We start from the raw sequence: 132,152 nt of genomic DNA, 5'->3' as shown, positions 1-132,152 counted from the left end.
GAAGTCGGATGCCCAACTGACTGAGCCACCCAGGCGCCCCTCTATTTTATTTTTTTAAATATTTATTTATTCTGAGAGGTAGTGAGAGAGAGCAGGGAAGGGATAGAGAGAGACGGGGGGAGAGAGAGAATCCCAAGGAAGCTTCACAGCATCAGCCCCTGACGTGGGGCTCGGTCTCACAGACTGAGACCACGACTTGAGCCGAAACCAAGAGTTGGGCACTTAACCGATTGCACCACCACGTACCCCTCTGACATGTCGTTAAGTGACATTTATACTTCAGTGTTTATCTAGGAGAAATGAAGCATGCTAGACTAGAGATGTGAAAAGAATAATATTATTTAATATGTAATGGCTTTCAAAGAAAAGAAAGGACAAATGTTTATCAAACTTCTATAATGTGTCAAGCTTATATATATATATATATATATATATATATATATACAGCTTCATTTAATCCTCAAAATAATCCATTTTACAGTTGAGGAAACCAAAAAGCACTGAGATTACATCACTTGTCTGGCCTCGCCCATCTCTGGTTGGTGAGAAACTAGAATTTGAACTTGGTGTGTCCAACTCCACTTCTCAGGCTCTTCCCACCACACTTATGTTCTGTTGCTATTATTTTAATTATGTCATGTTAAACACCATGCAACTAGAAAATTTCTCACTAAAGCCTCTCAACTGCATAAAAGGTAAGCTTCTGGTTTAGCTTTACAGATGAGCCTCAGGGAAATATAGCCAAGGCTTCACGTATGAAGCAGGAGAGGTGGGATTTGAACAAACATGCCTTCAAGCTCGAATGTCAGAGTTTTCCACTCTGCCGAGGGCTCACAAGGTTTTCTCTACTCAGGAGCATTAAAAAAAAAACTTTTTTTTTTTTTTAATTTCCCTTTGGTTTCGATTTGCTTGGAAACTTTGTGGCATTAAATTATATTTATTGCACAATAATAATACTTTTTAAGGCAGAGACACACACGTGTGCATTAGAATGTGTGACCATCAGGCAGAAACACTTAAGTTTGGCTAAAGTGGTGTGAATGTGTTGAGCATAATTTCCATTTGGCTCTCTTAAAGTGATGGAAACAGTGTTCTGCAAGTTTATTATTAGCCATTTTATGGGCTCCCTCAGTGTCCAGGGATCTCAAGTAGGAGCTGCCATCTCATTCCATATCTGTTTCTGACTAAATCCTGAAAGATCCACAGGTCTTAGACCACTACAAATGAAATTGTGGTGCCTTCACTTAGAACACACACACTTGCTGGAGGAAATGAGAACCCTCACGTGGCGGGGCCTCTTGGTTTCGAGTGTGCCTTGCTTGCTGCTATGTCCCCAACATCTAGGATTGTGCTTACCACCCATTAGGCTTCAACAGATACTGGGAATTACATGCATCAATCGACAACTACATAAATACAGAGGAGGAAGATGACGTCCGGGATGGGAAGTGACACTACCAAGGTCACACAGTCAGGGGTAGGGGCAGCATCAGATTCCAGCTCTCTTCGCTGCTGGTTCGGTGCCGTTTGTACAGCACTTTCAAATGAGCTCTTTTGTAACGAAAGAGAGAACGATTTTTCGATCGAGCAGTTCTGGGGTTCTTTGTGAAGGTCAATGGGAGTGATGTAAGTCTGGCGATCCCTTTACAGTAATGAGAATTCCTGTGGCTCAGATCTGTTTACAGTCACATGGAACTACTTAGGGCCCACTAGATTACGTTACAGCACTTCATTTAAGGAAAGACTCAGTACAATCCTTTCTTCTTTAGAAGTTGACAAGGTCTAGCTGGGTCGCCTTCTACTCTTTTATTTACCAACACTCTTAACTGTCAACATTCACCCAGGACTTTTGACACTGCCTTCTATCTCTCTCCCCGCTCAAACTCCAGCCTTTATTTACTTTAAGTTATTTCAGTGTTCTCTGAAGTACCACCCTGCCTCACTCTTCCTTGATTCCATCATCTCTATGAAGATTTATCATAATTCCATCTAACCCACAGTCCTAGTATCATTCTGACGCCTGTAATGGCTTCATCTTTGAAAATGCCGGCATCCTACTGTCTGACCATGATTTCTTCACTCGCATGCTCTCAATATCCTCTTTCTTTGCTTTATTGAGACATCCAGCCCCTTGATTTCTTCATTTTGGTTGTCTCTTATTGCTGTTACCTTTGTTAACCACATTTCCTTTTCAGTCTGTACCAACTTTCTTCCCTTACTACATGGTGATGCTCAACCTATTGCACTTGTCTTTGGCCTTTATTAATCCATTGAAGACTTCTTATTGCTAAATTTGAGCGACACTTCTTGCCCTGATCTTTGTCCCGTAGAGGCATTTGACCTGACTGGCCATTCTTATGCTTTCAAACTCTCTGTTCCCTTAATTTTTGTGATGTAACATTTCCTGATCTTCTGCTTCTTTTTTGCTAGCTCCTCTCCCTTGCCCATGATACAAACATTGGTAATCCTCAGGAGTCTGTACTCTACTCTCTCTACTTCTCAGCCTATCTCTTCTTTCCTTACCCACTCTTAAGATTAAACCTACTATTTAAAACTAGAAGTCTCAAAAGAGTGGTCTGTTGAAGTTCCTTTACCAGAATCTTCTGGGTTCTTGTTTTAGAAGTATAAATAGCTATAAAAAAGTGATACTTTTCAAAAAATGCAGAACTTAATGGTGTTACTTTCAAGCTTAACAATCTTCAAGTACTTCTAAGAAATCTCAGGGTAGACTTTGATTTGCCCATGGTAATTTGAACTTGCTGTGTATAAAATCACACAAGTAATTCTTGCCCTGTCCCTGTCAAGGAAGCTCTTCTTATATTCCTTAGTTTCGCTAATAAGTCAACATTAACTGTCTTTCTGGTTTCTATATCTGGAAGTCATCTTTGTTTTTTATTGCATTAGTATTTTGACAGTGTGCATACTGCTAAGCAGGTTCATAATGGTTGCTTCATAGTTATTCCATGGTTATGTCATAATTACTGGATGACTGGTTGATTTCACTTGGCTCGGGCATGTTTGGTTTCTGAAACTTGGAACCTCGGCAAAAAGAAACTAGTATTTGAGGACAAAACTATATACAAGTTTATCAATTAACGACATGTAAACCCAAGTAAATATAATAGGGGATGATGCTTTGCAAATCTTAAATTCTTTTTAATTTTCTCTTTTAAAGTTATGTTTTCTTGGTCCTGCAACCTCAAGGCTGAGCCATGAGACTTATTGCCCGGGGAAGGAGATGGTGGGAAAATAAGTAATTGGTCACCTGTGGATCTCAAAGCAGTGAGGACAGCATGGCTCATGGTGCAGGTAACGTGAGAAGTCTGCCTCTCCAGCTGGAGCCAAGCAGTTGTGAGAGGGAGAGAACAAGAGGCTGGAGAGGCCGGCCTAGAGATGAGTGTCCTCAGTAGTCTTTCAGGCCACACTTCGGAATGGGGCCAGCATGGTAAGTGGGTTGAGGTCAGAGACAGATGTTTCTTTCCCTGCCATCTGTAACTCCGGGAGAGCAACTTCCAGACTTTCCCAGTATGGGGGAAGCCAAACCAGAACAAAAGTGGCTGTGGTGTGTGGTTGGGCAGAGGAAGGACAGTTATTTGGCTTCCTAGGTTTCTTTGGATGCTGTGGGCCACAGAAGATACCGAGAAGATCCCTTTGGCTCTGAGGAGGGATAGGAGGGTAGCTGGCAGGTTTGCTCCATCAAGGACAGTGTAACCCTAGATCTGAGTCAGGCACAGAAGCAAAGGCACTCAGGGGCAGATCTCTGGAGTCCAGTGTTGGGGAGGAGGGCCAAGGTGGGGGCCCAGGCCGTGGGGGGAACCACCAGGCCTCTGTAGGCCCATCAGCTGCATGGAGAGAAACAGACTCCGCATTCTTCAGCCAAGAGCATTAGCTACAGATCCCACAAGGTCGTGCCCAAGTAGATGAGACATATGCTGTAGAGACTGGAAGGACCAGAAGACAGTACAAGGACCTGTCTGAGGATCAAGGCCCCTCTCAACATTCTCATTCCTTCATGAAGCTAACCATTATCAAGGAGAAGAGCAGGAAAAAGGGAAAAAATGTGAGACACAGGGCACATAATCAAGATAGAGTACTTTAGAGGGGTCGAAGGATCCAACTAAATGTTGCCATTCACACCCAGCAGAGTGGAGACTTGTGAGGAAGATCAGATTGGAGAAGGAAAGAAAGAAAGAAAGAAGAAGGAAAGAAAGAAAGAAAGAAAGGAGGAGGGAGGGAGGGAAGGAAGGAGAGAGGGAAGAAAGGAATGGAGGAAGAAAGAAAAAAGGACAAAAAGAAAAAAGAAAGAAAGAAAACAGAATGTGGATATATTTTTCCCTTTCTGCCCGAGTGTAGTGTAAGCAAATTTTTGACCCAGCTTAAGAACAAATTTTTTTTTCTTCTCCAGACATGTTTTGCTAATCCTTCTTCTCTAGAGAAAGGGCCAGTGGGTAATTACAGATGACTTAACTCAGGAACTTAATCTTGTTTCTGGTCTGGCATCATCTCCTTCATTTTTTCCTCTTTACCGATCTGTGCTTTTCCCTGTCAGGGGGGTTTTGTGTGTGTTGTTGATGGGCTGCAAAGCATCTCTCTGCTGTGTTTACGTATTCAGTTTCCAGTCTCTGCAGCGCAAGGGTTTGTGTTTGTCAAATTAGAAGATGAAGAAAGTCATCACCACTGATGGGCTTTTTAAACCCTGAATGACTGACAAGAAGAGAATGAAAAAGTACCGTGTAAAATAAACTGTGTCATGAATGCATAATTTTGATCCAGTTCATTAAAAGCATGAAACTGTTGGACGTTAGATTTTGTGAAACATATATACAACGGTATTGCTGTTATGAAAGCGGGTTCCTCATTGTGGAATGCCCGACTAGCCTGCCTTTGAGCTGATGCAGGATGGTTTGCTATTTATAATGTTGAAGAAATTGGGAGAACAGTACTCAGCCCATCTTCCACCGTGAGCAGCCTGCAGCTTACATTAAGCTGATGGGAAATACCTGAATCGGAAGGCAGTGTGTGAAGTTCAATCGATGTGTTGCATTTACAACAACTAGGTAATTCACACTTTTAAGCGATACTTAACTCCTGAAAATGTGCCTTGAAAAGCCCAAAGAGGGGGGATCAACTTGCCTAATTAAAAATAAGCATAAGCAATTCGTGATAGGCACGTTGGTTACAGGAAGCATAAGAGGAGAGAAGTACCATGAAGTGGATACAATCTTGGTGAATGTAAACTAAGCCCACCTAAAGGCGATGGGACCGGTTTCCGGGGGCGATAGGGTGGTGATGCGGTAAATTTGAGGTTAACTTCCAGGACATGGGACACCTCAGCCACTTACTAGCTGGGTGACTTTGGGCAGTCCCTTAACTTTGTGCCTCAGTGTCGTCGTCCATCAAATGATGGTGGTGGTCGAACTGTTATGAAAATTAAATTGCTTATTGTAACACACTCCGAATAGTGTCTGTGGGTGGTACATGCTGGGTAGGTGTTTGCTGTTGTTGCTCAAGGGCTCCTGTGGACCCAAACCCACAACTGCTTTCCAAATTTGGCCGTTGGTCTTGTCATGAAGAGGAATGAAGAATCGTGAAGCACTTTTGCAGGTAGGAGCTCAGGAGTTCTATGGTCCTCCCCCTGATATCTTTCCGGCTGAAATGGCACATCCCTTGCAGTTCCAATTAGGTTGTGCCGACAGTAAGGCCTCCTGTATGGTGGCTTTTAGTTCCCCACCCCCCTTCTAACTGTCTTGTCTCTGGTAATCCTCATGGTACTAACACACATAAACTAGTCCTCTGCATTCTTGAGCTTACACCTTCTAGTCAAGGTACCTTGACAATGGCTTTGCTGACTATGCTTTCCATGCGTGTGCTTCTCTTCTGCCCTGAGGGTGCAATGTAGTCAAAGACTGCTGTGATCTGCATTTGGAGGTGGGCCAACTTTGGGTTAAACTCTCACCCAGGCATGTGGGAGACACATTGGCTAATTCATCACCCATTTCCAAGGCCCTGTTGCCAAGGCAGGTTTCAAGGGCATGTGACCTGTGCAGTAGGACAGTGTTCAGGCACTTGGAAAGGTCCCGTGGTTTGGGTTTAATGCTCCATCATTGCTACCTTGAAATTCTTAATTTTGTGTTTGGACTTTTGTTTTGAAAGCAACTTTGATTGGAAAATGGAACATGCACAGGAGCAGAGGAAGTATGCCTTGTGTCCCTTCTTCCATGCCACCTCATTTGTGCATAATGTTTATGCTGCCCATGAACGTGGAATTCAGGTGGACCCATGATGTGTGGGAGTTCAGTGGCTCAGAGCAAAAGTTAGTATAAGGTAGGTATGTTATGCCTATCACTGCATAAGTGACAGCCCTGAGAGGTCACAATGTCCATTTGAACCAGAACTTCCAACATGAAAAGAGACACAAATGACCAGGAAACACTATTGTATCTTTCTTCCTAGTGTCACTTCCCTGCATTATCCATCTGTTTATGCTGAAAATAATAACAAAGGAAAGAAAAAGATAAAACCACCCGTATTTCTTTGTTCCCCCATTTTTCTTTACTCTTTAGTGAACTAAAGGTAGAGTGTACTGGTAGAATGTGCATGTGTCAAGAAGTGAATTAAAAACAGTCAAGTTAGTTTTGTGCAGTATTTCTACTGTTCCGGTAGGAATGAAATACATATGTTAAATATATATGCATGTATGAGTTATGAAATACAAGTTGTATAATTTTAGTGATCCCACTTACCAGCAAAAGATTAGCAATAAAATTCACACTAAGACTTTAAAATTTTATTTATATTTTTACTTAAAACAACATTAAATAGTAAACAAAACATGCCATAATAACAGAGATTGCAGAAGAAAGGATATGTATATGCATTAATGTCTTTAATAACACTTTTTTCCCCTGGTTTGTGAACAATGGATCCTCTATTTTTATTATGCCCTGGGCCCCATAAATTAACTAGCCAACCATATCTCTCCTTAACTACTTTCACTATAGAAGTTGGCAAAGCTAACAGTTTGATTTCCCAGCTTCCTTTGCACCTAGCAGTGGCCATGTAACCAAATTCTGGCCAATGAAATATAGTGAAGTAATTGGGAAGCCTCAGGGAGAACTTAAATGCCTGATACAAGGAGCAGACTTCAATTGTACTGCCCTTTCCTTTTCTGCCCTCCTTGAACACTAGCACCATATTTGGAGCTGTGCAGCCATTTTGTGACCATTAGGCAATAAACATAAGAACAGAAAGCCAAAAGGCTACAAAAGTTGGAGTGAAAAGCTAAAAAAGAGTCTGTGTCCTTGAGGGCCATGTTGAGCTGCTCAGTCAATACCAGCAGCCATTGGTCTAGAATTTTTACATGAGAAAAATAACCCCCTACTGATTTTAACCACTGTGAACCTTTCCGTTGAGGTAGCCCGTTGATTACCAATTCATTACCAATGGACGTGTCGGCTAAACAGGTTCCCAGGGTTTTTCATCAAAAAAAAAGACAACTCCTGGGGTGCCTGGGTGGCCCAGTAGGTTAAGTGTCCAACTCTTGGTTTTGCCTCAGGTCATGATCTCATGGTCTGTGAGCTCGAGCCCTGCATCCGGCTCTGTGGTGTCAGAGCAGAGCCTGCTTGGGATTCTCTCTCTTCCTCCCTCTCTGACCTTCCCTCTCTCTCTCAAAATAAATAAACATTAAAAAAAAAAAAAAAGGCCAACTCCTCCTGCCTCCAGCTCTATCATTTCCATCATCAAGGCCCTAGACAAATCTTTTAGGCTAGTGAGGGAGGTGGGGAGGCAATTGTCATATCAACTTTCCGTTCTTCTCCCCCTCCGTCTCCGTCCACTCTCCTCCCCCTCCCTCTCCATTAGCTCCTGGGTTCCCAAACTCCTCTTAGCGGCCCCCAAGCAAAAGCTCTGTGACGATCAATCAGTGGAAGTAGGTACCCGGTAGAGGCAGCCTCAGACACACCCCAGAACATGTGCGGCTCAGCCCCAGCCCAGTCAGCTCACCAGGTAACTTTTACAATGGTGATGATTTCACAATTAAGGTAAAATAACAGTGACTGAAGCTAACCAAGCGAAAAGAGAATTGACAGAACACTCCATAAGTAACATCAGAAGAAAACTTAGTCACGGAGACGTTCAGTCAGGTTGCTTTCTTCTTTTATAACCGCCTCATCTTCGGTCAAGGCGGAAACCCAGTTTCTTTGCCAGTGAGCAGCCTCCACTGTCATCTCCTTGGAGACTGGCACTCATGTGATTTCAGCACACAGTGGAGGTTTAGTAATTAAGTACATAATTCCAGAAAAGCAAGGGCAAAGGAGGGGCTCGTTCCCTCATTAGGTGAGATGACACATGGCTGGCCCTTGGCCATCAGCCTGGCTGTAATTAGGACATGTTAACAGGGCTGCTGCTGTCCTACAGCCTGGGGTGTGCCTAAGTTTGGCATATCAGTTTAGAACTGAGTCTGTCTTCTATTTTAACAGAAGAAAGTTAGTTAAAACAACATTTCCCAGCAAGAATTAGATGTCTTATTATTTAGCAATTTTTTCCCAATGGTAATAGCTTAAATATTTACCAGGGACTTTTAGGGAGCTCCCGTCTTTTACTAGAAGACTTTATATTGAACCTATTCCGGGAACATGGGTCAGAGTCCTCACTCATCAGCGTATTGCAGGGTCAACCAAACTCCTGAGTTAGCCTGTTCTTTCCCCCTCCCTGCTTTCAGCACAGGGAAGACACAGAACTGTGCTGTGTTTGGCTCTCTTTAGACACCATCGTGAAGATTTTGATGGAGGAGTTTGAAGTCACAGACTGAAAAGATATCCTTACTGCCATGCACAGTTTTATAATAAAATAGCACAGAAACCACTCAAGAGTTGGAACAGATTGCAACCCTTTTATTTTCTTTTTTTTAATGTGTATTTATTTTTGAGACAGAGAGAGACAGAGCATGAAGGGGGGAAGGTCAGAGAGAGAGGGAGACACAGAATCCGAAGCAGGCTCCAGGCTCTGAGCTGTCAGCACAGAGCCCGATGTGGGGCTCGAACTCATGGACCATGAGATCATGACCTGAGCCAAAGTCGGACGCTTAACCGACTGAGCCACCCAGGCGCCCCAGATTGCAACCCTTTTAAAGCATGGATGCCATCCTCAGATGAGATGGAACAGTGACAGACCCCTCCCCCCTGCCAGGATCATGATATCAAACGAATGAAATTATGTTGTGTAAATGGTAAAGCCCTTCATAGATGCAAGATTATCTTGAGAAAACCAATACCTTCTCCCTTTGTATTGCCTACATTTATGTGAGGAATTTGGGGTCATGCTGGCTGTTACAGTTCAGCTGTTAGCTTAGATCTATTAGACGCCTAAAAGAAACACTCTTCCAGGTATAATAGGGTCACCGTAAAAGCTGAACTTCTGACATACAGGTGTGAATACTACTGTTACGAAACAGACGTACAAAGAAGAGGTCTGTTTCCACTTTGCAAAGACACTTCGGTGAGCACCTCTCCCTGCTTGGCTGACAGTAGTTCCTACTGCATTGAAATGAATGTCCTCCCCTTGTATACATGACCAAGGGTTAACCGCTGGCAAGATCTTACAGATTAAGCCACATGGAAACAGCACACAAGGCTCAGTGGGTTAGACATACTGCAGAGCATCTGGATAAGCCAGATAATTTGTGCAACATGTTCTTATCAGCAGCCTTCTCTGGCCCATCTGTGGCTTACTGGAAGCTGCTTTTCGTGGAGTCTGTTTTTTGATATTCCACTCGTTATTGGCAGAAAGCCAACAAATGTTTCAATTAAAGGGAAAGGTAAGGCAGTGATATCAAACAACCTATAATCAAAAACCAGTCAATGACACCCATCGGCTATCAAGTTTGTCTTAATCCTTAGAAAAGTTTAAGATCAAGACTCTGTACTGGAGCAAGGCCTGCCTTGGGGTCATCTTCCCAGTAGATCTAGGTCATTTGAAAAAAATTAGAGCCTTGAACTTTTATACTAGGGGAGAGTGTTTAAAAGTGTCCTAGGGCAAAACAATGTCTAATCACGGATCTTCCCAACACACACAGAAGTTTCCCCAAGTGGTCTACACCAGCCTGGACCAGTCCACACAGTTGTGTCTTGGTGAGGTCAAACATGGCTGAATAAAGAACAAGGAGAGGCAAAGGGCAGGTGTGAATCAAGGGTTCATTAATAAACGATTTTTATATTGGATGTCAGTAGAAGTTGTTCTGATACAGGTCTTATCCACTAGACTCCCATTAAACTCCCAGGAAAAGAATATGTGTAGGCCTAAAAGAGGAGAATAAGGCATTGAAAGCTAGCAGACAATAATTTACTCATGCTCTTGTTTCACAGATTTCCACTTTCTCTTCACCTGACAATCCAGAATATACTAACATTTGCTCACTATAGACCAATATATTTTATACCTTGACTCTAATACATCAACTCAAAGCAGGGGTCAAATAGAAGAATAAACTGATGGTAACACATGAGATTCTGCCATTCCAGTTTATTGAAAGGAGTAAATTTATAGCTTTATTTGCATACAGAAAAAAGTGCACAAGAAAATAACTATGTACAAAACAGTTGTGTGGCTGATCATCACTTTCAAAATTTTTCTACTTTCAAAAATTCAACTACCTAGAAATAATTGCCTCCAGTTTAGCACATTCAGGTATTTGGACACATAAAATACTATTTCAGGTCTGTGTTTATAACGACTGAGTAGGGAGCCAGATGGAAAATTATGCCATACATAATCAGCTATTACCATTAAAAATAAAACCACAGGACTTTAGCTTGGACTACTTGGGGCTGATCAATAAAGGTCCATGAGGCCACCATTTGTTTAGATCCTGAGCAGTCATCCTCCTCTTCTACTCAAAGGTAACATTGTATGGTTGATTAACGCCCACAAGAACCTGAGCATTAGGGGTCAAGAGACAACATTTAAAAAACCAACATGAACATAACAAAGTGAAACTCATTTTGGCAAGAACAAATCCTTCAGAACTTGGCTAACAATATGACTGGAAATGAACTGGGAGAGTTTCCAAGGTTATGAGGAGAAAAATACTGCAGACATTAGATTTTCAATGATAACACCAAATACTTGTTTTACAGCTTCTCTCCCCCTTCCCCACCATTTATCTTCCTACTAACTATGAGACTGTGGCTTCAAGAAAGTATTCCAGTTACTTGATAAAGGTCTAGCATGACCCCAAATAAGCACCTAACATGTTTGGCACAATCACATTGAACTTTGTGATGTGTTACTCTTCAGAATACAGTCCTTCATTGCTGAGTTGAGTTCAGTTTTTCTTCAACATTAACTGCTCTTCTGGAACTTCAGCTCAAGAGGATGGCCTCCTATTCCATAGAAAGGATAAAGGTTGTGTCCATTTTCAGTTCCAGTTACTGGGCTTAGCAATTACTGAGAAGGCAGAGACATTTCAGATCCATGAATCATTAGGTATTTTTACCCCATAAAACTCTGTTGCTTGTGAAAGGGAAGTAATGCCATATGAACCTAGGAGCAAAACTGACTGAAAAAAGAATCACAGGGAAGAGGAAAGGAGAGACAAATAATGCTTTTCCCTCATTTGCAGTATCTAGCAAGAGATTGGAAAACACGAGCAGTCTTACCCTTGAGAGAAAATAATCTTCAGAAAGAGAAACTATATTTTTAAAAAGGTTCTTAAATGTGTCAGATTCCCAAGTGTCTAGAAGTTGGACTTGCTTCAAATTTACTTTAAAAATTCTCTCTAAATGTTGATATGAAGCAAGACTTAAGAAGGTGCCTTGTTATGCTATAACCTTTAGGTTCTTTGCAGTAAAATAGAACCCCCAAACAACTTGGAACAGTAAGGATTTTAAAATGTATTCAAAACAGTGTCATTTGAGGAGCTGTGATGGCTGCATCTCCCAACCAGAGGGCCCATGGTAGAGTGTTCTAGAAAGTTCTAGAAACACACTAGGCAACTGTTCAAATAGGGAAACTACTTCATTTACATTAAGCTAGAGAATTTAAAGTCTTAATTTATTTAAAGCCATAGATTCAGTTTAGCTTTAATCTAAACAGAAAGTGAAAGACATTTTACAAGTGGAAGAGGCAACAAGAAATAAGGCAACAGCTAATATGTCAAAGCTGGAACAAGAACAGAGGTCAAGGCGTCTGGATATTAGCTTTGTCCTTGACTAAGGCCAACCTTTTTGTTCCTCTGGATAGTCAGCATATCAAGTTCCTAGAGAAGTGTAGAGAAGAAAAAACCTGTGGTTAATATCAATGTATTAAATATGAAGTCATCATTTAAAACATCAGTAATAGAAAAAAAATAAAAAAATAAAACATCAGTAATAGGATCTCCTAGGGCTGATGTGAGAGGCTTAAATAAGATAATAAGTGTGGAACCTGTAATAAAGTGATTAATGCAAGTGTTCACTAATATTAACTTTTTTCTCCCATAACTGCTCACCCACCCCAAAACCCAATCTGTAAGTTTAGCAAGTTGACCAAAATAATCCTTCTTTCATGACCTAAGGAAGAAAGGGCCTTCAGGGAGACCTCTAGTCAATTCAGTTTAGTGCAAACGATTCTCCTAGACTCCAGATACAGTTTATTCCTTTCTGTTTGTCCAGGTTTGCCTCCCATGGAGAGGAGGGTGAGAATGAGCTTCTGTTAAGACTTCTAGCCCTTCAGTATCTTGCACTGCTCTATTGGCATTAGAAATCACCAGGCTGCTTGTTAAAATGGACCTTTCCTTAGCACCAGACTCCTTGGGCTGCAGTGGGGCCCAAGAACTTGCCTTTTCAATAATCTCAGCCCGTTCTCTGAAGCAGATTTCATAGAAAAGCACTTTAAGAAACACTGTAATTATAGAAGGTGAGTGAGGGGCAACAATCCAAATTGCAAATAAAGCCAATCTTACTGTCTGTGTCAGATTTAAGATATTTATCTACTTAAAATAATTAAATTCTAGATGGGTCAAGACAGAATTGAGGAGTCCCACCTGGATGGGGCAAGACTAGAAAAAATGGGTTTGGGTTCCTTTCATTCTTTCTTTCTTTCTTTCTTTATTTTTATTTATCCCCTACCAGCTATGCCCTCCCTCCTCGAAAATGCAGACAAGCCTTCTTTCCTCCACTAACTTCGATCTTCTAAGATGAGACAAAGTTGCTTCCATTCCTTCTTGATAAAGAAAGGGTCATGCTGAGCCAGCAAGGCAGTTAAGGTAGTTAAACCTAATAACTTACCTACGATGACGTCCGCTAGTGAGAACAATCAACCAGCAGACTCATCTGCGCCCATGCTGCTTTTGAAGGAGATACAGGCAGCTGTCACCACCTTTGAACTTGATACCCTCAGACTATTTTGGACTAACTTTGAGACCTCTCGCAAAGTAATAAATTGATTTGGAAGGCAGAAAATGTGATCAGCATCTGTTTAGCTGACCTGTTCTGTAGCTTAAAAGGTCCTTCAGATTTCGAACTTTCTATAGGAAATAAAGTAATGCCTTTGCAATCACTTCAGTATGAAGGTTAAAAAAACCAAAACCAAACCAAACAAAAAACAACTAGAAAGGTATTAATGTGTTATATGCAGAATCCGAAGCAGGCTCTGGGCACAGAGCTGTCAGCACAGAGCCCGACACAGGGATCGAACTCATGGACTGTGAGATCATGACCTGAGCTGAAGTTGGACGCTCAACCGACTGAGTCACCCAGGCGCTCCCTTATTGTTTTTTAATGTGTGTAAGAATTCTTTTCTTAAGTGCCCAGCTTATTCATTATTGAATTAGTTAAGCACAGATTTACATGTCTATTCCTTCTAAGTTACAGAGATTTAAGCTGGTACCAATTCTAAAATTAAAATTTCACCCTCATCCCCTGTGCCATACTTTCTTACCAAACTTAAGCTTAATAAGATCTTCTACTTACAGAAGTTAGGCAAAAGGATTTCCAAAAGGATCCCTATATACATCAGGAGATGTGGGTTGAGAAGCCATCTATGAAGATAAAACCATTCAGTCAATAGGGTTTAATTACAGTTATGAAGGAAAAAAAAAAAAACCCTGCAATTAAAATTTCTCAAATTCCTTTAAAAATCACTTGGGTCCCAGAAAAATGAGATCTCATATTGGTCTACAATGATTTGTGTTTGCCTGATTGTAACTGGTGACGCATATTTATTATTTATACCGATGTTAAAGTTGAGATGAATTATGTCTGCCTCTCCCAAATGAAAGGTACTGTTGTTATGAGATAAAAATTGTGGGTGGGAAATCAGGAACTTAAATCTTTGAAAGATTTTTAAAGATAGTATTATTTTGCTCAATTTTCTCCCACAGTGCTTTTATGAGCCAGGCTAAGTGAGATACAAAAGACATTTTCTATATGATACTCATTTCTCAAGCTCAGGATAGTAGCCCCTGGAAACATAATCTCTCCCCAGTTTGAGTCGATGTTTTCACTGTGATGGTTCTCAATGGCAAAGCTTATTTAAATATCCTTTACCATCAAAGAGTTATCATTCAAACAAGGTTAATTCACAACACAGTAGCTCTAGGTGGCACGTACTTTGGAGCAACAGCTTCTAGTAGATACTTACAGAGGCTTGTGATGAACTGAAAGAATCTTTAGAGAAAGGGTTCTCAAATGCATTGTCAGCAGATTTGGTAACTGGCAGGGAACCCTGTCTGGGAACTGGCTTTGGTGGTTCTAGAAGGGAAAAAATGCCAAGTAGTCAGTAGAAAATCTCTCCCCAAATATAGGCAAAAGTCCCCCAGTCAGGCTTATCTCAGAAATTAAAGTTCCATACTTTTGAAATTTACATCATGACACAAAAATCACCACCAAATACTAGGACTCCCAGTGATTATTACAGGCAAATTCATCACAAGGGGAGGCTGTGCGTATTTACCTGAAGTGGAAGAGATTCAGAATTCCCTCACTTAAGGCCGTGTAGTATGGCTTAGGCTCTGTTTTACAGCCTTCCAGGTACCACAACCCACTGAATTTCAATAGTTCTTGGCAGCCCTTTTAGGGATTGTCACAAGAGGGCAGCATTGGGCCAGCCCTTAGAAAGAGCCAAGGTAAACAGTTCGTTCCATAAGTAACTAACTGGTCAAGTTGTCTCCATAACCACTGATTACCAAAGAAAGCGAGCCTAAGGCTCTTGGTGGGTGGAGGAAGTTTCTTCTAAGGGACTCTGCGGACCCATATGACAGTGGAAATACTTGTTGGTACAGTAGGCAGAGCAGTGGGTAGCTTACCATTGATCTTTTTCAACAGTTGATTAGCATCAAAGTCATCATGGTCTGCATTCTCCTGAGGAATGCCAACTTTGCTGTTGAAATAACTGGAGAAGGCACTTGAAGTCCCAGAGGAAGTCTGCTCTCCCTTCCTTGCAGGCACAGCAGGTGGCTGCCGAAGTTGAAAGTCCTTGAACATTTCTTTCACTTCTTTCACTTCTTTATCCCCAAGTGGGTCCAAGGCAGTGAAGGCATCACTGGAGATGTCCTTTGGAGGGCCAGTTCTGGGAGGTGGTTGAGGAGGAGTGACCAGGAGAGAGGAGAGCATAGGAGGGGGCTGGGAAGACATAGCAGAAGTTGGAAAAATGTTGCTCTGGAAAGGGTTCCCCAAAGAGCTTGTTGATGACCAAGTATTGGGTGCCACAGAGGCTGATGGGCCCCAAACAACAGGGCCTGGAGGGGAAGTTGAAGCTGCAAAGGATGACGGCTGATTCCAACTTGGAACACCTGGGCTTGTGGTAAAAACAACTGGCTGACTGAATCCTGAAGGCTGACCACTCATCATGGCTCCCGGGACCACTGACGCGGACTGATTGAAGACTAAAGATGTTGGGTTCCATGGTCCTGCCTGAGGGGGACTAACTGGTATACCACCTGAAGAAAGCAAGAGAAAGGACTTATTAGGACACAAGCTTGAAGACAATTCTTGAGTTTCAGAAAGCACAACTCTCTGGGGGGCATTTACAAGGCATCTACATGGTAAACACCTTCCTTAAGCCTTAAAGCTGACATGGAAATAAAGGCCCCAAGAGATTAGATTACTCTAAAGATTAAGTAGCTAATGCAAGATAGCTGGCATTCAAATGTTGGTTGCATTTTGAAGCCCTTTCTTTCTACCACAGCTTTTTAAACTTTTCTCATTATAAGAGGAATACAATCCATAAGGACCTAGTCATGAAAAAATGAGTGCTTATCATACTGATACATTTCAAACAGCTAGGACACAGCCTGTCAATAGCATGAATGTATTTGTTGAGTGAATACATTTATATAAACAAACCATGCTGATTATGAACTAGTTAATTAAGATAATCCATTGGGTACTCTGAGTCATTGACTTGATCTTTTCATTTGGCAGTTGGCTCACGTCTGGAGTCTTATGGAAACCAGCTATCATGCCTGTATATTAGGCCTCAACATGCTTGCATCCTGAAGAAACCATTTCAGTTTCCTTGCTTTTAAATGCTGCCAAGGTTGACACAGCCATATAAAAGGATGATAAAATCTGGCTGATGCCAAGATAGTTTAAGACTTTTATATATATAAATGTGGAGGAAAGGCTGGTTATCCTGGGAGAGCTGTTTCAAATAAAAGTGCTTCCTGCCATGTGTCACTCACTAAACCTTGCCAGAAGTCAGAACAGAATACTTCAAAGAATGAGGGAGGGAGAGAAGACAACATGAAGCGAAGCAAAACAAAACAAAACAAAAACAAACAAAATATCCCCCCCCCCAAGACAAAAAACTATACCTTCTGAGGTAACTAATTGCCTGTGTCCAGGCATCTAATCTTTGTGGGGGGGAATGACTCCTTCTCTAGTGTCTTTGCCATGCGGATTAAGAACTGGTGAAATTGTTAAAATACAGGTCTCTCCAATATCTTCTCCCTCTACTTGAGAAATAAACTGCCACCACAAACAAAAAATCTAAATTCAGCCTCATACCATTCTATGAATGATGCACTGCTCTCAAAATCTACTTGCTTTGAGCTTTGGAGTAGAGTGTTCTTGAGTTATGAAAGTTTTCTGACTAAACTAAGAAAGGGCCTCCAAACTCCTAACTTGGGTTAGGAATGTTTTTGTTTCCAGAGTGAGAAATATTTTAAAAATGATGTTCAGGGGCTGATGTAGCAAGCAAGATATTCTATCTTGAATTTTCTTAGTATTGGAGATTAACGTTATTTGACTCAACTGTATCATCATGAGTGCTAGTCATCTGGCCATGACGCTGTGTGATGTGCTCATGGACAGTGGTAAGTTTCAGAAAAGGCCATCTAGCTAAATTAACATGTTTATTTTTTGAGGTTAGGGAACTGGGTACAAGAATATTCATTATTAAAATTGGGAAGCTCACAGTCTGTAACAATATCCTGGTAACCCAGGAATACCAGCTCCAAATCCATCACCCAATTTTCCTGTTCTGCCTCCTTGGCATCGAGGGACAGGACTACTTTTTTTAGTGGAAATTAATTCAAATACTCATTTTGTGGCTACAGAAATCAGACTTCATGTACACTAAAGAACATATATATTTTTTTTCCACAACTAATCAAGGGAAAAGTCCTTTTGCATTCCATAATATGAGGTTCTAAAAGTGGGTTGGGTTTGAGTGAAGTTATGGCTAGCATTTTAAGGCAAATTTATTTAAATTTTATTAACCAAAGCCAGAGTCGCTCATTAATAATTTACGTCAACTGAATGTGCAAAGTGGGTAGAATTTTATCATCTTTCATGTCTGGATGACTTTTGCCTTTAGTAAAATGTATTGGCTTTAGTCATAGATGCTGTTAGTGGGAGTGGTGGTGGTTAAAGAGACAAATATTGTATTTGCCAGGAATTAAAGGCTTTCCCAGTATATGCAAATGTCAGCCTTCATTCCCATCTAGGAGATCCCATGCACTGTGTTTCCAAGACACTCAAGGCTCTGCTGGAGAAAGTAGAGGCAAGAGGTAAGGAAAAAGAGAGTGTGAGTATAAGAAGTTAATTTTATTACCTTCTGGTGCTAGATTAAAACACAGGGTAGCTAGCCAAATCTGAAGGCTCAGCTTTCTACATTACCCTCTCCCCACCCCCAGTTCTCCAGAAGAGACAGTCCCCCAGCTGGGTCTAGCGGAAGCCAGACCTACAACCTTCCATGGTTTGGCTGAGGATCCCTGCTAGTGGACAGGGGCTATACTGTAGAGCTCAGTTTGAGTCCCATGTCCAAACTTGGAAGAATCATCAGTATTCTGCAGTTGTATACCCCAAGGCCTCAACAGGGGCACCTAGCCAAAAAGCTTCACTTCGTCTGAATAAATTAACAGTTATAGGGTCCAGCTGTATTTTCGAGCTGACTTGTTAAATATTGGCTGTAAAAATTCTTCAGGGCACTGATATTAGACTGCAGAGCTCTGTGATGTGATCTAGTCGCAGGCAGTGCACGCAAGCTCTCAACGTTTCTACAAGGAAAAGCACCTTCCAGCTCCACTTGGGGGACAGGGAAAGGAGCGACGCAAAAAAGGGGAAGCCCCCAAGACACATGAAGTTTTTAGAGAGAGTCTTGATGGTGTAAATGCAATCAGAGACCTGAAATAAGTTGGTTTCTCACACTCACATTGATTTCAGCCACTCAGCAGTTGGGTAACACCCCACTCTTGTCACCATACTCCAGATATGATTAAACAGATTTAACATGACAAAATGGACATATTTTCCTTTGCAGGAAAGCAGCAGGAGAAACAAGCAAACAAACAAACAAATAAACAAAGGGTCCTGATAACTGACTCTGTAGGAGGCAGAGAAAACCAAGAGCCCTGGTCAAATATTACAAAATGGGGAAGAGAGTCCCTCTTCATCCATAGTTCTCCAAACCTCTCCCAAGACAGAGAGTCTGTTTGGAGCTTATGGAGGTGCCAAGAAGCAGAAAATCAAAGAGAATTCCCAGCAGGACAGCAAGGACTATTGTCAGGGTTTCTGAAGACTACCACGGAGGCAGAAAAGAACTGGAGGCTGTGGGCAAAGAACAGCAGTGCCAGTCCTCAGCCAAGTGGCCTTCCCCAGTGTCTTGCTTCAGAGTGGCTCAGTGGCTCACGTGAGCTGAAGACACATTTATGAATGAGCCCCAGCACATCCTGGGTATCTGATAACATCCCATCTCTTCCTTTATCTCTGTGTTCTCCTCAACTTCAGGTTTCTGGCACTTGTCTTCCAACTCTACTAAGACACTCAGTGGGCCAAAATATGGACAAGGAACAGCTAAGGCTGAAGTATTCAGAGACTGCTCAGAATATATGCCTGTCTCATACACACTGTATGTCCAGAACAGAGCTGGGCTGAGAACCTAAGACTTTCATTCTATGACTTACACTTGCATTGGACTTAACTTCTATCCCTCTCAGGGGAAGGATAGGATACGATATCCTATCCAAGAAGCGTATCAACTTAATAGGAGATAGGGCTTTGATCTAGTAAACTAATCACCAGTTTTGCCAATGCAGATCACAGATAAGACTCTCCCAACTCCACCCCGTTTCTCCAATGAAGCTGGTCTGAGCTCCAGAATCCCTTACAGTTGTCTTCTGTAATCCATTGCCACTTGGCTCAGGTAAGTGCGATATTGATCATGGATTTCTTCTCACATGTCAACTCCAGGAGCCAAACTTCAGTTACAAGTCAAGAGTACCAAATGAGGGCGGGGTGTACAGAAGTAAAAGTGGGAGAAAGTCTCCCCAGGATGCTCAGCTCTTATGTCCCTGGCACCTCAATGGATCTGAAGTACCTTCCTCCTTTGCCTTATAATCTTATGACTGAAAGCAACAGCAAATCTAACTCGATCTTTGGCACCTACCTAGACCTGCAAGGGGTCCCACTGGGGTAGAAGCATTTGTTTTGAAGAGATCCAGAGGGTTGGTCTGTAGGGTTGCAGACTGTCCTGTAGGTGATGTCTGGCCGGGAGGTTCGGAGACAGGAGGGGTAAAGATGTCTGATGCAAGCAAGTCTTTTGCTGGAGACTGATAGGGCGAGAAGGAGATACGAGAGTTACTCAGTAACAGTTGAAAGGCAGCTTTATTCCGTCTCTTATTCTGTTACCTCAAATTTGGGAACCACACAAAGAAAAGCTTTTCCTCTTACTGATAAACTACAAAAAGCCAACCCTTCCCCCCCTCCTCCTCCCCGCTCCCCCAGCCCCCAAAAAAAGACAGATCCCTGCAGCGGACAGAATATTGGGTCTTGGTAACTGATGTAAAGAGGACTGTCAAGGTGAAATCTATTTTACTCATTTACACATTCGTATCTGTCTGGTCTCCTTGTCAGCTAAAAGCTTAAAGCTGGGAAGGAAAGGACAACTATAAATAAATAAGTAACCACATTTTTTTGATTATTCTACTGGATTTAAATAAGTCTGCATAAAGATGATACTGCAGTCCAACTATGAGGCCAGCCTGCACATTCTAGTGAGATTTTTAAAAAGATCCTTACAGAAACCACATTTTAAATTGCTTTTGAATGAAGTGATCATAGTAAATATATAAATCTCTCTTAAAACAATGGATTATTCAGTCAGCATTGAATAGAGGAGGCAAACTCCAGAATTTTCCACCACCACCTTGGATATTAATGCAACATGAGGGGTGGGGGGGGGGTGTTAGTGTGGGTAAGGTACACAAGGAATCACAAGAACCCTTGCCCTCCCCTTCCAGAACGTGACGATCAAACTTACCAGAGGTACAGAAGCATAGCAGCATTAAAAATGGAAAAACTTGTGTTTAGTTAATAATAAGTGACAAGACATGCAAACAGCAAGCAGGGCGTGAAAACACTGGTGAGCTCAGAAAGGGTGGCGACTGGAGGAAGGTATTCCTGGAGAAAGATGTGCCTTATCCCACCGTCTATTTTACAGCCACACAGGAAACTACAATAGCAGCAGGAAAGAGAGATTGCATCACACCACCCTTTGGTACCGAACATGCATTCTGCCAATGGATATGTGGAGAAGACAATTCACCTTAGCAGTCCTTCTGCCTCGTCCTGGTTTGGTACTTTGTGGAGGTGGGATAATGGCTATGGAGTCATGTGGTGAGGACTGGACAGAGCTTTCCAAGTCCTGCTTTACGCCATTCGGTACGGACAGTCCTTTGGGAGGGCTTCCCACAAAAGGGTTCGGGGAGGATTTGACATGGAAGCCGTTCTGTTCTCTTTCAGATACCCCATTTTGAGTTCTCACTGCTGGCTGTGTTTGCGTACTTGAAAAGGGCCACGGGCCTGCCTGAGCTTCCTGTTTGCCAGTCCGGTTAGAGATTTGGTCAAACTGCTGACCAAAGTAATCAACATCCCCATTCAGGGGCCCGTTACTCAGTGGAGGAGACAAACTACTCAAATTCTCTTTCTTCTGATCTGAAGATTTGAGAGAATCGAACGAAGAGGGTGTCGATTGGTCTGGCTGTGCAAAAGGATCGTCACGGAAAGGATCAGGATTAGGGGTGGGAAAGAAGTTGAGATTGGCAGAAAAGGCATTTTCAGGCAAGAAAGCTGCCTGAGGCTTTGGTCGAGGAAGAGAGCAGGAGGTAATGCCATTTGTTAAGAATGGATTTTCTCTTAAAGAATTCTGATTGGTGTCGATTTCAGAGTTTAGATCCACTAACAGGATATCTTTGCTTTCCTATCACATTTGGGAAGAAAAAAAAAAAGAGAAAAGAAAGTGTTAGTCCATGTCGTGACTTCAAATGAGAAAGCTACCTAAGATGATCAGGACTATCAAAATTCCCATTAAAGTTTTGTCTTGACAGACAGATTGACCATTTTCTCCTCCCATCACCTCCCTGAGTGCATTCTTTACTAGTGGTGAAAAGGTCCTCCCTGGCCCTCCCTGCCCCTTGACTTTTTATTTAGGTCTCAATTTTGCTGGCCCTTCATTAAGTGAAATTATACTGTTGTTTGCTCTAGTCATGTGTCTCTTACCCTTACAGACTGGCTGAGTTCAAGATCAGCATTGTTCTAATTCCTGCCTTTGCAAGTCTTAAAGGGAACCGATTGCAAGTCACTCTAAGCAATTATCTGAGTACACTGAGCTTGAAAGTAAGACAAGACCTCTGACACCTAACTCTGCTTCCCCACCTGATGCACGGTCCCATCCCGTCCCATGTGTCTACCCTTAGAGTCAAGTAACAGTGTCTCTCTAAATGACCAAATTCATTGCCTAATATTTTATAGTTTCGGTTGTAATAAAATTTAAGGTCAAATATATTTCCCTATAATTGGTCTTTCCTCTAGGGGGCAAAAACAGATTTTCCCATCACATCACACGGTATGGCAGGTATGCCTCTTTAAATATGTAAGGATCCTTTTGAAGGTGCTAGTCAAGCTGGATCTCTCATTCTCATCATCCTAATCTCTGGACACATCCTTTTGTCTGTGTCCTTCTAGAAAGAAGAAAGTGTTACTCAACTACTGATATATAACAACATATCACATTAACCTCTTGCATTTGTGCATTTTTTTTTATAATACAGCCTAGAGTTGCCCAGGTTGTGACAGTAATCTCATCTATTTGGTGAATAAATTCAACTAATCTTTAATTTATGTACAATCTAATCTTTACTTCATGTATAGGATGGAGATTTGGGCTTAGAGTTAATTTGAAAAGCATACCAAATACCTAACTCTACAAATTATATTCCCTCTCTATCGTTTTTCTGGTATATTAGTTACTCGTGTTCCCAACTGTTAGATAAGATATGCTTTTTAACATAAAATCAGCGAGTTTGAAAAATCTGACATGTCTTTATTCAGGTCAGTGACATAACTAATTAAGGTTCACCCTGGGATAGGACTGTCAAACTGACACACCTTCTGCTGACCAACTTTGATCCATTAACTACTCATCTATGCTAGCTGCGGAAGAATATAAACAATAAACAATGCCTAGCTGAGATGGAAGTTAGAGGTCCAGCATCACCCTGATGCTGGATATTTTTGATCACTGGGACAAAAACAACTTAAAGGGAATATGAAATTCTCAAATTAGTAAATAAAAATAGGCCTCCCTGGCTTTAAAAGAACATATTTTTAGAAAGTCTAGGTCCTCAGTCAGACCTAATTGGTAATCTATTTTTTGGCTTCCTTTACTGTTAGGTATAAAAACACTATTTTTCAAAGCCAGTTTTTCTCCATAACCATAAGAATTTGTCAGAAGAAAGAGCTTGTAATTAAAAAAATTTTTTTAAATCAAAGAAATGGATTGGAAGATCTCTTAATGTAGGGATCTGTAACAATCAAGAGAGGACAAAACATATTGCAAAAGTTTGTGATTTCAATATTTATTCATTTATGATGAGCCACCTCTGGGTTAGAACAGTTGGGTGTTCACAGCTGGTAGGGTTCTCCTTTTCAAATACTTCTGAAGAAGTTCTTAGGACACCAAACAGGAGCCACAATGTTAGACTTCTGAATAGTCACCCTATAAGTAAAATGTATAAGGCTCTCCTCAGGTTGGGTTTGTTGTTAACCCAGGATTAAGAGTCTAGTTCATAGGCCACAGTGGAATGATGTAAGACTCCTCATCCACCTCCTAGGTCAGAACCTCATTAGTTCTTTGTTGCATTGTCAACATTGCAACCACTGGGTCATCATCTGAGCACCTGAGAAACGAGCACTGGTAACATGAACGTGAAATGCAATCAATCCCTGCTCTTATGGGGCTTCAGTAAAAGGAGAACGCAGGAAATCAAAAAGGTCTCTGTACAAAGGCAACGTCTTCTATACTGAGTTCCACAGCCTAGCTTTCTCCAAGTAGCTAATCTCTCCCAACCATTCCAGTCTGCCTAATCCTGGACTTCTCTGCCCAAAGCTTTCAGTGGCTTCTTTCTATCCCCTATGTTAAAATAACTTCATTAGCTAGCCTTTCAAAATGACCTACAATAGGACCCAGTTTACTTTTAGCTTAACTACTCTCTATTTTCCTACACACTTCAAAGACCCAATTCAAGTTCAGATTCTTTACAAAACCTTTTTTCATCGATCTATTTCATCATCACCTGTGCCCACCCATGGCATCTTATGTATGAAAGACACTGTGCTTTGTGCCCTGATTCCATCCCTGTACCAAACTTAACCTCCTTCGGGGTGGGTCCTACCTTATGCTCTTCTCATAATAACGGTTTTGAATGGTTATTTTTAAAGTTTGAGAGCATGTCATTTTGTTTTTTCTTCTTTTTCTTTTAAGTGACAGTATGGAAGAATATCGTTCAGTTAATTGCCAATAAAAATATGTTCTAAGGGATGCCACTTAGTTTGCAACATGAGTCTCACTTGCAATGCATAAAACTATCCTGTATAAAATGTTGGGGGTGGAGCAAATGGGTCAGGGAACCACTAATAAAGTCCAAGTAATTTAGATTTCTTCTCTTCATCTCTTCCAGAGAAACTGTTGTAAGATTATGAACATTTTTAAACATTCTGGTTTTATCAAATAGAGATAAATCTATTTTGTGACCTAGGAATATGGAGTCAATATGTAAGACCATGTTGGCAAAATCCAATCGGCACATAATTAGTTCTGTTAGCATTCTCTTTCTTAATCAGATATCATCTGCTTTCATGATATTTATCACTTTAATTTATTGTTAGTTTATCTAAATCTTCCATGTTATTTCTTTAAACCAAAAACTCTTTGAAGGCATTAAGTATAATATAAATAAAACTCAGGATTAATCATGTTGTTTTTCATTTCCTTTTTCAGAACTTTCTAGAAGTCTACTGAAGCAGATTAAATAGTCATTGCTTCCTTGCCTATCCCACTGGAATTCTACTTCATAGCCTGAGTGCTTAGATCTCTGTCAATGTACTTGTTTGAATGTCCGTTACACTTGGAAAGTAGATCATTCAGATATCAATTTACTTTGGGAAGGGGCTACAATAGAGGAGGGGGCGAAGTTGTGTAGGAATCAAAAGGACCTCAGAGCTATGATGGACATTTCAGGATCATCTAATCTTGTATTTCAAAAAGTTTGTGAAGAGTAAAGTCTCCACAGACAAGTGAATTAGAACTCACTGCTGAAAAGAACATTAAACAGGATTCTTCTCTATTGGAGGCTTTGTACGTCTTCATTAAAATGCTGGTTTGCACTGTGCATGTCACAGGGTTGGGGACAGAAGAGAGACCATGCAGCCCCGGCTGCTTTCATCTCAGTGGGCCTGGCCATTTTATGTGAAAGTTCGGGGCTGGCATTCCCGGAGATATTCTGGCAAGTGAGACTTACCCAGTCCTTGATCTGCTGCTGCTTTAATTCCTATGACCTTTTTGGTCATGTAGACTTGCTTGGTAATTCCCTGATGTAACAGACTCCTAGACAGACATTCTTCTCATTATTCTAGACCGATGTTCTTTTTGTCTGGTTACTGCCTCGTCATCTTTTACATTCAAGTCCAGAAACTCATTTACTCTGAGGCATTATATGAATCTCTAAACTAGATAAATACCCTCTGATTAACATCAACTAATAGGCTTTGTGATTAGTTTTAATGTTGGGCTTCCCACTTGACAGTAAACTCCATGATCTCATTGACATTGTACATCTCACTCATTTCTGTGCCCTGCAAATCTCAGGTACTCAAGAAACTGTCAAAACAAAATAATAGTTGTAAGAAGTGATCCAAAATTTCATGGGTAGTTTAACTTGAGGACTGTTTTGGAAGATGTGAGGTTGGTGTTTAGGCCTTGAATCTGGACCTCTTTCTTGGGCAAGTGAGTTTTTCCTGCATCACCCTTTCCTTATCTCTAAAGGAAAATAGTGCTCCATTCTCGTGTAGTTGTCACGGATAGGGCGATATTAAGAAGGCTTGATACACTATAGCGTCCTGCACAGAATGAACAACGTTTTTAAACAAAAACAGGCCTTGGTTAAACGTAACTGAACATCTTATTTGTTTTAAGACTTACTTCACACCAAGCTTATGCCACTAAATCACAATAGAAAGAATAGAAAAATATTGAAGAAGCCAAGTGGCTTTATAATTAATCATCTAGCAAATACTTCCTTCAGGTAGACTTTTGCCAAGAATTACTTTTCAGCTCTTCTTCTGATCCTAAATAATACCAGAAAGGATCGCATTGCCTATCTTATTGCTCAAATCTAATCTCCAAGCAAAATTAATATATCTGAGTTAGTGTTGATATGTTCCCATGGTAACTTAAGATGCAAATTGGTTCTAGGAGCCATTTATACATTATGCAGAAAAATCAGCAGTCATCTTCCAAGTTTCGAGATGCTCGAGATTTCTGGTTAATTGCCAATTTGAGTTACAGATGCCATTTCCATTACATTGCAAATTTAAAAACAGACACTTACTGTTGGACTATTTAGGTCAGGAGGTGTAGACATGTCCCCAAACAAATCCATCTGGTCAACACCCTTGAAAAAGTATTTGGATTAGATTCAGATGTGTCTACTAAAAAATAGTACTTTGTATATTGTTGTAATTGTTTCCTAAACTAAGACTTAGGAAAACCATTGTCACAATTTTATTTTTATTTAACTAATACAGATTTGATATTAGGCTATTTAGGTCTGGAAGTGTAGACATGTTCCCAAACAAATCCATCTGATCCACACTCTTAAAAAAGTCTTTGGATTAGATTCAAATGTGTCTACTAAAAAGATTACTTTGTATCTTGACATAAATGTTATACTAATGTTTAGGGAAATAGCTGTCATAATAGGACGTCCATACGTATTCAATGCAGATTTGGCATAAGCAACATCTATAGCAAGTAAACCTATGTTCAGGCAAATAAGAATCATAAAAAATAACATACATACCAATTTTAGTTTGTTAGCTTGGTCATCAAGGGTCAGGAGGGTCTCACTCCCGTTCTGAAAAGATGGCAAATGTTTAAGGGTGACTTTTCTTATAGAATTTAATTTCTTAGTGTATTGGTTTGCTAAGCAGTTATGATTTTGGCACTGGCCATTCAACTGTACATCTTCTATGGCTAGGGGAATCATGAACACATGGTCATAAGCTGGTGGGGGAGCATGCTTGGACAGGTAGCAAACAAGGACTTATACACATCACATGTGCAATTCATAAGACATAAAGACGCAGTTTTACCTCTACTGCCTTGTTGGCTTCTTCCATCTAGAAAGACACAAATTCAGTGATCTTAGTAATTACAGTTAAAGGAAGTTAAATTAGTATATATATATATATATCTATGGTTATACACACACACACACGTATGGGTTCACTGGCACAAGGCAAGAGAGAGTCTTGCATATTATTTCTGCCCTACATTTCCTGGCCTGCCCTTTTCATATCAATACTAGATTTGAATACAGTTTCTGAACTTAAATTTGGTCGACCTGTATAGTCCTTAGAACCAATGTGAAGCTTGTGGGGACAGATAACAAAAGTCAGGAACAGAAAATCAGGTATCTAACTATAACATCCATCAATTGCTGTATTGGAAAAATAGACAATACATTTCTATACTTTCTATACTTTGAAGAGCCACAAAGAAGTCAACTCTGCAGACATGCCATATATTTATTTACATAATGTTCAAACATGGTCCTGAATATAGTCTTAAGTGTAACAGAGCCAATAGTGGGTAATACTTGCCTTTTTCTTTTCTTCTTCCTTTTTCTTTACATTATAGATAACTTGAAAGAGGTCTTTAAGATCAACAACTAATGGCTCAGCCTAAAGCAGGAAAAAGCATCTTTATGAGTATTTTAATCTTGCTATTTTCTTCTCTTTGTCCCCATCAGTTCTGATTAGTACTGTTTCTTCCTTTCTCTTAAAGTTCCTTACTATCCTTCCCCGGTTTAGAGGGAATCACCACTACCTCAATCCCCACTGCCAGATACATACAGGCTGGCAGAGTTAATAAGTATTTAAACAAAACAAGAAGGATCATGATAGTTTCCCAACTGCTTCAGGATTTTTGGGAATCATTCACTATTGTTCTAAAATCAACATTCACCTTAGGAGAAAGTCCATTCTAACAATCTTTGTCCATACACAATATGGGTCTCAATGACATTTAAAAATGATTCCTGGGGCACCTGGGTGGCTCAGTCGGTTCAGCAACAGACTCTTGATTTCAGCTCAGGTCATGATCTCACAGTTTGTGGGTTTGAGCCCCACGTTGGGCTCTGCACTGGCAGCACGGAACCTGCTTGGGATTCTCTGTCTCTGTCTCTGTCTCTCTCTATCTCTGCCTCTCTCTGTCTCTCTCTCTCAGAATAAATAAATAAGCATGAAAAATGATTCCTAAGACCAATAAAGATAGTCATCTTCCGAGTCACTGTTTAGTCCTCCTACATCTAACTGTCTCTAGCAAGCTCTCTAGTTGAGTGACAGACACTCTGTGATGAACTGAGGACAAGTCTCCCTCCAGGTGTATCTCAAGGCTTGGAGCTTACCTGTTGTCCTGTTTTTATGGCAAAAAACTGATGCTGGCCTTCTCCTCCACACACATAACCAAATGCCCGGTTGTCTGTCACATCACGGGCAATGAAAGAAATTTTATTTACTGGGTGTTCATGCTCTATTACCTGAAAAATAAACATAAAAAATGTTTTATTGCTCAAACTAGAATCTATTTATATGGCAGCATGATGAAGCATCAGATATTTGGGCGTATATAAAAAAGCCAAAACACTTGAAGAAAGAAATTTTTGCCTCTGGTTGAAGGTTAGAGCTACATTTATTCTCGTTAGTAAGGGCTCCAAAAGGAACAAAGAGGAGAAAACAGAAGTGGGAAAAACACTTCCTAGAATATTGATACTTGATTGTCTCCATCCCAAAGATATGATGCCACATAGCAAGAAAGGATTGAGGACTGTATTAGGAGACCACGAATTTCTAAAGCAAAGATGGCACATTTCATTGCTAAACCATCTATGTGGGTCGACTTTCCCAACTCAAAGTCAAACTTAGGTGAACAGCATAACTAAGTTCGTTATGGGATCTTTCGACAATGGCTCTGAGTGGCCAGGAAATCATCTGAAGTATTGTTAGAACAATCATCCCCAGAACATTCTGCAAGTTGCCAAATGCTCGTATCAGGTTTTTCCCATGTCCACCTCACTATCCACGAGTTGCCTGGGGCAGGGGGTTATTGGTTTAGTGGTGCCTTCCCATCTATTCCCTCCATCCCCTTTGTCTTGATCCTTTCAAGCACACAGCAGGGCTCAACCCTTCAAGGATATCTGTAGGTGGTCATAACATACCTTAGTTTTTGTCTAGATGCCTAAGGCCACTGGAGAGTATACACTGGATATCTTAGAAGGTTTGGGGAGCAAGGGAATGCTTGAGGGAAACCTGCCACCATTCTCTGATGGGCTTGGGAAGATAACACTTGAGAGATGAGGGACAAGAGAAACAGCAGTGCATAAGGACGAGCAGGGTCAGTGAGCGGCTGCCAGGGTTCCAAGGCTTTGTATTTGACCAGTGGATTTTGCATGATAGATAACAGACATCTCTACGAAGGGATGGTTGATAATTGGAGGTCTCCCAATAGTACGTTAATACAACAGAGTACCTTGCTTTACAGAAACGCAAATGAGCTACAAATAACATTTTAAGTAAATACATCTCATGATGTTATGTTGAGCAGAGAAAAAAGTCCCAGAGAACCTGTAGTATGACAGTTTTTTGATACGGTGGCAGAAAAACAAACAAAATAAGTAATACCTTTCATATGCGGTCAAACAACAGCAACCACAAGTAAATGAACAAGTTTATACCTACAGGATGAGAGATTATAATTGCAGGTGAGGAAGAAGGGAAAAGAGAGAAGAAAGAAAAGGTAGATGTGTTACGGATAATATTCTAGCTTCGGGTTAGCCAGTAAGTTTGCAGGTAATCAATATATTAAAATGAGACCCAGGCATAGACCTATGACAGCTTCACAAACCAGGAAGTAGGGTTAATCTAGTTCTGTGTACTTGAGGTCTAAAAAATGCCGAAGTGATATTTATAGCATATCTGTGTTTATGCTATATCTGTGTTTATGGAGGCTCACATCCATTACAGAGAATAAATTTCAAAATAAAGTGTCTTGACTCCTCAGTTCCTACCCTATTTTCTGCCTGTTTTCTCTAGAAAAGTAACATGTATTATTATTTTCTTTCCCCCACAGAATTTTGAAAAGGGAAACAGAGAACTGAGAGTTAAGTCACATCGTTTGTGAGACTCAGGTGGTCAGAAAGGTGTCAGTGAAAGCAGATTCTTACCCCAGTTTTCTCATCAATTATTTTTATCCCAGAAAGGGAAATGTTGACCCAGATCCTTTGTTTGTGTTGTCCCTGAGACCGACCAGCTGCCGCCATTCCCTGATGAGAGTGGGAAAACAAGAAAAATCTAGTTAAAACTACCCTATGATGCTTTGGATACTAAATCATTTAAAAGATAGTTTTATTTTCAGCCTGGTTTGCCATCTATGAAAGGATCCGGCACCTTTCAGAATAGATGCAGAATGAAATAGAAGACACTGAGCCAGGACATCGTGAGTTAGCTGCGTGAACTTGGATAAGTCCTTCTGATTCTCTCGGCTTCAGAATAGTCATTGGTAAACACAAGACTGAATTAGACCTTCAAAGATGTTCCTTCTAGGTCTTGTCTTACTTAACAATTATTTATTAGGTTCACATAGTGACAGTACTAGAATTTAAAAATTAAAAAAACCAAAAGGCTAATACTGAAGAGCCATAGTTTCCAAATAGAGACCTGAATTTTATTTATTTTTGGAATATTTAAAAATTGTTTAAATCTTTATTTATTTTTGAGAGAGAGAGAGGCAGAGTGTGAGCAGGGGAGGGGCAGCGAGAGAGGGAGACACAGAATCTGAAGCAGGCTCCGGGCTCTGAGCTGTCAGCACAGAGCCCGATGTGGGGCTCAAACTCACAAACTGCGAGATTATGACCTGAGCCGAAGTCGGACACTTAAGTGACTGAGCCACCCAGGTGCCCCTAGAGACCTGAATTTTATCGGAATACTTCCAGGACCTAAAACTTGATTTGCCCAAAGGAAAAGGCATCTAGAGTCCCACAATACTTGATTAAGCCAAGTCTTTAGAACAGCAGACAAAATATGTGAACAAAGTCATGTTTCCTCATAAAATGAGGTACCACAGGATCAATTATGTGATTAGAAATGTTTTTCTTTCAAATAATTGAGATATAGGTAAACACCAAATTCTGATATAATTCCCTCTGTTGGATATTTGCGTAAGATGGAGACAAAGCATGCTTTCCCCTTTTACCTTTAGTTTCATCATAGAATCTTGGCTCATTTTATCCCCTCTTGCATCGGGCACATCATCAATGCCAATCAGCTTGGCCTTATATTTTACACCATCACCTTTGAATCTGGCCAAAAGATACTCATCTGTCTTTTCAGAGCCTGAGGAGGGGGGGAAAAAAGGATAAAATTTATCTAGGATAAAATTTATGAATGTCTTTAAATATCATCCCCACGGTATGACCAAGTATGTTCCAGAATTTCCAAATCTGAGTAGTATAAATACTGGTCATATTACAGTTGATCAACTATGCAATGTTCTATCTTTATTCTTACTTCCTTTGAGTAAAAGCATGTTCTGTGATACTGTATATGGTGTTGGGGTGGAGAAAAAATAAACTCTTAAAGGTACAAAATGGACTGAATTATGGGAAATTTATGGAAATATATGGGGTGGGATTTGGGGATATCCTTCATCATAATTAAAAAAAATATCTTTAAAAGGAAGTAAGGAGGATAATGCCTTTTTTTTAAATAAAGAAAAATAAGCCATTTCTCTATTTGTTAACATTTTGAACTGTCAATAAAGCAGAAGAAAATTGTGAGTAAATTCCTTTGAAAATTATTAAGATTATTATCTCATCTTTATAACTTCTTTTGCTTTTCTTGAAAAGACTGTTTAGTCTCATTCCCATAGCTAACGTATACTAGCAAAAGGCAAACAAACCAGGGCACATTCTCAAACTACGAATGATTAAGGATTCTGGCACTTTCTGGTGGTACTTCAGGTCAAGAGAACAGGGTCTAATAAAATAAAGATCTTGGTTTTTGAAAAACGGCTACTTCAGTAAAGCAAAGTGGTGAACAGGTTCCTGAAAGATAATCAAAGAATAATTGATAGTTGTGTTTATCAACCAAACAAGCTGCTATGAACGCTCCCCAGCAAGATCCAAGTTGGAGCAATCACCCCCTCCAGACACAGGTCTTATTCGAAGCGGAGCAAACTAATCTCTGCCAAAGTCCAACCTTCCTGCTGAGGAGAACCTGGCATGAGGCGGAGGTTGAAGTGAGGCAAGGGCCAGCTCTTGCCTCATTTACCCCGAGCCTCACATTTCTTCAGAGGTAGCCAACCCGCGCTCCCCTCAGCGGCCTCAAGAGGATTGCTCCATACCTTTCTTTTTTTCCTTCTTCGACGGTGCTTTTGGTGCAGCCTGTTGGTCAGGCTGACCATTAGTTGTGCTCGTTTCTACTTCGTTAGACATGGCAAGAAGGCAGACAGCCAACTCCAGCACCAGCAGAAGGCTAGTGACACCAGGCGATCCCCGCAGTCTCAAACGAACATAACCTGCTACAGATACCTGTAGGCAGAGTTTAGAGGCATAATGAGATCGTAAGACAGCAAATCCAGACTTTGTGCTAAAAGGCTTATAACCAGTGATTTAGGAGTGTATTTCTTCAGACTCATTTTGTTCTTTCTGAATAAACAAACAGACTGAATTCTGAAGAGGAGCGGGTAGGACTGTTTCCTTTGTAGTTTCCAAAATGGAAAGAGGGTGTTTACTAGATTTAAAAAAAAAAATTTTTTTTTAATGCTTTTATTTTTTTTTTTTTGAGACAGAGAGAGACAGAGCATGAGCAGGGGAGGGGCAGAGAGAGAGGGAGACACAGAATCTGAAGCAGGGTCCAGGCTCTGAACGGGCAGCACAGAGCCCGACGTGGGGCCCTAACTCATGGACCTCGAGATCATGACCTGAGCTGAAGTCAGACGCTTAACCGACTGAGCCACCCAGGCGCCCCCTAGATTTTTTTTTTTTAAGCAATCTAGTAACATTTAATGATTACCTACCTAAGTAGTTTGCATTGGAATTTTGGCATAAAAATCTAGTATTAAAGGTAGGGATCAAAATGTGTCACACATACAGAAATAGGGTTTCATAGCAAAACAGAAATATTTTGGCATTTGAAATTGGACAGTAATGAATCCTGGTTCTTCAAAAACCCATTTAGTTGCAAAGGCAGTGTCAGGAATAGCGTTATAAACTTTATCTTATTCCCATTGATAAATATAGATTTTTTACGTATTAGGATTCTGGAGATGGCTTCCAGGGCTATCTAGCCGCTATACTTTAAAAGACAAGCATTTTTGACATTAACACTTAAACGTATCAGGGGATCAATGAATTTACGGGATGTCTATTGTGCAATTCATTGAGCGTAAATACTTTTATGCTACTATTCAGCCTTATTATCCTCAAGGAAGTTGTGGTATGTGCTCTTATAAAACTTCTCTATGTATCATGGTAGGTAAAACAGAAAAACTCAGAGTCACTGTAAACACACAGAAGCGAACTAATGTTTCTAAAGGTTTTTTCACGTCCCAGGAGTCAAAGTTTCTACACAGCTTCTGAGAGAGCTAGAGAAAGTTTAACCTTCTACATGGACTGAAGACCAGAGGCACAGCCGAGCCATTCATAGCTTTGTAATCGTGTTAAGACCACCCATGGACTGTGATGCCTGGGTGGCTCAGCTGGTTGAGCATCCAACTTCGACTCAGGTCATGATCTCGGGATTTGTGAGTTTTAGCCCCAGAGCCTTCTTCAGATCCTCTGTCCCCCTCCCTCTCTGCCCCTTCCCTGCTAGTACGCTCTTTCTCAAAAACAAATAAAAGAAAAAAAAAAAAAAAAAAAAAAGACCATTCGCTGACTGGTACATTCCTCCCACCCCAAAAAAGCTTAATTCTATTGTTAAAGCATCCATTTATTTGAGCTTCTTAAATTCAAGGACCAAGTCCACCCAAAGAAATACATGCTACTTTATAGATAACTAAAGGATAAAATTTTTGAGGCTCCATCAGCCTAAATTGCACTTTGCTTACTTCATAAATGTCAACATGTTTTCCCCAAGGTCAGTTCTTCATCTCTCCCTCCATGAGTCTTTAAATGGTCTTTATAGTCTTAATAGTCTTTAAAAACATATATATACAGAAATCTATGTATGACTAATGTTACCTGAATAATTTAAACTGGAGATTTCATTGTTAATTTTGCTCAAAGGTACCTGACTGGTAAGCAGTCAGGGAGACAATCTCTTTACAGGTTAAAGTCTTACATAGCAGAGGACCCAAAGCCCTGTTTACTCAAGACTTAGTTGGGGGCCAGGTATTAGTAGGTTACTCAGAGTAACCCTATGAGTATTTTGCTAGGAAAAGCCAAGGCACGGGGTTTTTAAACTATACAGCTGCTGGGGTGCCTGGGTGGCTCAGTCGACTGGGCGTCTGACTTCGGCCTACGTCGTGATCCCGCTGGTCCCAAGTTCTAGCCCTACGTCGGGCTCTATGCTGACAGCTTGGAGCCTGGAGCCTGTTTCAGATTCTGGGTCTCCTTCTCTCTCTCTCTCTGCTCCTCCCCCACTCACACTCTGTCTCTCTCTGTCTCTCTCTCAAAAATAAATAAAAACATTAAAAAAAAAAAAACAACTATAGAGCTGCTAAGAGGTAGAACGTGGGTCTAACTCAGGATGTCTGGCCCCAAGTTCCTCTCATGTTACACTAATGGATCTCCTCTGAGAAGCCTCCTACTAGCTACTGAGATGAGCTGTTACATACATGTAGTGACCCCTAAAAAAGACATTTCCAAATTCTAACCCTCAAACCTTTGAGTTTGTCCTTATTTGGGGAAAAGGTATTTGCAGTTGTAAGTAAAGATCTTGAGTTGGGATCATCCTGGACTTAGGGAGGGCCCTAAACCCCATAACAGATGTCCTTATAAGAGAAAGGCAAAGGGATATTTGAAACAAAGAGACACACAAAAGAGAAGGTAATGTGAGTACAGAGGTAAAGAGTGGATTGACACATCTACAAAGCAGGAATGCCAAGGATTGCCAATGTCCACCAGAAGCCGGGAGAGAAACACGGAACGCATTCTCCCTCAGAGCTTCCGGAAGAAGCAAACCCTGCTGACATCTTGATTTGGGGCTTCTGGTCTCAGGACTGTAAGGAAATGGGTTTCTGTGGTTTGAAGCCACCTCATTTTTGGTGTTTTGTTATGGCAGCCCTAGGAAACGAATACACCTCTATTTTGTGTGCCTTGACTGGTTTCAGTGGTTCCCAAGATTTGTCTCCTGGTGACACGATAAATCTCCTAGGCATATACACACTCTTCCAATTCCAGGCAACTGATAGTTATTTCCTTAACTTCAGAGAATTTATTCCAATTCAAGAGGATATTTGCCCATATTTACATCAGGAGGTGAGACTACTCTCTGACCTAAGGAGATACAGGGACAGGCCCTTTCCTTTATAAGTTGCTCAGATCTTATCTTAGAAATAAGGACCCTGTAAGTCCTCCAGTCATCATCTCGTGATTCTTTCATGATTAAACATTTCAACTTAATAGTCTCCTACCCTCTTCTTTTTCTTCCCTTTCTCTCAAACGACTGTTCATCTCAACTCTACTCTCAGAAACTCAACTTCAGCTGCTGATGGGTCTCCTGACCAAATCCAATCACTTTGCTCTTCGGCCTTTGGGGGTATCTGATTGCATAAATCAGATACCTCTACCTTTTTCTGAGCCTTTTCTCTCCCTACTTTTCGCTCCCATGACAACCTTGGTGCTCCAGTCCATGGCTAGTGTTTGGCTAGTCCATGGCTCCAGTCCATGGCTAGCACCATGGGGTGCTCCACCCCATGGCTATTGGGGTGATCTGGATGTGTTTTTTTTTTTTTAAGTAATGAAGTTCTAAATTTTAGAATAACATTGGAAGCTTTCCTGCTTAGTCTTGGGGTTCCCCTTGCATTTAGCACAAAGACTTAGATGCTTTTGTTTTGTTTGTGAGACTCTTAAATATTTTGCCCCTTCTTATCTTCAATCTCCTTTGTTTTCATTTTTGTAGAGCAAGCCCATATGTCTCATTTCTTTTAGAGTATTATTTGCTTTTGGATCCCTTACCTTTTCAAATATGCCAAATGCCCCTCTCCCCCACATCCAGCCCATCCCAGTTACCTATTTGTCCCTGAAGACAGTAGGTAAGACCTCTTCCTGAAGCCTCCCCACTTTCCCTCCAGTTCAGCTTAAAATAATCTGGGTAAAAGAGTTCATTGGCCATCTTTGGAGCCCAATATTGTACTTTTCTGTAAGATATTATTTCTGATAATAAAATATTTAGGTTATTAAATTTGGCAAATTTTATTCTAAAGTGAGAATATTTAAATTTTTAATGTTTATTTATTTTGGAGAGAGAAAGAGAGAAGAGCTGGGAAGGGCAGAGAGAGGGAGACACAGCCTCTGAAACAAGCTCCAGGCTCTTAGCTGCCAGCACAGAGCCCGACGCGGGGCTTGAACTCACAAGCTGCGAGATCATGACCTGAGCCAAAGTCGGACGCCCAACCGACTGAGCCACCCAGGCGCCCCTAAGGTGAGAATATTTTAAAGGAATTTGAGAAGTGCGACAAAACACTTTGAGGGGCTTGGGAGAGGGAATGGTGGTGTGCAGTTTAGTCGCAAAGGTGATTGTGCCACAACCTCACAGCTCAAGAACGGGTCTCAAATCTAGTGTTGGCAGATGGGGCCAAAATGGAAGGGTTCTAAAAAATTTTTTTTAATATTTATTTAATTTTGAGAGAGAGGGAGAGACAAGAGGTGAGCAGGGGAGGGGCAGAGAGAGAGGGAGACACAGAATCTGAAGCAGGCTCCAGGCTTTGAGCTGTCTGCACAGAGCCTGATGATGGGCTCGAACCCACAAACCGAGATCACGTCCTGAGCCAAAGTCAGATGCTTAACCTACTGAGCCACCCGGATATCCCTGGAAGGGTTCTAACGTGAATGGTACTACCCTGGTTTTACAGCAAAAACTTCTCTTTTCAGACATTTAAGTACAACTTCTCACAGCATTGGAATTGTTTTAAAGGCAGTTGGTATCTTTTAATTATATCCTTCCACTGTTTAGGAATGAGCAAGGGGCAAGTTAGAAAAACATAATAGGGAGGAAAAAATTTTTTAGCATAAATTCCCTGAAGAAAAGGTATATAATGTTACAATAACAATGCAAACATAGGTCTGCATCGCAGGCCATGCCATTTAAAATGTATCCATGTTTGGGGGCACCTGGGTGGCTCAGTCGGTTAAGCATCTGACTTCCCCTCAGGTCATGATCTCGAGGTTTGTGGGTTTGAACCCCATGTGGGGCTCTGTGCTGACGGCTCCAGGAGCCTGGAGCCTGCTTCGGATTCTGTGTCTCCCTCCCTTCCTGCCCCTCCCCCATTCACACGCTGTCTCTCTCTTTCTCTCAAAAAGAAACATAAAAAAATTAAAATGTATCCATGTTTGGGTGCCTGGGTGGCTCCATAGGTTAAACATTGGACTCTTTATACCAGCTCAGGTCATGACTTCATGGTTTGTGAGATCGAGCCCGTGTCAGCACGGAGTCTTCTCAGGATTCTCTCTGTCCCTCTCTCTCTCTGCCTCTCCGCCACTCACGTGTGCTTATTCTCCCTCTTCCTCAAAATAAATAAATGGACTTAAAAAAATTAATAAAATGTGTCCATGTTCCCTGAAATGATCAGCGAGTAGACTCTGCTCCAAACTCCTTCATGAAGAAATGTGAGAGGTTTTTGAAAATATTTTCATAAAAGCATCCATCCAGTATCACATATACCAGAGTGATAAGCATTTACTTTTCTCCCAAGGTCTAAAGAGCAAACCCCCCCATTACAGGCTTTCTGAATGTCCAATCTACCATTCGACAAGCAGTAGATGGAAGAAGTCTTGCTTCTAGACTCAGGTCCCCCTGGAGAGAATAAGCAACTTAAACATTTTCAACTCGAATGCATAATAATCCTTCTAACGTTGTTACAGAATTGCCCATTGTTCTCATAAAACCTCCAGCAGGTTTTATAATGAATTGGTTTTGGAAAAGGATTGGAGCTAGAAAAGGGATCTGAGGGCCGAAAGGTGCCCTAGTATTTTCTTTGATTACTTTCCCAAGCTAGGGTATTGTTTAAAACAGAATTGTCTAGATTGCATTAATCTGTGTGTTCTGTTTTGAGCTCTAGCAAAGTAAAAGGTTTCCATAAAGGGGAACAAGCAGATACAGGACACCGAGAAAGCCCATAGTCTTCTGATTCATTGGGTTTAGTCCCAGAAAGTCTTCTGACCAAAAAGCACAAAACTAATCAGGAAACACACACAAGGGGTGTTATCATAAAGCAGGGATTAAAAATTAAAGCTCAAAAACATATATAAAAAGCCACATGAACAGCTCTCCATCTAAACCTAGCTGGTTCTCATTCTTAGGGAGGGGCTGCTCCCTTTATTAGGAGCTGGAGGAGAGGAATAAAGATACAGCTGGGAAGAGAGGAGGATCTAAAGCTATTATGTATTCTTCAGTCCTTGTTAAGGCCTAAAATACAACAGAAAGTCGTAAAAGAAACTTTGCTAGCTTCCATTTGAGCAAAGATACATAACTTGGATTCTGGACTCGACACAAACAAACCCCCCTGAGAGAATGCGAGAACTTCCCCTTTCCACGGCACAAGAATCACATGACTAGGAGAGATTTTTGGAGCTTGCAACATCTTTTTCAGTTTCTGAGAAGGCTCTGAGAAATGTATACCAGAAGACTGCCTGAGTCATCTTACGGCAAGTATATCCCTTGCACAAGAAAAAATCTGCTAGTTTGTTTAGCCTTTCAAGTGATTCATGCAAGACGGCAAGTATTTAGAACCCTGGGATGCCCGGTACAGGGATACATTTGTGTAGGGAGGAGTCTGGCTGGTGCCTCCTTATTCTTGTTTACCCTTTCCATCAGCAGGGTTGCATGGGTATCAGCAACGACACTACTTAATGATTCCAGGGTTCGCACAAATATCCTGACACAAGTGTGTCTCTCCCCGCCCCCCCCCCCCTCCTCCTCCCCTTCCCCCCCCCACCTCCTCCCCTTCCCCCCCCCCCCCGCCTCCTCCCCTTCCCCCCCCCCCGCCTCCTCCCCTTCCCCCCCCCCCCCCCCGCCTCCTCCCCTCCCCCCCCCCCCCCCCCACCGGGTGACCTTATCCTAATTATATAGGGCAGGGAGAAATTTGCTTGGGTCAGTCTCAAAACGCTAGTAAAAGGAGTAATTTAAGGACTTACTTCATGATGGCCCCATTCCACAAATGTTTGAGAATCTGTTTTTAGTGATAAGGAAGATGGGACAAACATTTAACCTACCAAGCACTTGAAACATTTAGCCTGACAGCTCTGTGAAATAAAATGTGTCTATTTTATGGGTAAGTTAATGGACTCATTAAAACAAAATCAATCCCTAATAAGTTCCTAGGCTCAAAATGAACCATGATCTATGTTCCCTTTTCTACTATAGATGCTGGTTGCTCTTATCTTTTTTTTTTTTTAAACAAGTCATACTGATTTTAATGTGTATTTCATAAGCTGCTTTTAAAGTCATAATCCCACTGACTTTCACATGCCAGTTAATTTTTCAGAAACAGTAACATAAAATAGACACAGGAAAGAGAGTTGAGAAGAGTCAAGAACAAAAAAACATAAACATCTTTGCTAGAGTGTCCAGGACTTTGTACTTGTCAGAAAATATGCTCCTGTGTCCTTTGGAACTTTATGCCTGTCTCAGCTGAGGTACTGAATCAGCACATGTGAAATATTAACCTCTAAGGCAGATCTCGGGGTCCACGAGGGCAGCAAGCTGCCTTCACCATTATTTTCAAAGTAGCCTTTTGAGAATAAGGTATGTTGCCAGAAACATACAGCAAAGTCAGGCTGTTTCTGATACTTGATGTAAAGCCTTTCTCCTTTAACTGCTTGGATTCCTATGCTTTCAGGAAGGCTTACACTGCTCTGCAAAGGCCCAGTATAATAGACGCTAAGGTTTTTGCAGCTTGTGTAATTGGGGAAATGAGAGTATGTTGATGCACAGTGAAAAGGAGTCCTTAGATTTTCTTGTAAGTGCTGACACTGCTGTAGAGGCCTCAGTAACCAAACACGAGGAAGTATACACGAGGTATGCATTTACCGGGACCATTTTTTCATTGCTTTTAACCGTTGGAAAGGACGCTGTAGGACTTAAGAATACTGAAACGAGAAGCTTTTCCCTCTCTTTGGAACCAAGTCAGGCCAAGAGTTCCCCATACAGTTAATTTTGGGCGGAGGTATGATGGCATAGCTGCTTTCAGCTTGGGGGTTTTATATACACTTTCACCATTTCTAGCTCTGTGGCTTGAGGCAACTTATCTAATAATACTCACTTAGGTATTATGGGAATATTGTTTGCAGAGTTGTTACAAGAAATCAGTAAGAACTTATGTAGAAACCTCAGTGCCTACCATATAGAAAGCACACTCAGCAAAGGGTAGCCATGCTTAAATCAAAGCTACATCTTACATACTATGTCCTGCAGAGTCTTCGGTTGTATCCAGCATTGCTTTTCCACAGCAAGTGTTTAAACAATTTTGGAACAACTAGGATCGACAAGTAAACAGCTAGCAAGGACACCCATAGAGGGATGCAGTACTTTCACTAGCAAGGCTTAGGTGAAAAGGTGAGAGAGTTTGTCAGTGGGAGGGCCACCCCCGTTCAACTCTGGCTTTTGAATCTACTCCATATCACCAGAGGGGCTGAGTCAAATCCAAGCCTACATCATTACCATTAGTAGTTTAGAAGGTCTACTTCACATCACCTGGGGAACGTTTACTGGGGGCCTCTTAAAAAGACGTCCATGCTGTTCCCGGATTGATTAAATCAAAATCTCTGGGGAAGGAGACACAGGCACCCATATATTTTAAAGGTTTCCAGATAATTCTAATGTACTGACAAGCTTGAGGTCCCATCATCTACTTCCATGATCCTATGTCTCCTTAAAGAAATACCAGGTGGTTAGATTTTCAGCTGGAAGAAACCTAGGGAATAATTTGGTCATACCCTTTCATTATTAAAAATTAGGGAACTGAGGTCAAGAAAGAATGTATAACTTGTCTATTGTTAAGCAGCTGGTTGGGGTAGAGCTGGTACCAGGAGAAATCTAGATCCTAATATGAGGCTCTACTGTCCTATTCCTAGAGATTATACGTGTCAGGTTTTTTTGTTTTTTGTTTTTTTTTAACTGTTTTTGAAGACTGTGCAAAGCCCATTACATACAGACTGAACCAAGAGTACCTTCCATTTAGATATATCAAGCAAAGAACAGGAAGATAGCTTAGCAGAATAGTTTGAACATAAGTTTTCACATACATTTTCTGAACCAAAACCAAAAAAGGATTCTATGGGATCTAACCATACATTATCACTGGATTCTTTTTTTTTTTTTTTTTTTAACCTAGGTAGCTGGAGTCCTAATTGGTCAAACTGGTTTATTAATGTTGATTTGGCTGCTTAGAAGAAAGTATTTGGCTAGGTTTGAGATGCAACTCACAGATCAAAGGATTCAGATTTATTTCAGTACATTGTCTACTATTCAGTGTGTGGCCTTTTCATGTTTTTCTTTTTTTTAAGCATGATAGGAAGTTTGACTTCTTAAGTTGGCAACTTTCAAGACTTTTGACTCATTATAACCTCTCCTAAGTTTTGTACCCACCACACCCTTTTTTGTTTTTAAAGTAAGTTTTTATTAAGAATATTTTCTACTAGAGCCTAAAAAATAGTCATTATAATAGTGTTTAGGAGAGTTTAAGCTTAAGACACAGCTTAATGCTATCCAGATGAGGGCCCATTCTCTAGACTGGGCAATGCAAACAGTTCACTAGGAATGTCTGAAATTGTTCACAGGATGAACTGAAGTATTAAGTTTATGCTCAACTTTACAATCATATTACTCAGTTATTTCAGCATAATGGCTATTCAGTTTGAATGCTTAACGAGTTAGAAAAAGAAGAAAATGTAAATTCATAATCAAGATACTCTTGCCTTTGGAAAAGCTGGTTATAAGTTAGTATGTTTGCATGAACAAAGACACGCACAGAGCACTGAGTCTAGAACTTCTCTTTACATTTGTTCAGACTCTAAGAAAGAATGTGGTGTTGAATACCCTTGCGGCCTTTTGACCATGTGGAATTCTTGTGCCCTTGGACAAATGAAGCTTGGAGATGGATTAATTGACATTAGAGTGCATACCCATCTCAACTTTAACATCCCAGCTGATCATTCCACACTAGTTCTTGAACATGACCTCCTCTAGCTTAGACCGAACAGAGAAGAGAAACGGGAATCCGATTTTATCCTTTAATTCACTTCTACAAAGGGACGAAGTGACATTGAAACTTTGGAGGTTTGAAGATCATATTTCTGTAATTAGTTTACATTGGTGGCATTGGATCATTTAGGGTATGTTCTGCCATGGTACCCCTGACACCAGTGACTATCTGGATGTGGCTCAACCAGCCATGGTACGTGTGTTCTGTATATCTCGGGTGAGCTGGGCAGTGCAATGTAGCAGATGCACCTTGACATGGAAAAGAGAATGGGGGGTTTCTAGTCTAGTGAACAGTGTACTTCAACCCAGATTTATCAGAGCTCTGCATATGGAGGTGACTAGGACCTGATCCCCCTTTTTGTTTTCTTATCTTCTATTGTTCCATTTGTATTTATACCTCAAGAGCCACGTGGGGAAGAGAGACTGGCAAGGTGATGACTGCATCCTTGAGTCAGTTTATAATACTAAGTACCGTCATGGACTGCCTTATTAGCTGCTGCTCCATTAGAAAGATAGCAAGTCACTATGGAATAAGCTATGAGTGATTCCCAATAATTCTGAGGAAAGGCTATTAGGAATTCATTGTTTTGGGAGAGAGAACAATATGGCTCTTTGTGGGGTGGGAGGGCCATACACCTGTGCTTTAGGCTTGAAGGTAACTGGCAATCTGGTGGGTAAATTTGTATGGCAAGCCAAGACATTTCTGGGAAATGGCCAACGGACTGAAGAAGTCAACACGGGGCGGATGTGTATGTGTGGGGAGGGTAGGGGGTAGGAATTAAGGGAAAATTCTTTATGGCCGAGGAGTGGGCATTCAGTAAGAAGTCTACACTAAAGACCTAGGCTGAAATGTACGGGTTCCCATCTAACCCAGTCAAGAAGATACTTTCGTACTTTGGGCAGCCTCACTGGTACAGTGGCTGGTGGGAATGCAGAAAGAGCTGTGTGGGACGTGATGGGATTCTCGTGAGCACTCCCCCCACCCACTCGTGCTGAGACACTACCGCAGGGCCAGCGATGGCAGCACCTGCTTCAGTCCCCAAGCGCTTGCCTTAGTGGAGAAAACCCAGCATATTTTAGTGGTGGCACAGGAGCCTGCACCAAGGCGCTGTCGTAAGGTAGGGGGCGCCATGCTGCAGTGACAGTGACAGTGACAGAAAGGGCCTTTGCACAGCTTGCCTTTTCTAGTTAAGAAGTGATGGTAACCAGAAAGTATGCCAAAAAAAAAAGCATGTGGAAGGAATAAGGTTTTTAAAAGCTGAAGTGTTGATAGATGACTGGAATGGGCGAATAGAGTAAGTCAGTTTTAAAATTTGAATTTAGGAGAATTCTACTGTGTACTATTAAATAGTAAAGTAGGATACAGTATTTCATTCTGTTTTCCTCTCATCCTAAATCCAAGGTAAGAGAGTGTTCTAAAGAATGAGCAATTTACGTGAACAATTTTAGGGTTTTCAATTAAAAAAAAAAATAGCACTCCTAACATGGAAGCCTCTAGAAAGTTTCTACTGCAGGGCCTTTGGGCTGGTGATTTGAGGAGAAGCATTATGGAACTGGTACAAAAGCACAGCAAACCTATGGATTTTACTTTGAATTTGGCATTTAAATGTATAACGGATATTATGCTTGACCCTTGCAGGAAAAGGTAGTCAAAAAGCTAATGAATCAGGGCGAGGGAAAAGGACTGTCATTGCACATTTGATTCCTAAGCCAATACACTGACACTATTCATACTTTTTCCAATAGTCTCTCCTCAGGTATATATACTCACCCAAACTGACCAGCAAATATTTCACTCTTTTCATGCCTATTCTTCCCAGGCTAGGGTAGCTCCCCAAACGAACTCCTCTTTCTAGCTCCACACTCGTTTTAAACTAAATCATATAAAAGAATCTTAGTTTGCGTCTTTGAACACACAATATCAAGTAGTGCTTTCTTGTTCCCATATGAAATAATCCTGAATTAAGTCAAAGTTGGTGTGCAATATATCTAGCATGTGGACTTTAGGACACAATAGTGTATTCATTTGGGCCCTTCCCCTATGATACTTGTACATATAAATCTTAATTGTGACACACAGTCCACTTTCTACTCCGGTCCATTGCAACAGTCATCTTGAAAGTCTACGTGGCTGTTAGAAGAGTTAAAGAAAGCATGTTATTTAGAGCCATCTGCATTTTCAACACAAGTACGGACGAAAAGCCACATACACTAGTAGAATTATTTTATGCTATACGACAGCAGAGCACTTTAAAAGCAAGCAGGTAATCTTAAACTTTTCCTCTTCCAAAAACCAGTGCAAGAAACATTGCCTGATATTTGGTTTCTTCTTTAATAGCCTGGCTGAATTATATTAAATCCCAATGTGGTTTTCCTTTCCAGGCAGAGGCCCACATTTATATAATCCTCAAAGCCATTGCTTGAGTGTTTCTGTACCTTTCTGCAACTCATGTTTCAGAGACAAGCTGTGTTTTGAAGAGTTTAAAAGAGAGAGACTCCAGCTGCCTTATAACATCAGCACAGAAGAGTAAAACGGCCGTGTGTGTAGGAATTGAATATGGACAGGCAGCACTTCTTTCTGTGTCTACACAGAGACCAAAACCATGCAAAAAGTCCTTCTAGTTATGTAGACACAACACGAGATCAGTTTAAGTTATCTTAACCTAACATGTTATCTCTGGGTTCTAGGTGGTCTTTTCAGTAGAATGTGTCCTTTGTTTTAGTGTCCAGTCTCCCCGTAGAGTTGGCATTAACCTTCCATGAGACACTTGCGAATGGCTCACATTTCCACATCTGATATGATCTCCTCCAGTTGGGCAAGATATCCACAGTCAACAGGGCAGCTGAGTTTCATTTCTAAGAATGATGGTGGCCCTGCTAACCCTCATGGTTAAGAATATATATTTTTATATTTTTAATTTTTTTTAATGTTTAGTTATTTTTTTTTTGAGAGAGAGAGAGAGGCAAAGCACAAGCTGGGGAGTAGCAGAGAGAGAGAGAGAGAGAGAGAGAGAGAGAGACAGGGAGACGCAGAATCTGAAGCAGGCTCCAGGCTCTGAGCTGTCAGCGCAGAGCCCGTTGTGGGGCTCGAACCCACAAACAGTGAGATCGTGACCTTGAGCGGAAGTTGGACACTTAACTGAGTTACCCAGGCGTCCCTAGAATGAATATATATATATATATATTCATATACATATATATACATATACATATATATATTCATATACATATATACATATACACATACATATATATACATATACGTATACATATATACATATATAATATATATGTATATATATTTTGAAACCACTTTTTTGTTTACTGTTATCCGTGTGCTTGATATATCAATTATCACTTTATGGATGGTTCTTCACAACTTAGCTGATTTCTCTTAGAAAAAAGACTTGGTTTGTTTTTAAATAGGAAGGAAGAAAGAATCGCTTAAAAAATAAAGAGATTTTCTATTTATTTGTCAAATTTCAGGTTTACATAGAACTAGCAACCTGATAACTAGCCCTCTCCCCTCCTGATACCATTGCTCTACACACCAAAGGTTACAAAGTTCCAGAAGGCTATCTAAAAAGCCAGGGGAACTCTCCTACTTTTTGGTTGCTGACCAAGTCAGATAGGTTAACAGATAAGAATTGCCTAGGTTATTTCAGGTTCTGGTGTACAGGGAGAAGGGTGAATCTACCAACTGTTTTTCTTGCTTCTTGAGGTGATATACGAGTACTACTCAAGTGCTGAAAATTTAGGAGGCAGGATCCAAAAAAAGGTTCTGAAATAGTTAGACTTCGAAACTGTGTGTTTATATACAAAAACTCTAAGAAGCTGCTGCAGAGTGAGTAAAGATAACAAAAATTCACAAGTGTCCTTGAGCCAAAGTTCACACTCTCCTTGCTCTCTCATCTTTCGGGAAATGATACTAGACCGAATAAGCATTCAGGAGGGCACGTGTTGGGATGACCACTGGGTGTTGTATGTAAGCGATGAATCATGGGGATCTACTCCCGAAGCCAAGAGCACACAGTATACACTGTATGTTAGCTACTTTCACAATAAATTATATTAAAAAAAAAAGAAAATGAAAAGAAATGAAAAACTTCAGTGAAAGAAGAAAAGTATGTGACAATAAATAAATGCATTTTAAAATTAAACTGAAGGATGGAAATATTCTAGGTAGCATATTAAGTCATGCTAAATGAAACAGATTTGGGATTTTAATTGCTGCACAACTGAAACAAATACATCAAACAATAAATGATTCTAATGTATTGAAGTATCTGTATGCGGTCCATTCACCGCACAGATCGATGAGCACAGAAGTTCCAATCGCAATAAAAAAACCCCTACCACTTAATATCAGATTCTTGCTTATAAAGTCTAAGCAGGTGAGGAAGGTTTTGTTTCATGAATTATATATATAAATCCAAGTAAATGTAACCATAATTACGCCTGTTGGAATCATGAGTCATCACCATTCACTGGTCCCCCTTCCATAAACACATCTAGACATCTACCTTAGGAATCATGAAATACAGTCAGCAAGCTTGGAAAAGTAATTCAAAGAATCTTGTATCTACTAGAGCCTTCAGGAAAAAGCCACTCCTACGGGATTCCAAACACTAAACATGGTTCCTAATCTAAAGAAGCTTTTAGAGTCAATTTCCATACCACCTTCGGTAAGTCATTTAATTGACCTCTACCAATAAGATTGAAATGGATGGTAGGGTTTCAGAGAACTAAGCATTCTTACGAAAGGAACATACAGCCTCCTGATCTTTCCTGATTAAAATAATCAAAGAACACAAGGAAAGAGCTTAAGTATCACCTTAATCTGTATAGATTTTAAAAAGTTTATTAGGATTTCAAAAGTGACTTCGAAGGTTTTCTAACATATTCTAGTGGGTTGTTTTCTTATATTATCTCTTCTGACATTAAAATCATTCCAGGGCTGGGAGAGAGGACAAAAAAATCAAATTTGTACCAGCTGCATAAAAGCAAGATACTTAAGAAAATTATCCTGGTTGTGTCATTAGACAACACTTTCAAAGGTTTAAGTCTTAAATATTTCATTTACTTTTTTTTTTTTCTCTTTTTAAGATAAGCTCCTGAGGTGGCATCAACCATGGACTTTGAGGAGCCTAGAAAAATGCTAGTTTTTCCCCAAGCACAATATAATTTTGTTTGTTTGTTTTACTTTTGATCTAGTTATTATTCTAGAAGACTGAAGAAATAATTGGTGCCTTAACTGTATATTTTTGTGAAGTAACAGTGAATGTAATATGCTGCTTCTTATAAACCTATACTGCTAGTCTGAGAAGCAACTCAGCTTGTACATTTTAAAAGGAAATAAATGAATTAACTAAACAAATCATCAATTCATATGGTTCCAAAGGAACTGTTACTTCCCTAAAAGGGCTTAACTTAAAACGATAAATTTATACACCTCCACCTTAACTTAAAATGATAAATTTATACATCTCTGGTTTTCTAGACTATAAAGTCTCACTTACTGGATCTATGTCTGTGCCCTTTAAAATCTGTTATTCAAAATCATCTCCAGCTGCAGACAGCTTTCATATGAATCTAATGCTGGGTAACTGTTTACTCATTTCATGTTAAATAAATACGACTTAAGTTAATAGTGAGATTACAATTGTCTAACAGTTGCGCTACGATTTTTTGAAGTATATTCTGTTTTCTATTTATCAGAGTTTTGGCTCGAAATTGTGTCACGTATTCTGCCTTTGCATTAGGTTATCACTTGTAAACCTGCCTAGCACTCAGGGACACACGTATCCTTTAATGGCAAGCCTTTGCTTTAAAACAAGAAGTTGGTAAAAAAAAAAACAAAAACAAAACAAAATCTGACTTACCACAGGAGCCTTTCCCAGAATAAGCGGATGGAATGAGAGTTCTTTCTTCTCCCGGGCCTCTTAAATGCACACCATCCCCATTGGGTTTTTGGAAGATGATAAAACATGATGGTGCCGTGTGGGTCTATAGTTTAGCGTAAGATGTACTAGTAGCAATTGGTGCTTATCACGTGCCACTTTGCTGAGCTTCCACTGAGACCTCCTGGCCCACTATGATACATTCATATTTTTGTTGAACTACAAAAAGGCTTCTGGTTAGCCTACACAGGAACGTCAGCATCAATGACTCACTATAAAGGAAGTGTTCCTGGTTCATAAAAAATGTACCATTTAAGCAACATGTTTCATAGCTTTTAGAGCAATCTTGTCTAGTCCCTGAACTAGTAATGACCTACTGGAAAATTCTGTGCTTGGAAGTGACTGATACTTGAATACTTACGGAAAACATGGGATAGATATAGGTGATTAGATAGGTGTTCCCTGTGTACCCTCTCTTTATTGTCCCTATTACGGTCATTAAATAAATGTAACTTGATCTGGTCCTTGAAGTTTAGACAGATGCACGGTGGAATCTGCTAATTTCTAGTCTTATAATGTAGGCATTTTTAGCATCACAGAATGTAATTAGATCATTCGTTTCCTTAGCTGAACTCTATAGCCCTATGCAAAGACAAGTCTTCTTTGAAAGCCACTATTAAGTTCCTAATCCAATCTTTATTAAAAAGACTCAATATTGTAGACAAGGAGGTTAAAACAAATCCTCAAAAAACTAATGATCAAGCCCTTCTATACCCCATAGGTGGCTTCTAGTGCGGCAAAAGCTGAAATTAGGAATGTTTATAGCTGTAATGTGTGTTTTTTTTAAAACTAGGATGTACTCCTTAACGAACTATAGAAGCACATAGATAATGAGTTTTGCCAAAGAATATAGTAAGAGAAACAACATTAAGGGATTAAGTTTTCTTAGTCCCACTAAAATAAGCAAAGTTCTACTCTTAGGGCTAATTATCAGAAGCGGATGTGATTAAAATTTCTTTCTGAGGCTTGATCTCTCCAGTGTCGAGATTTCCTACCCAAAGTTTCATTCTATGTTTGCACCTCCATTTAAGAAATGCCCTTAAAAGGATTAAAAAATTACCTTAAAAGGAATAAAAAAGCTTTCAAATACTGACAGCTTTAAAAATTTTAATTCTTCTTTTTTTTTTTTTTTTTCAAAGCATATGGGGTTTGGCGACTAATCTCTGCTCAAAACCACTGCAGTTTAGAGACTGAAAACAAAGTTTACCCCTGAATGAAGCTAATTAATGTAATAAATCTATGCCCCTACTATGTGCCAGGTACTCTTCTGCAGCTTGGGATGTCAGTGAGCAAAATAAGAATCTATTCCTTTATAGGGTTTACCTTCTAGCAGGGAAACACATAAATGGATTACAGTCTTTCAGAAGGTGATAAATGTCCCGGAAAAGAGAGAGCAGAGTGGATAGAAAGTGCAGGATCAGTGATGGCTTAAACAGGTTTCTTAGAGACACAGAAGGTATAATGCCATATTTTTAAGTTAAGTTTATTGGATGTTTATTATATGCCAGCTGTGATGCTAAGACTCTGTCGTTTAGTGCTATGGGGGAAGGATCATCATCCCTACTTGACAGAAGAGAAGGTGAAGTGCAAAAGTCAACAGGGCACCTGGGTACCTCAGGTCATGGTCTCACCGGTCCTGGAGTTGGAGCCCAGCATGGGGCTCTCTGCTGTCAGCATGCAGAGCCTGCTCTGGGTCCCTCCATCTGCCCCTCTCTGCCCTGTCCCCACTAGCACACTCTCTTTCTTTCTCTCTCAAAAATAAATAGACATTTAAAACAAAATCTTAAAAAAAGTCCATGAACCTACTAAAAACCACACAGGTCTAATACGTATGCTCTCAACTTCTTTTGTTTTAGAAGTATACAAGAAAAGGAATTAAGCTAGTTCTTCAGATTGGAGGAATGTGAACGATCCAGAAAACACTTTTCAGAGAAAAGAGAAATTGATAGCAGTCAGCAAAGGATATTTATGTCAGCTTCGTTAGAATACAAGACCCGTGCTGGGTGATAGGAGGAAAAAAGGTTAAAAGGTGGGTCAAACTGGATTAGAATGAATTTTCAGGAGTATATTTTGTCTAGACAGTACTGGAAAGACTTTGAGGTTTTGAGCAATGGTGTGGAGGTTGGGGAGGTGACGAGTCTGAATATGGAGCCATGGCTTCAAAGGGTCACACAGCTTTGTAGTATGATAGTTGCATGAACTTGCCATTTTGAGTGATTTAACGCTGCCATTTTTTTTTTTTTTTCATTTAAATACTTGCCTAATCTTTTGGAAACAAAGCCTTTTAATTGAAAGGTTAAGGTCTAACAATCTCAAATGTCAGATCCAAGGTTATCCCATCTTGCCAAGCTATCATGCACAGTGACCCTCAAACTTCATATGAACCAAGTGTCCCAAAGGTGGCTTTAAAAAAAGAATCAAAGGCCATTTTGTCTTATAACCTTCATTCTAAGATCCATTTTATCCTAAAAATAGAATTCCCATAATGCCAGTTTGCTAAAAGCTTATGTAAGTGAATTGGTACTTTGAAATGTGAGCACCTAAAGGAACATCCTTTAGAAAAGGCAGCTACTGACTAACAGTCACATCATTATAGCTCCTCATATGAAGCAGAATATACAGCACTTTCCCATTTTATATATGCGTTCCACATAACTTGAGAAGACTAGAAAGGTCAATACTAAGGAAATGCTGGTGAAGAAGGGGCAAGTAGAATGAGAGACAGATTGCTTCTTATGCATTTAGAATAGTGATATCAGGGTGACAGTGCCTTACTGCATTTTTAAAATTAAATTCCTTAGAGATGAGCTAATTTGTCAGACAGCAATATTTATAATGTAGATAAATCTATAGTCTACCTTGGGCTAGAGACAGAATCGTAAGCGCTTGCTAGAAGTCATGTGAAATTAAACTCAAAAGCTAAGAGAAACTACAAAGTGAACATGCGCACATCTGAAACATAGAATCCTGCCTGCCATTATTGACTTAGACGTCATTCATTGATACTTGGTTATATAGTTATCGAGAAACACTCCTGATGTATTAAAAAATGAACAGTAAGGTTTGAATCAAATAGTCACTAGGGCTTAAAAAAATTCTTTTATGATGGGATTTTTAAAACTTGATCAGTATATGGTCTATTGTTGGTTTTTTGACTGGTTTTCCTTGGATCCAGTGGGGTCTGTGCAACAGTAATTAATTGGCAACCCAATTTAAGCAGTTTAAAGAGCCTAATGGATATCACATCTTTACCTACATTACAGCAGCATATGCCAACTAAAAAACCAGGCTTCTTTTGATTTTGGCAGAAATTGTGTAAGTCAAAGGGATAACGTTAATTATCCAGCGTTGAGCCAAAGGTTTCATCTATTTCCTCAAGTTTTATTAGTTTTTTTTAGGAAACAGTTTCCTAGCCACTTTAAAAAGAAGAAACAGAAGGAGAATAAGAAGTCATCCTTGGGAGGAGTTATCAGGTTGAAAACTATTCACCACTACGATAATTATTGGCCAGGTGATAATACCTATCGAGTAAGATCCATGTATGAGCCATGATGAATACTCCATTGGTAGAAGTTAACCCAAGGACTTGAAAAGACCATACCATCTGGAGAATTTCAGTAACAGCTTGTCTGCCTTTCTCAGGCCCTGAGCAGATATAAACTAGGGGAACACATGGATGTTGCTCATTATAAATAACCTTAAAGTTAAAAAAAAAAAAAAAAAGACTCAGAACTGTTTTACGTATACCAGTAGATGGTAAGGCGAGCTGAAATTTCTCATTTTGCTCACTCTATAATAATTTACAATCAATAATGCAAGTGAGAGTAACTTGCCATTCATTCACTTGGCCATCTGGTTATTGGTTAGTGAACACCTACTGGGTGCCAAGCGCTGTGCTGTGCTATACAGACTCTGATGAAACAGACGTGGTCTCTGTTCTCAAGGGCCTTACGATACAGAGAACAAGCAAGTGTTAGTAAACAACTGGTGCCAAGTTTTTTATTTTTGATTTTATTTGTTTTATTTATTTGTTTATTTATTTATTTATTTTTGTTCTTCGATTTTTTCTTTAAATTCTAGTTATTGAACATATAGCGTAATATTGGTTTCCGGAGTAGAATTCAGTGATCCATCATTTACATATAACACCGAGTGCTCAATAGGACAAGTGCCCTCCTTAATATCCATCACCCATTTAGGTCACCCTCATCCCCACTTCTGCCCATCAATCCTCAGTTTGCTCTCTAGCTCGTGGTAAGTTTTTTAGAGGAAATGCTTCTGATGAAGGTAGAAAGTCTCATTGCCATTAATAGTGTTTTGTAAGAGCAAAATTAATACTACTTCAAGGAATCCCACATAAACTGCTTTCTTCATATCAACCGTGGAAAGATGCAAATTTCATCTTAAGGGCTTAATTATCATCTTCGACACACGGTTTTCAAATTATGACATTTACTTAAACCACTAATTAGATAGAGGATATTTACATTCAATGTTTGAGAGTCTCCTATAACCATATTACAATCTGGAAGAGCATCTGTGTGACAGAAACAGTGGGAGGAAAGAATCTTGTGATACACTAGGTTATTAAAGAATGTCAGGGGGCACCTGGGTGGCTCAGTCTGTTAAGTATTTGACTCTTGATTTCAGCTTAGGTCATGATCTCATGGTTCATGGGTTCAAGCCCTGAGTCATGGGTTGACAGTGCAGATTCTGCTTGGGGTTCTCTCTCCTTCTCTCTCTGCCCCTCCCCCACTCGTGCATGCAGCCTCTCTCTCTCTCAATAAATAAGTAAACTTAAAAAAAAGAATGTCAGCGATGTTTCCTAAAAAGTTATCCAAATTTCTGAATCAACATTATTTTCATAAACACCAGAAAGAAACGCTATGCTCACTTGGCATTCAGCTTTGTCATTCAGAAAAGCAGGCGATTCAGAGATGACATGAGCCTCTGTATTCTAGAAGCAAACTCCTAATTATCAGATTTTCTGAGTTCAATGGTGTCACTTTCAGATCAGGCAACACTACTGACTTACAGATTTTAATGAAGCAGTATTATGAAAATATAACCAGGGCCACCCCCCAAAATAGCTTTGGTTATTTAAGCGGCATAGTCTGGTTACAAGAGCACTACAAAGGGAGTATCTGATAACCCCTGGTCAATGTCAGTCTTTAAAAATTTGGACTTTATAACCACTGCAAATAGTATGCCCTTAAACAAGTGTTGGCTGCATAAAGTATAAGGGTCCAAATCCTAAAACAGAACACAGTTTCCTCCATTGTTTCTCTTAAAGGATTTTCATAAAGAAAGTTGAACATTTGTATCTCTATACACTCTCTGGAAACAGAGCTACAGAATTTATCTGGTACTTGGATTTACCTAAAAGATCTATTCGCAGTACGGTCTGTAGTTTAGAACAAAGCTAAGATTTATCTTGGACTGTTCACATGTCTACCAAATCAGGCAAACTTTTGGCCCTCTATTCTCTATAACTACCCTTTATGTCCATACCCCCCTCCCTCCCCATCAAAAAATTTCAAAAAATTATTTTCAGTATTCTTCCCTAATCTTGCCTCATTGCCACCCCCAAGTTCCTGTTTCCAAAAGAGCTATACTTCCTTATATCACGTATCTTGTCCCTCACAATTAGCCAACTCATATTACGGTGTTATTTTGCTATTTTCTGTACACATAACATAGGTACTTTTTAATATATTTAGAATACACAAAGTAAAGAAACTCTTTGTGGGATGAATTTTTCCTTCACCTTCTCAAAAGGGTCCCATGAAAATCTAAGTTGTAAGGCACTAGTTGTAACTGGCCTACTTTTATGGCTGAATTCTTGTGGTAATACTTTATCGGACCTCATGGCCTTCCTGCTTTTGTACTAATCATGTCTATCTATCTATCTATCTATCTATCTATCTATCTATCAATGTATCTTTAGAGAGACAGAGACAGAGACCTGTTCCCTAGAGAGGCCAATCTTTTCCATTTGCCCTGGACAGACACACACACACACACACACACACACACACACACTGTGCCTTCCTGTGTTGCCTTCCTCATCTGTAATACTTACTGCCTTCACCTGCATGAATTTCTGCCTGTCATTCAAAGTCCACTCAAGGTGTGTTGCCTTAGGGGAGTCTTCCCTGACCTCTCACCAACGGACCGCTTTTATACACTTGCCATGACCTATTGTTGCCCTCTGATTCATGTAGAACTCTTTCTCCAACTCAATGAAATTTTGAGGTCAGCTCCTACTTTTTGAGGCCCCACACAGCGTGGTAAAGAGCAGGGCACTTAAAACATTAGGGGTAATACATAACTTCCGTTTGCTCCTTAATATTCCATTTGCCGGACGTTTTCTCTACTTTGCTGATTTTTCATGAAATACAGGTTTTTCTTTAAGCGCTAAACCATCTCTGCTCAAATTCATTCGACCAATATAGCTAGGTTAATTTATCTGAGTCAGCATTTTCTTTTCCTGATTTAACAAAGACATCTACTGCATAACAAATACAGATTTAAGTTCTTGTCCTTACATCCAAGTCTCAGCATAATCCATCTCTCCTTTCCAAACCCATCGCTTCTCTTTCTGCCATCTGTACTTTCTCTTGGTCACACTGGCCAGTCTGTATCTTTGGACATACACCTGCACAATTTGCCTATGTGCTTCTGCCAAAGATGTGTTTTTCTTCTGACTTCCACCATTCCTTTAAAAGCCAAGTCCATTACCACACTGGTGGCCTTTTCTTTCTCTGGACCCTACCTGTGTCACTTAATTATAATAAAACCACGGGTTAGTTGAGTAGATGCCACTTTTTTTTTTTCTAAATTTCTTACAGGCAGCAATTGTTGGCACCTATCTGTCTGCTAGCAGGTGTCGGGTAAATATTATCATCCAACTTTCAATTACAGCCAACTTTTAGTCACTGAGAACTTTAGACGAGCAGGATAAATAAATCAGAAATCCCAAAGAACAAGTTGGCAGGCAGTTAAGCAAGCATCCATGCATCAGGATACCCTTCAGAAGGCAGCCTGGACACCGAATAAAATGACCTTTTCAATTCAAGTCTATGAGTTTTTCCAAAATCTTCAGTTATAGCTGAGCCTTGGTCCAAGCAGAAATCGATATGAAATCTCACTATCAACCAGATGCGGATAGAAGAGCCTATTCTATCAGTTACATATTTGTCTTCTACTTAAAAAATAGGATTGCAATTAAGATGTTTAACTTCAGAAGCAAAGGTTAAAACACACACACACACACACACACACACACACACACAACCAAAAATACCACTACCACCGCCCAGTGTTAATGTAATTAAAGCAGATCTGAGACTTTCTTTTAAAGAACAGACATTTGAGCAACTACTATGTGTACCATTCCCACTCTGACCCTCTGATCTAGAGGTCAATTATATGTTTCCCATCTGGATTAACATTGCGCCCCGAAGCCCAATTCTTCATATAACTCAGCATTCTTCCTACAACTATCCTAGACCACTGACAAATGCTCAAGCATATGATAAATAAAGAAATGATAATAAAAAGCACTTTAGCATCTGTGTGACATATTCTAGAAGATTAAAACAGGCCTTGGGCCCCTAATAGGACACATAAAATATGAACACTCAGTGAGGTCATTTGTGTGAAATGTTTAGAACAAGGAGGGCAGCTATATCCAATATGGACACATTTAGTGAAGCTGTTCATCACTGTCCAGTTCTCTGAGTATGGATGAACTCTAGACCTTAGGAGGACTGAATTGTCCTGCCCGGATGAGATTTAAGTGGTACCTTAAGAGTTAATATTTGCGTGCCTGTACTGGTTTATGAAGCATTGCCACATTCTCCTGCTTGACCCTCACATTTTATAGTTTCAAGGTGTGCAAGAAGGAAGGTCTCCTAATTTTCAGTGGAAATTCGTCTCTAGATTTTAGCTTGCTTAAAGTTCACAAACGATGAAAGCAAGAACATTTTCCAAATATCAGCTTAGTTGTTGTACCGAGAATTTTGGTTCTAGAGTAGGGGTACTGCGAATGCAACGGCTCTGAGAAAGTTTGTTTTTTTTTTTTTTAATGGGTTCACCTTTAACTTTGGGGCCACCTATTCTACTGATGGAGAAAACAAAGCTCAGACATGGTATCTCTTGTCTTCAGTGGCAAAGTGACTGGTGGTCCCAGTCATTTGCCGTTCATAATCCGAGCTCTTACCCACTAATCATGTGCCACCTTCTCGAAACCAGAGTTCCAATTCTCTAATTTTAGATCACACCCTTGTATTTTTCAGTCTAAGGTGTGATCTCTGCTCAACATCACTCTCTGATTAACATCAGGCATTCTTAGGACTGTTTTGCAGGGTGGGTGAGGCAACACCCAAGGGTCAGAGACGTGAGCAGCGTGCCTAAGAAATGGTGCAGCTGCCACCGCAATGCAGATCCAGAGTCCACGGCCTTTGCCTCAGGAGGTACAGACTTTCTTCTAGATTTCCACTCCCTAGGAGTTCTTTCATTGTCAGTCTAGCAACATAATTAACATAATAGGTACTTACTAAAGAAACACCAAGATTCAAATCATGCTTGAATCCTGGCTTTCCCCTTTAATGGTAGGACCTAGGACAAGTTGATCTGCACTGATCAGATCTGAGCTAAGAAATGGAGACATTTTTTCTATGGTAAGTTATTTGAAGTGAAAGTTAAATGGGAGAATGGAATGGTACTTTATAAACCATAAAGCTCTATAAAAACTAAGTGCAGTAGATTCATTTACCAATTTGGAGAGGGCTTCATCTGCACTCTCGGCATTGCATAAAAAACAAAATAAAAAGTTTTATAGGTTAGAGAAAACCATCTGGTTCAAGGGTAATGATCTAGTTTACTAGAATCTTTTTTAAAAGAAGTAACTGGGACAGTCTCCTAATAAATGGAGATTAATTATGACCTTAAAAAAAACCCAAAAGTGGAGAAAGGATTTGGAAGTGAGGTGATATATAAAACTAAGGAGTATATCGGTTTTCCTAGGATCAAGACAGCAATAATTGAGATAGTAGGAAAAATGTCAAGGTCTGTCCTTTTTCATCTTTTTGCATCCTAAGATGCGGTTAAACTGAGCTATGTTTAAGTGCTTTGCTTATTATTTCCATGACTGTAGGAATCCAAATACTTTGTTATGCTTTCCACTGAACAACTGGATTATAAAACAAATGAATTGTGAAAGTTACTCTTAGATCACACAGAGGGCTGGTTGAAATACCACTGGATGAAACCTACTGCTAGAATTTGGCTCAGTGGATTTGGGATGGAGACCAAGAATTTGCATGTCTAACAAGTTCCCAGATGATGCCAATGTTGCAGTCTGGGGACCACACTCTGAGAACTACTATCTTAGATGAATTCTCTCTAGCTGTGAAATACACACCAAGGCAACTAAGTGTCCAATCTTGGAAGACAGAATGCATTTTATTTTTTAAACGAGAGCTTATGCATTTCCTCTATCACACAGAGACCGAAGTCTATTTCAGAGTAACAGACTCTTTGCATCACATTGCTAGAGAGAGATAGGACAGCTGTTTACTCAGAGAAACTGTTAAAGCACATATCCCTCACCCAAAAGTCTTCCAGGTTGAATAGTGTTTTAAATCTCACTCTGCCAGGATTCCTAGTTCCTATGCCACCTGCTCCCTTACTTTGTGGTTACCTAAAAATCTAAGTGACAGCCCTCACGCTTCCTCATTCTGCCTTCTGGTAATTTCCTTATAGCCGACCACTCTGCTTGCTCAGGTCATTCAGAATTCTCGCTAGCGTAAGGCAGTTAAAGGTCACTTGCCTCAGCTAGCTTGTATAAATTATGGTAGCAGAGAAAAATTGCCAGGCTTCTTCAATACTGAGCCAACAGCTCCCATGTTCCTGAAATTTCGTAACGCTTAAGGTTTGGCCACCTTGATGACGTAAGAATTAGTAAGACTTAGACAATTAAGTGGTAAGATTAAAGTAAGTTTAGAAGAGGAAAAGGGTGAGGTAGGTAGACAGGAGGCTACCAATAAAAAAGCAACTTCCATTTTTAGACCAGGAAGCAATTTGTTCAGATTTTGCTTGCCCTGGAGTGGCAGGCTTCCTTCCAGGGTAGGAGAAGGATGCAGGAAGGGGAGTAACCATGGCAACCTGCCCAGCTATGTGGGCAAGGATAGGATGGGGCCGCACGCACTTGGAAGACTTTATTTCTAGCCTAGTCACTCAGTGTAGTATGGGTGGTCCCTCCTTTCCCACTTCCTTCTAGTTTCATGCTGACTTGGGGAAGAACTGCTCTTTCTCCGCAGGGAGGCTGAGAGGGGGTGGAGACTTCAGCGAGACCAGAGGAGGTCAGCTTGACCAAACCAAACTGCAGGCTTCCAGGCAAAGAACAGAGAGTAACTCCCTGTCTGTTCCAGCCTCCGTGAGCACAGCAAACACACGGCTTTGTTAATATGAAGTGCTTGAATGATTCACGTTTTCCAGGTTGATGAGCAGCGCCCTATTTTGATGGAGACATTTCTCCCCTCTGCCTTCAGTTTTCACAAAGACACTTAATTCAGTGGTTCAGTGGGCTAAATAAATAAATAAAGCAACACATTTCTAAGTCAAACAGAATAAAGTATTCTATGCATAGGGGCATCTGGGTGGCTCTGTGGGTTAAGCCTCTGACTCTTGATTTCAGCTTAGGTCATGATCTCATGGCTCATGAGTTCAAGCCCCGAGTCAGGCACTGTGCTGACAGCATGGAGCCTGCTTGGGATTCTCTGTCTCCCTCTCCTTCTGTCCCTTCCCTGCTCGTGCTCTCTCTCTCTCTCTCTCTCTCTCTCTCAAATAAATAAATAAACATTTAAAAAAAGTATTCTGAGCATATTAGACTCACGCTCCTCCCAACAAGCTTGGGGTTGTTACTCTTATTCTCTCCAGATAAGAAAGCTTAAGTACAGAGAGGTTATGCAATTTGCCCAAGGTCACTTAAGCAACAGTGGTGTGGCTGGGATCTGAACCAAGGCAGCAGGATCCCAGAACCCACGCTCTCAACCCACTACCTGACTGTCCTGGGTGGGAGGCAGAAACTGGCATGACTGCTAGTCCTCGGTGTCCATACTCGGCCTGCCTTGCCCTCCTCATCAGAAAGTAGCAGCTTCTTGTAGAGGAGGAAACTTGACTGCCCGCTTGCCTCCTGATTCATGCAATCCCGTCAGGCTCCGTTCCCGTGAGTTAGGTTCCCACCAACCACACCTAACCAACGGTACAGCTAGTTCACCACAAGGTGACTCTGGCCTACCTCCGTGCCACTCAGTGGCACGACTTCAAGTTGAGAATGACACACAGCACCAGAGAGAATTTTAAAAGAGCACATCCTGTGACTCAGGTGTCTCAGATCGCCAGGGTAGTTCTCGTTCTGATTCCGTTTGGAGGACAGAAAACCTGATACGTTGGATCTGTGAGCCGAAACTCCCCAACCAGTGAGCTTTCAAGCTTTTCCACCTAGGGAGGTGTGCTCTGATAACCATTAGGGCAACTGAGCACGCTGGAGAGCTCAGTCTTCAATAGGCTTCTCCAGTATTTCAGCACCTCCGCTTGTCCTTGACATTAGTTACATCCTCCGGGCAGGAGACATTGAAGGAGAGAAACACATGGAGCCTTCAAAACCATTCAGGTAAAAAAATATCAGTGGGAGCAAGCTTAGGCTTAGGGTAGAATCAGAAACGAAGCAGGATATGTTTGCTGTGCCACCAAGAGCCCACGTGTCCACAAAGCCTCCTGCTGGCCTATATCTTCCTACTCTCTTAATCTTCAGATAATTGAGGCATGACCAAGCAGGCCAATAAATATCGCCCCCAGCCCACCTGGCCAGAAGCTTCCAGAGGTCCCTGTACCACCTCATGCCAACAAGTGTCTTAAGAGCAATTCTCTTCAACTCAAACAAGGAGACAAAGATCCACTCAACCTCGTGGAACAAGGCACCAAATAAACCTAATCCACAGGAATTTGGACTTTTAGTTGAATCTAAAATCTGTAAAAAGTCTCGAGGGGAAATGTGGACTCTTCCTCAGCAAGTTGGACAAGGCTTTTAACAAGGGCCACACATGGCTCCCTACCCTCTCTCACATCCTCAGGGGAAGATCGATTGTGTCCAAGATGGCGAGAATGGCAATGACGTTTGTGTCCTGGCTCAAAGTTGGAGGACATTCCACTACCACCACTTTGTCCCAGCCGCCCATTAAAATGTGGGAGGGTATAGCTTAAGGAGACCTGGTTTCTAGAGCAGTCATTTGGATAAGAAGGGATAGAGATGACAGTGGGAAGGGGAAGGGGAAGGTAGCTTATTCACCAATGGGAAAAAGAATCCCTTCTGCCTCAGGGGGAAACTGATTAGCAATTTAGAAGTAATCAGTCCCAGAAATACACATTGGAAAAGGCCACTAGGTCTCCTTCCTGCTTTTTCTAGGACACTGTCTACATGGCACACTCCTTGTTGTATTAAGTGTGGTACTGTTTATTTCCACACGTGCAGCGCTTCAACAAAAAAAGGTCCTTCCCCAAAGATTAAGGAGAGCTCAATCCCAAAAACTTCTGAATTCTCAAGGCCATAAACTTTCCTACAATGTCATCGAGGCCTGTCTCCCTTCAGTGGGGGACAGAACCTGGGGTGGGCGGGGCAGTAGGCCCAGAGAAAATCGGCCTAATCGTGGCCTGACTGCCAGTGCCCGAAGCAAGCATGGAGATGTCATGGAGCGTGGAGAGGAGCCATTTGGTAGCTAGGATGCTCCCCCATTCCCAGCTAGTTCCTCCCTCCCCACCAGCCAGTAGATGCTCCTGTGCCGACCTCCAGCCCGCAAAGAAGATCAATTATATATCCCATCAAAGCCATTCCAAGAGCCTTATCAGACATCTTGAAGGCATTTTTGTAGCTGCCTTCTTCCTTCAGCCATTACTTCTGTTTGAGTTAGTTTTTGTCTTACCTCCTTCTCCCCCACTCCTCTGCTTTGCCTGATTAGAGCCAGAAATTTTTTCATTAGGTCACTTTATAGTGTAATAACAACATTTACTATTCATGAAGTCTCCCCTCCATAATTTTTAAGTCTTTCCATGTGTCTGGAAGCTTATTTCTGCTCTTCTCACTTTACAAGTGTGCCTCTCTTCCTTCCAAACACAAACCAAAAAGAAAGAGGAAAAGGTGGGGTGGGGGTGGGGTGGGGGAATGCGGTGGAGATAACATCCAGATTCTTTAAGTGCTTTTAATCCAGTTAAATTTCCCTTTGGACTCAAACAGCTCCCTGCTGAAACTGACTGTGGACCTGAATTCCAGGCTAGGAATTGAGTCAAGAGGAAAGGAAGCAGAAACAAATAACAGAGTCAGCTCTATGCTATGAAAACCGCTATGCTGACTGGGGCTCCATGGTTTTAACCCATTCATTTTTCCCCCCTTTTCTAGAATTCTTACTTAATCTTTCCAGCCAGTTTACAGCAAGCAGGCCAACACCTTTTAAACGCTCCAGGGATTTAAAACAAGTTTGTTCAGTCTCTTGGGCAGATACTTTCTTAAGAACGCGGGTGTAAGACAAAGTTCACATTTTCATGCCAAACGTTGTCAGTCACCAGGAAAAAGCTTCTCGGGGGCACAAACCAGGTCCCCAGCCTTTGTCACAGGGCAAAAATAAACACCCTTGGAGGAGTTAATTAGGTAGTCAGCAGCCAAACCAGCGTCCTACCAGGGTTGCCCACAGAGCTTTTAAACAAGCACACACACGCACACACAAAAGGAGGTGCTTGTTAAATGTCACAAGCTGGACATCTGGAGCCCGACCCCAAAGGTAAATGCATTCCGTGGAAGCATTCCTCGGTTGTCAGGCCACAAAACCGCCGTTTCCCCAAGTACGGTCTCATTTCTAAGATTCCCCCCCCCCCACCTCCACTCCATCCTTCCCCCCCCCACTCCATCCCCCCCCCCCCCAACACACACACACACACACACACACACACTGTCCCGGATCTGCACCCCTAGGGGGAAAAGCAAAGGAGGGGAAGGAGGTCGCCAAAAATGGAGCCACGGGGAAGAAGGCCGGGCAAGCTACTCACGGCCAGCTAGCGCCTCCGCGAAGCGAGCATGACTCCCGGGTGTCGAGCCTCCAGGCTGCCGCGCAGCCGACACGGCGGGCCGCGCTTAAATAGCCGCCGGCCCGGGAGCCTCGGAGCCGCGCGGCCACTCCCGGCGAGATATGGTTCTAATCAGATGCTGGCAGCCGAGGACTCCCCAGGAATGCGCCGGGATGTTTTTGCTGCCTGGGCTTGGTAACTCCCCCTCAACGTGTCTGCTGAGTCTTCCAAACTTAACTGTTTATTAACTCGAGCCGCGGCCACGCACGGCGCCCGGCTCCCCTCGCGCGCGAGCCCCGCCAGCGGGGGGCGATCGCGCCCCCCCCTCCCCAAGCCCCGCGCGGCAAAGAGGAGGGAGGGTGCAGCCGGAGCCCCGGCCTCCCCAGCTGGGGCCGCGGGACAGGGGAGGGGGCAAATAAGGACAGGAAAGGGAAACTCCGCAGGAAAGGGGTGGGATCCACCGGACCTTCGTTTCACAAATTCCTTGGCCGGATTGCCACTTCCAGTGATGTGGCACCCGAAGTCATCCTAACCCGTTGGGGACCTTGGAACAAAGGGCTGCCTTTTCTCCTGACTTTCCTGGCGAGAGGCAGTGGGTCCCAGCGCGGACCTGCTGTTTACAGCGAAATGGGTGATTAGCCCCTTTACAGGCGTGGTCTCTGTGGGGGCACTTAAATTGGTGGGGAATCTGTGTGTGTACATGTAGAACATACTGTATTTAGGTATGACATGACATCCCGATATACAGCTATAAAAACAATACTCTATGAAATTGATATAAACAAAAACGTTCACCTCTATAAAACCTAAGTAAGCTGAACATCTGATACCAACAAAAATTATATATTTCCATTAGCGTGTGCATCTGTGCACAGACACGTAAGATGAACACTCTCCTGCACTGATTTCCACGGTGGTCCCTATACCTCTATGAAAAATATGAAACATAAGAAACATATTTGAAAATGAGGTGCTCAGCACAAGGCATTCTCATCTTGGTGAAACTTACCAAGCTGGAAATTCATTTTCTCCATATTTTAAAATCATGAGCAATTGTACAATATCCCCAGAAACTCTGTCACTTTTTAAGAAATATGAAATTATTCTGGTGAAAAGCATGTCTGTGTTCCTGTTTTGTTTTTGTTTTTTTTTTTAAGTTGGAAACGGTGTGTACTAAATGTGAAAGTGCCAAATTATGAGTTGGACGAGAAGGGGTTATTGATTTCATCGAGTAAGCAACACACAGTGGATTTGCATCTTACCTCTGGAAACTGAGGGTTCAAATCGGGCTCATGGGACACCAAGGATGTATTTTGTGGTCCAAGCCTAGCCCAGCTGTAAAGCCGCAGCGTGATGGGCACTTCCTGCTCTCAAGTAGGTCAGGCTTGGGACCGCCAGGGAGCCAGGGGCACTGAGCGGCACCACCCTGCCACAAGGAGAACACCACCTCTCCTGGCCTCTGCTATTTCTGCCACCTGTCTCATCCCCTCACACCTGAGGGTTCGGGGGTGGGGAAGGTGGTGCTGACAGTTTTCAATGTTGCTGAGATGATTTGCTATTATTAAAAAAAAAAAGGACTTCCTGTGAATGATAAGTATGTAGGCTTTAATCTTAGGATAGTATTTACAACATTTATTCAGAAAACTTAAATTCTGGTACATTTTAGGATATAGTGTTTTATTTCTAAGACCCAGAAGTCCAGAAGGATAGTTTCACCTCCAAGGCCTAAGTAGCTGAAAAAATGAGGCTGATTTCAGGCAAATAGAGGCATTAGCAATTCAGGGGGAAAAAAAGGGTTTCCCTTTTAACTCAATAGGTAATACTTTCTCAACTCAGAAGTGACCACCCAAACCTATTTTTTTAAATTTTTTTTAATGTTTATTTTTGAGAGAGAGAGACACAGACCATGAGCAGGGGAGAGGCAGGGAGAGAGAGGGAGACACAGAATCCCAAGCAGGCTCCAGGCTCTGAGCTGTAAGCATAGAGCCCGATGCGGGGCTCAAACTCACAAACCGTGAGATCATGACCTGAGCCCAAGTCGGACGCTTAACCCACTGAGCCACCCAGGTGCCCCAAACCTATTTTTTTTAAATCAAGACTCTTATCAAGCAATATTAACTTATGTTTGCTCTACCAAATGGAAGGGATATGTCTAAGGAGCCAGAGGAAGAAAATGATTTCGTCCGCAATGAGCTGGAATTTCAAGAGAAGACTTTGATGAAAACGGTCCATTTATGAACTGTGGGCTCACACATCCAGCTTAAAATAGACGGCCCTGTCATTTTACAGAGAAATCTTGAGTCCACAGTGGAGAACTCTGATTTGAAGAGTACTTTTATATCTCTAGGGTGCTGATACTGCTTCTGGCAGTAATTCAGTGTCTTGCTCACAGTAAGAAGAAAAAAAAAGAAGGATGAAAATAAATTTAACCCTTTTAATCTCTGATGGAACACAGTCTCCTGCCCCATCAAAGCTGTTCACTTTTCAGTAGGTCTAAAATGAACTCCCTTCCAGCTGGAGAATCACACCCAAGACCACCCAGATGTTAACCCTGCTTCAATGGTCTTTTCTTATCACCACTGAAATTTAATGTTTAGAAAATTAAGGTAAGGAAAATTTAATGCAATGTTTGAAAAAGTACGGTCCTTGCATGACTTTCCCTTGCACAAATCCCGTCTTCGAGGGAGAAGGAGAAAAAAAAGAAAAAAAAAAAAAACCCAAAAAACCTGACGACTGTGTTCCCAGCCTAGGAAAGGGGTAGTTAATCCCGTGATGGCTTGCTGAAGAATGCATGGTTTATTATTAAAGTAATCTCTTAAGATTTTCCTGGAATGTGCTTCCACAGCAACTCTGCTTGTGCAAGCTATCCTATGTGTGTGTCTTTTCTTCCATAATTAAGCTGGTTTTTCCCCCTTTAGCTCGCAGACCTAATGCTTTCTCTCTCCCTTCTTCTATCCGCCTCCCTACTCCTCTTGTCTCCCTTAAACATCCCATTCTGAATCCTTCCATTTCTCATGAACTGAAATGGAACTTTGGATTTGGTCATAGGTGAACTGTCTGAGCACCTTGGTGCCTTGTTGGACACTTCCAGATGTTCTAATCGAACAAGGACTGGTTAAAGTTTATGGATCTAGTGAGGTCACGTCTTTTCTTTTTCCTCCTCAGTGTCATAAAAAAATGAAGAAAATGGCTATTGTTCCCAGAAAATGTTCTTTGACCTTGACTTATCCTGCATGTTTACAGATACAGAAAAATTGACCCTATCAGATTTGGCTGTTGGCAAGGCATGACAAATATTAGAGGCTTTCCTATTATCTACCTATCTATCTATCCATTGATCTAACTAAAATCTAAAATATCTGGAGGGCAGTCTTACTGAAGGCAACCTGTTTTTGTTTGGTTTGGTTGGTTGCTTTGGTTTATTTTCTTGGTTATACATGTATAGCACCTCAGAACACAATGCTTGGTATTTGCTTGTGATGTGTAGGACTAGTAAAATTCAAATGGCACTTGATAAGTTGGGATGTTTAAAGTGAAGGACTTTAAAAATTCAATATGATAAATTCATATAACTAATTACATTTTGCTACCAGTATAAACTTTTATAATGAGAAGTTATAAAGGGGAAAAAGAATACGCGTATGAACTACCAGTTACAACATCTTCTTTGGAAAGCAATTTGAAGAGTTGTTAAAGATAAAAATGCATAAAATCCTACAAAATGCCAGTATTAATTATTATTGTAGCCAACACTTAAATAGTTCTCCATCCTATGAATAAGAATCTATCCCTAGAAATAAAGCAGAGATGTTAATCACTGCATTGTCCATAGTAAGAACCTGGGAACAAATTTTGTCTGTCAATAGGGGAATGATTGAGTCAGTTCTGATTCATCTGCACTGTGAAATCATATGCAATCATTTAAAAGAATAAATTGTGGAGTTAAACCTTGTAATATGGAAGAATTTCTATTAGGTATTGTTGAGTGAGAAAAACAAGACAAAGAAAAATTTAAAATATGTTTCTGTTTTAGTAATACAAAAAGCAACACCTATCTGTGTGTGTGTGTGTGTGTGTGTGTGTGTGTGTGTGTGTTTGTATGATTATAAGGGAGACTGGAGGCTGGATTGCATTATAGATCACTGGGGACCTGATGGAGATGAGAATAGACAGGGGAAGGAAGGAGGTACAAGTTGTGCAAAAAGGGAAAAAAATTAAAATAGCCTATATGCAGATCTATAGAGATCACATTTGTGCATCTACGTGAAATGGTATATACACAGGTTTGCCTAATTTTTTTTTTAAATACACCAAATGATTTTAAGATAAAGAAGGAGAAGAGTTATAAAAGAAATCCATAAAATAGCTTTCAGGGTGCCTGGGTCACTCAGTCATTTAAAAGTCTGACTTCTGCTCAAGTAGCAATCTTGTGGTTCGTGAGTTCAAGCCCCACATTGGGCTCTCTGCCATCAGTGAGGAGCTCGCTTTGGCTCTTCTGCCCCACTCTCTCTCTCTGCCATTCCCCTGCTCTCTCTCAAAAACAAATAAACATTAAAAAAATAGCTTTCACTGAGGTGTTTTCCTCAAGATCTTTCAAAAGTGAGTTGAGTATTCATCATGCGTTCTCATGATCTCATCTGGCCTTGAGAACAATAGTTCTCCAACATTGATGTTCCCAGCAGACACTCTGGGAGCTTGCGACAAGGGCTAATTCCTGGCCCCAGCCCCAGAGACCTGGACTGGAAAGGCATGTGAGTGGGTCAGCAGGGGGCACGAAGTGCCTGGGAATCTGAGTGCTTACCCACACCTCCGGGTCATTCAGATGCTATAGTCCTGGGTACCACACTTTAAGAAACACTGAGCTCTCCCACAACCAAGGGCATACTCACTCTGTCCTTCTCTGAGTGATGAGAGTTAAGTGGATTGGGCAGAACTGCTAGGATGAGAGGAGGCAGGTGCCATTGGTCTTTAGACATTGGCTTTTCTCTCTCCCATTGGCTCTCAACAGCTTCAGACACTGTCCTGGCTTTGGTGGTGACTCTCTCCCTGCTCCTCCCCTGTCAAAGCTTGTTTTCAGAGAAAGATCTGATATCAGCCATGTACACTGACCTATACCCAGACATTTGCACTGCATTTCCAATCCCGTGTCTTACTGTGGCATGAAAGACACCGCTCATTGTTAAAGAGATCTTAGTCATCAGGAAGAACAGGGACAGATTTTTTTTCCTGTTTTGATCAGGTGAGGCAATTGTCAACTCCACTCTGTACCCAGCTTAAGGTTACCGGAAAGAGAAGAATTAGATGACTTCCAACTCCTAGGATGACCCTCTACTACCCCTGAAGTCATACTACATCTTGGCTTCAAAGGGACCACTGGAAAACTGAGACAGGATGTCATGTAAATGCTTACCTCTGTGATACAGCGAAAGAAAGTGGGATTTAGGATCAGATCTGGCTTAAAGTTCTGGGTGTGTCTTTTACTGACTGCAAGACTTAGGGCAACCGGCCTAACTCCTCAAAGGCTCAATTTCCTTATCTACAAAACGGGCCTTCCCTGTCTCCCGCTCGTGTTTTGGTTTTTGGTGGAAGTCAAAGGAAATCATGTTCAATGAGAAGAGTTTGGAGAATTTGAGACAATATGATAACTGTAAATGATGTTAAAATTATGCAAAAAATACAGTAGTACTAGAAATCATTTCTACTCCCAATGGAAATTCTGCCTAGTCAATCATGTGTTAGGTAGCTATGTTCCTCTGGCTGTGGGGAACTTTCTTAAGGTTGACTTCTCCGGTGGGATAGTCCTTGGACACTGATTTTCTAACATGTTAGTGAGGATCACTTTAACGGATCAATTTCATCCTTTCAAAGAAAGATGAGTAAATTTCTGCTGAGATGGGGATATTAAAACGGGAGAAAAGAGAGAAAATGAGAAAAGGGGGACTGAAGACCAACCTCTTGCCCTTCGGAGTTCTATTGCTCCTACTGAGAAGGTGCCTCACTGTCCACAGACGCTGAATTCAATCCAAAAATCTTTCTACTCTCCTTCAACTTTGGCCACATGCTGGGCCGGGCTGGCCTAACAGCCTCAGTTGTAAACCAGAACAGCCATCTGTGCATCAAGAAGGAATGCTATCTTCTGTAGTCATTTAATACTCAGGCTCAAATTCACATCTTAACTAGAGAACAGGGAGAACCCATGTCTGGACTCCAGAGTAACCCTACTCCCCGATTCTTCTGAAGCTTATATATGTGTGTGCGCCCATGCTTATGTGCAGTTTCTGAAGCAGTGCACCCTAGGTTTCACTGGATTATCAGAAGACCCCATGACATAAGACAAGGTTACATTCCATTGCGCTCTGGGTGTATAGCCACATTCTTTCTACCCATTTTTATCTGAAGATTTTATCTGAGTCTTTTGTACCAATCTGATATTTTTTTTCCTCACAACATTATTGTCAAACAGGTTAGGGCAAGTATTACTGTTTCTAAAGGTTAAGAAATATAAGTGCAGAAACTTTGATTTTTTTCTGTTTACAGAGTTAGGGACAGAGCTAGAACTGTTACTCAGCTCTTCTGAATGATCTAGAATGTATGGCTTCATGCAGTCATGGCCCAAACAATATTATAAGGGTTATTGGCACCTCTGAGGGTTCACTGTATTCTGTCTTGGTCTGTCCACACCTGGAAAAGAGTATCTGTTGAGGATGCCCCTTCAGATGCAGAAGACACTGGCAAATCAGTGCAGGGCCGCTTGGACAGTGAGGGAATATCTTGGGAACTGAGAACTACGGGCTTTGCCAGTGTGGCCTGGCTGAATTGGGCACGCGTATCCAGGGAAAGAGACTCCTTGGGCACATCAGGTGGGTTAGGGAGGGAGATCTGTGAATAGTAGAGCTCTTTCCAAATATCCAAAGGCTTGTCACGTGGAAAGTAGATTCAACTCCTTTCTTTGGCCACAGATGGTAAAAGGGGATCCTGTACCGGGTTGAAGAGTGTCCCTCCCACCCCTAAGATTCATGTCGACATGGAACCTCAGAATAGTCCCTTTGGAAATGCACATACAATTAGTTAAGATGAAGAAATACTGTATTATGTGAGATCTTACCTTTTTGTTTGCCTTATGATACCTTTTGGCCAGAATACCTTAGCTTTTTATTATATCCTATTTTGCATTTGGCACAACTGGGGACCCACTGTGTCTCCAGGTGTGGCTCTGAGGAAAATGGCTGAACTTCTCTTCTATAAAGCGAGAGAAATAATCGAACTTCCTTCACAGCGCTGTTCTGAGGGTTGAGTAAGTTAATCTGTCTAAAGGACTTCAAGTAGCAATTAGCACATGATAATGTGCATTTTTGTCTGAGTGTCTTAAAAGAATAATTTTTCAAATGTTAAGTAAATTTGAAAATGAGCTTACCCTAAACCTCAGAGATTGCACTTCTAAGTCAGCTTAGAGGAACTCCAATTCATTTGCCAAGAAATATGTCTAAGAATGCTTAGAATAACAAAACGTAGAGCAACTTAAGTGTCCATCAACAGAACAGACAAATAAATCGCGGTGCATGTATTCATTGGGAATACTCTAACAATAATAGGAATGACATGAATCTATGACCCAGAACTGCTTATATCAACACAGATGAACTGAGTAAGAAGAACAAGTTACAGATGAATACATAAAGCATGATGCCACTTATATATGGCTTAAAATATGAAAAATAAAATTACTCATTACTTAGAGATACAACTATTCATATAAATGAATATATAGATGCCCAAGAGTGATAAATCACAAATTCAAGATGGTGGTTTCCTTGGAAAGAAGAAAGAAGGATGAATTAAAAGGAGGTCTAATTATACTGGTATTTTTTTCTTTTTCCTAAGGCTTGATGTCAGGTACATGGGTGAATATTGTTTTACTTTTCATCTCTTTACACAGATGCTCATCTAAGCACTTTATAGATATTAATTTACTTAACCTCGTAACACTGCTGTAAGTTAAAACCTATTGTTAGCACCACTTTACAGAGGAGGAAACTGCGGAAGCTGATTAAAGTCACAAAATTACTTAATGGCAGAGCCAGGCTTCACACCCAAGTATTCAGGTCCCAGGGTTTGTGGCTTAACCCCCATGCAATGCCCATGCTCATTAGAATTTTATAAAGAAACGAAAAGGCTGCAGGTGACATTAACTGCCCAACGCAACTTTGGAGTGCACGCAGATCACGTTCCGCTCCCTTGCTCCTGTGACTCTTCCACCTCCAGGCCCCTTGTCCTTCTCTGTCCCCCTTTGGCTTTGAACCTCAGCCCCTGTTTTTTTTTCTTTCCTCCCTGGATCAATGGATTCATTTGGACTCATGTTTCTGGCTTTGATCATGACCTCGGCACACTTTCCAGGACGTCTGTCCCTGGTGTCTAGACTTTGACCATAAGGAGAAAGTTCTGTGCTGACCCTAAGCCTGGGTCTGGACCCGAGAGAGAGACAATGGGAAGTTATACACTGAGCACAACAGTGAAGGGTCACTGAAAAGGAGTGTTTCTCTGAGGAAGGTGTTAAGAATGAGAAGGTAGAAGTAGAGGTGGTAGCAGATGTGTGTGTGTGTGTGTGTGTGTGTGTGTGTGTGTGTGTGTGTGTGTGTGCATTTATTAGATAAGCTGCTATTTTTCAGAAGAAATTCTGGTGAAAGATACAAGCTGTGGGGACAATAGAAACTACCAATAACATTCCAGACAATTTCTACCTGGCTCTCAGACATCAGCACTCCCTCTAACTGGAGCTACCCTGATTTTCCCCCCATGCCAGGGAAAGCATACTTGTTCTGGTTAATATTGAGACTGATGCTTCTCCCATCTTTGGTAAAAGAACATTCTTCCAGGCCAGCACAGGGAAAGAAACCTCATCGCTTGCTTCTGTTGGGAGAGACGCCCAAGCTCCTGAAACCCATGAGTGGGCCTCTACCCAGATTGCTGTTGCTGCAGCCTTCCGTGGAAGAACTGAGCTCACCGAAAGTGTGTTTGTGGAAGAAACACCACCTGGGAAAGTTAGGCTGGGTGTGGGTTTGGAGGGAGGAAAACCCAGTCCAGAACTCCGCAGTTGTTGCTGAAAATGCTCAAGTCCTAAAGTCATTTTGCCAAGGCCGACCAGGAAATGTGTAATCATAAACTTTAAATGTGTTTATCTGTCAAGTGGACGCATTCTGTTATTTTGGTTTATATTGAGGCAGTTTTTAAACTAATGTTAGACATTAACTACACCCAGTAATTTGATCACACTGTCTCATCTCTCTTTTTCCCTCCTCTCTTCCTTCCTCTCTCCCTTCCTCCCTCCCTCTCTCTCTTTCTCTCTCTCGCTCTCACACACACACCTTTATATTTTGTTGTTATTGAATTCGAATTATAGACAACAGTTTGTTTTTAAATCTGGTCTATGAATAAAAACAGCTCAGGTTCACTGTAGCTTATTTCAAGGTGTCATGTGATGTCACTGAATATAGAGATGGAAAGAGATCTGCGCTGCAATTCAGCTCCTCTGAGCCTCTGGCACACCCTGTTATGAGGTGTAGACTAGCTGTTTTCTCTCCTAATACATTGACTACTGAAGGGTCTCTTTTCACAATTTTCCTGGTCAATAATTATAATCAGTCAAATTAATTAATCAACCATCTATAAATGAAGAACATCAAGTAAAGTCTCTCTGGAACACGGTGTTTAAAGATCAGGACCACAGTGATTAGCTACTTAAATAGAATAATGACTTTGTTTTCCTGTCTCACTGCAATATAATGAAAATCACTTGGGATGGAGATTCAGAATACCTACATTAGAATCCTGGTTCTGGCATTAACTATTTGTATGATTGGATAAACTGCTTAAAGTCTCTAAACTTTACGTTTCTACTGTGCGAAATGGAAAACAATGCTTGTGGTACAGGCTTATTTCGAGGGCTAAATGATATAGGGATGCATGTAAAATAACAAATTCTTGGTAAGTACCAGGCCCTATGATAGCTGTCTATGTTAACTGCAGGACAAAGGAAATGGTCATTTCTCATTTTAAGATTTTCTCATAAAAGCAATTCTTAAATTTTGGTGCTTGCCTCCATCCTCTGGAATGAATACTAAGAGGTGACAAGACACCTGATAATAACAGAGATAAGTATTAATGGGAAACAATTTTTGGGACATTTTTGTGTGTTACTCTTATCACCCAATAGCTTCCAAGTTCTGCCACTGCTACCACTATGGTCCAAACCATCATCATTTCTCACGTGGACTATTGAAATAACCTCTCACTGCTTCTGCTCTTATCCCTCCCACAGTCTAGTCCATATAGCAGCTAGTGGTCTCATGAAAAATGTTCAGTAATTTCACACTTTTGTTTAGAACCCTTCAATAATTCTCATCTCCATCAGAGTCAAAGCCAATGTCCTTAGAAATGGCTTCCAAGGCTGTATTGAACTGCCCTCCCTTCCATTACTTTGTAACTGCTAATCTTCCCTTCACTCACTTTACACCCCAGGCCCATTCATATCTCAGACTTTCACACTTGCTGCTCTTTGCCTGGGCTGTCTTCCTCTGGATTCATGACTTCTAAGCTTTCTAAGTAGTTTTGGTAGTCGTTCAAACGTCACCTTCTCATGGAGAGTATTTGTGACCATGGTTTCGGGTTGAGTAGGGTCTTCCTAAAGTTCATGTCCACCTGGAACTTGTGAAAGTGACCTTATTTGGAAATAGGGTTTTTGCAGATGTAATCTAGTTAAGATAAGATCATATGGGATTAGGATCGGCCCTAAATCCGACAACTGGTGTCCTTATGATAAAAGGGAAATTGGACACAGACACACAGGAAAGAAGATGATGTAAAGATGGAGGCAGAGGTTGGGCCAATGCAGCTGGCCAGCCTGGGTACACCCAGGACGGAGGCTGTTAACAGGAGCTAGGAGAGAAGCATCGAACAGATTCTTCCTTGGAGCCTTTGGAAGAAGCAGGGCCCTGACACCTCCTTGATTTGTGAGAGAATAAATCTCTCTTGTTTTAAACCACCTAGATTTTAATAGTTTGTTACAGCAGCTCGAGAAAGCTAACGAAACCAATCAATTTTCAGTTGCTGCCCTACTACCTTATCCTTATTCCCTCCTCTGATTTATGCTTTCCCCATAGCACCTATCCTGACAGAGCCTGATGATTTCTAACTTCCCATAAGCAACATGTTTCATTGACTGTAACTACCAGCAAATCATTGTAATCTTCAAACGTGATTTAGCTTTCCCTTCTCACCTATTCTTGCCAACCAGAAATCTTTATCTTTGCCTCTGTGATATTCCTACTTTAGCGAGGGGAACACCCACTAAACTTGTCTGACTTCTACGGTTCCTCTTGTTCCAGGTTCAACAAAATAGCTGCATGGGGCATCTGGGTGGCTCAGTCAGTTAAGCATCTGACTCTTGGTTTTGGCTCAGGTCACGATCTCATGGTTCGTGAGTTGGAAACTTGCATCAAGCTCCCCACTGACAGTGCAGAACCTGCTTGGTATTCTCCCTCTCTCTCTCTCTCTGCCCCTCCCCTGCTCATTTTCTCTCTCTCTCTCTGAAAATAAATAAACTTAAAAAAATAGCTGCATGTAGTTAGTTACTACACTGATACAGATCCATTAAAACAAGTAAAGCCAAAAAGAGAGGACATATATCGTTTAATTTGAGGATCTGATTTCTAGTAGGTCCAGAATAGGAACCTGTTATATTCTATACTTGGCATCTAAACAGGCTAGACAATGCATTCACACACTTGACAAAATTAACAGTAATTCTTAATGTCTTGTAAAATCCTGATTCCTCTGTCTCAAAAATATCTCTTAATATATTATTTGCTAGACTCATAACCTAAGCAAGATTCAAAAATCAAACAGAAAATTGAATAGTTTGTCTTTTAAATTGTCCATAAATCTGTAGCAGTTTTTCCCACCTTACACCACTCTATTTTGTTAACACCATTGACTTGTCGGAGAAAACTGTCCATTTATCCAGTTTAATGTACCACATTATGGATTTGTTGACATGGTTGGTGGTGTCATTTAATTTGATCTTCTATCTATATTTCCCCTAACCTGGTAGATATATTGACAGGCTTCAGTATACTTCAAATAGACTTCACAGTTAGCTGTGTATTTTCTACAGCATATCACAGAAGTGATCTTTTAAAAAGCATCAGGGGCTCTTGGGTGGCTCAGTAGGTTAAGCGCCTGACTTTGGCTCAGGTCGTGATCTTGCGGTTCATGAGTTCAAGCCCTATGTTGGGGCTCTGTGCTGACAGCTCAGAGTCTGGAGCCTGCTTCAGATTCTGTGTCTTCCTCTCTCTCTGCCCCTCCCACACTTGCGCTTTCTCTCTCTCTCTCTCTCTCTCTCTCTCTCTCTCTCAAAAATAAATAAACATTAAAAAAATAAAATAACTTACTCCATCCCCCAAATTGAGGGGGAATAGACAAAACAAGATTGTTGAAGCAGAGTGATGGGTATGTAGGGGTTCAATGTACAATTCTCTACATTCTTGTTTATATTTGAAAATTTCTGCAATACAAAGAATTAAAGATCACTGGCACCATTAGGTGTTTCATATAGTTCATTTGTTCATAATTCATTCACTCATTCATTCATCCAACATTTGTTTTAATTATTTTAGAGAGAGAGAGCGTGCAAGCAGGGGAAAGAGGGGGAGGGAGAGGGAGAGGGAGCAGCAGACAGAGACAGAGAGAGAGACTCAACGTGGAGCCCAACGTGTGGCTCGATCCCACGACCCCGAGATCATGACCTGAGCCAAAACTAAGAGTCAGATGCTTAACTGACTGAGCCACTCAGGTGCCCCTCATGCAACATTTTCCATAAGCCTGTTACTGCTGGTTTACCACTTGGGTGCTGTCTGTAAAGAAGTCGTGGCTCCACTCCCTAGGATTCCATGCTTAGCTCAGAGAGCTTCCCACATGGAGCTATTTTAAAAACCATTATTCTTTCAGCCTTTAGAAGCCCCAAATTCAGATTCTGGATATCATGGCACCCCCCCTAACTGAAAGAATGGCTTTGTTTCCCTAGCTCCCCTCCAGAGCAGACCCAGACATGCGTGCCGGAGGGGCGCCTTCCAGGATCACGGATCCATGGAGTCCTAATAACCACTGTCCACTCAACATTAGGCCTTATCAGAAGGCCCAGGCCTGGGCCCCTCTTTGATGGCCCTATGTTCCCAAGTGCTTTTTTTCTGGGTTACTGATTTCAGGCTGGAGTCAGATGATTTGCAAAATGACCTGCCTTTCCTGTCTGCTTCACACCACGGGGGCGAGGAGAACAAATAGGTACAAAGTCTGGCTCCTGAGCCCTAGAAAGAGGCCTGTATTGCTGTCATGTGCTTGTCTGATGAGATGTTACAGGGTTTGTTTTTTTTCTTTTTCCTGGCTTGATAAAGTTAAGGAATTAATCTACAAAGCTTTAAGTAGATTTTCTTTTGGGAGTGTCTTTGGTAGTCAGGATAGAGCTGCAAAAGGCAATTCTACATTTTGAAGGTACTGCTGATGTCTTGAGGGTGGGGAGGGCATCACTTCTCTTCCTTATCCTTCTGTCGCTCCAGCATGAGTGGCACCTCTAACCAGGGAACAGAAAAGGAATGGGATAGAACTTTGACCTTCACGAAGATGATGCTGATTATGCATTTTTGCATATAACTTTATAGTTTAATAAACTTTCAAAAATGTTCTCATTGGATCCTTATATCCTTGTTGCAAGTTAGAGAAGTATAATTGTCCTCATTTTGAAGGTGATAAAAATGGGTCTCAGAGAATCAGGGATACTCCTTCAAGTGCATGTAGATTCCTCGTGAAGGTGCCAAGATTCAAATAAATTCTTCTAACTCTTATTACCCTGCCAAGTCAACTTTAAACTACTCGGAATGACCTCCTAAACATTTGATGAAGGAGAAGGAAGAGGATATATATATTAGAGTTTTGAATTATCCCTAATGTCTCTCTTAGCACAGATGCTATTAATTTTCCTATTTTTTTTATTTTGCTAGATGCATACTCTTTTTAATCTCCAAGTATCTTTGAGCATTATAATGTAAAATCATAATGCCTTATGTTTCTATTTTGCCTAAAACACTGTAATTGAATCAGAAAATTATTTTGGTACTACTGTATATATAATAAATGGCACTGTATATATAAGATATAGTACAACTTAGGGCTTTCTCCAAACAATTTGTTCTCCAAACCAGTCGACTTTTTGCTGCATAAAGGTAGGATTCTTCTGCCTCATGTCTGCCATCAAGATAGGACAACTGTCCTTTGTTATTTGGATTAGTATAAGTCTCAGAGCAGTGGTAAGTTAGCACACTTGTCCCTTGTGAAGAAAGATTGCCCAGAGGACATGTGAGGGAAACATTAACATCTCTTCATGGCCATCTGGTTCTTCTTAGCTGAGGAATGCTCACCGGTTATGGCAGTCCTGAGTAAAAGTCATAGGAAGAGATGGAGACTTGGATCCAAGCAAGGAAAACAATGTGAGGGAATAAAGATAGAATAGAAATAGAGTTGGCAACAAAGTACTACACACACACACACACACACACACACACACCAAAACCTGAGATGAATCAGGTGAAAAACTTACTCTTTGGATTGGGAAACATTTGGGGCTGAAATAATCTTTTTGAAGAATTTGTACTATTCATTATCATTGAACAGTCTCCAAACTGAACAGCCATATAGGTCTGGACACAATAAAAACATTTTTTAAAGCCATAACAGTATTTTGTTAGTTAAAGAAGGAAGTAAAGATATTTATCTGAATGGATCTTCTTAAAATATAATGGAAGATGATATGTTAAAGAACACAAATGTTAATGAGGACACAAAGATCGTAAGATAATTTATTCATGGCAAAGAAGGTTCAAGTTCGAGTTCCTCAGTAGAGAAGGTCTTTTTTCCACTCCAATAGAGGGTACGCTGGCCTGGGGTATAGCTGACCTTGTGGCTCATAATGGCACAGCCACTACTTTGTGTCTTATGGCAAATAACTACTCTGTGTGTGCAGCATTCTTCAGTTTGAAAAATACTTGCCCTGCATACGATGATAAAAGATAAAATTTATCATGCCAGAAATGTTGTATAAAATCATATCATTACATATTTTGAACACAAGAAGAGGATTAAACATTTTGCTTTCAATGGATTTATGTAAGTCATAATATATCTTAAATTGCAAATAATTTGACAATGCTCTGAGCTAGTGATCATCTTACTTTTTTAGGGGAGCTTCAACATGCTTAGTCAGTAAGATATGTTTATTAACCCTTCTCCAAATTGCAAACACCATGCAGAGAAAGATAGGTATTATTTGCACTGAGTACACAATATATCTACAGAGTCTGAATAAATACATACCCCAAAGCAATTCTCATTGTGAAATTAAAAGTGGATTATAACCTGTTTAATAATATTAGATGCTTTATATTTGTCTCCTAGCAACTAAATAATATGGATAAGTAAAGAAATTTTTTTAATATGTCTTCAATCATTATTATAATTACGTATAGAGAGTATTTGAAAAAGTATCTCCAAATATATAATAATCTCTTAGTTATAACATAAATATCATGCAGACCCAACTCCTGAAATATAGAGCAAGCAAGCCAGTATCCCAATTAAACCTTCTAAGAAGTAATTAAGTGGAATAGATTTTTTTCTCTCATTATGTCTACAGGTGATATCGAATATTGAATAGACTTTTTAAGTCATCTGATAGAATTTCTCACAGAAAATTTATTCTGGCTTATGTCCCAATTTTACTCTTCCATACTCCTCTTTGCTCAGTGTCAATAGAAGTTGAATTTTCTAAGAACAAAACACAGTTTCTCCTAAAATTGTTAGATTTTGTCACATAACACTGTATACGACTGATTTAATAGAATAAGAAACATTCTACTTCTTGGGGATACTTTTTGGAACTTATTAAATACTAATCAGTGTGTCATGAGTTTTTTATCTAGATACCAGGATTTACTTTCTCTTCAGCTTAATTTTATATTTATTTTTGAAAGGTGGGGTGGGGTGGGGAAAGAATATCCCTTAAAAGTTACTGAAACATTCTAACTTGCTATTGAAACTTGTGAACATTAATGAAAGCTTGGAAAGTGACACCTTGCAAAAATATTTCAGTCATTCGGAATAAGACTGGAAACAACATTTCTCCAACATTTACCTCTGGGTAAAAGCTGGAGGCCTGGACATCCAAACAATGCTGTGTCTATCAGAAAGCAAGCCGAAAATGAAATGGAAATCGTATTTGCTTTCATTTCCTTCCCTCCACATGAAAGGAAGGAAGGAAGGAAGGAAGGAAGGAAGGAAGGAAGAAGAGAAGAAGTAAAGAATTGAACAAAAGCTATCTGGACATACTTTAGAAATGCTGCGTGCATATGTGTGTGTGTTTATGATTGTGTGGGTATGTGTATGTTGGATTTCAGCTAGAGAGTATTTTCTACATCTCCACAATTTCTACACCAGCTTGAGACCAAATAATATTTAATCACTTCCATAAAAATGCCAAAATAAGAAAAACATGCATGAAAAAGACAGCAATACGAAGAAGGCATGCTATATATGTTATAGCTGACCACAAACATCATTCACAAAACAAGCAAGCGGCCTAACCAGGAATTTTCCAAATGCTTGTTTTGGGAGAAGTTAACTCCCATACAGACAGCTTTAAAATAGAAGAGGAAAATGACAGGTTAGTGCCGACCCTTTTAACTGATTTCTCCCTAAAATAAAGACAGCATCTTGAATTAAAATGCAAGTCCTTAGAGCGTGCTTACGAGAAAGCATCACATATACAAATAATAGTTTAGCACGCTGACCCTTTTCACAGAAACAAAAACCCGGTCCGGACCAGGAGGAGGCCTCTGTGTAAGAGGCTATTCCTGCCCTTCCAAGCTGGCCCACTTCTTCCTGGTTTTGGAAGCTTTTCCACTTGGGACCCTTGTTCCTTTCTCCTTCTGGTGTTTTTAGAGAATGACAGAGTTTATCCAACAGGAAATAATAGCATAGTTTTTGCAAGACCTCTATTTCCCCACCACTGGCTTGAACAAGAATCAGGACTACCATGTGGTGCTGTTGAACTTCGCTAAGAGAGCTTTGAGGCATACACACAACATCAGTCTGACGTTATGTTAGTTACGTTTGGGGAAAAGTGGAGAGGTTGGAGTCCGCACAGCTCTTGGAACCCTGGACTCTCAGGATCTTAAAGGACCTTGGGGGCCATCCAGCCCCGTCTCCCACTCTCTACTTACATTCCTTCCCCAACACCACTTCTCCCTGCCCCAACTTACCCTGGGCCACTTTCTGCAAAGGGGATCTCCTGAGCCATTCTATCGTGTCCTTACTTAGGCTAAATACTTTTTTCTGTTTGCTCCTCATCAAACGCAGACAGAGTATAAGATGCTGCTTCCTTCGGCAAGTTTCGCTTACCTTTCTTTTAGGCTCCGAGACATTGCATAAAACTAACCCAGATGTCAGCTGATGTATTATGAATTTAGAATGGGAACCTCGAGTTCCTTCCTGTCTCTCCGTGGATTTTCAGGGGAGATGATTTACAGTTGTCCTGGCCACTGCTGGCTTGAAGCTGTTGTTTCTGCTTTTTTTTTTTTTTTTTTCCAGTTCATGGTTTTTACTCTGCTGTTCCTCATCTGCCACTTCTTTTTGTACCCTGTCAAACTCAACATCCTTCCTTGATCAGTGCTCTCTAACTCCCTTAGGAAATACACCTAAATCAAGACTTTGGGTGTCTTTTCCGAAGGTGTGTGGAAACGAACGGGATTTATTTTGACATACATATATTGACCTGTATATGAGTTAAATATATATTGTATTGTGTTAACAAATACGAAAAATACATATTTATTTGTTGTGACATGTATACCACACACACGTGTATTTGAATATTTGACATCCCAATGATTAAAAGTCTTACTCTTTGTTCCTTTGCAGAGCCATACTTTTTCTTATCCTCAAATTCCTATTTTTTCCTGTGCAGAGTGGTTTCGAAATGCTTTTTGTTTGCTCCCTCTTGTCTTCGCAAGCTTCTAAATTCTTGCTGGTGACGTGCTGAATTATCTTTATTTCTTTCAGTGCCAGCCTCCTCATGCCCTCAGCTTCTTACCACCCACACCAAAGGTTTATTGTGACATTTTAAATAAAACTGCTTCCTTCCTTGGGGAGGATACCAGCGTTGGAGACTCTCTCCAGGCCTTGCCTGGGGGGAATGCATTTGTTGAGAAGGTTATAAGGAAAAGGGAGGAAACCGAACAATCAGTCAAAGAATAGTAAGTACTGGATTAACCAACTGGACCTGCTGCTGAGGGCGATTTTTAAAAATCTGAGTTGTTGGCTCAGTTGTGCTGTGTCAAACATACAAAAGTAACAAAAAAAAAAAAAAAAAAAAAAAGTCCTTCTGAGCCGCAAGTAGAAAAGTTGACCCTTATCTAGATTAAAAATCTGCCCCGGGGCACCTGGGTGGCTCAGTCAGTTGAGCATCTGACTTAGACTCAGGTCATGATCTCACGGTTTGTGAGTTCGAGCCCCCATATCGGGCTCTTTGCTGTCAGCACAGAGCCTGGAGCCTGCTTCGGATCCTCTGTCTCCCTCTGTCTCTGCCCTTCTCCTGTAGGTTCTCTCTCTCTCTCTCTCTCTCTCTATCAAAATAAATAAATAAACATTTAAAAAAAAAACCAGCCAAAGCCTGAAATTGTGCGTATAAATTCCATGAAGTACCAGTGACAGCATCTGGGGATCAGAGTGCGAAAGTTGGGATCATGAGCGAAAGCTGCCTGGATTCAAGTGTTCCAGGCATCTTATTATTCCAGCTTGGCTTATGATTTTCGAAAATTTAACTAAGGCCAAAAATAGTATGAAAATAGAAGAAAGCAGAGAGTAGGTGTTAGCTAGGAACTATGACTGTGCAACTTTAATTTTTCAGGAGAGCTCTGACTTCCAATGTCTTTCTGTCTCTCATAATGTTCAGATCACGCTTATTGATTTATGGCTCAGAAAATATATTTATTCCATACATGAGCCTCAGGAATTACTCGAGCTACAACTTTGCAAATCTAAATTGCAAATATGGCACCGAGTTTAAGAAGACATATTGAACTCACATGTTTACCCCCTCTGTCTCCCAAGCCTCCACTAAACTCAAATAAATAAAAGGCTATCAAACCTAATACGACAAAAAGAACAGAAGAGGGCTTCAGCAGGCAAGCTATTTGAACAAACTGCTGGGTGACAGACATGGATGAAATTGTAGACGTTGACTTCTTAGGGCAGGGGAATCCAGACCTCATGTCCACACAGGTAGCACAGTAACTGTGGTGAAAGCAGTTCACACTTCAGAACCCTGGAGAGGCTTAGCTCCCAGCAGCAGCCAGTGTGGTAGATGGAGGGTTGAGGCATGGGGCTGGACCCAGGAGTAGATGGGAAGATTATATAAGTTGGTCCTGTCCAAGGAATGGAACCCTAAAAGGTCCTTCTAATTCCCCAGCGCCCGCCATGAACAGAACATTCATGCCTACAACACTTCCCACTTTGCCCATCATTACCATGAACATCATTTATTAACTAGAGAAACCGGATGGGAGTGGCTGGTGATTCAAAGACACCAGACACGGTGACAGATGAGTGAAGGCTAGAGTCATGACGCAACACAAGGGAACTAATAAAAGTCTGCTCTTATTAGAAGCCTCTAGAATAGTTTAATCCTCCAGTCCCCTTTCCCTTCACATGCACATAACACCACAACCAGGATGCTGTCAGAGGTAAAAGATTAGAGGAAAGACTAGTGGTTTGGAAACCCTGACAAAATGGCCAGGTGTCTGTACAACCCCCCTGCAGGGAAGTCAACTAACCCTGTGTGTGTGTGCACGTAGCTTCCACTCAGATTTTAAAGTCCCACTCTTAACTAGGAACAACCTTGGATCACCAGAAAGTTAAGGTAAGTCCTCATCATGAAGAGAGGAACCAAAGTAAACAAGGAGAAATCAGGGGGAAAAAAAGAAAATGGAGATAATGCAGGGATCATGCAGATGCTAAAAATGTTTATTAATATTCTTTGAGAAGAATATTCTTGGGAAGCTATTAAGTCCGTAAACAATAACAGATTGCTGTAAAGAAAAAAAAATAAACCCAGGGCACCTGGGAGGCTCAGTCGGTTAAGGGTCCAACTTCAGCTCAGGTCAAGATCTCATGGTTCATGAGTTCGAGCCCCGTGCCAAGCTCTGTGCTGACAGCTCAGAGCCTGGAGCCTGTTTCAGATTCTGTATCTCCCTTTCTCTCTGCCCCTCCCAGCTCATGCCCCGTCTGTCTCTCTTTCTCAAAAATAAACATTAAAGAAAATTAAAGAAAGAAAGAAAGAAAGAAAGAAAGAAAGAAAAAAAGAAAGAAAGAAAGAAAGAAACCCAATAGAGTTCTCAGGAATTAAAAATACAGTAGTGCTACTTCTCCCATAAAAATAGGAGTAGTAGCATTGGGAGATAAATTCTAGGAGTGTTCCCAGACGTAGAACCATAAGATGGGGAGACAGAAATTTTGAAGAAGATAAAAATCAAAGATCAATCTCAGAAGCCAAAAATCTGACTGGTGGAACTTTCAGAAAGAGATACTAGAGGGAAAAAATATATAATGTACTAAAGAAAATATATCAAAATGGATAGATAGCCATCTCCAGAAGGAAAAAACAAAAGTGGTTATCCAGTACAATGATGGTACAACTTCAGAAGCCAAGGCAGAGGGAAGATCCAAATCATTATTCATAATTAATCTTATTCTCACAAAGAGAAAGTAAGACAAATGAAAATAAAGGATTTACCTGATGTTGTCACTTTATGCTCAGGCTCTTCACTGATTTGCCAGTTTCCTCAGAATCAGTTTTCATCTCCTGCACACAGCAGACCGGGCCGTTCAGGAGCTGCTTCTAGCTCACCTCACTTCTTTTTGTCCTACAGTCTTCTGGAACCTTTGGCATTTGCCAGAACACAATACTAACATTTCTCTCACTGCCTAGTGTTTTCTTCTTCTGAGTATCTCTCTTTTCTCATCTGCCTTCTCCCTTTGAATGGCTAAATGTTCTTATTTATTTTTGAGATCATGGCTCAGATGCCTTCTTTCTGGAGTGTTCTCCTAACCTCTGCTGGACTGGGTTAGGTTATCTTTCCCTGCTCCTATAGAGTTCTGTGCTTCTGTCTAGTAGAGCGATAGTCACTCTATTGTAATTCTTCAGCGGCTTTGCGTATCCACACCTCCAATGAAACTGAGTCTTGAATACAAAGACAGTCTCTTGTTTACTTAGTGACCCCAGCACCTACCACAGGACCTGCACATAGTAGACAAAAAAAAAATTTGTTTTGGTGATAAAGAAATCAAGGGAAGGGAGAGATAAGGCAGTACTAGAGGCAATGAGGAAACCAAAATGGGAGAAAGCCGGTGGTTCTATTCATACTCTTATAAGGATATTTAAAGCTATTCTCTTTTCTTCTTGCCTTAAATTACCATAGTTCGTCGATTCAGAGATAAATATTTTTTGCACAGTTTAATATTTCTGAAGTTAGAATGTGTCATGCATTTGATGGCACGCATACACTTTTTAAGTGGCAACATTTTCACTGTTTTTAGTGGTAGTTAAAATAATGGTGCATCTTGCAGTCAAAGAAGTCATAGAGTTGATGAATTATGGTTCACGTAAGTTAAATACATATACGACACGTCCACCAGGTCTGGGAAGGAATGCAATGGGATTGAAGTTCTGAGGTGGACTGACAGAGCATGAGGGCCTAGGACTGTAAGAGCTTCGAGCTATCAGTGTTTCTTGGCACCGAGAGAAAAGAGGGAGCAGAGCCATGGAAGACGAACCAGAGTAGTGCAGGAAAGTTATGGGCTTGTTTTTGGTTTTTTGTTTTCCAAATAAGATAGGCTGCAAGCTGATAAAGCTCCTTACCCCAATCCCTCGCCCAGGCCTCTGACAACATAAGTTGTAAAGGCAAAAGGTTAGTTTGACTTCTCGTTTGGTGGTGTGGAAATAACATGTTTTAATTAGGTCTCATGAACTGCCCTGCCAGAAGTGGGGGGGAAATCATTGAAAAGAAAAACAGCGATACTTGTTTCCGGACGAGTCACCAGTCAGTTAAGAAAACTTGGAAAGTGGAAGCCCTCCATGTTCTTAAAGGCCACGACCCCAAAACCAAAACCCAAATTAGCCACTGTTGGGTAAAACCCCTGATTTTGCAAAACCCAGTCTCAAACCAACTCTGGCTGGGTACAATCAGGTGAGGGACTATATTTGGAAAGTATTTTTTAGAAGAACAGTAGAATGTTCAGTCCAAGAGGAAAAAAGCCTCTCCTTGAGCCGGTGGTGAAAATTAGTGAGGGCAGGCTACGATAGTATTGGAGACATGACTGAGACATGCTAAGAAAGATTTCTTTTGGCAATTTGTGGGAAAGCTGAGTATGTACCTCCAGATAAGCAGCCCTTCTGTCAGTTACCTGCTGAAGTCTACTGTGTGGGACTCTAAGCAGACTTTAATGGATATCCTGACACATTTACTCCCTTCTTTCGTTATGACTTTATTGAGGAATCCAAATCTTTTACATTTTTTTCTGGATTTTATTTAGTTCTACGTGTACAGCTGTGAGTAAGTCTATAAAAATCATTGCTCGTATGTGGAAGCTGAGAAAATTAACAGAAGACCATGGGAGAAGGGAAAGAAAAAAAATATATGGTTACCAACAGAGAGGAGGGAAACCGTAAGAGACTTTTACATACAGAGAAGAAACTGAGGGTTGATGGGTGTAGGGCGGGGAAAATGGGTGATGGGCATTGAGGAAGGCAGTAGTTAGGATGAGCACCAGGTGTTTTAGGTATGTGATGAATCACGGGAATCTACTCCCGAGGCCAAGAGCGTACTGTATACACTGTATGTTAGCTAACTTGACAATAAATTGTTAAAAAAAGAAAAAAAAAATCATTGCTAAAGGAAAAACAAGGACGCAAGCAACAAACCACTTTTGAAATGTGAATTCTAGAAAGAGCAAAATAATAATGCCTCTTTTTTAACACTAGGTAAATCTTTGGCAGTAAACTGCTCACCGCCCAGGAACCCTATCAACTGTTTCTCGGTAAGAAAATCCTACTGGAGGGCGCCTGGGTGGCGCAGTCGGTTAAGCGTCCGACTTCAGCCAGGTCACGATCTCGCGGTCCGTGAGTTCGAGCCCCGCGTCAGGCTCTGGGCTGATGGCTCGGAGCCTGGAGCCTGTTTCCGATTCTGTGTCTCCCTCTCTCTCTGCCCCTCCCCCGTTCATGCTCTGTCTCTCTCTGTCCCAAAAATAAAAAAAAAAAAAAAAAAAAAAAAACGTTGAAAAAGAAAAAAAAAAGAAAATCCTACTGGAGTGCAGCAGAAGCAGCCCAGGACTGCGTGTCGCTTATCCAGACAGCTGTATCATTAATGTGCTCACAGATTGCCTAACCTTTAGTTTTTACCACAAGTCAGTCATAAATATTATTGTAAAGGTAGAATTTTTATATTTTAAGTAATATATATATATATTTTTTTAACATGAGGTTATCACGTCTAGGCCTTAATTATCACGGGACGTTTTTTTAAATGATGGAAGTGCGGATCCTGAGAAACTTAACAGAAGTCTATGGGGGAGGGGAAGAAAAAAAAAAAAGAGGCTAGAGAGGGAGAGAGCCAAAGCATAAGAGACTCTTAAAAACTGAGAACAAACTGAGGGTTGATGGGGGGTGGGAGGGAGGGGTGGTGGGTGATGGGTATTGAGGAGGGCACCTTTTGGGATGAGCACTGGGTGTTGTATGGAAACCAATTTGACAATAAATTTCATATATTGAAAAAAAAAGAGTATAAAAATAAATACATACATACATATATACATACATACATACAGACATGAAGAAAAAAAATAAATAAATGATGGAAGTAATGAAGAAATGCCATCCTTTACAATTAATGAAAGGAAGAGGGCAAATTGGACGCTCACTTTTCTGAGCTACCTCACTGAGCAATTGGGTGGCCAAGTTACTGTCATATTGAGCTCCGTTTGTTTTATTAGAACTTCATCTTAGTCATACGCTAGCTTTGATTTTCTGACAGTCACTGACCGTCCAAGTGACTCATGATTACACTTTCCTGCAGCACCTCTGGGCGCTATGGAGATATTTCCTATTTCCAAAGAAGCGCCGTCATCGTGTTTGTGTGGATTGGTACCCCCAAGCAAACAGCGTGGGTCTACAAATTGAGCGAGTATTTCTTAGACAAAGATGGCCATTGTAGCCTCAAAGGAGCCGATTTATTTGGGTGAAGGGAGTATTTCGTGAGGGAATGACAAGCTGACATATATTTATTAATGTCTCTCGTACCATGTGACAAAACCTGGCAGCGTAACTGTGAATGGAACAATTTGTCACCATTTCATGGAACCCTTTCATATGCAGAATTCATGCCTTGTCCAAGCTGCCTGAAGTGTGTAAGTTTTCTCAGAGATGTCTTGGGCAAAATTCCCACAAAATCCCCCTTATTATTTTCAAAGCTTTCAGCTCTTCTTTGTGCACCTGAAGTTGCTTTTTTTGTTTTTCCCATTCTCCCCAGGAGAATATATCTCTTTAGGAACACCCAGGAAATATGAGTTGAAGTTTCAAAGAAAATTATTATACTTATATTGGGTATTTTCTTATAAAAATGTTAGTCAAATTACATCGATGAGCATTTTCTGGCAGCAGAGGTATTTGCAAGAATTGATTATCAGTGAATCGTTTTTTAGATAGCTGATTGCTATTTCTCAATGCTTCCGTTTGTGGCACAACTTCTCCTGTACCTAATTATTAATTCTATAATTTTAATTTTTGCTACTTGCCTCTATGGCATTGGGTTATAATTTTCACTCAGGTAAGACATGGAACGGAGCCCAAAGATGTCCCCAGAGGTTTTAGAAACTTAAGTGAATGTAAATATATTTTTCATATATTTAAAAATATTTTTTAGGACATTTTGTAAAATACACACTTACACATATTTACCTATGTATATATAATTTAAAATATAAAATATGTATGCAATTTTGCAAAGCTCAGATGGTTGACCAAAGACAGTATGGTGAAAATTTTAGGGAGGCAGAATTTGGCTCAGAATCTAACCACCAGAAAAGGCTGCCACAGAGAGGACTGCTCCAGGGAGCACTGGGTTTTTCCTTCCTAGAGATGTTCAGGCAGAGACTGGCCTCTTGCTGAAGATACTGGGAAGCATTGCAGGTGTATACAGAAAGGTCCCTAAAGGCCCTTTTTGTCTCTGAGACTCCATGAAATAAAAATATCACTTGAGGGAAATTGACTTTTGACTTCATGTTGTTTTCAACAGAAAGGAAGTCTTCTGAGTAGGGGAGGGAAACATCATTAAATTTAACTGAATGCTGCATGTTGAGATTTGGACAATCTGTTTACAAAGCCTGGTATTTGTTGTCCAAATGTTTGTCTTAGAAGGGATCAGAACCATACTAGCACTTAATCATGCCTTTATCACTTAACTAGTAGTCTTATTTTTTTTAAGTTCATTTACTTTGAGGGAGAGAGAGAGCGAGAGGGAGCACCCATGCAAGTGGGGGAGGGGCAGAGAGAGAGAGGAGAGAATCCCAAGCAGACTCAGCGCAGAGCCCAATGTGGGGTTCCATCTCATGAACTGTGAGCTCATGACCTGAGCCAAAATCAAGGGTTGGATGCTTAACTGACTGAGCCACCCACGCACCCCTTAACTAGTAGTCTTATTAACTAGTTTTTAGTTTTTTCTCTAAGTTCAGATGGCCATATCCTTCTGTTATGAGTTGATTTGTCTCCCCTAAAGGCTATGTTAAAGTCATAACCCCAAAAGTTTAGAATGTGACCTTATTTGGAAATAAGGTTGTTGCAGATGTAATTAATTAAGATGAGGTCTTACTGGAGTTGCATGGGCCATACCCCAATACGACTATTGTCTTCATAAGAAGAAGGCCATGTGAAAATCTAGAGACAGGTCATGTGAAGATAGAGACAGGGATGGAAGAGCTGCATCTACAACCAAGGAACACCAAGGAATGCCAGCCCTCATTGGAATTTAGGAGAAAGGCATGGAACCAATTCTCCTTCACAGCCCTCAGGAGGAATAAGCTTGGCCAACACTTTGATTTCTGATTTCTCAACTCCAGAACGGTGAGAGAATAAATTTCTGTTATTGTAAGCCCCTCAGTTTATGGTACTTTGCTACAGCCACCCCAGGAAACTAATACATTTTCCTTATAGTCAATCACCTTTAAGAGCATCCTTATTGGGCTGGCTCCTTCTGTTGAGCATCTGACTCTTGATTTCAGTTCAGATCATGATCCCAATGTTGTGGGATTGAGCCCCATGCTAGGCTTTGTGCTGAATGTGATGTCTGCTTAAGATTCTCTCTCTCTGTCTCTCCTTCCCACTCTACCCTTCTCCCCCACTTGCTCGCTCTCTCTCTCTCTCTCTCTCTCTCTCAAAACAAACAAATAAATAAAAAGAGTGGGCTTATATTCTTTCAGAAATTTTCTTTGCATATGTATTAACACACACACACACACACACACACATATATATACATATATATATATATACACATACACATATTCTTTTTCTTTCCAGTAGATATTGGGAGTATATCATACAGCTGCTCTGTACTTGGTTTATATTATTTATTTTTTAATTAACATAACTGAAGTTTTTTATATATCAATACACAAAGAACTACTTTGTTGTTTTGAATGGATGTATGCTAAGCTACTGCATGGATTTTATAACATATTTAACCTGTCCTCTACTGATGGCCATTCCAATTTTTTAAAATATGAACAATACTGCAGTGGACATTCTTGGATGAATGCCTTTGTGAACACATAAATATGTATACAGGATAAATTCCTGGTAGTGGAATATCAAGTCCAAGGATATATGCATTTCAAAACATGATACTTTTGACAACTTGTCTTCCAAAACAGTAGGTCTAGTTTACTTTTTCACTGGGAATTCCTGTATCTCAGAGCTCTTTTTTTTTTTTTTTTTTTTTGGTTGTTTGTATTCATTTCCTTAGAAATTAGCCATTTTTCCTAATGGGTTGTTCTTATTTATGTGTCCTTTTAAAATTTTTATTTCTTAGTGCCTGGGTGGATCAGTTAGTTAAGTGTCTGACTCTTGATTTTGGCTCAGGTCATGATCTCACAGGTGGTGGGATCGAGCCCCGAGTTGGGCTCTTTGCTGGCTGTGAAGCCTACTTAGGATTCTCTCTCTCTTCCTCTCTCTGCCCCTCCCCCACTTGTACTCCCTGTCTCTCTCAAAATAAATAAATAAACAAAAAAATTTATTTCTTAGCCCTGATGAATTGGTGTCAGAGGGGGCTATTGCAGTTAGCAATTTTAAAACGTGAATGTTTGGGGGGCACCTGTGTGGCTTAGTCGGTTGAGCATCTAATTCCGGATTTCGGCTCAGGTCATGATCTCACGGTTTGTGAGATCTGTACTGACAGTACAGAGCCTGCTTAAGATTCTCTCTCTCCTTCTCTCTCTGCCCCTCCCTTGCTTGTGCTCTCTCTCTCTCTCAAAAAAAAAAAAATAAACTCAAAAAAATAAAATAAATGTGAATGCTTTTGTCCTAAAGTGGTTTTTGTATATGGAAGAGACTAATCAGAGGTTTGCTTTTGCTTAAGAATTTAGCATTCAATTTGTTAAAGTTAAAAATCCAAATCTGTACTCCTTAAGTTTTTTTAAATTCAGTTTCCAATTGTTTTTTTTTTTTTTCTATTTGTAAAGCTAGATAATTTTAGTAACCATTTGTAGGGGAATTTTAAAAATAATGTTTATTTATTTATTTTTGAGAGAGAGAATGGGTGAGGAGCAGAGAGAGAGGGGAGAGAGAATCCTAAGCAGGTCCCACACTGCCAGTGCAGAGCCCGACTCCAGGCTGGAACTCATGAACTGTGAGATCATGACCTGAGCGGAAACCAAGAGTGGGACACTTAACTGACTGCGCCCCCGGCACCCCTAGGGGAATTTTGAAATGTGTATGATCACATTTATAGACTTAGTTGACTAAATTTCTGCATATATTTTGAGCTAATTTTGTTAATTTAATCTGCTCAGCTTCCTTTTTAAGTACGTCAATTATCTGTCTGAAAAATTTCCCATGTAAGATTCTTTAAAATCTTAAAAAAAACCCACAGAAACATACTGATGTTTAATCCTGTTTCATATTCAAAGCTTTCATAAACATTGTGTGTGAGTTACAGATTGCAAGTCTGTATCAACTATGTCATTATGCATTTTAAATTGGAATTACCTGGTCTCTCATTTTAATATCTCAAGTTCCCTTAAACATTAGTAGTATTTTATAATTACCAAACACAGATATATCACCTAGCCAAAAGCATTAGTAAGATTGTTTTGATTCTCTTAAACACTTCTATACTTAATTTTAAAGTTTTCTAGGGTTGACAAATGCAATCTCCTAAAGGAATTATGTCATCTAATATCATTTTTGGAGTTGCATTTCTAATTCGCTTGCTTGAAGTTACATAACAACAGAAATTTAAGTCAAGAGAGTCACTAAATCCTGATAGAACATTCTGATAGTTTACAACAGGGACTTCATCATTTGAAAGCTGGTATTTCAGTCCTCTTGCTTTGTGTCATGGAGGTCCACAGTCTGTTATAAGGACCTCATATCTTCTATCTAATTGATTATCTGAGAGATTTGGCCTTTCTTTTTTTTTTTTCCTTTTTTGAGTTTTAAGACAGAAGCTGTATATATGTATGTATAATCTAACTCCATAGGCGGTATAAGTTGATAGAAAGCTGCATTCTTTAAAGATGCTTCCAAAAATAACTCTTGTAGATATTAAAATATTCAAATCAACCTGGCTTTCTCTTACTATTCAGTTGCAACTTTCAAGGACATTCTACTGACAAAAAGAATGGTGCGGGGCATTGGTTGCAACTCATATGTAGCCCAACTACTTTTGGCTAATCACTTGTGTAAAAGTCTTCATACACCTTGATACTATGGCTACCAAATGAAGGTCACATGCATATCCTATACACATATTCAAATGTATTCACAAAGACATTTATCAGGAAGTATCCATGGTGGCATTATCTATACTATCAAGATTGGAATCAGTCTAAACGCCCATTAATAGAGGACAGGTTATATCATCCATTAAAAGGCACTCAAGATCCTGCTTCACATTTCATAGGACTGAAGATGACCTATTTATTAGCTCTAAAGCTTTAGTTTCTGGCAAGCTCAGCACCGAATCCCCTGAGTCCTCACATCATGATACTTGGCTTGCTGGAGAACAACCTCAACAGCAGCTGCCATAATACAGGGAAGGTAGGGAATGTGTATTCGTGGAAACACTCATCCTGATAATTCATTGCACCACCACCTGTACATTCATCTGCTCCACTTTTCCAAGATGTGATATTTGTGATGAAAGAATGTACAGCATTTGGAAAGGAGTAAACTTGAACATCCTTTCTCATGAGTAACGTTTTGGGACTATCGTCACTAGAGTCTGTTTTACTATACATCAAAAATAAAGAGCACTGAGGGAAGAGGCACAGATTTTGCCTTCAGAAAGTTGTAATCAGAAGGAGGCATATTTATCTACTCTTTTTTTTAATATTTTATATATTTGTGTCTGAGAGAGAGAGAGAGAGAGTGAGTGGGGAGGGGCAGAGAGAGAGAGAGAGAAAGGGACAGAGGATCCGACAGCAGAGACCCCGATGTGGGGCTCAAACCCACAACAAATGAGATCATGACCTTAGCCGAAGTCAGACACTCAACCAGGTGCCCCAAGAAATCTTAAAGTTAATTGTTGACTTCCCTCACTGCACAAATAAGGAAAAGGCAAAGAGGCTCCAGGTTCCGCTTATGGCGGCAGAGCTCTGAGCTGTAGGACCCAAGAATCCATGACCAAAGTAAAAATAACCTATCCATTGTTACACCATTCTAGGGCCAATGAAGATAAATTCCAGTTTTCTGAACAATACATCAGAATTCAGGTACTGACTTTCATTAATGCCAAACAGAGATGCTTGAATGGAAATCTAGAAACCAATGGCAAAGGATTTAAAAAAAAAAAAAAAAAGCACCGGGGAAAAAATAAATAAATAAAAATAAATAAATACATAAATACATAAAAATAAAAAAAAAAATAAAAAGCACCGGGAGTTTTCAGTTAACTACTGAGAGCATTTTATACTGAAAGCATACTGAAATACTCAGTAGTTAACTGATAAGAGCATCAGGGATCACTAGCAGGGTTTAAGGCAGAGAGGCCAGGGTCCAACATTTGCCACGTTTTTAAAATCTCCCACAATATAGCACACAATATGGTACTTTCAGTTATAGGGGAGTAAATAACGCCCTGAGATTTTATACAGACTTCTGCATTTCAGTGAATATCTTTCATCTGGCTAGAAGAGTCACAGTTTAAAAAAGATTCTTAAAAGTCTATGCAGCTAGAAACAGGCATCAGTAATTGTTTATGGTTAAAATTCCTGCCTGGTGAAGAATGTGCCAGCAAGAAGTAATTCCTAAGATGTAGGTGCTAAGTTCCCCCAACATTTCATCCACAATCCTGTCAATGCTTTATTCTTTTTCCTACAGAGATGGCAACTCTTTAATTAAAAAATAAGGATTTCAACAGAGATATGAATTACTGTTTTTGTAAGCTATAAATATGCAGGTATAATACCAGACATGAAAATAGCGGCATTGGAAATTAAATAATTTCTCCCAATGAATTTAAGTATTGTTAATCACTGCTTATGCAATCCAAAGATCAAGGGGGTCATCTCTTTAAGATTTAAATAAAAAGCGGTTTTTTTTTCTCATTCCTTATTCTTATTGTTCCTCCCAATATTGGTGGTGTGGTGGGGAAGAGGCTTTTACCCCTCCCCCGCAACCGCCGTCAACTAAAGCTCTTTTGTGTCTGCTCCAGGCCTTTCTAAACTTGAATGAAGCCTGTTACTTTGTTATTTTCTAAAACCCTCCGCCGACTTTACTGAAGGTTTTGGGTAATGCAGGGCAGTTTTTAAACGTTTATTTATTTATTGGGAGGATGGGCAGAGAGAGAGAGAGAGAGAGAGGGAGGGAGGGAGAGAGAGAATTCCAAGCAGGCTCTGCAATGTCAGTGCAGAGCTGGGCGAGGCCCTTTCCCTCTAGCCATGGGATCATGACCTGAGCCATCATCAAGAGTGGGTCACTCAACCTGCTGGGCCACCCAGGCGCCCCATGCAGGGCATTTCTATTGCAGCATTACAGATGACTTTAAATTGAGTATTGAAACTTCTGTTCATAAATGAGCCCCAACATCCCCACCCCGGGCTCTCTCATAGATCCCCTGCTGTTTCTTTCTTTCTTTTTTTTTTTTTTTTTTTTTTAATTGAAGTGTAGTTGACACACAAGTTACATTAGTTTTAGGTGTAGAACACCGTGACTCCACAACTCTAGTTATGCTGTGCTTACCACCAGCTAGCTGCCATCTGTCACTATACAACACTGTTAGAATACTATCGACTAGGGGTGCCTGGGTGGCTCAGTCGGTTAAGCGTCTGACTTCCACTCAGGTCATGATCTCATGGTTCCAGAGTTGAAGCCCTGCATCAGGCTTGTGCTGACAGCTCAGAGTCTGGAGCCTGCCTCGGGTTCTGTGTCCCCCTCGCTCCCTGCCCCTCCCCCGCTCGCACTCTTGCTCTCTCTCTCTCTCTCTCTCCCTCTCTCTCTCTCAAAAATAAATAAACAATAAAAGGAAAATAATACCATCGACCGTATTCCCTGGGCTGTGTCATGGAGCCCTGCTTCTATAGGTGCAGCTTGCTGTGGGTTTTAACCCTTCTTTTTTCCTCTAAACTTCCTTCCCTCTTTACTTTTCTTTCTTACCCCAATCATTGAATAACTGTTAGCTGTTTGTGAAGAACAGCTTATCTAATATGTTTAAAAAAAACCAACCTGCCATTTTATACATCATGTTTTTGCAGGAGGCTCATTTTTCCACCCAAAGAAACATTTCAAGGTATTTTCCTAGACAAAGATAGCTCCTCTCTTTAAGAGAAATTCTGCTGCCCCCAATTAAAGTTATATATGTATATGTAAGAGTAATAATTAAAATTATGGGTGTGCATATAACTTGAATAATTAATATGAAAATAATAAAATTGTTTTATTTTTTGTTTATCATGCTACACTTAACTGTCCTGTCCAGGACTCTCTTTTCTTCTCACCTGTGTGTACCCAGCTGCGGTGTATGAGGTATAAACATTTCCTTGCTTTTATCTGGTGTTTATTTTGAGACCTCTTGATGGTTTTCCCCTGCTTCTCCATTCTCAACATTTGTATTTCTCTTTCGGAAATAGTTTTCCTATGATCTTTGGGAAAGCTTATATTTATGGCTTCTCCATCCACACTTAGAATGCCTTTGTTTTTTCCCTTTTTCTTCTCATGATTACAAAAGTAGGGGGAAAAAATCCCACTCTCTATATTGCTAAAGCCATCCTCCAACTCTGAGATGCCTTTTTTTCAATGAGGAAAAACACAGCAAGTGAACACATGACTGACTCATACAGTTTACTTTCCCTTTCTCTATACTCAGTACTCAATGCGCCACGCACCCTCTCTAATAATTCTAAATCTTTAAACTAAACTTTAGTCTTTACTCAGGGGCTACATATTTTATTCCGTGAATGTTTAAAAATACATTTTGAACAGAGTGCAGCACTCCTATTTTATATGAAGCCATCTAGTATCCTACTGACATAAGCAGCTAGTAATGTTTAGAAGATGCTGGAGAGGTTGGGATTGCAGGTAAGGCCATGTGGATGCTCTCGTGGAGGACTAGAGCCATAGATGTAATGAGGAAGGAGTAAGAAGCCATTGTAGGATTTCCAGGTAATGGGACAAGCTGTTACTTGGGGAATGGCAGTCAGGACACATTTGAAGGGGTTGGGAAGGGCTGCTCAGAAGGAGGAAGGTGGTCCAGATAAGCTGAAGATTTCTCAGCATATATACTCAAGAGTGTCTGAAAGATGCGTTACTTGCCCTGGTAGGGATGGCAGAAATGAAAGATAAGTTGGTAAAGCTTTGTAATATTCAGGGTCAGTTGATATTTGTGTACCCATTTCAGACAATGCATCAACTACGATTGATTTCCTGGGAAATTTTATGTCTTTGAAAGAAGAAGTTCCTAATTAGCCTCTGTTTCACTTAGACCATGTAAATGGCAAAGACTACTCAGGCATCTGTTATGTGTCCCACATTATTTGAAAAGCTGTCTACATTAATCAAATTAATTGTGCAGAGCTGGGCTTCAGATTCTCGGATTCTTTTTTAACACACATACAAAACAATTCTACTTGCTCTTTAGAAATTCTATTTTTTAAATAGTTATGTCTAATGACTTTTTCCTTCAAAGTCCTGTGTTTAGAACAATCACTGAAGGGTTGTGATAAATTGTTTCCAATTTCTCTCTTGTCTTAGGCAATGTTATCCAGATCTGTGGTTTTAAAACCATTTCATATGCCAGCAATTCTTAAACTTATATCTCCAGCTCTAATCTCTCCCCTTAACTCAAGACTCATAGACCTACTGCCTCTTACACATCTCTACTTGAAGGTCTAAGAGGCAGTTCAATCTAACAGGACCAAAACAGAACTCTTCATTCTCTATCTTTCCCTTCTCTCAACCTGTTCCTTCCTCATTCTTTCTCTCAGCTGAGAATGCCAGCATCCACTTGGTTGTTCAGATCAAAATTTAACCAAGTCATCCTTAGTTAACTTTCTCTTGTCCTTGATGTTGATACCGCTAGTGAGCTGGGTCAACTCTGTCTATAAAACTCTGTAAACCTGCCTTCTTTTCTTCATCCTCTTGGCTTCTATTCTGGACTATCTTCCCTTCCAACACTGCATGCGTTATCCACAAGGTAATCAGAGTAATCTTTGAAAAATTCAAATCAAAGCATGTCTGTCCATCTTTCTCACACTTAGAATAGCAAAATATGTGATCTTGTATCTATTTACTTCTCTGACTTTAGCTGATCGCTAAATTCTCACATGATGGTACAGCCACTCTGGCTTACTTTATCCTCCTTGAAGAGGCCAAGGTTTTTTGTGCTTTCTGGACTTTCATGTTTATCAACCTGGACCTCCTTCTAGAGCATCAGATGACTGGAATCTTTTTAGTTCTCCAGTTACTATCTTCTTCTTCTTCTTATTATTTTAAAACTTAAGCCTATTTATTTATTTTGAGAGAGACAGAGACAGTGCAAGCAGGAGAGGGGCGGGGGGGGGGGGGGGGGGGGGGCGGCGGGGAGAGAGAATCCCAAGCAGGCTCCGTGATGCTAACACAGGGCCAGATGCAGGGCTTGAACTCATGAGCTGTGAGATCACGACCTGAACCAAAACCAAGAGTCAGATGCTTAACCAGTTGAGCCACCCAGATGCCCCTTCAGTTCCTATTTTAAATCTAACTTCTTCAGTTTAGCCTTATCTGATACCTTAGCACAGCCGGAGTTCACCCAGGAAAATGAAACCACTCCTAAGTATTTAAAACAAGAAATTTAGCATATAGTACTGGCTACCTATGTGGGGGAATTGTTGAGAAGCCAAAAAAGAGACCCAGAATAACCCAGAGATTCGCAACTGCAGAAAGCCACAACCAGCCTTAGGCTGGAGGGACAAAAAGAGAAGGTAGGTTCACTGAAGCCTGGGACCACAGCCTAAGCTAGAACCACATCGAGAATGACTGGTAAGAGCCAGGGAGGAGATGGAACTTCCACTGAAGACATCACCCAGCGCAGGGAAAGAAGGGAGAAACGCTCTGATGTCTCCTCTCTTCCAGTGTTCCAGTCTCAGGTCAGTGATTTCGTTGATTAAGCTGCTGCCCAGCCATAACTTAACTAACATAAAAGCCTGTGGATTGTGACCTGCCAAGGTCAGCCCCACGGTGGTGTAGAGCAGAGCAGGACACTGAGGAGAAATTAATCGGAATGGAATCAGATGGAGGACAGTCCTATTTCTCAACTTAAAGTGGACCCCTTGCCCAGGGGTCCTATGCAATCATTCTGTTTTCACCACAACGCATATTATCCCACAGTTTCTGATTTGTTTATTTTTTATTATCTCTCTTTAGGTCATATCCAACACAGCTTTGGGCATATATCACATGCTCAGTAAATGATTTTCCAATGAATATAAGGGGCAAACAATTTTCTCTATAAGGTCATAGTAGAAAAGATAAAAGATCACTTTAATAATTTTCTAAGTTTATGCACAGTGTCACTTGAAATCAAAGCTGGATTATTCATTAAGTCAGTAGCACATTTCTTGTGGATTCTCTACCTTGGCGGGGAGGGTAGCATCTCCACTGTTACGTTTTACTGAGAGATGATTATGCACTTTTAAAAATAAATACCTGAGAGATGATTATGCACTTTTTAAAATAAATACCTGTTGGTTCAGTCTTAAGAGTTTAGTTTTTGTTTCCTTAGCCAACATTCTTCTTTAAGGAAAACTTTACTGAAATAGCTATAACATGTTTCTAAAATATTATAGGATGTTTTTGTTTACAGGTAAACATTGCTAAAATTAGAAAACGCTAAGAAAGACTTAACATCTAAAAATTACAGAGTGCCTCCTTTTTCTTCAAATCACCAATTTATCCAGTTAGTATTAAATACATTGTATCCATGCTGTTTATAATACCTTTAGCACTAAGACCTCAGAGCAATGTGACACAGTTTAGCATTACCATTCTTCTATTTTTAATTGAGAAACATGAGATTCAGGAATACCAGAAGTTTCTCTCAGAATTATAGCATCGGAGGACCAAAAGAACCTTAACAAGATAATCAAATCCACTCCCTTTGCTGCCAAGGTATGCATTGAATTATTGAGCTAAAACAGGATTACATCTAAATCCACATTCGTTAAGGGCCCTTGGGGAAGGAGATTGTAATGACCCCATTCTAATAGCATTTACTGTTCATAAATGTTTCCTGATATTTATTCTATATCCCTTTCACTCCTTCCTGACCTTCCATAATACCCTCAATTTTGTATTGCTTTTTGATTTTTTCAGACACAAAAATCTCATCTCTGTGACAAGAACATCAATAAGAATTACATTGCTTTACATTGTTTCAGTTAACCCTGGAGTCTGTGTCAACTAGCTGATGGACAGTTGATGGGCCTTATGTAAATTTAGAAGTTTTATAGCCATGAAAGCATTTAGGAATGTCAGATTTCATTCACTTTGACATGGCGGTTTTGTCAATTACATCAAGTGCTAATCATTTCTCAATCCTCAGTAAGAATTTTTCCCAAATAGTTAGGTTACCACTGAACAGTAACGTAGTACTCTCTCACACTTGGTATTGTCACTCAGAAAAATATGCATAGAAATAGTCAAACACCTAGTTAAATGATAATGATAAAGATTGTAATTTTAGAACCTATTTTACTTGGAGAAACTTAATGAGTGAATGAGTGCTATGCTATGTAATCTACATGATACTGGGGCAAAAGAGATTTAATAACAAGATAAGAATCACAAGAAACCTTTAGTGAGTACCTGTTATGTACCAAATAACTTTCTAAATCCCTTTATATTGATTCACTTAGTTAATCCTCACAATAACTCCACGGGTTGACACTATTATTATCCTGTTCTAAAAAAAGGAAAGCTGATGTGTAGAAATGCTACATGTCCAAGAATGTGCAGTTGGTAAGTTGCAATGCTGACGTTCAAATCCAAGAACCTGTTGCCCGTAACCACTAAACTACAGCTTCTGTGGGTGAGGGGAAGAGAACTTTAATAGAAAGTGTCCAGGAAATGGCATATGGTGGTTCTGGTTTCAGTTCTCACTACAAGAAGAAGTGACTGTTGCTTGCCACAGCAGACAGAAGACCACTCTTCTCCCAGAGGAAACACAGCTGCCAGAGGGAAGGCACACGTAGACATAGAATCTAGTGCAGCAAAGCCACGGTCAGAATTTAAGGAACCTACTGCAGGGAAGCAGAACTTTATGAAGAACTTGATCAACAAAGATGAGTGAAGATGATGTTTAGAGGTAACATGAGTAGTGACCTAGACTTAGAAATAAGGACTCTGGAGCAAGAAATGGACATTTCAGGCCAAACAAGAATCATGTTGTCCGGATCACTGAGTACACACAGATCAGACAAGATCAGATCTGTTTCCATAGCCCTTAGCCTATGCAGATGAAGTCTTGTGACTAGCTGCTCAGTAGTATACATCGGTGGTCTTCTACAGATCGTTGTTTATAATTAGGGAATTGAAGGGCATACAATTTCTATATGATGCTCTCTCTTTCTCTCAAAATAAATAAAACTAAACTAAAAAAAAAAAAAAAAAAAAGGTTCCCAGACCAAAGAATCCTTTTATCTATATTTATATAGATTGCCAAATATGAGCTCCTAGGTAGGAGAGTAGAGCGTTGACAAAGTTTAGGTGCTCCACGCTATGGATACAGAGTATTTATGTCCGCGTTACCAGTTGGTGTTACATTGAAAATGCAGTTTCAATAATTTTTCTAGCTATTAAGTAAATACACATATATTACTATATACACACTCATGTGCATTCCTGTAATGCATTGCCCTCTCCCATTCTAACCTCGTCAACTGACTGTCAAAATCTTCTTATGATACTGCCCCACCATACTGAATGCGTATTGCATTTTAATTTTCCATTGTTTTCTGCAGACACAAAATCATGCCATATCGCTTCACCACTCCTACCCCAAACTTGTTCTTGCTGCGCCAGCCAATAATGAATTTCCAACTTCTAGCTTTATACAAATTCAGTTACTCTTCAAGGCACAAATCAGGTGCTATTTCCTCAGATGATATTTTCTACTAACTCTGATCATTCTCATCTTTATTCTCCCTTAGTACCTCTTATGAATGCCACTTTGGTAATCAGTCACATGGTGCCCTGTACATTGTTGTGTTTTGTGTGTATACGACCTGTCTGAAAAACCAATCATGTATTTCTTGGGCCTAGGAACTGACTTAAATTTCTTGCCCTTGCACAACTCCTAGGACATTGGCAGGCATATAGCTGGTTCTCAATGCATACTTGTTTGTGATAAAATGAATTGAAAGCACTTAATTGTTTTACTTCAGATTTACTGACGTCAATAAGTAAATTATTTTTGAAGGACTTTTATCTCCCCCTGGATTCCAGGAGGACCTGTGGGGCACACACTATACTAGAAAGAGTCAGAGCTCCCTTTAAATCCATTGTATGTTCAAGGAGATAAATTATGTCCTCTTCTCTCTATGTCCTTTCTAATCTGGGTAATTTATGCATCACTAATGTTGGACATAAAAGCATTGCATTGGAAGACAAATGGAGGGGAAATTTCTATTATTATAGAAGCATGAAATTATTTGAGCACAAACATATTCTTATAATAGTCCTGAAGTTGACTTTTCTCCCATGGATGCCTTTGTCAGCTTAAGTCCTCTATGTCCAGAGATTGGTATAATTCTGTTTTATTGGCGTTGGTATTTGGACAGGCAGCTGTTGGATGGACTAATGAGAAATAATGAACCTAAAATATAAAATGTATCTGATAAGTTAAACTCAGTAATCATATGCCATAGTGGTATGCCTCAGTTTCAAACATTTTAATCCATTTTAATCCATTTTGTGGATCCACCAGCTGGTTTTAAGTTACCTAAAACCTTCTTCAACTACTTTGTGCTTTCAGTCTTAACCACCTCCCGGAATTATGACTTTAATAATACTAATAATACTAACCGTTAACATGCAGGAAATACTTGTTATAGGCCCACAGTTATTTCAATTAATCCTCACAATAACCCTATGAAGAATGTACTATTATTACTCTCCACTAGAGATGAGGAAATTGAGGCTTAGTGAGGCCAAGTTGCTTCACTAAGGGCACACGGTTAATAAGCGGTGGAACCAGCCACGCAAGGTTGGCTGGCTCAGTCAGTGGAGCATCCGACTCTACCTTATGTCATGATCCCACCATTCCTGAGTTCGAGCCCACCTTGGCTCGCTGCTGTCAGCGCAGAGACTGCTTTGGATCCTCTGTCCCTGCACCGCCCCCTGTCCCCGGCAATTTCCCTGCTTGCGCTCTCTCTCTCTCTCTCAAAAATAAAAATAAAATTAAAAGAAAATACACGGTGGAACCCGGACTCAGTGTTCTTCTGACCCTTTAAGATCTGCTAGTCTAAACCCTTGCCATACTCAGTACCAGCATCACCTGGGAGCTTGGTAGAGAGGTGCAATTTTAGGCTCCATCCAGACCTAGTGAACTATGTTTGGGATTTTAACAATTTCCCAACCGATACCAATGCACATTAAAGTTTTGAGAGATGTCTGTTCATGTTTTCTGCCCCTCTTTAATTGGATTATTTAGGAGGTTTTTTTGGTGTTGAGTTGTGTAAGCTCTTTATATATTTTGGATACTAACTCTTTACTGAATATGTCATTGGTAAAGATCTTCTCCCATTCAGTAGGCTGTCTTTTCATTTTGTTGATAGTTTTATTGGCTGTGCAGAAGCTTTTTATATGGATGTAGTCCCAATAGTTTATTTTTTCTTTTGTTTCCCTTGCCTCAGGAGACATAGCTAGAAGAAATGTTGCTATGCCCAATGTCAGAGAAATGACTGTCTGTGCTCTCTTCTAGAGTTTTTATGGTTTTAGGCCTCACAGTTAGGCCCTTCATCCACTTTGAGTTTATTTTTGTGTATGGTGTAAGACAGTGGTCCAGTTTCATTCTTTTTGAGGTAATTGTCCAGTTTTCCCAACACCATATGTTGAAGAGACAGTCTTTTTCCCATTGCCTATTCTTGCCTCTTTGTCAAGGGAGGATGGGTAAATTAGGTGAAAGGGATTAAGAGCACACTTATTGTGATGAGCACTGAGTAGTATATAGAATTGTTAAATCATTATATTGTACACCTGAACCTAGTATAACACTGTATGTAAGTACACTGGAATTAAAAATAAAAAACTTTGAGAGGCCCTGCTCTAATATACCTGAGATAATGCCTCCATTCTTCATCCCATCTCTGCTCGTCTCTATCTTCTTCTCTTATGTGTTGTAAACTTCTCTCTCCAAGCTTCAGGGGGCCCCAGGCTAATTTATAAATATATCTTTGGTTGTTCTTCAGACTTTACCTTTTCTTTCCTCAGCTTTCATTATTTTACGTAAACCTTCAGGAGATTTGTTCTAATTCTCAACAAATTTCCGTCACATTAGTATGGTCATTTTCCAGTTCCTTATGCGCTTCTGAACATGAACAACGCTAAGAGGAGAAAAACACTATGCTGAGATGGAGATACAGTTTGTCTCTGTGCAGGGAAGGCATAATTACTCCTAAAACGATTTCTCACCTGCCCAGCACTGCTTTGGCTTTCCCACCACCAATTTTATTGATATTTGATTGACATATAATTTGATATTAAAGCATACAACATAATGTATGTATGTATGTATTGGAAATACGTATGTATTGGAAAAAGAGCACCACAATAAGTTTAGTTAACATCCATCACCACACAAAGTTACACATTTTTATTTTTTTGTGGCTTTTTAACAAAAATTCAGGGATACACACTGGCCAGTGTCCATAGGGAGCAACGACTACCACGATCTTGGCTGAAAATAGGTGCTCACTAATTATATAGGAAATGAAAAAGAATGAGGCAAATGAATATTTTCTGATTCTCCTTCCTGGGCCCTAATTATTCGCTCGCAACCATTCATTCCACATGTTCAACTGAACCCATGAGTCCCCGTGCCACCCGGGTCTCACATGACCTCCTAACTCAGTGAGTGACACCCCACCTCTTCGGTCATGCAAGCCAGGAATCCAACAGCCTTCCTTGATACCTCTCTTTTCTTTTTCTCTCTGCCCTTCTATGTGCGAGGTCGCTCAGCTTCTAGATTTCTCTTGAATCCGTCCACCCCTCCATGGCTACAATAATCCAAGTCACCATCATCTCTTACCTACATTATTGCAGTAGCTTCCCAGATAGTACCTTTGTCTCCTATTGCTCTTCCCTCCCCACCCAACTCAATAAGCAAAATAGCAATTGTAAGAACAAATCTGATCATGCTACCCTTCCTTTGGCTTAAAGTACTCAGTGGTTTTCTTTTGACCTTAAGATAAAAACAGAACTCCCTAATTGGTCTTGGAGGACCTCTCTCCTGCTGCTTAGATCCTTGTCCCATCTTGCATAAATGACTCCATTTTTTTTTTTTTAGAGACAGAGCCTGTGTGCATGAGCTGGGGAGGGACAGAGAGAGAGAGAGAGAGAGAGAGAGAGAGAATCTTAAGCAGGCCCAGACGCAGGGCTCCATCTCACGACTGTGGAATCAAGACCCGAGCCTAAATCAAGAGCCAGACCAACCAAACCACCCAGGTGCCCTGGACTCTATTCTTTCTTTATGACAATGACAGCCAGCCGTCCTGTCTCTCCTCATGTGACCCATGCTTCCTGCCTAGCACATTTATTCCCTGGCATAGTCTTCCCTCCCTTCTCTACTAGATGAACATCCTTCAGAAGTCAGCTTCATTTAGGGAATCTCTTCTCTGACAACTTTGTCATATCCTTCTACTATACACTCTCCTTTATTCATTCACTTATTCATTCATCCAAGCAATTCAGTAAGTATCCATTGAGCAATTCCTCTATGCCAGACTCTGTGCTAGGTGCTGGAGAGACAACAGTGAATAAAGCACATGTGGTTCCTGATCTCATTGTCCAAAGTAGAAATCAAGGCACAAATCTCTCCTTTAGTGGGCCTTATTACAGGCACAACTCGACACTTTTGTTATTAATTTATGTCTGTTTCCTGTATAGACTATAAGCTTCATGCAGGCAAAGATTTTCCCCCATTGCTTTATTTCTAGTACCCAACACCCTACCTGGTATATAATAGGTACTCAATAAATATGTATTGATTAGATGAATTTTAGATATTTAGACCTAAATACTCACATTAAAGTTTATCTGCCACATATAGACTTTTTAGGTCTTAAAATATTTATTTTCTTCTTAGTCTTGTCATTTCATGAATCATAATGTAATATCAGTCATAAACATGGATTATTTATTTATTTATTCCAGAATCTTTATTTATTGTTTACTGATCAATGCTGGCTCATTCCTGTCTATAATGCCTCCAGATAGTAAATGATAATACCTTTCTGGGTAAAGACTCCTGAAGTATCTGGGAATATTATTTCTTGCATAGTAGTGCCCATTTATTAACCACATTGAGCTTTCTATTTTTAAGTCTTATTCAGCTTCTGATTCACATCTAAACACTGTGCCCAACCCCACAGTGACTCAAGTTCTAAAACAGAGTCTATAATGGCTTTCAAAAATCTAAACATATTACACACACTTATTACTCCCTTTCCCTTTCTTGAAAAAATAACATTTCTCCACTTGTGTTCAAAGGGTTCCCTGCTCAAATACTACTGGGAAATAATGGCTTAAACCCAGCAAAACAAGTTTCTTGCTGCAGCATTTTCAGAGCTCTTAACCTAATAGTTCACACTGGATCTCCAAGTGTGTGTTTGTTGAAGGGCACTGGGGTATATTACATACTCAGAAGACCAGCTTTTTCAAACACATTTGATAGGGGGACTCCTTTCTCCAAGACCATTTGTCTGAGCACTGTGGGAAATACCACTTTTAAGTCTCCCTGATTCTAAGGGGTGCCTGGGTGGCTCAGCTGACAGCACAAGCCTGCTTGGGATTTTCTCTCTTCCTCTCTCTCTCTGCCCCTCCCCGCTCATGCTCTTGCACACCCATGCATGCTGTCTCTCTCTCTCTCGAAATAAATAAACTTAAAAAAAAAAAAAAAACAACCTCCCTAATTCCAGATGTGGAATAAAATGTCAATGGTTCACTGTTATTATTTTAAAACGAACTGTTTTATTTTTCTCTGGAAGTCAACTGACTCCTGAAAATACATGTGTCCAATTCAACTTCAAGTGGTTCAAATGATTATTGAACATCTGTTATCTGACTCTCTAGTGCTGGCCACGCTCTTGACCAAGAAAACTACAGCAACATCTCTGCTCCTACGGGGTGGAGAAGACAAGACAGTTGGGACCGAGTCCTTATTATGTGGCAGGTCTACTGCAAATGCCAATGCAAAGTGCCTCTAAATGTGGAATGATTATTCCTGAAGATAAGACAAGGGATATTCAGGGTCACACAGTGAACGATGAGAGATCTGGAAATCCAATCAGGGCCCTTCACTTCCAAAACCTGTTTCCCTTTCCCTGGCCCTACTTACATACACTCTTTTGGAGAAACTCATTAAAAATAATGTGAATATTGTATAAATAAATGACTGAAGTCCTATGGAAACCCTCAGAACTACACTGGGTTTTCACCCAGAGCCCAGCTTGGAGAGTATGTTTCTAGAGAAATGTGTAGCTGACAAATCCTCTGCCTCCGCCACTCAGTCTTAAGTCAATTGTGAAATTTCCGTTAATACAGAAGTAGAACTACTTCTCAGCAGAAATGTATAACTTGTGTTTGTGGTTTATATTGACAGATGTGATTTCCTGCATAAAATCTTAGAACCGGAAGGAAGTGAAGAGATTGTCATAAGGTCCCACTCATGCACAACTAGGGTAGTTGAAGCCTGAACAGAGTTAATGATTTGTCCAGAATCATGTCAGAAATAATAATACAAGTAAATATCAGTGATGATGCCAAAAGAGTAACTCTTGTATATTGAGAATCTACCAGATAATATGGCCTTTGTAATATACTCGTTGTGTACTATATATTGTCTCTATTTTCAGATAGCATGTCTGAGGCTCACATACATTAAGCAACTCACACAAAGTCACCAGTTCACAGGTAGCAGATCCTGGGTTCATATAGTTTGACTCCAGGGTTTATGTCCTGTCCACTGTGCTATTCCTTGTCTCAATACTGTGGATCATCAAGATAAGCAAAAAAGAAGTGATTTGGTCTAATTTTCTTCAAACCTAAATCAGATAGAAAATTGAGGAGCCCAAGAAAACCTTGAAATCACATCATTTACATCACGTATGACTGAAGAACAATGGGCTTGAATTAAAAAATATATATATGTCAAATGTCATTGTTCCAAAGTGAGGGGTATTCCCTTCACATACTCATTGTAAGAGGATGGATTTATTTTAGTGGTGGCCACAGCCTGAAACCTTTTGAAATTCCTTTTTATGTGACTAATTTTGTGTCCTGCAGCATGTTTTGTTTTGTTTTTTATTTGTAAAACTTTTACATAAAAATTTTTACTATTGAAGTGTAGTTGATATACACTGTTATAGTAATTTAAGGTGCACAACATAGTGATTAAACAATTCTATACATTACACAAAGCTCACCATAATAAATATAGTTATCACCTATCACCATACAACATTTTTATAATATTATTCACTGTATTCCTTATGCTGTACTTTTGCAGTATGTTTTTTTAATAACATCATTACTGGTAAAATATTTTTCTTTGAGAGTAGATTTAGTTTTTCCCATTGTTTGGAATCTAATTTGGTGAATAAGTCAGGATCAGGCTGTATGATAATGGTCAACATCATGTAATGAGACCAGTTTCCTTGAGTGACTTTCTATAGGGACTCAGAAGCTCTTACTTAGAGTTAAGCTTGGTCCTTTGGATTAAAAGTGGTGTCAGTGAAATCTAAGACTTGTTCACATCTGTATGGAATTTGATGGAGCTTCTACCTCCAACCAGTATGTGCTGTATAAAGATAAAGTAATTCAAAATGGCTACATATAAATATAAAACTTCTTTATTATTCTTTATTTCAAATGACTGTGGGATTATGATGATAGATATAAACATTGATTTTTTTTATTTTTCATGGTACATCGAGTTCTTTATTTTGAAGTCTTACCTATAATTTTATTAAAGGCCCAGCTATGTCCCATTTGGTTCAAGACAATGCCTTACCAGAAGAGTCTCTGAACCATTATAGTATGTGCTATCTTCTCCAATTTCTTAGAATCGAATCAAGCACTATACTATATATTTATTTTACCTTTCATGATGTCTGTCTTATTTTCTCTTAAAGACCGTAGTATTTTTAAGAAAAGAAGAAAACAATTTTTAAAGTTCCTCTGTGTTCCTTTTATGTTTTGTTTTGTTTTGTGTGGCCCTGTGGTGGCTGCATTATAAAATGAATGCTTTTAAGATGCAATTCTTCCCTCAATTGCTTCCTCATTTTTGTATATCTGCTCTCTATGACTATGAACTGAGTTCCTAGAAAATTGTCAATATTCAGTCTCTTCTTCCCTTTGATGTTACTCACTCTAATCTTTATTTTTTCTTGAAAAGTTCCATTTACCAACACTTTTTCTCTATGTATTCAAGTACAAAGTTGAGCTGTTTTCAAGTGTTTTAGGTCAGTGTAGGCAATCTTCATCCCTAATTTAGGGCCAATCTCCTAAAGAAAGTTTGGATATTCCAAACTAGAAAAGTTTTCTGGGATAAATAATTTCTCTTCTACAGGGCTAAGAGACAATTCTTTCTTGAGTTTATGGACTAAGAGTGGTCTGCCACCAACATCTGTTGTTGCTGTTTGATAAGACTTAGGTCAAGTCAAAGTTCTTTATTGAAGTGTGTTTATACAACACCTACTCTGCCCAACTCATGCAGATTTTCTACTTTCAACAGTGATAGGTTGGCTCATAGCTGTCATTCCATTCTGAGACAGCCTCAGAACAAAATGAAGCAGTATAGGTCAGCACCCAAATTATGGAGTTTAAAATCTATCTACTCCAGGCAGAGGAAGTCAGTGGTGGGTGAGAAGTAGACTTCTCTGACAGTGGATAAGGCTCTTCACTGAAAAGGAAATGTTCTTGGTCTCAGAGGACTGGTGAAACATGCAGAGGGTGCCTTTCTACTTTTTCCGTCATAGAGGAAGAGTGCTACAAAACCACAAAGGGTAAAATATTGCTGGCCAATGGAAATAGACACATTTGGAAATCAGAAGTTGACCTGCTCCAGAAGTGGTATCAGTGATTGGCACCCCAGCATTGGAGGTCCCTTGGGAGAGGAGGGTAGTCTTTTTTTTTTTTTTAATTTTTTTTTTTAAGTTTATTCATTTATTTTCAGAGAGACAGAGACAGTAAGAGTGGGGGAGGGGCAGAGAGAGAGGGAGAGAGAGAGAATCCCAAGCAGGCTCCGCACTGGTAGCACAGAGCCCGATGCGGGGCTCGAACCCACGAATCTGGGAGATCACGACCCGAGCCGAAATCAAGAGTCGGCTGCTCAACTGACTGAGCCACTCAGGTGCCCCGAGGAGGGTAGTCTTTAATGCTTACTAATGAGAATCTTCAGAAGAGTTAGTTCATGGGGCTAGACTAGAAAGGTGGGGTGATACACTATGGTAGGGTTCTAGAATTCCATCTGTAATGGAGCTCAGTTTTTAAAAACTTGATAATTTTATATTCTTCCAGGTTCACGATAATACATGGCCTGAGCATTTGCAGGGCATATCCGGTAAGGAATTCCAAAATCCTAACAGTTTGATCAAAGCAGTTTCATTATCTTGTGAATTTGACAGAGAAAAGCCATACGGAAAACAAACTTGGATTGTTTTGCATCAAGCAAAATCAAGGTAATATTCTCAGTAAGAAGGAAAACAATCTGAACTAACTGGTATGACCCAGTAGATGACTCATTTTAACAAGCCAAAACATGACACCAGAGCTGTTCCTAGGAGTCTGGATGGTCAAATGAAGTGATTTCTCTTACAATACAGATTTCTGCTCTTTATCACCACATCACTACCAACAACAATCCCATCCTTCACCTACTCCCATCCCTAGAGATTCTGATTCAGTCCCTCAGTGCTTAGGAATCTCGTTTCCAACAAATATTTAAACACTCATGTTTGGGAACCTCTGGGCAAGGAAACCAACAAATTAGGATAATTTCTGCCATTGGTTTTCCATTCTGACTGCATATTGAATCACTTGGGGAGCTTTAAAAAATACCAGTGTTTGGGGTGGGGAGTTCCTCTCCCAGAGATGCTGACTGTTGACTTTCCTTAGGGTATTGCTTGGCTGCAGTAGCAGCAGGAGTGGGAGAGTCTGACACACAAGCTCTATTGCTCCAAATGTTTGAATTTCTTTTGCAAATGTCTTATATATATGTTTTTCAAAGAGCGCACCTGCCAAAAGATAGAGACAGTGAATAGAACTCTTAGAATACATGGAAGATCTTCTAAACCCAAAAGGCAATCCAAGAGTACAAAGACTGAGCAAAGATTCTCAGTTGTCCTAAGAGGAAAGTCAATAGAAAACTTCTGGAAGTTGCAGCACAATTTTTGTCTGAAGTTATTCTGTCATTCCCCGACAGGCTCTGCTTTTTGACTTATTTGACTGAAATCTACTATGTTACCCTGCAGACTATCCAGACACCATAATTCCAATTAAATCTGGATTTAAATTTAATTTGCAATTTTATTCTGCAATTAAAGCATTTGCATCTTCTGTATTATATCTGAGTCCTTGAGAGCCTAACTTCTGCCAACATCATGATGGCCCAGTCCCTCATCATTCTATTTAACTCATCAGAGTACATGTTGATAGCTTGAAGAGTGTAAACCCTGCCTATACCTTTAGCCAATGGATCAAGACCCAACATATTAAAATGGACATCCTATACTGTCCCTAGATGGTTATGCCATTCTCTGTATATGCCTTCTATTTGTCTTGTCTGGATGCAAGTAATGATGGGAACTTGAAAATGATAAATAGTTTGGTTAGCCTTTTTAGTAAGAGTTCTAGGACATAACTATTTTAGAGTACAAGAGGAATTTCTTGTTGTCAGAAGCTTGCAGAACGCATGTTGTGAATGAAGTAGTTAGAATAGATTTCTTTTGACAAACAAAACTGTTGCAAGTGTTTTAGGAAAGGGAGGGTATGGGAAGGGAAGGCGATATTCTACCATCCCAAAAATAGCTGGGTTATTACTACAGGAAAAGATAAGACGAAGGCAGATTAGTCACATTTCCTTATTTGTTATTGTACCAAAATTATCCTGTGAATTGCAAAGTCATTTTGCATTGCTATTGAGACTTCTTAAATGCATCAAATTACTGAGACTGGAGTAGAAGAAAAAAATCACTTAAATCAAAGCACAAGTCTTCACAACATGAGATAACAGTGAGTGAGTAGGGTTATTAATTCGTATTTGCTTTGCTTTTCTCTCTCTCTCTCTCTTTTTTTTTTTTTTTTTCATTTGGCAACAAGTCCAGCACTGTTCCTTTAAGCTACCTGGTTCCCTCCAGGGGTGCATAGCTGGTAATAAAACCAAGTCTTGGCCATATTAGCTTACTTCAACCTTCTTTGCAAGTCGTATACATATGCAGATTTGCTTCAGATCTTCTTAGTCTGCAATTATGATTCTCACTTACTAATATACTCTTTCAGCATATGTTTATTAATTATTACCTCATGCCATGCACCACTCTCTGATTTATCACCTTGGCTTATGTCACCTTATGTCATAGGAGAGACTCATATACAATAGTGAGGTCTCCAGCTTCCATTTTGCTTCTCTGTTTGCCTCTAATAATAAAAAATAACAACAGCTTTTTGGTATTTACCTCGTGCAATGCAGTGTTCCAAGTGATTTATATATATTTTTTTATCCTGAGAATCACATGAAGAAGTCTTCATTTTTATCTCCATTTTCTAGAAAAGAAAACTGAGGTATAGTTTAGACTTTAAATAATTAAATAATTTCTCCGAGGACAACACAGCTACTAAGTGGTAGAACTTGGTTTTGAACATGGGCCATCTGGCACCAGAGGCTGTGTTTGTAATCACTATGGAATTTCTTGATGTGTCTTCAAACCCACCATTAGTGGGCAAATCTCTGACCTTTGCTTTGGCTTAGCCCTCCATGATAATGCTTCTACCTGGTTTATTTCACTCTCAAACAGAACTCCTTAGAAAGGATGCTTGAAAGTAAAGACCTGTCCACTGCCTACTTTTAGCCAGAGTTATAAAGACAATTCCTTTTGATAAAGTAAATTGCTGTCTAAGGTGGTGTTTTTAAAATAGTGTTAGAACATCTGCCTTTCCCCAAATGAAGGCTATATTTTCTTTATTATAAAGATATCATATGTTCTCCTCCTAGTTAATTCGAAGATTATTTGTTTCTTTAGTGTCAAGTGTTTTATAAATATGAGGTCTTTCTGTGTACTTGATTTTTCTTGGCTAATGTTTGGCATAATCATTTACACATTAAAAGAGGTAACAGTTTTAAGTCAAGGTCAAAGCCTTTGGTACACAGTACAGTTAGTTCCATTTGTGGCAGAAGTCATGTTGTTCATTTCATAATCCAAAGATGGCACATAATCCAGTATCAAGTGACACATGAACCATTTGTCATTGCCACTTTTCTTTCCTGACACCCTGATTTTTCGGGGACTTTCTCTTAGATTCACAAGATTCCTCATCTTCCATTCATGAAATTCTACTGATTCATTCTCTGTTCCCTATCTTTTGACTTGAGAGATCTATTGGGATGTAAATGAATGATGAAAAGGTTCTAAGAAGAAAAATGCACCAAACAGAAAGTCTTTTCCAGCATCTTAAGGCAACAAATCATTTCACAATATCCAGAAAATGGTCACATAAACCATCTATAAGGAGAAAGAAAATGAAGACTTTAGACTTAATGAAGGTAACAACGATTGCTGTTGTGATGTTTGTTTTGGTAGAGAACATTTTTGAAGACTATAAGGATTTCCTGAGACCTTGTTGGGAAATAGTAGGATGGGAGGAGGTAGAATCCTTAAAATACCACCTCCATATACTCCTATTACACATATCCAGTTACCAGGGGAATCGTATACACACACACACACACACACACACACACACACACACACTACACCTCACCACATATGTATGCCTCAACCATCTTCTCCTTTCCTTCAGCAAGGTCTACCACCTCCTTCCCTTTCCAAAATAAGCGAAGGAATAGGCATTTAATTTCAAATGACAGACTTATGAAAGACATCTCTCGATGTGCTAATTTGACAGAATGCTTCCACTTGGAAATAAGTGATGGTCCAGATGGTCCAGAAAGGAAGTCAGGAGGTGACACTGTGGTCCCAGCCTCAGTTCATTGATCTCTGAAGACAGATAAGTTGAATAATTCAAAACAAAAAAATCACTGAGCTATCCAGTGTGTATCTTTCATTGATCCAATTAACTGGACAAATGCCAAATGCCCATTTTATATTATGCTGTGAATGCCTTTTTTGTTGGTATCATTGTGAAAGTACTTTGTGGTTCCTGAGGGAAAGGCACTCTGTGGTGCTATCAGCAGTTTTTCTCCTTCTGACTTGTTATGATAATAACTTTTGTTTTTATAGTCAACACTCTGAAATTCAGGATAACATGAAACACTCTAAACTTATGACTCAATTTTTCTAGAACCATGGATTTAAAATAGTTCATCTTACCATCCCTATAAAACACTGTCGTAGAAAAGTGAAGCTGTGCAAATGCTATCTTTGGATTTGGATGGACTAAAATTTGAATCACAGCTCTGCTGGCCACTAGGCTGATGGAGAAGACGCTTGTTTGACACTTTGAGGCCTCAATTTTTTTTTTAAACGTGTTCCTTCTTCTTAGTTAGGGTTTAAATGATGATAAAAAATAAGATTATGCATGCAAAGCTTTAACTTAGTGGTGCCTATCTAGAAAAGGCATAAAATTAGCCATGGTGATTAATTATTAATTTAATTTTTTTTTTGTATTATACCACTTATTCTAGACTGCTTTTCATATCCAGAAACTTCCTCCAAATTATTTTTGAAATCCAATGTATTTTCTTTGTGAAATATAATAGCTCCATCTAAAGAGAATGGAGAATATATTAAACAGATATCTCCATGTGTGTTTTAGGTTAATATTTTGAACTTCTTTCTCAGTCACAAAGAAATGAATAAATAACAGAAAGGACTTATTTGAAATTCACTTTTATTCTTTCTTCAGCTATTGGTGTTTTATGAAATTGCTAAGGGAAATAGTATAGGGAAAGAAAAGGAGAGGCACATAACATAAACAACAAATTGCCTAATTGCTTTCTGAATCTTTAGATAGGACAGAACATTTCTTCCAAAGTGTTAAAATAAATACCTATTTGTTCTAATTGCAATCTTGTGACCTGGTGAAAGGGAAGAATGATTAGCCAATATCACGGGGCGGGGAGGGGTGGGAACTGAATGTGGTAGTATGGGGAGGACATTCCCAGAAAATCTTGGCCCAATTGTTCATTGCTTACTAATGCTGCTTCCTCCAATCACTGAATCACACAGTCTATCAGCTGAGTCATTAATTTATTTCTATTGAGCAAATATCTATTTGAGTATCTGCTACGTGATAGTCACTGTTCTAGATGTTGGGAATAAACAAATGAGCAAAAGAGAACAAAATCCCTGCCCACGTGGAGATGGCAAAATTAATAATTAAACTATATATGATGCTATATGGTGATACATACTACAGAGCAAATTAAATCAGGAAAAGAGGATGGGAGAAAGGTTAGAATTTTAATGAGTGGGGATTAGCAAGGTGCACACTGAAAAGGTGACATCTGAGTCAAGACTTGGAGGAGGGAAGGGAAAGAGCCATGTGGGCATCTGGGGGATGTGCACTCCAGGTAGAAGGAACAGCATGTGTGGGATACACGCAAATTGAGAAACGAGGAGGCCTGGGGTGAGTGGACAAAGGAGGAAGCAATGGAGGCAGGGGAGGAGGGGTGTCAGAAAGTGTAGGGTCTTGCAGGCCATTCTGATGACTTTGGCTTTGGCTGGGACTAAGTTGTAAGTGTTCGTAGAGGTTTCCATACAGAGGAATGGCACGATCCAACTTCAGTTTTATTGGGGTCACTCTGTGCTGTGTGGAGAATAGACAAGGATCAAGGACTGAAACAGGAAACCAGCTGGGAAGCTATTGGAGTGGTTGGTGCAGGCTCCAGCGGAGGAGGTGGTAAGAAGTGGTCGTTGCTGAAGCAAGCGCCAAGAATTGGCTGAACATAACTGGATGAGGTTTGTGAGAGAGAGAAAATTGAGAACAACTCCAGGCTTTTTGGCCTGAGAAACTGGAAGGGTTGAGTGGACAGCATCATGTGGTTATCTGAAAAATGCAATGCTTGGTTCCAGAAATAAAGCTGCAAATTCAATCAATAGTAAAATCATCCCATGTGCACTGTACTCATTTGGAAAGTGCAAATTTAATTTGAGCGGAGGCTGAGATGACACCTACCATTGCTTTGTCTGGAGACAATAGATGGTCTAAAAAAATAAATCATATAAACAAGACTATGGAAAAGGATCTTTGGGTAGAAGGATGTATCAAAACTTACTAAACGGATTTTTAAACAGACATATTCTCCTGGCTCCATTGCGAACTTAAGCAGAATTAATGGGCAGGGTGGGTCCCAGGTTCGGGTATTTAAAAAATCTCCCTAGATTGATTCCAATGCACAGTTTCTCAACCCCAGGCCTGAACTTTCTCATTGCCAGCCCCTCCCACCGGGTGTGATGAGAACTGCTGTATTTTGTAAAGATAGCTGATGTTTTAGGTGCATGTAAAGCAATTTGGAAATGGTTTGTGTATTATAAACCAAGGACTGGTTACATTTTCGCATTCCTCAGAGTGGGTTCTTGCAGGATCTCTATCAGCATATTGGAATTAGCATGCTCCAAGAAGTTTTGAAGTCATCTAGACCCATAAACAGACTTACTAGAGTGTGCTGAGGCTGACAGACTGACCAGTGTTTACTGGAACTCCGTGAAGAAACATTCAGCCTGTTTCTTTGCTTAACAGAAAGTTTACAGGTTAGCAAAATTGGCCCTGGAGGCAGGAGAGAAAGTGACTTTGCGCATACCATGTACCTGCCATCTCGTTCTGGTCCCAACCTCTCATCTCAGGGCACTTAGCCCAAGGCCCCACAGACAGCCGGTGCTCCCAGTGCTGCTTCCAGAACACTCCACACAGTAGGTCATCTGTAATACCCTAGAGAATAAATGTCCCCATACAGACAAGCACACATACTTCTGTATAGGATAAAAACTTGAACACTGGAACTCCATAGCTCACAGTCTCGACTTTTTACTAACCTGGACAGATCTGAATTACTGAGATTTTACTGTATTATGAAGGGCGATTTCCTCAAAGTTAAAAAAGCCTTTTTGTTGTGTTTGTTGTTCTCTTTCATTTTGTTTTGTTTTTTAAAAAAATTATGATTTGGTATGAAGTGGAAACAATGAAATAGCCGTATTTTATAGACTACAGTGGATTTATAGCTAACACTATGATCTACAAACGTGGCATAAAGAATTTCTTCCTTCTGTCTCCAGGGCCATGGAATGTAAAGGAAATGGCTGAACAGCAGCTGCAAACAATTACTAAGCATTTTCAATGGTCTTGTGAAATGCCATGAATTTAGAGCATCACTTCAGAAGCCAGGATTTGCACCCTTCTGAAGAAGTGCATCACCATTGGCCAAATCCATATTATGCCCCTCCTTGGCAAGGTTTATGGATCAGACTTAAAAAAAATTTTTTTTGATGTTTATTTATTGGGGGGGGGGGCAGAGAGAGAGAGAGAGACACAGAATCCAAAGTAGGCTCCAAGTTCTGAGCTGTCAGCACAGAGCCAGATGTGGGGCCCGAACTCACGAACCCCAAGATCGTGACATCAGCCAAAGTCAGACCCTTAATTGACTGAGCCATGCAGGTCCCCGTAAGATTAGACTTTTATTGACGTTCTGTCTTCTGACACACTGACATCGTTTCTCTAGCTTTTTCTTCTTGACTTTTCGATCCTTGCTTTGCTTTCATTCTACCTTCTAGAATGTATTTCTTATGATTCCTTTAGTTTTAGCACATCACAATTCATCAGTGCAGAAACTGGCTGGTAGAGAACAACTCCTTTCTGCACATGCAAGAAGAAATTTTCCTTTCGTCCTGTCCAACACAAATGAGCTAATCATGAAATGCTGCCTGTATGAACTTTCCTATTACTGCACTGGGGATTTCTTTCTGAGTTTTAGTGGACTATAAGAGAGACTTTACTGAAGAAATTTAACTCCTTAGACTAACATGTGCAATCCTTCACATAAAATGGAACTGAAGTGTGCATAGTAAGCTATGGTTGCCATCACCAACTTTAACTTGTGTTTAGAGAGAAAATGCTCTGTCGGAGATTGGTAGGAGTGATAGGAGCCTAGAAGAAACTTCAGTGATGTAACCCAAGATTGGAGGGGAAGATTGGGTGGACTGGTGGCATTCCAGGCCTGTTTGTAACCATCACACCAGGCTCTTGATTACACAGTGGCTCCAAATCACATCGTGGAGGGTCAGCAATAATTATGGACTCACTGAGTCTTTTGTTAACGATTTACCTCTCTGTCACTGCCATAGTGAAAGAATAACTGCACTGTAATGATTCAACCAAGCTAGGTCAGGATCTGGATGAACAGAAAACTGGCAGAAGCATTAGCAAAGACACTTTGGTCTTTCTTCTTCCATATTTTAAAGGAGTAAATAATTGGATGAAATAGAAACAGACACTCAGGTATGCTATGTGTAGGGAACAGGTCAGATAAGGAATGGCTTTGTTGGTTCCTAGAAGAAAGGGGCTGACTCTGTGTGTTCTAGTCTATCTGGCAGGTATAGTAACAGATTCCCCCTCCGAATTTACAAAATGCAGAGTGGGAAAAGGAACAGAGCTGACCTCAGCCCCACCTCTCTTCCCCAACATCTTGCCTACTTGGCATGGATGCTCTCATCCAACTTCAGGAGCTGGTGGAAGCTTGGAAGCCTTGTCACTTCAGTGCCAGGTGGTTCCAGATCTCAGGGTGAATTTCATGTTTAGGAGATGATCCTTGTGCATTTCCTTCTCTTTGTGAGTCCAAAGCAAAATAAAATTTTCAGATAGTCTGTCCTCAAGTATGGAAAATATTCACGAGAATGAGAATGTCACATATCAAGCTTGAGCAAAAGGGCCAAAGTTGAAGTTTGGGATGCAACCGAGAAAACGAAATAACAGTATCTGAAGGAGATAATGAAAAACATGTAGATATAAATCTAGGGTTAGGATTAGAAAAAAGTACCCTTATAACTTTGGGATGGATTATTGGGAAACAAACATTTTAAATTGTGAACATCTGAAGCAAAGTTTTAGTTGTTTGCTCCCTCTTCTCAGCAGCCCCCGCCAATCAATATTCTTACTAAAAAAGCTGTGTTTGTCTCCATGTGGTATTACTTTCCAGTACACCACATGACAGGGTCATCACCTTCATATGTTGGGTGACCAGTAGGTCTGCACTAAAAGATGAAAACATTCTCACATCAGGATTTTTGATAATGAATGACCTCTGGATTGACTTATTTTTTTGAGGAGTTCATATTTTTAAATTGAATAGGCAATCCTTCTAAGGAGAAAATAAAACATCTGCCCTATGTTTGTAGATATTATAAAGACTGACAGGAAATGAACAAAAAAAAAAAAATTGGAGAAATACAAGAAGCCCTACGACTGCTGAGATTTACAGAGAAGCTGCCCCAAACTGGAGCCGTTTAAGCTCACGTAGCTGAGGCTGAGGGTGTTGTGTTGTTACTGAAAGATCTGAAGTTTTACATGTGTCTAAGTCTCATCCACTTCTATCGTGTACGGCGATAGGTCAGATTAAATTGAAACACAGAGGAATTAGGTAAACTATGCAGAACTATGCAATAGATTGCAGAGAAAATAAGAAAAAAAAGAAGTAATGAACTGAGGTTGTACTTAAATATTCAGATGTGCTCATTGTATGTAGGAATTAAAGACAGTGAGTCCTTCCTTTCCTTCCCAAAGACCCATTCAACTGATTTTCTGGCTTCCTTACCAGCTTTACAGACATTTTCAGAGAAGTTACTTATTATGTTAATATTTATAACATGTTTAACTATTTTAACCAAGGTGACTTGTTAATCTCAATATAGTCTTACTTGTAGAGCCAGTTTGGATCTCTGAATTCCTTCCCAAAGAAAGTAAAAGTAAAGCAAAATAAAAGGAACATTTTTGGCTCGTGGTTTGCCTCGTTCTGGGAAATAAATATGCTTCTAATCTTAGTAGTGATGTTCCTAATTTTGGAATTTTCGTCTGTCAGATCTTTGGCTCCCAAAGGTCTTTCATTCCCATTCAATCACCAAAGGTTTGATTCCTCAGTATAGATTCTAATTTTCACACATCAACCTACTAGTCTTTTTAAACATTTTTCATTCTTTTAAATTAAAAAAAATTTTAAACTGTGAAACATAATGTCCATTCAAAAAAGAACAGAAAAATATCAAACTAGCTTTTGGCAAAGTGGTTTGAAGAGAACATTCATGCCACTATCACCCAGATCAGAAATGCAAAACACAACTCACCCAGAAACCCCCTTCCTCTGCTCTTGTCTCATCTCAACATCCTCTCTCCCCTACCATCAGGACCTGTATAATATTCATTTCTTCTCTCTTTTCTTCTCTTTCCTTCTTTCCCTTCCCTTCCCTTCCCTTCCCTTCCCTTCCCTTCCCTTCTCTTCTCAGAGAGAGAGAGAGAGAGAGAAAGCACATGCGTAAGTGCATGGAGGAGGGACTGGAAAAGAGGGAGAGAGAATCCTAAGCAGTCTCTGAGTGGAGCACAGAGCCCAACGCAGGGCTCGATCCCATGACCCTGGAATCATGACCTGAGCCAAAATCACGAGTTGGACATTCAATTGACTGAGCCACCCAGGTGCCCCTCCTTGCTTTTCTTTATAGTTTTCCAGCCACTGTATGCATCCTCAAAATAATATAGCTTTATTTACTCTATTTTTGAACTTTATATCAAGGGAACCATACTACAAATATTCCTTTGTGTCTGGCTTCTCTTACTCACCATTGCCACTCATTCCTGTAGTTCTTTTATTCTCCTTGCTCTACAGTATTCCAGTGTGTAAAGACAACCCATGCTACTGTCGGTTACTATTTGTGTTATTTTCAGATTGGGGCTATTATGAGCATGCTATGAGCATTCTTGTCCATGCGCCCCGGAACATGCCATGCATTTCTTTAAGGTATATCCCTTGGAGCGCAAGTCCTGAGTCACAGTACTACATCATAGGCTTCAACTTGACTATATGATGTTAAACTATTTTCCAGAGTTGTACAAATTTACATTCCTACCACTATTGTGCGACTGTTTCTCCTGCTCCACGTCCTCACCATCCCTTGACATCGTGATACTTTTTGGCTTTTGTCATCCGTGTATTACTTCATCATGGTTTTAATTCGCATTTCCTGATTACCAAAGATGTCGAGCCTATTTTCACATGTTTATTGGCCATTTAGTTGCCCATTTTTGTGATATGCTTCTTCAAGTCTTTTGGCTATTTTTCTAGAAGATTGCCTTTTTTTCCCTTATTAATTTGTAGGAGTTCTTCACCTATTTTGAAATCAAGTGTTTTATTGGATATACATAAATAGGTATATATTCCATATCTACCTACTATACATATGTATGTAGGTATTTATTTATTTATTTTTGCTTTAGAGACAGAGACAGAGAGATAAACAGAGATAGAGTGCGTGTGCACATACGTGCACGTGGGAGAGGGGCAGAGGAAGAAGGAGAGAGAAAATCCCAGGCAGGCTCCACACTGAGTGTGGGGGGCTTGACACAGGGCTCAATCCCATGACCGTGAGATCACGACCCGAGCTGAAATTAAGAGTCTGATGCTCAGGGGCACCTGGTTGGCTCGGTCTGTTAGAGTCTGACTTTGGATCCTCAGGTCATGATCTCGTGGTTTGTGAGTTTGAGCCCCACATTGGACTCTCTGCTGTCAGCACAGAGCCTGCATCCGATCCTCTGTCCCCCTCTCTGCCCCTCCCCCGCTTACACTCTCTCTCTTTCTCAAAAATAAATAAACATCAAAAAAATTTTTAAAAAGAGGGGTGCCTGCGGTGGCTCAGTCGGTTGAACGTTCGACTTCGGCTCAGGTCATGATCTCGTGGTTTGTGAGTTCGATCTCTGCATCCGGCTCTGTGCTGACAGCTCAGAGCCTGGAGCCTGCTTCGGATTCTGTGTGTGTGTGGGTGTCTCTCTCTGTCCCTCCCCCACTCACGCTCTGTCTCTCTCTCCTTCAAAAATAAACATTAAAAAAACTTTTTTTAAATTTTTAAAAAGAGTCTGATGCTCAACTGACAGAGCCACTCAGGCACCTCAACATGTAATTATATATAAATTACAGAGTATATATTTAATTGGAGACAGAGGATATGTAATAAATACACAATTTTATATATTTATTAATAAATACAACAAATATTATATAATAAATATATAATTAAAAAATCAATAAATATAATAATCTTTTCTTCAGAGAGGCTTAAGAGTAGGAAGGTGGGGTCTGCACTAATGTAATTATTGGTATAGATTTAGAAGACAAAAGAAAATTAGGAGCTTCACTGTCTCAATGTTAATAATGCACGGCCTTCTTATTTACTCTTGTACTGACAAATTCAGAGTATGTAAAATCATTAGCAGAACAGTATGGAAGAACAAAAAGAAGATTCTAAGCCTAGAAGGGACCCTAAAGGTAAATATATCCCATTAAAAAATTCATGTTGCTGATTTGAAAATGTGGCTCTGCCCGAGGACCTGAGAAGTAAAACATAGGTCTTGACTCCTCCTCCAGTGCTCTTAAGAGCCACCTATTAGGAAGAAATCTTCCTCCCGTAATTCCAGTTAGCTTAAGTCTCCTCTTTGAGACTTACTCCATAGAAACTGTTTTTAATGTATTTAGAAAAAAATCAGAGGTGCGAGGAGATGGCAGCAAATTTAGTTGTTCTGTTACTTCTTCTTTAAAAGAGGAAATATTTGGGGAGAAAATGTCCCTTATTTATTTCCTACAGAATGGTGGTTTTTCAAGCTTTCCGGATCAGGCTTCCTGCCTGGAGGGTTGGGATCTTAATTCCAGAAATCTGCATTGTCGTTCAGATCCAGAGTCCATCTGTGGTCTTCGGTTGCTGGGAGGCCCAGTGGCCCTGACCTATCCAAGCATCTTCCCTGCCTGACTCCCAGGGCTCCCGGCAGTATGTTTACTCAGGGCTTTGGCATTTATGTTTGCTCGGCACATTTAGTCAAATGGAATCGTTAATGGCCACTCTGACTGCTCAGTGCCAATTTCCAAGCTGGGCCCCAAAGGACAGCAAGAGGAAAAAGGAATAGAACTTGGCAGGGAGGGAGCAAGCTCAGAGAAACTGCAATTTTCAATTTTCGTTCTCATGTTATTCTTTCAGGAGTTACTCTGTTTTCATGATGGCACTGAGAGAAGCATTTGTTGTTATGCTTGAGGCTTTATAAACTATATTTTATATGACATTGAAAATGAAATAGAGTAATACAATTTATTTAAAGCTGGCTATATCTCCCTAGAGCAGGAAAAGGATCTGGTAATGTGTAAGTGAAGTCCAAACTGACCATGACAAAATAATATAACAATGTCATTTTAAAAAGCAAGCTCGCTATTGGGACGTATAAATAGGCATAAATTGGCACTTCTCTAAGTGTGGTCCGTGACCATTGGTGGGCCTAAAGGATCCTCCAGGTGGCCTTTGCACCAGTCTCTCATAATTTCAGCATTTAAATAAACCACATTTATGCTTTCTTTGTAGTCTAGAATAAATCCGTTTATAGCCCTCATTAATGTCTCTTTAAAAACAACATGTCTCAATAATTCTGGTCAGGATATGTGGTCTGTGATGTCCTGTGCCATATGGAAATGATCTGTGGGCCAGAAATATAGAAGGAGCCTTAGAATCCCATAGATAAACCTGGCAAGTATAAGTTCACATTTATTACATGCACAGTATGTGCGAGGGATTGCACCAGGTAGTCTTAGAAAAGGATTTATGGTCCCCAACCACTTACTGCCTCATCCCAATTTATACCAGAAGGGAATGAGTTCTAGAAGAATTAGGAATGGGACTTGAATTCTTTTATTTTATAATCTTCTGAGTATTTCACATTTTTTTTCAGAAAGCATGCATTTGTTTATTGTAAACATCTTTTAAAAATAACATGCTATCCAAAATGAACTGTTTAGTCTGGGTCAACTACCATTCTGAAGTTTACATACATTGGGGCATCTGGTTGGCTCAGTTGGTTAAGCGTCTGACTTCGGCCCAGGTCATGATCTCAAAGTTTTTGAGTTCGAGCCCGCGTCAGGCTCTGTGCTGACAGCTTGGAGCCTGGAGCCTGCTTCGGATTCTGTGTCTCCCTCCCTGTCTCTCTCTGCTCCTCCCCAGCTCACGCTCATACTCTGTCTCTGTCAAAAATAAATAAACTTAAAAAAATTTTTTAAAATATAAAGTTTACATACACTAACTCGTTCATTCTAATTCTAAAAATTACTAAGTTTGGTGCTATTCCCCCTCCCCCCCCCCCCATTTTGTAGCTAAGGAAACTGAGGCACATGGACCTTTCTTAGGGTCACACGATTAATGAGTTATGGAGTCGGGATTTAATCTCAAAGGTCTGACTCCAGAGCCCCACATGCAGCTGAGACTTTATACTGACTTGATTCCCTGAGGGTTTTATATTTGGCAGAAAAATTAGCAATATAGAAATTTTAAAAGAACACCAAAAGTAAATACACAAGTCTACCATAATCATCACTGGATTCATCGCAGTGACGGTGGTTATATAGAAGTTTTGTGTCGACTCTAGTTGGTAATAGAGAACAATTGATTTTACATGCTCACAGGTCCATTTGGCCACAGAACTATGTGTCCGATAGCTTACATCAAAATGTCACCCTGATATGGTTGCATAAAAATGTCTTACTTGGGGTGGAGGAGGGAGCACAATGCTACACTCCATTTAACTGCCTGGTTCAGAGCATTTTTGTACCTCTGGGAAGTCTTAGATTCATGTCACAAGCTCAAGAGGCAGTGACTAGCAGGAACAGCAGAAATGTACGCAGAATCCAGGTAGAAGCCATCTCAGGTAGGCAAGGGCTGACCCTGGTGCAACGGTCTATGAGGCAGCAAGGCCTCCAGCCAGACACCTGGCTCCACCAAGAAAGACTGCTGTAAGTGCAGATATTTCACAGGGCTCGGGCATTCTTTGTGCTTCTCCCCACCACTTATTAGATGGCTGGTAATCCACATCTGTCAGCCTTCCAGCCTAAAACCTGAGAAAGGATTTCTAAAAGCAACCTAGGAGGGGTACCTGGGTGGCTCAGTTGGTTAGGCATTCAACTCTTGATTTCAGCTCAGGTCATGACCTCCTGGTTCGTGAGATCGAGCCCTGCATTGGGCTCTGTGCTGACAGTGTGGAGCCTGCTTGGGATTATGTCTCACTCTTTCTCTGCTCTTTCCCTGCTGGTGCTCTCTCTCTCTCTCCCTCCTCTCAAAATAAGTAAATAACCATTAAAAAACAAAAAAGAGCAACCTAGGGACCTTGAAATATCTACTCACCCTGTTTACAGGGATTCCCCAATGTTTATGTTCTCATTCATACATGTATAACCAAACAAAACAGCATGAAGGGCCATTCAAAGCTTTCGTAACATGGAAGCAGAACTTTTACATAGAGGTGCTATGGAAACTGCGAGCGTTTGCAGAAATGAGAATTAATCTTACAAGTACCTGCTCTGATTCTTCATGAAAATCAAGAACATTTGGGTTCTGTGAACTAAGAGATTAAATGTGAGATGCTATGAGAGCAGACTGGGGTTTAAATACAAAACAAAACTTTTGTGGCTGGGAGGCAGGTAGAAATAAATAGGGAACTGTGAACATGATAGGGAAACAGTAAGAGAAAACTAAACTAGGGTCATATGATGACATTTACCTTAGAAGAAGTATCACAGTGGAAACTGTAGGAAATAAATGGAGTCAATTGGAAGACTCACTTGAAAATGTGTTCCAGGGGCGCCTGGGTGGCGCAGTCGGTTAAGCGTCCGACTTCAGCCAGGTCACGATCTCGCGGTCCATGAGTTCGAGCCCCGTGTCAGGCTCTGGGCTGATGGCTCGGAGCCTTGAGCCTGTTTCCGATTCTGTGTCTCCCTCTCTCTCTGCGCCTCCCCCGTTCATGCTCTGTCTCTCTCTGTCCCAAAAATAAATAAAAAACGCTGAAAAAGAAAAAAAAAAAAAAAAGCAAATGTGTTCCAGAATTAGAAGGGGCAAAGAGACAAAAATGATTTCAGAAGAGATAAGATACGAAAGACATAGAAGGCATCTCAAACTACGAATGATGTATGTTCCAGAGGAAGAGATCAGAATAAATGAGAAAGAGCAGTGACAAATATAAGAAAAGAAAAAAATGTGCCGAAGAAAAATCTGACCCTGTAGGTTGATTGTCTTACCCTGTTTCTGGTAAAATCAGTTCACACACCAACACTTGGAAAGGTTTCTCTTATTTCTGCTGCCCATTCTCCTCCTTGAATTCTGAAACTGGAAGGATGTCTCAGTAGAGTTAAGGAGTAGAAACCAGATAACAATAGAAAAATAGAAGGGAAAAAAAAAGCCAAAATGGAAGTGAGCCCTCAGACATGGCCTATGCTCTCCAGGAAACTAAAGGAAGATAAAATCAGGGGTTTATATTAGGGCTATAAAATAGATGGAACCCCGTGGATGTGGATGTATTGATAATCTAAGCACAAAAATTAATCACAATTTTTCATTTAGAGATAGGAAGAGCACAGCCTATACACTCAGAAGACTGGAGCATATAGTCCTGAGCCCGGCACTGACTAAACACACAACCACACATCTTTATTTATCCACTCTTTGCCTCAACGTCCTCCCCTGTGAAACTGGAAAACAACTAATAACTGTCTAACCTACCCCAGAATTGTGTTGTAAGCATATGGATAAAACCACACGCACAGAAGTTTCCCACAAATGTAGATGTTATTAGGAGCACAGGGACCATTACGTCAAACCGGGTGACTGGACCGAATCCCTCAAGTGGAAGCAGCCACGCCAGCTGATTTTCCAAGAGTAGCCTAAGTTTCAAAGCAAGATCTTTGCTTTGTAGATAAGCAATCTTTACTTATTAAGAGAGAAGCATGCACTAACTTGCACCATTGCGTCTGCGCAGTTCCTGGACACATCAGCTAAAAGTCATTAAACGTGCATCAATCATATGGAATATCAGAAACAGTCCCAATAGCAGAAAGCGATTATGGGATCCATGCCTCCCTCTTTGAAAATAAACTCGTCAGCTTTGCTTCACCATTTATTTTCCATAATGTTTCCAATGTACTTGATCAGTATTCACATACCAGCAGGAGACTATTATCTCAGAATAAATAATATTTCCCTCAAGACATTCTCTTCATTGTACTCTACAATTTTATATTTATTATAGGAGCACTTCATGGTAAAACCTCAAACAAGAGCAAAGAAATAATGTTACAGAGAATGTGTCTTTAGGCAAGACTCAAATGTTTTCTAGAACATTCCTTGAAGAATTCCATAGAAACATAGCTGTAGGAGGAGAGGTAGGCATACTCTTCTGTCTAGGTTCCAGTACCACTGACTCGTGTACAAAGGAGTCTGTTATTGGAATCCCACGTCTTCACAGATATATTAATACTTTCAAAGAGCTTTGACTCTTGGGGCCATGACCGATGGAGGACAGTGGTTAGTCCAATCTTTAAAAGGATAACACTGTATGTTAATTAGACTGGAATTAAAATTAAGACTTAATAAAAAAAAAAAGTAACTTTGCTGATCAGGGCTACAACTAGGGTGAGGCTAGGGAATCACCAGCCTCAGGAGCAAATTTATGTGCATCAAGAAACTGAGTCAACAAGGAGACGATATTTGAAGGCGACATTTAAAAATAGGGGCGCCTGGGTGGCGCAGTCGGTTAAGCGTCCGACTTCAGCCAGGTCACGATCTCGCGGTCTGTGAGTTCGAGCCCCGCGTCAGGCTCTGGGCTGATGGCTCGGAGCCTGGAGCCTGTTTCCGATTCTGTGTCTCCCTCTCTCTCTGCCCCTCCCCCGTTCATGCTCTGTCTCTCTCTGTCCCAAAAATAAATAAAAAACGTTGAAAAAAAAATTTAAAAAAAAATACAAAAATTAATGCAAAAACCCCACGATGAACAAACTCTGAAGGCAATCGCTGCATCAAATTTTCACATAAAGACAGGATGAGAACGTCTTTTATGGAGCTGAAATCGGATGGCAATGAACACGAAGTCTGTCTTGAAGGGGGCATAAAGCTGGGAAGAGGATAGACGGAGGAGTGTGTGCTCAAGAAGTCAGGGGAAACACTTCTGATTGAGTGACAGTGAAGGGAAGGGGGTTCCAGATTGATTATTGGCATGGACTCTGCAGGAATTTTTTTTTTTCCCTTGGCTAGACAGAGCCACTGCCCCATTGCCAACCTATTTCTCTCAAGGCCCAGAATTTAGGAGGAGGTGAAGGGCGCACCTAGCTTCCTCCGCCTTCAAAGCAATTTATACGGATTTATTTGCAACCAGCAACGCGAGCTCCTGTCTGAGGGACTGAGGTGGATCTTTAAGAGGATGTTAACCCTAGAGGATAAACGCTTGTTCTAAAAGAAGAACTGCTTTTAGCCACATTTTTTTTTTTTTTTTTCCCAATCCCTGATCCCTAGACGTTGGCCAGTGAGAGTGGGTGGAGCAGTGTTCCTCTCAAGAGGGTACAGTGAGCTCTTCTGGGGGCGGCGCCCCGCCCTCCTGTGTGATTGCTGGCTGTGCCGCAGGCCATTTGGATGATGTATGCATGGCATGAGGCCATAGCCCAACAGGTCAGCTGCCAAGTCACAGGGAGAAGCCATGCTCCCACCCACTCCCAACCTGAAACAGCTATGGTTGCTCTGGGCATTCCATCTCCTTCCCTCTGTAAAGTGGAGGGAGGTTGAGAGGAACAGGATTAGAAGAAAAAAAAAATGCATTTCAAGCTGAGAAGTGAGCAGATGATTCAACAGTCTTCCACATTCTTTCTAGTGCCCTGCTCAAAGTAAATGGCAGTGGTTTATTTTTCTTCTGTTAAATTCGAGCATGGGTTATATATGGCTTTCTGGGTGGGCAGTTTATTCTTTCGTCCAGGTTCACCTTTAGTTCATATCTTGGTACTGGAAGGCATCTATGTGTTTGTCAGTTAACCTCTACTCCAAATATCTGCCCAGACCAAAAACGTTTAGGATCAAGCTCAGTGACAAGAGACATGGTGATATGAAAATCACTTTTTCAGCAGGTGAAGGATGAGTGGTGGGATTTGTAACTTGAAGCTGGGCCCTTAGCCAGAAGGAAGTCTGGTGGCTTCGCCCCCGCTGACTGCCTCCAGCACCCTGGACTCCGCAGCCAGTCACTGAGGCTCGTTTTGTCATTCCTTCTTTTCTTTTCAACATGGTGAGATAGATCCGTGAGAACTGAACACCCCTCTGAAGTTGGTTGGGAGAAAGAATTTGTCATTGTAGGCAAGCAAGGGCTGATGTCTTCCCTTCCCCAACGTATGTCTGGGACATTTTTAAGGGTTAGCCTGGGACCCTTCTCTTCGAAGAAGCTTTCCTTGCCACAGTTGATGGACATTTCATGTGGCACTTTTATACTGCCTTATATTCCAATTACTTGTGAATATATCGACTATACAAATTCACGTATGTGAATTTCTAGAGGGAATTACTGCATCCAGTTCATCCTGAAATCCTTGCGTAGTGTCTTCAACATAAGTGAGTGTTTGCTAAAAGTGTATTAAATGAATGAATGAATGAATGAATCAGTGAATGATTAAAACCATAAAATTTCATAAATCCAAGTTGGTCAACATGTCATTAGGTAAATAGGCTTTTCAAAAATTTGGGTATGTGGCTCCCTGATGATTCTTTATACACTGATGCTAGGTTGGGAGCTGTGACCTTTGCCACAGCCTTCCTGATGACTCTGATGTGGGGATAGTTGTAGGAACAGTCATGATTCTGCATTTTCAAAAGGATAACCAAATGTCTGATATACAGCTATGTTTGTGATTCACTGGTTTAGGATAGCTGACCTGGTATTAGAAACATTATAAATAAAATAATAATCATAACGACTGTTACTTATGGCTTACTATGTGTCAAATACTGTTCTTATTGATTTGCATATTTTAAGGCACTTACTCTTCACAATCATCTAATGAGGTGAATACCATTATTGTTCCCATTCTACAGATAAAGAAACAGAGGCACGGAATGTAATTTTCTCAGTGGTGCTGGGATTTGGACTCAGTCTGGCTCCCCAGCCGTGTTCACCTATTATACTTCCTCTCCTCTCACTTCAGCTTCTGGAGACAGTGGTTTGAGCTTGAATTTCACCTTTCCCTTCATCTTATATCCTATTGAGATGACAAAAATTATAAAAAATAAGAATAAATTAAATACATGTCCCCATGGTTGTAAGAGAAGCTCTGTTGACCTGCTCCCCACTGAAACAGGCAGAGTGGGTAAAAATTGTAAAAGAAAAAAACATTTAAAAATCCCTGGAAATTGTCTTAAGGGCATCCAGCAAATGAAAACTTTTTTTCAAGAAAATCTACTAAATCTCAGTAAAAACAGTGAGTCTGTGGCACTTGAGCTATCGATAGAATAATGGACAGAGCCATCCTGATTATCTCCATAGATGCAGAACAAGAATTTGACAAAAATCTAACAGTCCTTCATGATAAAAATACTCAGCAAACTAAGAACAGAAGGGAACACCTTTAGTCTGATAAAGAGCATCTATGAAAAACCCACAGCTAACACCCTACTTAATGATGAAAGACTGAGTATTTTCTGCTAAGATCAGTAGCAATACAAGGAAGTTTGCTTGTACTTTATATATTTAACATTGTTCTGGAGGTCCTAGCCAGGTCAGTTAGACAAGTAAATGGAAATAAAAGGCATCCAGAGAGGAAAGGAAGAAATAAAACTGTCTGTAAATGACTTGTTCTTATATTTAGAAAATACTAAGGGACCCATTAAAAATCTCTTAGAATTGATATCAAATCCAACAAGGTTGGAAGATACCTCTAGAATACAGTACACAAAGATAAATTGTCCTTCTATATACCTGCAATGAGCAGTCCAAAAAGGATATTAAGAAAAAAATTTCCTTTACAATAGCATCAAAAGTATTCACGTATAAATTTACAAAATAAATGCAAAACTCACACTCTAAAACCTATAAAACTTTGTTGAAAAAATAATTTTAAAAGATCTAAATAAATAGTAAGACATTCCATGTTTATGGATCAGAGGATAATATTAAGATTAATATTATTAAGATTGTAATACACACCAAATTGGTCTACATATCCAATGCAATCCCTATCAAAATCCCAGATGGCTTTTGCAGAAATTGACAAAGTTGTCATAAAATTCATATCAAAATACAAGGGAGCTGGATAACAAATAATTGTGAAAAGAAACAGAGTTAACAGACTCATATTTCCCAGTTTTCCTCCCATTTGATAGTGAAAATAATAGTCTTTTCAACAGATGGAGCTGGGACAATTTGTATCCACTTGCAGAAGAAATAAACTGGATTCCTACCTCACACCATATATAAAATTATAAAATGGATCAAAGGCCTCAATGGAAGAGCTGAAGCTATACAATTTTTACAAGAAAACATAGGAGTATATCTTTTTGACCTTGGAGTAGGCAATGGTTTCTTAGATAAAAGATAAGTTATATTTCTTCAAAATAAAAAACTTTGTGTTTAATGTACTTTACCACTGAGAAAGTGAAAAGGCAAACTACAGAATTATTTTCAAATCCTCTAACAAAGAAATTCATTTCAAAACAGAACTAGAACAAAAGTATTTCCAACTTTTGTTCTTTTCCAACTAGCATTTTAACAGTGCTACAATTCAGATTTGGTGACCATGTGGGGATGTAGAAGCTCTCATTCTCTACTGTCTTTTAACAGTATGCTTTGCCTGTTACTCTAAATGTCCCTTCCTTTTTATCCAGAAAGCCTACCTCTATGAATCCATTCTACTAAAATGCTCACCAAAATACACAGAGATTAATGTACAGGAATGGCCATTGAAGGATCATTTACAACAGCAAATAAAAGGAAACAATCCAAAGCCTATCAATAGAGGAAAGATTTAATAAATCATGGTACATGATATGTTTGTATGATGGCTGTTTTTCTATTTCCACAGGAGTGAAGTAAATCTGTGTAAACTAACATGCAAAGTTGTTCACAACAGACAGAGATAAGTGAAAAGAATACATGATATGTGATAATATGTACAGTGCCTTATTTACAGTAAATATAAAGCAAGGCTATTTTGTCCATTATTTCTCAGGAGACATCTAAATATTATTAATTAAAAAAAAAAAAACCACCTGCTTAACTTATCTTGCTGCAGACTGCAGATCAGTGCCCGTATAAGAAGCTCAATCCATGGGGTGCCTGGGTGGCTCAGTCGGCTGAGCGTCTGGCTTTAGCTCAGGTCATGATCTCACACTCCATGAGTTTGAGCCCTGTGTTGGGCTCTGTGCTGACAGCTCAGAGCCTGGAGCCTGCTTCAGATTCTGTGTCTCCCTCTCTCTCTCTGCCCCTTCCCTACTCATGCTCTGTCTCTCTCGGTCTCAAAAATAAACAAAAAACATTTAAAAAAATTTAAAAAAAGAAGCTCAATCCCAAATAAAAATAGATGGAATTTAAATATTTCCCCTTTTAATGTTTGATTTGAGGCATATATTTGAAGCTACTCTTTGTTTGTTCTAAGGTATCTTCAAATATGTACTATATGTACTCCAAATTTGGTGAATATTCATCCAGCCAATTTTATGTGATATGACAGAATAATAAGCAGAAATACGATTCAAATGTATACATATGTATATATAATCACCTGGAAATATGCATTCCAAACAATTTTCGGTGGCTACCTTTTAGAATAAGGGTAGAAAAGAATAAAATATTTTACCTTGTACTCTCTATATTTGAATTTAATACTGGCATTTAATACTTTCATAATTAAAAATAAAGAAAATGAGGTAAATTGGATAAATAAAAAAACTGAAGGATAAAAATGCAACTATGTTCAGAATATCACACATTTATTTTTGAAAGTAGCTTAGTTTTCCTCTTTAAAAAAAAATGTTACTCTCTCTCTCTCTCTCTCTTTTTTTTTCCTAGTCCTGGAGCACTCAAAAATTGACCACTTCCTTGAAGCTATATTTTCCCTCTGTAGATTTCTTCCTTCCTAATTAAGTAGTATTGAGACAGACTGGGTTAAACTCCTTATATTTACAAGCCCCCCATCTTGAAGTCTCTCATGTGCCTTGTATTCACTCTTTCTACCAGGATAACATCTCATTTGTGTTCAAGTTTCAGGACTCACTTTTCAGTATTCTGCTGGTTGGCCTGACTTCGTTTAAGATT

At 40.2% G+C, this 132,152-nt stretch overlaps 1 protein-coding gene across 5 annotated transcripts; it reads right to left on the bottom strand.

Moving 5' to 3' along the window:
- Positions 1–10,503: 10,503 nt before the first annotated feature.
- On the bottom strand, positions 10,504–79,985 carry DAB2 (DAB adaptor protein 2). 5 transcript variants are annotated; one of them, XM_042951519.1, is made up of 15 exons: positions 79,894–79,985; positions 32,434–32,620; positions 31,285–31,424; positions 30,257–30,355; positions 28,442–28,573; positions 27,636–27,716; positions 27,126–27,152; positions 26,834–26,887; positions 26,363–26,425; positions 21,022–21,675; positions 19,864–20,026; positions 15,281–15,913; positions 14,617–14,726; positions 13,947–14,014; positions 10,504–12,253 (listed from the first exon to the last, which is right to left on the bottom strand). In XM_042951519.1, the coding sequence occupies exons 2-14, from the start codon at positions 32,522–32,524 to the stop codon at positions 13,952–13,954; spliced, it is 2,310 nt and encodes a 769-aa protein (XP_042807453.1). In that variant the 5' UTR covers positions 32,525–32,620; positions 79,894–79,985; the 3' UTR covers positions 10,504–12,253; positions 13,947–13,951. The 5 variants fall into 5 exon arrangements, with proteins under 5 accessions (XP_042807453.1, XP_042807434.1, XP_042807469.1 ...); XM_042951500.1 differs by lacking the exon at positions 79,894–79,985 and adding an exon at positions 62,516–62,924; XM_042951535.1 differs by lacking the exons at positions 21,022–21,675; positions 79,894–79,985 and adding an exon at positions 62,516–62,924.
- Between the last annotated feature and the right edge of the window lie 52,167 nt (positions 79,986–132,152).

Source organism: Panthera leo, chromosome A1 (genome assembly GCF_018350215.1).
Source record: "Panthera leo isolate Ple1 chromosome A1, P.leo_Ple1_pat1.1, whole genome shotgun sequence".
In the NCBI taxonomy this organism is placed as follows: Eukaryota; Metazoa; Chordata; class Mammalia; order Carnivora; family Felidae; genus Panthera; species Panthera leo.
The sequence above is the reverse complement of the archived record's forward strand: the minus strand, read 5'-3'. Positions and strand labels throughout refer to the sequence as shown.

What these genes read in the sequence shown, in the direction of transcription:
- DAB2 (XM_042951519.1), bottom strand. Translation starts at nt 32,524, where the DNA reads ATGTCTAACGAAGTAGAAACGAGCACAACTAATGGTCAGCCTGACCAA. An exon ending in ATTCTATGATGAAACTAAAG is followed by an intron (nt 30,356 to 31,284) that starts GTAAAAGGGGAA and finishes CACTCTCATCAG; the next exon opens with GGAATGGCGGCAGCTGGTCG. An exon ending in GAGGCAGAAGGACTGCTAAG is followed by an intron (nt 20,027 to 21,021) that starts GTGAATTGTCTT and finishes TCGCCCTATCAG; the next exon opens with TCTCCAGCAAAAGACTTGCT.